Below are 115,176 nucleotides of genomic sequence, written 5' to 3'. Positions count from 1 at the left end.
ACACGTGGTGGTGTTCACTCTAGACACGTGGTGGTGCTCACTCTGACGCGTTGGGGTGTTCACTCTAGACACGGGGGTGGCTTCACTCTAGACACGTGGTGGTGTTCACTCTAGACACGTTGGTGCTCACTCTGACGCGTGGCGTGTTCACTCTAGACACGTGGTGGGTCACTCTGGACCGTGGTGGTGTTCACTCTAGACACGTGTGGTGTTCACTCTAGACACGTGGTGTGTCCTCTATACGTTGTGGTGTTCACTCTAGACCGTGGTGGTGTTCACTCTAGACACGTGGTGGTGTTCCTCTAGACACGTGGTGGTGTTCACTCTAGACACGTGCGGTGTTCACTCTAGACACTTGGTGGTGTTCACTCTGGACGCGTGGTGTGTTCACTCTAGACACGTGGTGGTGTTCACTCTGACGCGTGTGGTGTTCACTCTAGACACGTGGTGGTGTTCACTCTAGACATGTGGTGTGTTCACTCTAGATGCGTGGTGGTGTTCACTCTAGACACGTTGGTGTTCACTCTAGACACGTGGTGGTGTTCACTCTAGACCCGTGGTGGTGTTCACTCTAGACACGTGGCGTTGTTCACTCTGGACCGTGGTGGGTTCACTCTAGACACGTGGTGGTTTCACCTAGACACGTGGTGGTGTTCACTCTAGACACGTGTGGTGTTCACTCTGGACGCGTGTGGTGTTCACTCTAGATGCGTGGTGTGTTCACTCTGGACGCGTGGTGGTGTTCACTCTGGACGCGTGGTGGTGTTCACTCTGGACGCGTGGTGGTGTTCACTCTAGACGCGTGGTGGTGTTCACTCTAGATGCGTGGTGGTGTTCACTCTAGACGCGTGGCGCTGCTCACTCTGGACCTCGTGGTGGTGTTCACTCTAGATGCGTGGTGGTGTTCACTCTAGACGCGTGGTGGTGTTCACTCTGGACGCGTGGTGTTCACTCTAGCGTGGTGGTGTTCACTCTAGACGCGTGGTGGTGTTCACTCTAGACACTGTGGTGCTCACTCTAGACACGTGGTGGTGTTCACTCTAGACGCGTGGCGGTGCTCACTCTGGACGCGTGGGTGGTGTTCACTCTAGACGCGTGGTGGTGTTCACTCTAGACGCGTGGTGGTGTTCACGCTTGACGCGTGGTGGTGTTCACTCTGGACGCGTGGTGGTGTTCCATCTAGACGCTGGTGGTGTTCACTCTAGACACGTGGTGGTGTTCACTCTAGACACGTGGTGGGGTTCACTCTAGACGCGTGGTGGTGTTCACTCTAGACCGCGTGGCGTGCTCACTCTGGACGCGTGGTGGTGCTCACTCTAGACACGTGTGGTGTTCACTCTAGACACGTGGTGGTGTTCACTCTAGACACGTGGTGTGTTCACTCTGGACGCGTGGTGTGTTCACTCTAGACGCGTGGCGGTGCTCACTCTAGACACGTGTGGTGTTCACTCTAGACACGTGGTGGTGTTCACTCTAGACGCGTTGCGGTGCTCACTCTGGACACGTGGTGGTGCTCACTCTAGACACGTGGTGGTGCTCACTCTAGACGCGTGGCGGTGCTCACTCTAGACACGTGGTGGTGTTCACTCTAGACACGTGGTGGTGTTCACTCTAGACGCGTGGTGGTGTTCACTCTAGACACGTGGCGGTGTTCACTCTAGACACGTGGTGGTGCTCACTCTAGACGCGTGGTGGTGTTCACTCTAGACACGTGGCGGTGTTCACTCTAGACACGTGGAGGTGTTCACTCTAGACACGTGGCGGTGTTCACTCTAGACGCGTGGTGGTGTTCACTCTAGACACGTGGTGGTGCTCACTCTAGACGCGTGGTGGTGTTCACTCTAGACACGTGGTGGTGTTCACTCTGGACGCGTGGCGGTGTTCACTCTAGACACGTGGTGGTGTTCACTCTAGACACATGGTGGTGCTCACTCTAGACGCGTGGTGGTGTTCACTCTAGACACGTGGCGTGTTCACTCTAGACACGTGGTGGTGCTCACTACTAGACGCGTGGTGGTTTCACTCTAGACACGTGGAGGTGTTCACTCTAGACACGTGGCGGTGTTCACTCTAGACGCGTGGTGGTGTTCACTCTAGACACGTGGCGGTGTTCACTCTAGACACGTGGAGGTGTTCACTCTAGACACGTGGCGGTGTTCACTCTAGACACGTGGCGTGTTCACTCTGGACGTGTGGTGGTGTTCACTCTGGACGCGTGGTGGTGTTCACTCTAGACCGTGGTGGTGCTCACTCTACGCGTGGTGGTGTTCACTTCTGGACGCGTGGTGGTGTTCACTCTAGACACGTGGTGGTGCTCACTCTAGACACGTGGTGGTGCTCACTCTGGACGCGTGGCGGTGTTCACTCTAGACACGTGGCGGTGCTCACTCTAGACGCGTGGTGTGTTCACTCTAGACACGTGGTGGTGCTCACTCTGGACGCGTGGCGGTGTTCACTCTAGACACGTGGTGGTGTTCACTCTGGACGCGTGGTGGTGTTCACTCTAGACACGTGGTGGTGTTCACTCTAGACACGTGGTGGTGTTCACTCTAGACGCGTGGTGGTGTTCACTCTAGACACTGGTGGTGTTTCACTCTAGACACGTGGTGGTGTTCACTCTAGACACGTGGCGGTGTTCACTCTAGACACGTGGCGGTGTTCACTCTAGACACGTGGTGGTGTTCACTCTGGACGCGTGGTGGTGTTCACTCTAGACACGTGGTGGTGTTCACTCTGGACGCGTGGTGGTGTTCACTCTAGACACGTGGTGGTGTTCACTCTAGACATGTGGTGGTGTTCACTCTAGACGCGTGGTGGTGTTCACTCTAGACACGTGGTGGTGTTCACTCTAGACACGTGGTGGTGTTCACTCTAGACACGTGGTGGTGTTCACTCTAGACACGTGGCGGTGTTCACTCTGGACGCGTGGTGGTGTTCACTCTAGACACGTGGTGGTGTTCACTCTAGACACGTGGTGGTGGTTCACTCTAGACACGTGGTGGTGTTCACTCTGGACGCGTGGTGGTGTTCACTCTAGATGCGTGGTGGTGTTCACTCTGGACGCGTGGTGGTGTTCACTCTGGACGCGTGGTGGTGTTCACTCTGGACGCGTGGTGGTGTTCACTCTAGACGCGTGGTGGTGTTCACTCTAGATGCGTGGTGGTGTTCACTCTAGACGCGTGGCGCTGCTCACTCTGGACGCGTGGTGGTGTTCACTCTAGATGCGTGGTGGTGTTCACTCTAGACGCGTGGTGGTGTTCACTCTGGACGCGTGGTGGTGTTCACTCTAGACGCGTGGTGGTGTTCACTCTAGACGCGTGGTGGTGTTCACTCTAGACACGTGGTGGTGCTCACTCTAGACACGTGGTGGTGTTCACTCTAGACGCGTGGCGGTGCTCACTCTGGACGCGTGGTGGTGTTCACTCTAGACGCGTGGTGGTGTTCACTCTAGACGCGTGGTGGTGTTCACGCTAGACGCGTGGTGGTGTTCACTCTGGACACGTGGTGGTGTTCACTCTAGACGCGTGGTGGTGTTCACTCTAGACACGTGGTGGTGTTCACTCTAGACACGCGGTGGTGTTCACTCTAGACACGTGGTGGTGTTCACTCTAGACGCGTGGTGGTGTTCACTCTAGACGCGTGGCGGTGCTCACTCTGGACGCGTGGTGGTGCTCACTCTAGACACGTGGTGGTGTTCACTCTAGACACGTGGTGGTGTTCACTCTAGACACGTGGTGGTGTTCACTCTGGACGCGTGGTGGTGTTCACTCTAGACGCGTGGCGGTGCTCACTCTAGACACGTGGTGGTGTTCACTCTAGACACGTGGTGGTGTTCACTCTAGACGCGTTGCGGTGCTCACTCTGGACACGTGGTGGTGCTCACTCTAGACACGTGGTGGTGCTCACTCTAGACGCGTGGCGGTGCTCACTCTAGACACGTGGTGGTGTTCACTCTAGACACGTGGTGGTGTTCACTCTAGACGCGTGGTGGTGTTCACTCTAGACGCGTGGCGGTGCTCACTCTAGACACGTGGTGGTGTTCACTCTAGACACGTGGTGGTGTTCACTCTAGACGCGTGGTGGTGTTCACTCTGGACGCGTGGCGGTGTTCACTCTAGACACGTGGTGGTGCTCACTCTAGACGCGTGGTGGTGTTCACTCTGGACGCGTGGTGGTGTTCACTCTAGACACGTGGTGGTGTTCACTCTGGACGCGTGGTGGTGTTCACTCTAGATGCGTGGTGGTGTTCACTCTGGACGCGTGGTGGTGTTCACTCTGGACGCGTGGTGGTGTTCACTCTGGACGCGTGGTGGTGTTCACTCTAGACGCGTGGTGGTGTTCACTCTAGATGCGTGGTGGTGTTCACTCTAGACGCGTGGCGCTGCTCACTCTGGACGCGTGGTGGTGTTCACTCTAGATGCGTGGTGGTGTTCACTCTAGACGCGTGGTGGTGTTCACTCTGGACGCGTGGTGGTGTTCACTCTAGACGCGTGGTGGTGTTCACTCTAGACGCGTGGTGGTGTTCACTCTAGACACGTGGTGGTGCTCACTCTAGACACGTGGTGGTGTTCACTCTAGACGCGTGGCGGTGCTCACTCTGGACGCGTGGTGGTGTTCACTCTAGACGCGTGGTGGTGTTCACTCTAGACGCGTGGTGGTGTTCACGCTAGACGCGTGGTGGTGTTCACTCTGGACACGTGGTGGTGTTCACTCTAGACGCGTGGTGGTGTTCACTCTAGACACGTGGTGGTGTTCACTCTAGACACGCGGTGGTGTTCACTCTAGACACGTGGTGGTGTTCACTCTAGACGCGTGGTGGTGTTCACTCTAGACGCGTGGCGGTGCTCACTCTGGACGCGTGGTGGTGCTCACTCTAGACACGTGGTGGTGTTCACTCTAGACACGTGGTGGTGTTCACTCTAGACACGTGGTGGTGTTCACTCTGGACGCGTGGTGGTGTTCACTCTAGACGCGTGGCGGTGCTCACTCTAGACACGTGGTGGTGTTCACTCTAGACACGTGGTGGTGTTCACTCTAGACGCGTTGCGGTGCTCACTCTGGACACGTGGTGGTGCTCACTCTAGACACGTGGTGGTGCTCACTCTAGACGCGTGGCGGTGCTCACTCTAGACACGTGGTGGTGTTCACTCTAGACACGTGGTGGTGTTCACTCTAGACGCGTGGTGGTGTTCACTCTAGACGCGTGGCGGTGCTCACTCTAGACACGTGGTGGTGTTCACTCTAGACACGTGGTGGTGTTCACTCTAGACGCGTGGTGGTGTTCACTCTGGACGCGTGGCGGTGTTCACTCTAGACACGTGGTGGTGCTCACTCTAGACGCGTGGTGGTGTTCACTCTGGACGCGTGGTGGTGTTCACTCTAGACACGTGGTGGTGTTCACTCTAGACGTGTGGTGGTGTTCACTCTGGACGCGTGGTGGTCTTCACTCTAGACACGTGGTGGTGCTCACCAGAGGTGGGACAAAGTCATTGTTATGCAAGTCCAAGTCGAGTCTGAAGTCATCAAATTCATGACTCGAGTCTGACTCGAGTCCAAGTCACATGACTCGAGTCCACACCTCAGAGGTGGGACAAAGTCATTGTTATGCAAGTCCAAGTCGAGTCTGAAGTCATCAAATTCATGACTCGAGTCTGACTCGAGTCCAAGTCACATGACTCGAGTCCACACCTCTGGTGCTCACTCTAGACGCGTGGTGGTGTTCACTCTAGACACGTGGCGGTGTTCACTCTAGACGCGTGGTGGTGTTCACTCTAGACGCGTGGTGGTGTTCACTCTAGACACGTGGTGGTGCTCACTCTAGACGCGTGGTGGTGCTCACTCTAGACGCGTGGTGGTGTTCACTCTAGACACGTGGCGGTGTTCACTCTAGACGCGTGGTGGTGTTCACTCTAGACGCGTGGTGGTGTTCACTCTGGACGCGTGGTGGTGTTCACTCTAGACACGTGGTGGTGCTCACTCTAGACGCGTGGTGGTGTTCACTCTAGACACGTGGTGGTGTTCACTCTAGACACGTGGTGGTGTTCACTCTAGATGCGTGGCGGTGCTCACTCTGGACGCGTGGTGGTGCTCACTCTAGACGCGTGGTGGTGTTCACTCTAGACACGTGGTGGTGCTCACTCTAGACGCGTGGTGGTGTTCACTCTAGACACGTGGTGGTGCTCACTCTAGACGCGTGGCGGTGCTCACTCTAGACGCGTGGTGGTGTTCACTTTAGACACGTGGCGGTGCTCACTCTAGACGCGTGGTGGTGTTCACTCTAGACACGTGGTGGTGTTCACTCTGGACGCGTGGCGGTGTTCACTCTAGACACGTGGTGGTGTTCACTCTAGACACATGGTGGTGCTCACTCTAGACGCGTGGTGGTGTTCACTCTAGACACGTGGCGGTGTTCACTCTAGACACTTGGTGGTGCTCACTCTAGACGCGTGGTGGTGTTCACTCTAGACACGTGGAGGTGTTCACTCTAGACACGTGGCGGTGTTCACTCTAGACGCGTGGTGGTGTTCACTCTAGACACTTGGCGGTGTTCACTCTAGACACGTGGAGGTGTTCACTCTAGACACGTGGCGGTGTTCACTCTAGACACGTGGCGGTGTTCACTCTGGACGTGTGGTGGTGTTCACTCTGGACGCATGGTGGTGTTCACTCTAGACACATGGTGGTGCTCACTCTAGACGCGTGGTGGTGTTCACTCTGGACGCGTGGTGGTGTTCACTCTAGACACGTGGTGGTGCTCACTCTAGACACGTGGTGGTGCTCACTCTGGACGCGTGGCGGTGTTCACTCTAGACACGTGGCGGTGCTCACTCTGGACGCGTGGCGGTGTTCACTCTAGACACGTGGTGGTGCTCACTCTAGACGCGTGGTGGTGTTCACTCTAGACACGTGGCGGTGTTCACTCTGGACGCGTGGTGGTGTTCACTCTAGACACGTGGTGGTGTTCACTCTAGACGCGTGGTGGTGTTCACTCTAGACACGTGGTGGTGCTCACTCTAGACACGTGGTGGTGCTCACTCTGGACGCGTGGCGGTGTTCACTCTAGACACGTGGCGGTGCTCACTCTAGACGCGTGGTGGTGTTCACTCTAGACACGTGGTGGTGCTCACTCTGGACGCGTGGCGGTGTTCACTCTAGACACGTGGTGGTGTTCACTCTGGACGCGTGGTGGTGTTCACTCTAGACACGTGGTGGTGTTCACTCTAGACACGTGGTGGTGTTCACTCTAGACGCGTGGTGGTGTTCACTCTAGACACGTGGTGGTGTTCACTCTAGACACGTGGCGGTGTTCACTCTAGACACGTGGCGGTGTTCACTCTAGACACGTGGCGGTGTTCACTCTAGACACGTGGTGGTGTTCACTCTGGACGCGTGGTGGTGTTCACTCTAGACACGTGGTGGTGTTCACTCTGGACGCGTGGTGGTGTTCACTCTAGACACGTGGTGGTGTTCACTCTAGACATGTGGTGGTGTTCACTCTAGACGCGTGGTGGTGTTCACTCTAGACACGTGGTGGTGTTCACTCTAGACACGTGGTGGTGTTCACTCTAGACACGTGGTGGTGTTCACTCTAGACACGTGGCGGTGTTCACTCTGGACGCGTGGTGGTGTTCACTCTAGACACGTGGTGGTGTTCACTCTAGACACGTGGTGGTGTTCACTCTAGACACGTGGTGGTGTTCACTCTGGACGCGTGGTGGTGTTCACTCTAGATGCGTGGTGGTGTTCACTCTGGACGCGTGGTGGTGTTCACTCTGGACGCGTGGTGGTGTTCACTCTGGACGCGTGGTGGTGTTCACTCTAGACGCGTGGTGGTGTTCACTCTAGATGCGTGGTGGTGTTCACTCTAGACGCGTGGCGCTGCTCACTCTGGACGCGTGGTGGTGTTCACTCTAGATGCGTGGTGGTGTTCACTCTAGACGCGTGGTGGTGTTCACTCTGGACGCGTGGTGGTGTTCACTCTAGACGCGTGGTGGTGTTCACTCTAGACGCGTGGTGGTGTTCACTCTAGACACGTGGTGGTGCTCACTCTAGACACGTGGTGGTGTTCACTCTAGACGCGTGGCGGTGCTCACTCTGGATGCGTGGTGGTGTTCACTCTAGACGCGTGGTGGTGTTCACTCTAGACGCGTGGTGGTGTTCACTCTAGACGCGTGGTGGTGTTCACTCTGGACGCGTGGTGGTGTTCACTCTAGACGCGTGGTGGTGTTCACTCTAGACACGTGGTGGTGTTCACTCTAGACACGTGGTGGTGTTCACTCTAGACACGTGGTGGTGTTCACTCTAGACGCGTGGCGGTGTTCACTCTAGACGCGTGGCGGTGCTCACTCTGGACGCGTGGTGGTGCTCACTCTAGACACGTGGTGGTGTTCACTCTAGACACGTGGTGGTGTTCACTCTAGACACGTGGTGGTGTTCACTCTGGACGCGTGGTGGTGTTCACTCTAGACGCGTGGCGGTGCTCACTCTAGACACGTGGTGGTGTTCACTCTAGACACGTGGTGGTGTTCACTCTAGACGCGTTGCGGTGCTCACTCTGGACACGTGGTGGTGCTCACTCTAGACACGTGGTGGTGCTCACTCTAGACGCGTGGCGGTGCTCACTCTAGACACGTGGTGGTGTTCACTCTAGACACGTGGTGGTGTTCACTCTAGACGCGTGGTGGTGTTCACTCTAGACGCGTGGCGGTGCTCACTCTAGACACGTGGTGGTGTTCACTCTAGACACGTGGTGGTGTTCACTCTAGACGCGTTGCGGTGCTCACTCTGGACACGTGGTGGTGCTCACTCTAGACACGTGGTGGTGCTCACTCTAGACGCGTGGCGGTGCTCACTCTAGACACGTGGTGGTGTTCACTCTAGACACGTGGTGGTGTTCACTCTAGACGCGTGGTGGTGTTCACTCTAGACGCGTGGCGGTGCTCACTCTAGACACGTGGTGGTGTTCACTCTAGACACGTGGTGGTGTTCACTCTAGATGCGTGGTGGTGTTCACTCTGGACGCGTGGCGGTGTTCACTCTAGACACGTGGTGGTGCTCACTCTAGACGCGTGGTGGTGTTCACTCTGGACGCGTGGTGGTGTTCACTCTAGACACGTGGTGGTGTTCACTCTAGACGTGTGGTGGTGTTCACTCTGGACGCGTGGTGGTGTTCACTCTAGACACGTGGTGGTGCTCACCAGAGGTGGGACAAAGTCATTGTTATGCAAGTCCAAGTCGAGTCTGAAGTCATCAAATTCATGACTCGAGTCTGACTCGAGTCCAAGTCACATGACTCGAGTCCACACCTCAGAGGTGGGACAAAGTCATTGTTATGCAAGTCCAAGTCGAGTCTGAAGTCATCAAATTCATGACTCGAGTCTGACTCGAGTCCAAGTCACATGACTCGAGTCCACACCTCTGGTGCTCACTCTAGACGCGTGGTGGTGTTCACTCTAGACACGTGGCGGTGTTCACTCTAGACGCGTGGTGGTGTTCACTCTAGACGCGTGGTGGTGTTCACTCTAGACACGTGGTGGTGCTCACTCTAGACGCGTGGTGGTGCTCACTCTAGACGCGTGGTGGTGTTCACTCTAGACACGTGGCGGTGTTCACTCTAGACGCGTGGTGGTGTTCACTCTAGACGCGTGGTGGTGTTCACTCTGGACGCGTGGTGGTGTTCACTCTAGATGCGTGGTGGTGCTCACTCTAGACGCGTGGTGGTGTTCACTCTAGACACGTGGTGGTGTTCACTCTAGACACGTGGTGGTGTTCACTCTAGATGCGTGGCGGTGCTCACTCTGGACGCGTGGTGGTGCTCACTCTAGATGCGTGGTGGTGTTCACTCTAGACACGTGGTGGTGCTCACTCTAGACGCGTGGTGGTGTTCACTCTAGACACGTGGTGGTGCTCACTCTAGACGCGTGGCGGTGCTCACTCTAGACGCGTGGTGGTGTTCACTCTAGACACGTGGCGGTGCTCACTCTAGACGCGTGGTGGTGTTCACTCTAGACACGTGGTGGTGTTCACTCTGGACGCGTGGCGGTGTTCACTCTAGACACGTGGTGGTGTTCACTCTAGACACATGGTGGTGCTCACTCTAGATGCGTGGTGGTGTTCACTCTAGACACGTGGCGGTGTTCACTCTAGACACTTGGTGGTGCTCACTCTAGACGCGTGGTGGTGTTCACTCTAGACACGTGGAGGTGTTCACTCTAGACACGTGGCGGTGTTCACTCTAGACGCGTGGTGGTGTTCACTCTAGACACGTGGCGGTGTTCACTCTAGACACGTGGAGGTGTTCACTCTAGACACGTGGCGGTGTTCACTCTAGACACGTGGCGGTGTTCACTCTGGACGTGTGGTGGTGTTCACTCTGGACGCATGGTGGTGTTCACTCTAGAGACATGGTGGTGCTCACTCTAGACGCGTGGTGGTGTTCACTCTGGACGCGTGGTGGTGTTCACTCTAGACACGTGGTGGTGCTCACTCTAGACACGTGGTGGTGCTCACTCTGGACGCGTGGCGGTGTTCACTCTAGACACGTGGCGGTGCTCACTCTAGACGCGTGGTGGTGTTCACTCTAGACACGTGGTGGTGCTCACTCTGGACGCGTGGTGGTGTTCACTCTAGACACGTGGCGGTGCTCACTCTGGACGCGTGGCGGTGTTCACTCTAGACACGTGGTGGTGCTCACTCTAGATGCGTGGTGGTGTTCACTCTAGACACGTGGCGGTGTTCACTCTGGACGCGTGGTGGTGTTCACTCTAGACACGTGGTGGTGCTCACTCTGGACGCGTGGTGGTGTTCACTCTAGACACGTGGCGGTGTTCACTCTAGACGCGTGGTGGTGTTCACTCTGGACGCGTGGTGGTGTTCACTCTAGACACGTGGTGGTGCTCACTCTGGACGCGTGGCGGTGTTCACTCTAGACGCGTGGTGGTATTCACTCTAGACACGTGGCGGTGCTCACTCTAGACACGTGGCGGTGTTCACTCTAGACGCGTGGTGGTGTTCACTCTAGACACGTGGTGGTGCTCACTCTAGACACGTGGCGATGTTCACTCTAGACGCGTGGTGGTGTTCACTCTAGACACGTGGCGGTGTTTACTCTAGACACGTGGTGGTGTTCACTCTGGACGCGTGGTGGTGTTCACTCTAGACACGTGGTGGTGCTCACTCTGGACGCGTGGTGGTGTTCACTCTAGACACGTGGCGGTGTTCACTCTAGACACGTGGTGGTGTTCACTCTGGACGCGTGGTGGTGTTCACTCTAGACACGTGGTGGTGTTCACTCTAGACACGTGGTGGTGTTCACTCTAGACGCGTGGTGGTGTTCACTCTAGACACGTGGTGGTGTTCACTCTAGACACGTGGTGGTGTTCACTCTAGACACGTGGTGGTGTTCACTCTAGACACGTGGCGGTGTTCACTCTGGACGCGTGGTGGTGTTCACTCTAGACACGTGGTGTTCACTCTAGACACGTGGTGGTGTTCACTCTAGACACGTGGTGGTGTTCACTCTGGACGCGTGGTGGTGTTCACTCTAGATGCGTGGTGGTGTTCACTCTGGACGCGTGGTGGTGTTCACTCTGGACGCGTGGTGGTGTTCACTCTAGACGCGTGGTGGTGTTCACTCTAGACGCGTGGTGGTGTTCACTCTAGATGCGTGGTGGTGTTCACTCTAGATGCGTGGTGGTGTTCACTCTAGACGCGTGGCGCTGCTCACTCTGGACGCGTGGTGGTGTTCACTCTAGATGCGTGGTGGTGTTCACTCTAGACGCGTGGTGGTGTTCACTCTGGACGCGTGGTGGTGTTCACTCTAGACGCGTGGTGGTGTTCACTCTAGACGCGTGGTGGTGTTCACTCTAGACACGTGGTGGTGCTCACTCTAGACACGTGGTGGTGTTCACTCTAGACGCGTGGCGGTGCTCACTCTGGACGCGTGGTGGTGTTCACTCTAGACGCGTGGCGGTGTTCACTCTAGACGCGTGGTGGTGTTCACTCTAGACGCGTGGCGGTGCTCACTCTGGACGCGTGGTGGTGTTCACTCTAGACGCTTGGTGGTGTTCACTCTAGACACGTGGTGGTGTTCACTCTAGACGCGTGGCGGTGCTCACTCTGGACTCGTGGTGGTGTTCACTCTAGACGCGTGGTGGTGTTCACTCTGGACGCGTGGTGGTGTTCACTCTAGACGCGTGGTGGTGTTCACTCTAGACACGTGGTGGTGTTCACTCTAGACACGTGGTGGTGTTCACTCTAGACACGTGGTGGTGTTCACTCTAGACGCGTGGCGGTGTTCACTCTAGACGCGTGGCGGTGCTCACTCTGGACGCGTGGTGGTGCTCACTCTAGACACGTGGTGGTGTTCACTCTAGACACGTGGTGGTGTTCACTCTAGACACGTGGTGGTGTTCACTCTGGACGCGTGGTGGTGTTCACTCTAGACGCGTGGCGGTGCTCACTCTAGACACGTGGTGGTGTTCACTCTAGACACGTGGTGGTGTTCACTCTAGACGCGTTGCGGTGCTCACTCTGGACACGTGGTGGTGCTCACTCTAGACACGTGGTGGTGCTCACTCTAGACGCGTGGCGGTGCTCACTCTAGACACGTGGTGGTGTTCACTCTAGACACGTGGTGGTGTTCACTCTAGACGCGTGGTGGTGTTCACTCTAGACGCGTGGCGGTGCTCACTCTAGACACGTGGTGGTGTTCACTCTAGACACGTGGTGGTGTTCACTCTAGACGCGTGGTGGTGTTCACTCTGGACGCGTGGCGGTGTTCACTCTAGACACGTGGTGGTGCTCACTCTTGACACGTGGCGGTGCTCACTCTGGACGCGTGGTGGTGTTCACTCTAGACACGTGGTGGTGCTCACTCTAGACACGTGGTGGTGCTCACTCTAGACACGTGGTGGTGTTCACTCTAGACACGTGGTGGTGTTCACTCCAGACACGTGGTGGTGTTCACTCTAGACACGTGGCGGTGTTCACTCTAGACACGTGGTGGTGCTCACTCTAGACACGTGGTGGTGTTCACTCTGGACACGTGGTGGTGCTCACTCTAGACGCGTGGTGGTGCTCACTCTAGACACGTGGTGGTGCTCACTCTAGACGCGTGGCGGTGCTCACTCTGGACGCGTGGCGGTGTTCACTCTAGACGCGTGGTGGTGTTCACTCTAGACGTGTGGTGGTGTTCACTCTAGACGTGTGGTGGTGTTCACTCTAGACGCGTGGTGGTGTTCACTCTAGACGCGTGGTGGTGTTCACTCTGGACGCGTGGTGGTGTTCACTCTAGACACGTGGTGGTGCTCACCAGAGGTGGGACAAAGTCATTGTTATGCAAGTCCAAGTCGAGTCTGAAGTCATCAAATTCATGACTCGAGTCTGACTCGAGTCCAAGTCACATGACTCGAGTCCACACCTCAGAGGTGGGACAAAGTCATTGTTATGCAAGTCCAAGTCGAGTCTGAAGTCATCAAATTCATGACTCGAGTCTGACTCGAGTCCAAGTCACATGACTCGAGTCCACACCTCTGGTGCTCACTCTAGACGCGTGGTGGTGTTCACTCTAGACACGTGGCGGTGTTCACTCTAGACGCGTGGTGGTGTTCACTCTAGACGCGTGGTGGTGTTCACTCTAGACACGTGGTGGTGCTCACTCTGGACGCGTGGTGGTGTTCACTCTAGACACGTGGCGGTGCTCACTCTGGACGCGTGGCGGTGTTCACTCTAGACACGTGGTGGTGCTCACTCTAGACGCGTGGTGGTGTTCACTCTAGACACGTGGCGGTGTTCACTCTGGACGCGTGGTGGTGTTCACTCTAGACACGTGGTGGTGCTCACTCTGGACGCGTGGTGGTGTTCACTCTAGACACGTGGCGGTGTTCACTCTAGACGCGTGGTGGTGTTCACTCTGGACGCGTGGTGGTGTTCACTCTAGACACGTGGTGGTGCTCACTCTGGACGCGTGGCGGTGTTCACTCTAGACGCGTGGTGGTGTTCACTCTAGACACGTGGTGGTGCTCACTCTAGACACGTGGCGGTGTTCACTCTAGACGCGTGGTGGTGTTCACTCTAGACACGTGGTGGTGCTCACTCTAGACACGTGGCGATGTTCACTCTAGACGCGTGGTGGTGTTCACTCTAGACACGTGGCGGTGTTTACTCTAGACACGTGGTGGTGTTCACTCTGGACGCGTGGTGGTGTTCACTCTAGACACGTGGTGGTGCTCACTCTGGACGCGTGGTGGTGTTCACTCTAGACACGTGGCGGTGTTCACTCTAGACACGTGGTGGTGTTCACTCTGGACGCGTGGTGGTGTTCACTCTAGACACGTGGTGGTGTTCACTCTAGACACGTGGTGGTGTTCACTCTAGACGCGTGGTGGTGTTCACTCTAGACACGTGGTGGTGTTCACTCTAGACACGTGGTGGTGTCCACTCTAGACACGTGGTGGTGTTCACTCTAGACACGTGGCGGTGTTCACTCTGGACGCGTGGTGGTGTTCACTCTAGACACGTGGTGTTCACTCTAGACACGTGGTGGTGTTCACTCTAGACACGTGGTGGTGTTCACTCTGGACGCGTGGTGGTGTTCACTCTAGATGCGTGGTGGTGTTCACTCTGGACGCGTGGTGGTGTTCACTCTGGACGCGTGGTGGTGTTCACTCTAGACGCGTGGTGGTGTTCACTCTAGACGCGTGGTGGTGTTCACTCTAGATGCGTGGTGGTGTTCACTCTAGATGCGTGGTGGTGTTCACTCTAGACGCGTGGCGCTGCTCACTCTGGACGCGTGGTGGTGTTCACTCTAGATGCGTGGTGGTGTTCACTCTAGACGCGTGGTGGTGTTCACTCTGGACGCGTGGTGGTGTTCACTCTAGACGCGTGGTGGTGTTCACTCTAGACGCGTGGTGGTGTTCACTCTAGACACGTGGTGGTGCTCACTCTAGACACGTGGTGGTGTTCACTCTAGACGCGTGGCGGTGCTCACTCTGGACGCGTGGTGGTGTTCACTCTAGACGCGTGGCGGTGTTCACTCTAGACGCGTGGTGGTGTTCACTCTAGACGCGTGGCGGTGCTCACTCTGGACGCGTGGTGGTGTTCACTCTAGACGCTTGGTGGTGTTCACTCTAGACACGTGGTGGTGTTCACTCTAGACGCGTGGCGGTGCTCACTCTGGACTCGTGGTGGTGTTCACTCTAGACGCGTGGTGGTGTTCACTCTGGACGCGTGGTGGTGTTCACTCTAGACGCGTGGTGGTGTTCACTCTAGACACGTGGTGGTGTTCACTCTAGACACGTGGTGGTGCTCACTCTAGACACGTGGCGATGTTCACTCTAGACGCGTGGTGGTGTTCACTCTAGACACGTGGCGGTGTTTACTCTAGACACGTGGTGGTGTTCACTCTGGACGCGTGGTGGTGTTCACTCTAGACACGTGGTGGTGCTCACTCTGGACGCGTGGTGGTGTTCACTCTAGACACGTGGCGGTGTTCACTCTAGACACGTGGTGGTGTTCACTCTGGACGCGTGGTGGTGTTCACTCTAGACACGTGGTGGTGTTCACTCTAGACACGTGGTGGTGTTCACTCTAGACGCGTGGTGGTGTTCACTCTAGACACGTGGTGGTGTTCACTCTAGACACGTGGTGGTGTCCACTCTAGACACGTGGTGGTGTTCACTCTAGACACGTGGCGGTGTTCACTCTGGACGCGTGGTGGTGTTCACTCTAGACACGTGGTGTTCACTCTAGACACGTGGTGGTGTTCACTCTAGACACGTGGTGGTGTTCACTCTGGACGCGTGGTGGTGTTCACTCTAGATGCGTGGTGGTGTTCACTCTGGACGCGTGGTGGTGTTCACTCTGGACGCGTGGTGGTGTTCACTCTAGACGCGTGGTGGTGTTCACTCTAGACGCGTGGTGGTGTTCACTCTAGATGCGTGGTGGTGTTCACTCTAGATGCGTGGTGGTGTTCACTCTAGACGCGTGGCGCTGCTCACTCTGGACGCGTGGTGGTGTTCACTCTAGATGCGTGGTGGTGTTCACTCTAGACGCGTGGTGGTGTTCACTCTGGACGCGTGGTGGTGTTCACTCTAGACGCGTGGTGGTGTTCACTCTAGACGCGTGGTGGTGTTCACTCTAGACACGTGGTGGTGCTCACTCTAGACACGTGGTGGTGTTCACTCTAGACGCGTGGCGGTGCTCACTCTGGACGCGTGGTGGTGTTCACTCTAGACGCGTGGCGGTGTTCACTCTAGACGCGTGGTGGTGTTCACTCTAGACGCGTGGCGGTGCTCACTCTGGACGCGTGGTGGTGTTCACTCTAGACGCTTGGTGGTGTTCACTCTAGACACGTGGTGGTGTTCACTCTAGACGCGTGGCGGTGCTCACTCTGGACTCGTGGTGGTGTTCACTCTAGACGCGTGGTGGTGTTCACTCTGGACGCGTGGTGGTGTTCACTCTAGACGCGTGGTGGTGTTCACTCTAGACACGTGGTGGTGTTCACTCTAGACACGTGGTGGTGTTCACTCTAGACACGTGGTGGTGTTCACTCTAGACGCGTGGCGGTGTTCACTCTAGACGCGTGGCGGTGCTCACTCTGGACGCGTGGTGGTGCTCACTCTAGACACGTGGTGGTGTTCACTCTAGACACGTGGTGGTGTTCACTCTAGACACGTGGTGGTGTTCACTCTGGACGCGTGGTGGTGTTCACTCTAGACGCGTGGCGGTGCTCACTCTAGACACGTGGTGGTGTTCACTCTAGACACGTGGTGGTGTTCACTCTAGACGCGTTGCGGTGCTCACTCTGGACACGTGGTGGTGCTCACTCTAGACACGTGGTGGTGCTCACTCTAGACGTGTGGCGGTGCTCACTCTAGACACGTGGTGGTGTTCACTCTAGACACGTGGTGGTGTTCACTCTAGACGCGTGGTGGTGTTCACTCTAGACGCGTGGCGGTGCTCACTCTAGACACGTGGTGGTGTTCACTCTAGACACGTGGTGGTGTTCACTCTAGACGCGTGGTGGTGTTCACTCTGGACGCGTGGCGGTGTTCACTCTAGACACGTGGTGGTGCTCACTCTTGACACGTGGCGGTGCTCACTCTGGACGCGTGGTGGTGTTCACTCTAGACACGTGGTGGTGCTCACTCTAGACACGTGGTGGTGCTCACTCTAGACACGTGGTGGTGTTCACTCTAGACACGTGGTGGTGTTCACTCCAGACACGTGGTGGTGTTCACTCTAGACACGTGGCGGTGTTCACTCTAGACACGTGGTGGTGCTCACTCTAGACACGTGGTGGTGTTCACTCTGGACACGTGGTGGTGCTCACTCTAGACGCGTGGTGGTGCTCACTCTAGACACGTGGTGGTGCTCACTCTAGACGCGTGGCGGTGCTCACTCTGGACGCGTGGCGGTGTTCACTCTAGACGCGTGGTGGTGTTCACTCTAGACGTGTGGTGGTGTTCACTCTAGACGTGTGGTGGTGTTCACTCTAGACGCGTGGTGGTGTTCACTCTAGACGCGTGGTGGTGTTCACTCTGGACGCGTGGTGGTGTTCACTCTAGACACGTGGTGGTGCTCACCAGAGGTGGGACAAAGTCATTGTTATGCAAGTCCAAGTCGAGTCTGAAGTCATCAAATTCATGACTCGAGTCTGACTCGAGTCCAAGTCACATGACTCGAGTCCACACCTCAGAGGTGGGACAAAGTCATTGTTATGCAAGTCCAAGTCGAGTCTGAAGTCATCAAATTCATGACTCGAGTCTGACTCGAGTCCAAGTCACATGACTCGAGTCCACACCTCTGGTGCTCACTCTAGACGCGTGGTGGTGTTCACTCTAGACACGTGGCGGTGTTCACTCTAGACGCGTGGTGGTGTTCACTCTAGACGCGTGGTGGTGTTCACTCTAGACACGTGGTGGTGCTCACTCTAGACGCGTGGTGGTGCTCACTCTAGACGCGTGGTGGTGTTCACTCTAGACACGTGGCGGTGTTCACTCTAGACGCGTGGTGGTGTTCACTCTAGACGCGTGGTGGTGTTCACTCTGGACGCGTGGTGGTGTTCACTCTAGACGCGTGGTGGTGCTCACTCTAGACGCGTGGTGGTGTTCACTCTAGACACGTGGTGGTGTTCACTCTAGACACGTGGTGGTGTTCACTCTAGATGCGTGGCGGTGCTCACTCTGGACGCGTGGTGGTGCTCACTCTAGACGCGTGGTGGTGTTCACTCTAGACACGTGGTGGTGCTCACTCTAGACGCGTGGTGGTGTTCACTCTAGACACGTGGTGGTGCTCACTCTAGACGCGTGGCGGTGCTCACTCTGGACACGTGGTGGTGCTCACTCTAGACACGTGGTGGTGCTCACTCTAGACGTGTGGCGGTGCTCACTCTAGACACGTGGTGGTGTTCACTCTAGACACGTGGTGGTGTTCACTCTAGACGCGTGGTGGTGTTCACTCTAGACGCGTGGCGGTGCTCACTCTAGACACGTGGTGGTGTTCACTCTAGACACGTGGTGGTGTTCACTCTAGACGCGTGGTGGTGTTCACTCTGGACGCGTGGCGGTGTTCACTCTAGACACGTGGTGGTGCTCACTCTTGACACGTGGCGGTGCTCACTCTGGACGCGTGGTGGTGTTCACTCTAGACACGTGGTGGTGCTCACTCTAGACACGTGGTGGTGCTCACTCTAGACACGTGGTGGTGTTCACTCTAGACACGTGGTGGTGTTCACTCCAGACACGTGGTGGTGTTCACTCTAGACACGTGGCGGTGTTCACTCTAGACACGTGGTGGTGCTCACTCTAGACACGTGGTGGTGTTCACTCTGGACACGTGGTGGTGCTCACTCTAGACGCGTGGTGGTGCTCACTCTAGACACGTGGTGGTGCTCACTCTAGACGCGTGGCGGTGCTCACTCTGGACGCGTGGCGGTGTTCACTCTAGACGCGTGGTGGTGTTCACTCTAGACGTGTGGTGGTGTTCACTCTAGACGTGTGGTGGTGTTCACTCTAGACGCGTGGTGGTGTTCACTCTAGACGCGTGGTGGTGTTCACTCTGGACGCGTGGTGGTGTTCACTCTAGACACGTGGTGGTGCTCACCAGAGGTGGGACAAAGTCATTGTTATGCAAGTCCAAGTCGAGTCTGAAGTCATCAAATTCATGACTCGAGTCTGACTCGAGTCCAAGTCACATGACTCGAGTCCACACCTCAGAGGTGGGACAAAGTCATTGTTATGCAAGTCCAAGTCGAGTCTGAAGTCATCAAATTCATGACTCGAGTCTGACTCGAGTCCAAGTCACATGACTCGAGTCCACACCTCTGGTGCTCACTCTAGACGCGTGGTGGTGTTCACTCTAGACACGTGGCGGTGTTCACTCTAGACGCGTGGTGGTGTTCACTCTAGACGCGTGGTGGTGTTCACTCTAGACACGTGGTGGTGCTCACTCTAGACGCGTGGTGGTGCTCACTCTAGACGCGTGGTGGTGTTCACTCTAGACACGTGGCGGTGTTCACTCTAGACGCGTGGTGGTGTTCACTCTAGACGCGTGGTGGTGTTCACTCTGGACGCGTGGTGGTGTTCACTCTAGACGCGTGGTGGTGCTCACTCTAGACGCGTGGTGGTGTTCACTCTAGACACGTGGTGGTGTTCACTCTAGACAAGTGGTGGTGTTCACTCTAGATGCGTGGCGGTGCTCACTCTGGACGCGTGGTGGTGCTCACTCTAGACGCGTGGTGGTGTTCACTCTAGACACGTGGTGGTGCTCACTCTAGACGCGTGGTGGTGTTCACTCTAGACACGTGGTGGTGCTCACTCTAGACGCGTGGCGGTGCTCACTCTAGACGCGTGGTGGTGTTCACTCTAGACACGTGGCGGTGCTCACTCTAGACGCGTGGTGGTGTTCACTCTAGACACGTGGTGGTGTTCACTCTGGACGCGTGGCGGTGTTCACTCTAGACACGTGGTGGTGTTCACTCTAGACACATGGTGGTGCTCACTCTAGACGCGTGGTGGTGTTCACTCTAGACACGTGGCGGTGTTCACTCTAGACACTTGGTGGTGCTCACTCTAGACGCGTGGTGGTGTTCACTCTAGACACGTGGCGGTGTTCACTCTAGACGCGTGGTGGTGTTCACTCTAGACACGTGGCGGTGTTCACTCTAGACACGTGGAGGTGTTCACTCTAGACACGTGGCGGTGTTCACTCTAGACACGTGGCGGTGTTCACTCTGGACGTGTGGTGGTGTTCACTCTGGACGCATGGTGGTGTTCACTCTAGAGACATGGTGGTGCTCACTCTAGACGCGTGGTGGTGTTCACTCTGGACGCGTGGTGGTGTTCACTCTAGACACGTGGTGGTGCTCACTCTAGACACGTGGTGGTGCTCACTCTGGACGCGTGGCGGTGTTCACTCTAGACACGTGGCGGTGCTCACTCTAGACGCGTGGTGGTGTTCACTCTAGACACGTGGTGGTGCTCACTCTGGACGCGTGGCGGTGTTCACTCTAGACACGTGGCGGTGCTCACTCTGGACGCGTGGCGGTGTTCACTCTAGACACGTGGTGGTGCTCACTCTAGACGCGTGGTGGTGTTCACTTTAGACACGTGGCGGTGTTCACTCTGGACGCGTGGTGGTGTTCACTCTAGACACGTGGTGGTGCTCACTCTGGACGCGTGGTGGTGTTCACTCTAGACACGTGGCGGTGTTCACTCTAGACGCGTGGTGGTGTTCACTCTGGACGCGTGGTGGTGTTCACTCTAGACACGTGGTGGTGCTCACTCTGGACGCGTGGCGGTGTTCACTCTAGACGCGTGGTGGTGTTCACTCTAGACACGTGGTGGTGCTCACTCTAGACACGTGGCGGTGTTCACTCTAGACGCGTGGTGGTGTTCACTCTAGACACGTGGTGGTGCTCACTCTAGACACGTGGCGGTGTTCAATCTAGACGCGTGGTGGTGTTCACTCTAGACACGTGGCGGTGTTTACTCTAGACACGTGGTGGTGTTCACTCTGGACGCGTGGTGGTGTTCACTCTAGACACGTGGTGGTGCTCACTCTGGACGCGTGGTGGTGTTCACTCTAGACACGTGGCGGTGTTCACTCTAGACACGTGGTGGTGTTCACTCTGGACGCGTGGTGGTGTTCACTCTAGACACGTGGTGGTGTTCACTCTAGACACGTGGTGGTGTTCACTCTAGACACGTGGTGGTGTTCACTCTAGACACGTGGCGGTGTTCACTCTGGACGCGTGGTGGTGTTCACTCTAGACACGTGGTGTTCACTCTAGACACGTGGTGGTGTTCACTCTAGACACGTGGTGGTGTTCACTCTGGACGCGTGGTGGTGTTCACTCTGGACGCGTGGTGGTGTTCACTCTGGACGCGTGGTGGTGTTCACTCTAGACGCGTGGTGGTGTTCACTCTAGACGCGTGGTGGTGTTCACTCTAGATGCGTGGTGGTGTTCACTCTAGACGCGTGGCGCTGCTCACTCTGGACGCGTGGTGGTGTTCACTCTAGATGCGTGGTGGTGTTCACTCTAGACGCGTGGTGGTGTTCACTCTGGACGCGTGGTGGTGTTCACTCTAGACGCGTGGTGGTGTTCACTCTAGACGCGTGGTGGTGTTCACTCTAGACACGTGGTGGTGCTCACTCTAGACACGTGGTGGTGTTCACTCTAGACGCGTGGCGGTGCTCACTCTGGACGCGTGGTGGTGTTCACTCTAGACGCGTGGCGGTGTTCACTCTAGACGCGTGGTGGTGTTCACTCTAGACGCGTGGCGGTGCTCACTCTGGACGCGTGGTGGTGTTCACTCTAGACGCTTGGTGGTGTTCACTCTAGACACGTGGTGGTGTTCACTCTAGACGCGTGGCGGTGCTCACTCTGGACGCGTGGTGGTGTTCACTCTAGACGCGTGGTGGTGTTCACTCTGGACGCGTGGTGGTGTTCACTCTAGACGCGTGGTGGTGTTCACTCTAGACACGTGGTGGTGTTCACTCTAGACACGTGGTGGTGTTCACTCTAGACACGTGGTGGTGTTCACTCTAGACGCGTGGCGGTGTTCACTCTAGACGCGTGGCGGTGCTCACTCTGGACGCGTGGTGGTGCTCACTCTAGACACGTGGTGGTGTTCACTCTAGACACGTGGTGGTGTTCACTCTAGACACGTGGCGGTGTTCACTCTGGACGCGTGGTGGTGTTCACTCTAGACACGTGGTGGTGCTCACTCTGGACGCGTGGTGGTGTTCACTCTAGACACGTGGCGGTGTTCACTCTAGACGCGTGGTGGTGTTCACTCTGGACGCGTGGTGGTGTTCACTCTAGACACGTGGTGGTGCTCACTCTGGACGCGTGGCGGTGTTCACTCTAGACGCGTGGTGGTGTTCACTCTAGACACGTGGTGGTGCTCACTCTAGACACGTGGCGGTGTTCACTCTAGACGCGTGGTGGTGTTCACTCTAGACACGTGGTGGTGCTCACTCTAGACACGTGGCGGTGTTCAATCTAGACGCGTGGCGGTGTTCACTCTAGACACGTGGCGGTGTTTACTCTAGACACGTGGTGGTGTTCACTCTGGACGCGTGGTGGTGTTCACTCTAGACACGTGGTGGTGCTCACTCTGGACGCGTGGTGGTGTTCACTCTAGACACGTGGCGGTGTTCACTCTAGACACGTGGTGGTGTTCACTCTGGACGCGTGGTGGTGTTCACTCTAGACACGTGGTGGTGTTCACTCTAGACACGTGGTGGTGTTCACTCTAGACACGTGGTGGTGTTCACTCTAGACACGTGGCGGTGTTCACTCTGGACGCGTGGTGGTGTTCACTCTAGACACGTGGTGTTCACTCTAGACACGTGGTGGTGTTCACTCTAGACACGTGGTGGTGTTCACTCTGGACGCGTGGTGGTGTTCACTCTGGACGCGTGGTGGTGTTCACTCTGGACGCGTGGTGGTGTTCACTCTAGACGCGTGGTGGTGTTCACTCTAGACGCGTGGTGGTGTTCACTCTAGATGCGTGGTGGTGTTCACTCTAGATGCGTGGTGGTGTTCACTCTAGACGCGTGGCGCTGCTCACTCTGGACGCGTGGTGGTGTTCACTCTAGATGCGTGGTGGTGTTCACTCTAGACGCGTGGTGGTGTTCACTCTGGACGCGTGGTGGTGTTCACTCTAGACGCGTGGTGGTGTTCACTCTAGACGCGTGGTGGTGTTCACTCTAGACGCGTGGTGGTGCTCACTCTAGACACGTGGTGGTGTTCACTCTAGACGCGTGGCGGTGCTCACTCTGGACGCGTGGTGGTGTTCACTCTAGACGCGTGGCGGTGTTCACTCTAGACGCGTGGTGGTGTTCACTCTAGACGCGTGGCGGTGCTCACTCTGGACGCGTGGTGGTGTTCACTCTAGACGCTTGGTGGTGTTCACTCTAGACACGTGGTGGTGTTCACTCTAGACGCGTGGCGGTGCTCACTCTGGACGTGTGGTGGTGTTCACTCTAGACGCGTGGTGGTGTTCACTCTGGACGCGTGGTGGTGTTCACTCTAGACGCGTGGTGGTGTTCACTCTAGACACGTGGTGGTGTTCACTCTAGACACGTGGTGGTGTTCACTCTAGACACGTGGTGGTGTTCACTCTAGACGCGTTGCGGTGCTCACTCTGGACACGTGGTGGTGCTCACTCTAGACACGTGGTGGTGCTCACTCTAGACGCGTGGCGGTGCTCACTCTAGACACGTGGTGGTGTTCACTCTAGACACGTGGTGGTGTTCACTCTAGACGCGTGGTGGTGTTCACTCTAGACGCGTGGCGGTGCTCACTCTAGACACGTGGTGGTGTTCACTCTAGACACGTGGTGGTGTTCACTCTAGACGCGTGGTGGTGTTCACTCTGGACGCGTGGCGGTGTTCACTCTAGACACGTGGTGGTGCTCACTCTAGACACGTGGCGGTGCTCACTCTGGACGCGTGGTGGTGTTCACTCTAGACACGTGGTGGTGCTCACTCTAGACACGTGGTGGTGCTCACTCTAGACACGTGGTGGTGTTCACTCTAGACACGTGGTGGTGTTCACTCCAGACACGTGGTGGTGTTCACTCTAGACACGTGGCGGTGTTCACTCTAGACACGTGGTGGTGCTCACTCTAGACACGTGGTGGTGTTCACTCTGGACACGTGGTGGTGCTCACTCTAGACGCGTGGTGGTGCTCACTCTAGACATGTGGTGGTGCTCACTCTAGACGCGTGGCGGTGCTCACTCTGGACGCGTGGCGGTGTTCACTCTAGACGCGTGGTGGTGTTCACTCTAGACGTGTGGTGGTGTTCACTCTAGACGTGTGGTGGTGTTCACTCTAGACGCGTGGTGGTGTTCACTCTAGACGCGTGGTGGTGTTCACTCTAGAGGCGTGGTGGTGTTCACTCTAGACGTGTGGTGGTGTTCACTCTAGACGTGTGGTGGTGTTCACTCTAGACGTGTGGTGGTGTTCACTCTAGACGTGTGGTGGTGTTCACTCTAGACGCGTGGTGGTGTTCACTCTATACGTGTGGTGGTGCTCACTCTAGACGTGTGGTGTTCACTCTAGACGCGTGGCGGTGTTCACTCGGGACGCGTGGTGGTGCTCACTCTAGACGCGTGGCGGTGCTCACTCTAGACACGTGGTGGTGTTCACTCTAGACACGTGGTGGTGTTCACTCTAGACGCGTGGCGGTGTTCACTCTAGACGCGTGGTGGTGTTCACTCTAGACGCGTGGCGGTGTTCACTCTAGACGCGTGGCGGTGTTCACTCTAGACGCGTGGCGGTGTTCACTCTAGACGCGTGGCGGTGTTCACTCTAGACGCGTGGTGGTGCTCACTCTAGACGCGTGGTGGTGTTCACTCGGGACGCGTGGCGGTGTTCACTCTAGACACGTTTGTGGTGTTCACTCTAGACGCGTGGCGGTGTTCACTCTAGACGCGTGGTGGTGTTCACTCTAGACGCGTGGCGGTGCTCACTCTGGACGCGTGGTGGTGTTCACTCTAGACGCTTGGTGGTGTTCACTCTAGACACGTGGTGGTGTTCACTCTAGACGCGTGGCGGTGCTCACTCTGGACGTGTGGTGGTGTTCACTCTAGACGCGTGGTGGTGTTCACTCTGGACGCGTGGTGGTGTTCACTCTAGACGCGTGGTGGTGTTCACTCTAGACACGTGGTGGTGTTCACTCTAGACACGTGGTGGTGTTCACTCTAGACACGTGGTGGTGTTCACTCTAGACGCGTTGCGGTGCTCACTCTGGACACGTGGTGGTGCTCACTCTAGACACGTGGTGGTGCTCACTCTAGACGCGTGGCGGTGCTCACTCTAGACACGTGGTGGTGTTCACTCTAGACACGTGGTGGTGTTCACTCTAGACGCGTGGTGGTGTTCACTCTAGACGCGTGGCGGTGCTCACTCTAGACACGTGGTGGTGTTCACTCTAGACACGTGGTGGTGTTCACTCTAGACGCGTGGTGGTGTTCACTCTGGACGCGTGGCGGTGTTCACTCTAGACACGTGGTGGTGCTCACTCTAGACACGTGGCGGTGCTCACTCTGGACGCGTGGTGGTGTTCACTCTAGACACGTGGTGGTGCTCACTCTAGACACGTGGTGGTGCTCACTCTAGACACGTGGTGGTGTTCACTCTAGACACGTGGTGGTGTTCACTCCAGACACGTGGTGGTGTTCACTCTAGACACGTGGCGGTGTTCACTCTAGACACGTGGTGGTGCTCACTCTAGACACGTGGTGGTGTTCACTCTGGACACGTGGTGGTGCTCACTCTAGACGCGTGGTGGTGCTCACTCTAGACATGTGGTGGTGCTCACTCTAGACGCGTGGCGGTGCTCACTCTGGACGCGTGGCGGTGTTCACTCTAGACGCGTGGTGGTGTTCACTCTAGACGTGTGGTGGTGTTCACTCTAGACGTGTGGTGGTGTTCACTCTAGACGCGTGGTGGTGTTCACTCTAGACGCGTGGTGGTGTTCACTCTAGAGGCGTGGTGGTGTTCACTCTAGACGTGTGGTGGTGTTCACTCTAGACGTGTGGTGGTGTTCACTCTAGACGTGTGGTGGTGTTCACTCTAGACGTGTGGTGGTGTTCACTCTAGACGCGTGGTGGTGTTCACTCTATACGTGTGGTGGTGCTCACTCTAGACGTGTGGTGTTCACTCTAGACGCGTGGCGGTGTTCACTCGGGACGCGTGGTGGTGCTCACTCTAGACGCGTGGCGGTGCTCACTCTAGACACGTGGTGGTGTTCACTCTAGACACGTGGTGGTGTTCACTCTAGACGCGTGGCGGTGTTCACTCTAGACGCGTGGTGGTGTTCACTCTAGACGCGTGGCGGTGTTCACTCTAGACGCGTGGCGGTGTTCACTCTAGACGCGTGGCGGTGTTCACTCTAGACGCGTGGCGGTGTTCACTCTAGACGCGTGGTGGTGCTCACTCTAGACGCGTGGTGGTGTTCACTCGGGACGCGTGGCGGTGTTCACTCTAGACACGTTTGTGGTGTTCACTCTGGACGCGTGCCGGTATTCACTCTAGACGCGTGGCGGTGTTCACTCTAGACGCGTGGCGGTGTTCACTCGGGACGCGTGGCGGTGTTCACTCTAGACACGTTTGCGGTGTTCACTCTCGATGCGTGTCGGTGTTCACTCTGGACACGTGGTGGTGCTCACTCTAGACGCGTGGTGGTGCTCACTCTAGACATGTGGTGGTGCTCACTCTAGACGCGTGGCGGTGCTCACTCTGGACGCGTGGCGGTGTTCACTCTAGACGCGTGGTGGTGTTCACTCTAGACGTGTGGTGGTGTTCACTCTAGACGTGTGGTGGTGTTCACTCTAGACGCGTGGTGGTGTTCACTCTAGACGCGTGGTGGTGTTCACTCTAGAGGCGTGGTGGTGTTCACTCTAGACGTGTGGTGGTGTTCACTCTAGACGTGTGGTGGTGTTCACTCTAGACGTGTGGTGGTGTTCACTCTAGACGTGTGGTGGTGTTCACTCTAGACGCGTGGTGGTGTTCACTCTATACGTGTGGTGGTGCTCACTCTAGACGTGTGGTGTTCACTCTAGACGCGTGGCGGTGTTCACTCGGGACGCGTGGTGGTGCTCACTCTAGACGCGTGGCGGTGCTCACTCTAGACACGTGGTGGTGTTCACTCTAGACACGTGGTGGTGTTCACTCTAGACGCGTGGCGGTGTTCACTCTAGACGCGTGGTGGTGTTCACTCTAGACGCGTGGCGGTGTTCACTCTAGACGCGTGGCGGTGTTCACTCTAGACGCGTGGCGGTGTTCACTCTAGACGCGTGGCGGTGTTCACTCTAGACGCGTGGTGGTGCTCACTCTAGACGCGTGTGGTCCTAGGGTGGTGTTCACTCGGGACGCGTGGCGGTGTTCACTCTAGACACGTTTGTGGTGTTCACTCTAGACGCGTGGCGGTGTTCACTCTAGACGCGTGGTGGTGTTCACTCTAGACGCGTGGCGGTGCTCACTCTGGACGCGTGGTGGTGTTCACTCTAGACGCTTGGTGGTGTTCACTCTAGACACGTGGTGGTGTTCACTCTAGACGCGTGGCGGTGCTCACTCTGGACGTGTGGTGGTGTTCACTCTAGACGCGTGGTGGTGTTCACTCTGGACGCGTGGTGGTGTTCACTCTAGACGCGTGGTGGTGTTCACTCTAGACACGTGGTGGTGTTCACTCTAGACACGTGGTGGTGTTCACTCTAGACACGTGGTGGTGTTCACTCTAGACGCGTTGCGGTGCTCACTCTGGACACGTGGTGGTGCTCACTCTAGACACGTGGTGGTGCTCACTCTAGACGCGTGGCGGTGCTCACTCTAGACACGTGGTGGTGTTCACTCTAGACACGTGGTGGTGTTCACTCTAGACGCGTGGTGGTGTTCACTCTAGACGCGTGGCGGTGCTCACTCTAGACACGTGGTGGTGTTCACTCTAGACACGTGGTGGTGTTCACTCTAGACGCGTGGTGGTGTTCACTCTGGACGCGTGGCGGTGTTCACTCTAGACACGTGGTGGTGCTCACTCTAGACACGTGGCGGTGCTCACTCTGGACGCGTGGTGGTGTTCACTCTAGACACGTGGTGGTGCTCACTCTAGACACGTGGTGGTGTTCACTCTAGACACGTGGTGGTGTTCACTCCAGACACGTGGTGGTGTTCACTCTAGACACGTGGCGGTGTTCACTCTAGACACGTGGTGGTGCTCACTCTAGACACGTGGTGGTGTTCACTCTGGACACGTGGTTGTGCTCACTCTAGACGCGTGGTGGTGCTCACTCTAGACATGTGGTGGTGCTCACTCTAGACGCGTGGCGGTGCTCACTCTGGACGCGTGGCGGTGTTCACTCTAGACGCGTGGTGGTGTTCACTCTAGACGTGTGGTGGTGTTCACTCTAGACGTGTGGTGGTGTTCACTCTAGACGCGTGGTGGTGTTCACTCTAGACGCGTGGTGGTGTTCACTCTAGAGGCGTGGTGGTGTTCACTCTAGACGTGTGGTGGTGTTCACTCTAGACGTGTGGTGGTGTTCACTCTAGACGTGTGGTGGTGTTCACTCTAGACGTGTGGTGGTGTTCACTCTAGACGCGTGGTGGTGTTCACTCTATACGTGTGGTGGTGCTCACTCTAGACGTGTGGTGTTCACTCTAGACGCGTGGCGGTGTTCACTCGGGACGCGTGGTGGTGCTCACTCTAGACGCGTGGCGGTGCTCACTCTAGACACGTGGTGGTGTTCACTCTAGACACGTGGTGGTGTTCACTCTAGACGCGTGGCGGTGTTCACTCTAGACGCGTGGTGGTGTTCACTCTAGACGCGTGGCGGTGTTCACTCTAGACGCGTGGCGGTGTTCACTCTAGACGCGTGGCGGTGTTCACTCTAGACGCGTGGCGGTGTTCACTCTAGACGCGTGGTGGTGCTCACTCTAGACGCGTGGTGGTGTTCACTCGGGACGCGTGGCGGTGTTCACTCTAGACACGTTTGTGGTGTTCACTCTGGACGCGTGCCGGTATTCACTCTAGACGCGTGGCGGTGTTCACTCTAGACGCGTGGCGGTGTTCACTCGGGACGCGTGGCGGTGTTCACTCTAGACACGTTTGCGGTGTTCACTCTCGATGCGTGTCGGTGTTCACTCTGGACGCGTGGCGGTGTTCACTCGGGACGCGTGGCGGTGTTCACTCTAGACACGTTTGCGGTGTTCACTCTCGATGCGTGTCGGTGTTCACTCTGGACGCGTGGCGGTGTTCACTCGGGACGCGTGGTGGTGCTCACTCTAGACGCGTGGCGGTGTTCACTCTGGACGCGTGGTGGTGCTCACTCTAGACGCGTGGTGGTGCTCACTCTAGACGCGTGGTGGTGTTCACTTTAGAGGTGTGGTGGTGTTCACTCTAGATGCGTGGCGGTGTTCACTCTAGACGCGTGGCGGTGTTCACTCTAGACACGTGGCGGTGTTCACTTTGGACACGTGGCGGTGTTCACTCTAGACACGTGGCGGTGTTCACTCTCTGCATGTGGAGTGGGGACAACCGGAAGATCCGGAGGGAAATCCACGCGACCACGGGGAGAGAGAGACATACGCAGCCTCGGCTGTGTTGATTGATCCTCAATGAATTACTTGGTGGAGTGAGGAAGCATTAATACTGAGCAGGTGAAGGTGGCCAGGCGTGGGTCTGGACACACCACCAACTGTGAACCATGTCACTGAAAAACCCTGAAAATTTTATTCTTGTAAGAAAGAAAAAAGCTGAAAGAAATCAATTTAACTAAATGGGATGTTTTTCACTGAAGGAAATTCATCCTTAACCCACTTCTACGTAATGTCGATTTCGGCAACTCGGGAAAGAATGATGCGGCGAGCTGAAAATAGTCGCGTTCACTTAGAAATTCCAGACAGCATAAGCTGTGCAAATTTCATGACGCCAGAGCTCAGCGTTGGAGAGTTTTTGCTGGTTCACACAAACAAACAGATGTAATTTCTGCTTTATATTTAAGACTAGCGGAAGTACCCGGCGTTGCCCGGATGAAAAATATATGTATTAAAAACCTTACATATACAGTATATACACAGATACTAAGGTAGTGTCCAAGCCCGGTGGGTCGTTTGTACATTTCTCCACCAACAAATATATAAGAGGCTTGCACAAGTCCAAAAATTTGTAGATAGTGTGGGGTAAATAGTTGATGTAAAGGTTTCTGAAAATTGTGGACCCCCCCACTCAAAAAATATCTTTACACACCTTACATACAACAGAGTAAGTAGTATCTATTGACTTTGTAGTAGTATCTACTGACTGTACCGTAGTATTTACTGAGCCAGTAGTAGCTACTGTGTAGTAGTATTTAGTGACTGTAGTAACTACTGACCATAGTAGTATTTACTGGGCCTACAGTAGTATCTACCGACTATCTCTTCTTCTTCTTGTTCGTCCATCAAAGTTGATGATGACCATGGCACGTTTGTCATTTTGTTGGGTTTTGATGAGTGCGCAGATGGCTGAAGAGGCCAATCCGAGCCCGGAATTATCTGTGGCACACTGGACAGGTCAGGGAGGATGTAGAGCTCTGAGGTGCAGCCACACGTCCTTCCTTGGTAGATTTGCGCTGCTGCCTCTTCAAGATAGCACAGGAGCATCTCCTACTCTCACAGAGGACTGCACCATCCTGTACTTTTCTTCTCCAGGCAGGTCGGTCCTGTGCTAGGGATTCCCAGTTTTCAGGTCGAATCCAAAGCTCTTCAAGGAAGCTTTAAGGGTGTCCTTGTAGCGCTTTTTGGGGCCACCTTGTGCTCGCCATTCCTCAGCTCGCCAAAGAAGACTTGTTTTGGAAGTCTCGCGTAGGGCATTCTGGTCACGTGGCCAGTCCATCTAAGCTGTTCCTTCGCAAGCAAGGTGTAGATGCTGGGGATATTTGCCTTGCTGAGGACTTATGTGTCAGGGATTCTGTCTTGCCACTTGATCCTCAGCAGTTTCCTCAGACAGCTCAAGTGGAAATGATTCAATTTCTTGGCATGGCGCTGGTAAACTGTCCAGGCTTCGCACCCATACAGAAGAGTTGGTAAGACAACAGCCCGGTAGACCTTCAGTTTTGTCTCCTGCTTGATGCCAGTCCTTTCCCATACCGAGTCATGTAGACGTCCAAAGGCTGCACTGGCCTTGACAATCCTGATGTTAACTTCATCATCTATGTGCACAGCGCGAGACAGTGTACTACCGACTATATAGTAGTAACGACTAACTGTATAGTATCTTCTGACTCTATAGTAGTATCCACTGACTATAGTAGTAAGTACTAACTCTATAGCAGTATCTACTCACTCTATAATAGTATCTACTGACTCTAGTAGCTACTCACCGTGTTAGTATTTACTGTGTAGTAGTATATACTGACTGTAGCAGTATTGACTGACTGTAGTGGTATATACTGACTGTTTTAGTATCTACTAACTCTATATAGCAGTATTTACCAACTCGATAGCAGTATCTACTATCACTACAGCAGTGTGTACCGACTGAGGTGGTACCTGCTATCACTACAGCAGTGCATACTGACCGGTGGGACCTGCTATGATTACAGCAGTGCATACTGACATGTGGTGGTACATGCTATGATTGCAGCAGTGCATACTGCTGTGGTGGTACATGCTATGATTATAGCAGAGCATATTCTGGTGGTACCTGTATGCTGAGAGGAGTACATATTGTGGTGGTGGTGGTGGTACCTGCTATGATGACAGCAGTACATACTGTGGTGGTACCTGCTATGATGACAGCAGTACATACTGTGGTGCTTTGATGACAGCAGTACATACTGTGGTGGTGGTGGTACCTGCTCTGATGAGAGCAGTACATACTGTGGTGGTGGTACCTGCTATGATTACAGCAGTGCATATTGACTGTACTCACCACTCACCCTCACCACTCATCCTCACCACTCATCCTCACCACTTACTACTCACCACTCACCCTCACCATTCACCCTCACAACTCACCAATCTCCCTCACCCTCACCACTCACCCTCACCATTGTGTCTCACCACCATCACCCTCACCACTCCCCACTCAACCTCACCCTCACTACTCACCACTGACCAATCACCACTCACCCTCACCACTCTCCACTAACCCTCACCATTCAACCTCACCCTCACCACTAACCACTCTCTCAGCACTCACCCTCACCACTCACCCTCACCACTCACCCTCACTACTGACCCTCACCACTCACCCCTCACCTGCTATGATTACAGCAGTGCATATTGACTGTACTCACCACTCACCCTCACCACTCATCCTCACCACTTACTACTCACCACTCACCATTCACCCTCACAACTCACCACTCACCAATCTCCCTCACCACTCACCCTCACCATTCAGTCTCACCACCATCACCCTCACCACTCCCGACTCAACCTCACTACTCACCACTGACCAATCACCACTCACCCTCACCACTCTCCACTAACCCTCACCATTCAACCTCACCCTCACCACTAACCACTCTCTCAGCACTCACCCTCACCACTCACCCTCACCACTCACCCTCATCCTCACCACTGACCCTCACCACTCACCACTCACGCTCACCACTCACCCTCACCACTCACTAATCACCACTCACAACCACCACTCACCCTCACCACTCACCCTCACCACTCACTCTCACCACTCACCCTAACCACTCACCCTCACAACAACCGCTCACCGCTCACCACTCACCCTCACCACTCACCCTCACCACTCACCCTCACCACTCACCCTCACCAGTCACGCTCACCACTCACCCTCACCACCACCACTCACCCTATTTTTGTTTTAAAAACTTGCTTACGTGTCGCCAGGTATGCTTAACATTTCGAACAGACACACACATTCACTAATTTAGCTTTTGACATTTAACATACAAAACGTCAGCTTGTACTACTGTCATCATAGCCGGTACCACCACCACAGTGATGGTGAGTGGTGAGGGTGAGTGGTGAGCATGAGTGGTGAGCGTAGTGGTGAGGGAGAGGGGTGAGGGTGAGTGGTGAGGGAGAGTGGTGAGTGGTGAGGGTGAGTGGTGAGCGTGAGTGGTGAGGTGTGAGCATGAGTGGTGAGGGAGAGGGGTGAGTGGTGAGGGTGGAGGGCGAATGGTGAGGGTGAGTGGTGAGGGTGAGTGGTGAATGGTGAGGGTTAGTGGTGAATGGTGAGGGTTAGTGGTGAGCGTGAGTGGTGAGGGTGAGTGGTGAGTAGTGAGGATGATTAGTGAGGGGTGAGCATGAATGGTGAGGGAGAGGGGTGAGTGGTGAGGGAGAGGGACTAGTGGTGAGGGTGAGTGGTTAGTGGTGAGTGTGAGTGGTGAGCGTGAGTGGTGCGGGTGAGTGGTAAGTGTGAGTCGTGAGGGTGAGTGGTGGTGAGGTTGAGTAGTGAGAGTGAGTAGTGAGTGGTGAGGGTGAGTGGTGAGGGGTGAGTGGTGAGGGTGAGCGTGAGGGTCAGTAGTGAGGGGTGAGTGGTGAGGGTGAGTGTAAGTGGTGAGCGTGAGTGGTTAGTGGTGAGGGTGGAGGAAGAGTATTGAGGAAGAGTGGTGGTGGTGAGGGTGAGTGTTGAGGGTGAATGGTGGTGGTGAGGGTGAGGATGATTGGTGAGGGAGAGGGGTGAGTGGTGAGAGAGAATGGTGAGGGAGAGTGGTGAGGGAGAGTGGTGGTGGTGAATAGTGGTGGTGAGGGTGAGTAGTGAGTGGTGAGGGCGAGTGGTGAGAGAGAGTGGTGAGGGAGAGTGGTGGTGGAGAGGGTGAGGATGGTGGGTGAGGATGGTTGGTGAGGGTGAGTGGTGAGCGTGAGTGGTGAGGGAGAGGGGTGAGGGAGAGGGGTGGGTGGTGAGGGAGAGTGGTGAGTGTGAGTAGTGGTGGTGAGTGGTGAGAGAGAATGGTGAGGGAGAGTGGTGAGGGTGAGTGATGGTGGTGAGGGTGAGTGGTGAGCGTGAGTGGTGAGGGAGAGGGGTGAGTGGTGAGGTTGAGTGGTGAAAGAATGGTGAGGGAGAGTGGTGATGGAGAGTGGTGGTGGCGAGGGTGATGATGGTTGGTGAGGGTGAGCGTGAGTGGTGAGGGAGAGGGGTGAGGGTGAGTGGTGGTGGTGAGGGTGAGTAGTGAGTGGTGAGGGCGAGTGGTGAGAGAGAGTGGTGAGGGAGAGTGGTGGTGGAGAGGGTGAGGATGGTTGGTGAGGGTGAGTGGTGAGCGTGAGTGGTGAGGGAGAGGGGTGAGGGTGAGTGGTGAGAGGGAATGGTGAGGGAGAGTGGTGAGGGAGAGTGGTGGTGGTGAGGATGGTTGGTGAACGTGAGTGGTGAGAGAGAGGGGTGAGTGGTGAGGGAGAGTGGCGAGTGAGTAGTGGTGGTGAGGGTGAGTGGTGAGAGAGAATGGTGAGGGAGAGTGGTGAGGGGGAGTGGTGGTGGTGAGGGTGAGTGGTGAGGGAGAGGGGTGAGTGGTGAGGTTGAGTGGTGAAAGAATGGTGAGGGAGAGTGGTGGTGGCGAGGGTGAGAATGGTTGGTGAGGGTGAGTGGTGAGTGTGAGTGGTGAGGGAGAGGGGTGAGTGGTGAGGGAGAGTGGTGAGGGTGAGTAGTGGTGGTGAGGGTGAGTAGTGAGTGGTGAGGGTAAGTGGTAAGAGAGAATGGTGAGGGAGAGTGGTGAGGATGAGGATGGTTGGTGAGGGTGAGGGAGAGGGGTGAGGGCGAGTAGTGTTGGTGAGGGTGAGTAGTGAGTGGTGAGGGTGATTAGTGAGTAGTGAGTGGTGAGGGTGAGTGGTGAGCGTGAGTGGTTAATGGAATAGTGGTGAGTAAGAGTGGTGAGTGGTGAGTAGTGAGGGTGAGTGGTGAGGGTGAGTGGTGAGGGAGAGGGGTGAGTGGTGACCGTGAGCGGTGAGGGTGAGTGGGGAGGATGATTGGTGAGGGTGATTGGTGATTGGGTAAATACCCCAAAACCACTAACAACTGAAAAAATTACCCCAAAACCACTAAAAACCAAAAAATACAAAAAAAACACGAAAAAAAATAAATTAAACGAAAAAAACAATAAATAAAAATAAAAAACTGAAAAAATACCGCAAAACCATTAAAAATTGGGTAAATACCCCAAAACCACTAACAACTGAAAAAATTACCCCAAAACCACTAAAAACCGAAAAATACCAAAAAAAAACACGAAAAAACTAAATAAAACGAAAAAAACTATAAATAAAAATAAAAAACAAAATACCGCAAAACCATAAAAAATTGGGAAAATACCCCAAAACCACTAACAACTGAAAAAATTACCCCAAAACCACTAAAAACCGAAAAATACCAAAAAATAAAATGCAAAAAATAAAGTAAACGAAAAAGCACTATAAATAATAAAAAAACTGAATAAATACTGCAAAACCCTTAAAAATTGGGTAAATACCCCAAAACACTAACAATTGAAACAATTACCCCAAAACCACTAAAAACCGAAAAATACAAAAAAAAACACGAAAAAAAGAAATGAAAACGAAAAAAACACTATAAATAAAAATAAACAACTGAAAAAATACGGCAAAACTGTAAAAAAAATTGGGTAAGTACCCCAAAACCACTAACAACTGAAAAAAATACCCCAAAACCACTAAAAACCGAAAAATACCAAAAAAACACGAAAAAACGAATTAAAACGAAAAAAAAATACACTAAATAAAATGACAAACTGAAACAAGTAAACCCGTAAAAACAAAGTTTTTCACTATAAATCCTTTATATGTGTGGCGGCTAGAGTCTTCTCGTCCTCTGGTTTGAGATGGCTACCACCTATGGGTCAGATGATTGTCTGCCAGTATTAAGCAATTGGTAATTAAATATTTAATTTGTTTTCCCTAAACAGTGTAAAATTTTTGAAAAAAAATTTCACAAAATTGTCACGCACAACGAGTCTGTGTGGAAAATGTCAGCTCGATTGGATCACGGGAAGTGGGTTAAAAAACGAGCGAAAGATTTGCACGGTCCTAAGCAAGCAAGCAAGCGAACTTAATATAAAGGATTTAAAAATATTCGCCTGTGGAGGACGCGGGGATCGATCCCGCGACCTTTGGCATGGGAAGTGAGGGCGCTACCAACTGCGCTACTCCGCCACAGCCTGTGGAGGGGTTACGCTCTGGGCTCCTACACTCTGACGTTCAGCCAAAGCCATGAATGAGTTGTATTTGAATAAATGTAAAATAAATTTTTTTTGCCTAAAAAGTGTAAAAATTTAAAAATAAATTTTAATGAACATTAATTGTCTCGCACAACGAGTCTGTGTGGAAAATGTCAGCTCGATTGGATCACGAGAAGTGGGTTAAAAAACTAGCGAAAGATTTGCACGGTCCTAAGCAAGCAAGCACGCAAGCAAGCAAGTGAACTTAATATAAAGGATTTAAAAATACCGCAAAACCATAAAAAATTGGGTAAATACCCCAAAACCACTAACAACTGAAAAATTACCCCAAAACCACTAAAAACCGAAAAATACCAATAAGAACAAAAAAAGATGAAAAAACTAAATCAAACGAAAAAACACTATAAATGAAAATTAAAAACTGAAAAAATACCACAAAACCATAAAAAAAATTGGGTAAATACCCCAAAACCACTAACAACTAAAAAAGAATAACCCCAAAACCACAAAAAACCGAAAAATACCAAAACAACAAAAAAAACACGAAAAAACTAAATAAAACGAAAACATAAATAAAAATAAATAAACTGAAAAAATACCGCAAAACCATTAAAAATTGTGTAAATACCCCTAAACCACTAATTGAAAACATTACCCCAAAACCACTAAAAACCGAAAAATACCAAAAAAACAAAAAAAAAACACGAAAAAACGAAATGAAACGAAACAAGTAAACCCGTAAAAACAAAGTTTTTCACTATAAATCCTTTATATGCGTGGCGGCTAGAGTCTTCTCGTCCTCTGGCTTGAGATGGCTGCCACCTATGGGTCAGATGATTGTCTGCCAGTATTAAGCAATTGGTAATTAAATATTTAATTTGTTTTCCCTAAACAGTGTAAAATTTAGAATTTTTTTTTCACGAACATTAATTATCTCGCACAACGAGTCTGTGTGCAAAATGTCAGCTCGATTGGATCACGGGAAGTGGGTTAAAAAACGACCGAAAGATTTGCACAGTCGTAAGCAAGCAAGCAAGCATGCAAGCAAGCAAGCACGCAAGCAAGCAAGCAAACTTAATATAAAGGATTTAAAAAACACTATAAATAAAAAAAAACTGAAAAAATACGGCAAAACCATTATCAATTGGGTAAATACCCAAAACCACTAACAACTGAAAAAATTAACCCAAAACCACTAAAAACCAAAAAATCCCAAAAAACTAAAAAAACAAGAAAAAAACGAAATGAAACGAAAAAACACTATAAATAAAAAAACTGAAAAATACGGCAAAACCATTATCAATTGGGTAAATACCCAAAACCACTAACAACTGAAAAAAATTACCCCAAAAACCACTAAAAACCGAAAAATACCAAAACACAAAAAAAAACACGAAAAACGAAATAAACGAAAAAACACTATAAATTAAAAAAAAACTGAAAAAATACCGCAACCATCAAAAATTGTGCAAATACCCCAAAACCACTAACAACTGAAAGAATTACCCCAAAACCACTAAAAACCGAAAACTACAAAAAAAACACGAAAAAACTAAATAAAACGAAAAAAAACACTATAAATAAAAAAAACTGAAAAAATAGCGCAAAACCATAAAAAATTGGGAAAATACCCCAAAACCACTAACAACTGAAAAAATTACCCCAAAACCACTAAAAACCGAAAAATACCAAAAAAACACGAAAAAACTAAATTAAACGAAAAACACCATAAATTAAAACTGAAAAAAACCGCAAAACCATTAAAAATTGGGTAAATCCCCAAAACCACTAACAACTGAAAAAATTACCCCAAAACCACTAAAAACCGAAAAAATAACAAAAAAAAACAAGAAAAAACGAAATTAAACTAAAAAAAAACACTATAAAAAAACTGAAAAATACCGCAAAACCATTAAAAATTCTAAAAATACCCCAAAACCACTAACAACTAAAAAAACAAAAAAACGAAATAAAACGAAAAAAAACTATAAAAAATAAAAAACTGATAAAATACCGCAAAACCATTCAAAATTGGGGAAATAGCCAAAACCACTAACAACTGAAAAATACCCCAAACCGAAAAATACCAAAAAACCTAAAAAAAAACGAAATAAACGAAACGAAAAAAACACTATAAATAAAAATAAAAACTGAAAAAATACCGCAAAACCATTCAAAATTGGGTAAATACCCAAAAACCACTAACAACTGAAAAAATTACCCCAAAACCACTAAAAACCGAAAAATACCAAAAAAAACCACGAAATAAACGAAAAAAACACTATAAATAATAAAAACTGAAAAAATACCGCAAAACCATAAAAAATTGAAAAAATACCCCAAAACCACTAACTGAAAAAATTACCCCAAAACCACTAAAAACCGAAAATACCAAAAAACTAAATTAAACGAAAAAAACACTAGAAATTAAAAAAAAAAACTGAAAAAATACCGCAAAACCATTCAAAATTGGGCAAATACCCAAAACCACTAACAACTGAAGAATTACCCCAAAACCACTAAAAACTTAAAAATACCAAATAAAATTAAAAACACGAAAAAAATGAGTAAAACGAAAAAACATTATAAATAAAAATAAATCAACTGAAAAAATACGGCAAAACCATTATCAATTGGGTAAATACCCCAAAACCACTAACAACTGAAAACATTACCCCAAAACCACTAAAAACCGAAAAATACCAAAAAACTAAAAAAAACACAATTAAACGAAAAAACACTAGAAATTTAAAAAAAAAACTGAAAAATACCGCAAAACCATTCAAAATTGAAAAAATACCCCAAAACCACTAAAAAGCCGCCAATGGGCTTCTTAATAGTCGGCCTTCCAGGCCATTTCAGTCCAGAGCACTTGGGGTTGCCACTGCCACATCCTCTTCTTCTGCTGGAGTCTCAGTGGGGTTCCTTTTACAACCAACATAAGACATCTTGTAGTCGATCCTGCCACTGCCATAACTGTAACGACTCCAACACTTAGAAAAGGTGTGAAAAGATTTTATATTCTGCAGCGTGCGTTCATGACAGCTTCCACCATCAAAAGCACCCTGAACCTTCCCCGATCCTCTTCTCTCTTTCTCTCCCGTTTCTCTCCATCCAATCGCTTCTCTCATCCCGTTCCTCGTCACACCTCTTCTCATCTCCCATTTGCTGCGCACACCTTCCGACACTCTCACCTTCCACGTCGGGAGGTACGTCTGATGTCATTTGTCGCTCTCCACCAATGGCAAGTGAACGTATTCGTTGGTGCACTCTTTCAGCCAATAGAGAGCCAATATAGAGCCATCTTGCTCGTCGGCTCTGCGGTCCACATCATGCTCACCCATGTGTCTGATTACCTCTCCGTCTGTACATGTAAGTACACTATATATATTGTATACACGTATGGTGCGGAGGGAATGACAACACAAAAAAACTGTTCTAGAGAAATTAGTTTGTCAATCTAGATGATGATGTAAAAGTATAGAGCTCAAGTAGCTTCCTAATTCCGGGTGGAAGAGCGTTCCAGAAGGCTGCAGAAGCACATCTAAAAGCACACAATGAGGTGACCGTCTTTGTTCGATAGCCAGACAAGAAGCCGCCGTTGCTGCGTAGATGAGCGGAGTTCCCATGATAATGGTTTATAGCTCCTTGACGAGATCAGAGCAAGGTATTGTGGTTCATTGAGGCGAAAACTTTGTGTGTGGTGATGAGTGCCCTTAAGAGTACTGTACTGTTTGTATGGAAATCCACTGTTATGCTGATGGGAAGATGAAACACAAAGACAAAAATTAGTTTAACATGGATGCTTTCGCGACCAATATCCAAAATCCAGATTTTTTTTGGGTTAGATCGCCTAAATATAGCATTAACAGACTGTTGGGGCAAGCGCTGTTAGCGAGCACCTATGAAGGCCAGAACAGCCAGACGGGAGGCTGGGTGGCCAGCACCACGCCCAGCCGCCTTGGTCTCCCCGAGTGGTGATGTTTACACACCACACCAGGTACTTATTTTAGGCTGAGTCGACCAAGGGGAAGAGGCCCAGGACCGGTTTTGATAATCGTAAGTGATAGTGTTGATGACCGTGAGCGGGAATCGAACTCGAGTGTCTGCTGGTTTCTTAGCGCAGTGCTAACCATCACACTACCACTCCCCGAGCGCAGACATGCACACGTTTCAGAAAACACGTCTCATGGTCAAAATAAGTCCGAAAAACAAACAAGGAACGCACTGGGGAGCAGGAGGGAGTCGTGTTTGGTGTGATAATAAAGCATATTACAGTACTTCGTGGAGACAGGCCACGTGTCAAAGCCAGTTTGAGTCACGGGTGGCTGAAAGCCGGATTCTGAACCAGGATCTCAGCCGTGATGGCTCAGAGGACAATGATGTGGCTGTCAAGAGGCCCTATAAACCACCCAGCTACCTCACTGGAGGAGGAGGAATTGAAAGTATTGCAAATCTAATTCCCATAAGGTATTATCGGTTAGAGGCCCGATTAAAGAGAAGTCCCCGAAATACGAACTCTCGACTTACGAACATCCGCACTTATGCCACGATTTAAGCGCCCCATCCGTCGCACGTTCTTTCGCTATCAACCGTTAGCTCAACTTATCGATACCCAATCCCGGCACCACGTTACCACACGGTAACCTCGCCGTGATGTTTCTGGTGATTAATGAACTCAAGCACTGAGACACGCATGCAGCGAACATTCATGCGCCAGATGGCAGCCCAAGCGTTTAGCGTCCCTGACCGGCTATAATCTATTTCATGTGCGCTCAATAAATAAATAATCTACAGATACTGTTTACAAATGACGACTATTTTTTTTCATAAAAAATGATAAACAACTATTAAATACATTAAGTATAATGGACCAGGTGATATATTATGGAAAATAATAGGCTTTTTTTACCCTAAAACAAATAGACACACGCATTTTACAAGGCATCAAGTACTGCATTCAGCACACGAGTGCTTGTGGCAAAACATGCAAACAAACCTGCTCTGATGAAGGTATCTATTTGGCTGTTTTTAACATCTGAACACAATTCCTGTTTTATTGCCGGAAAATGGTAAACCCTATTTTTATTTTTCATAACTTTTGATTACTGGCCAAAAAGGGGCCCATAGATAAGGTTAAATATATCAAGAACACCAACTTTTCACACGGATGGTTGTACAGTGTAACCCTAACCCTAAATGGTCCCATCTTTAGCAGAAGTACTACTACTAGTAGTAAGTTCTGTACCACATTACGATTCACTATCCCATTTCTAGTAGTAGTAACTACTACTAGTAGTTCTTCTAGTAGTAGTAGGTGTTACTACTTACTGATAGTGGTAATACCTACGACTGCTAGTACAACTCCTAGGTCTACGACTTCGATAACCAATCTTGGCTCACTCTCCCACTCTACCCACATACCTGCCCCCCCCCTCCACTGATCTCCCTCCACTGATTTCCCTCCACTGATTTCCCTCCACTGACCTCCCCCCACTCACTCTCCCACTCACCCCCATTATATCCCAGTACTGGCCGGGTCCCTCTGAGAACCAATCGACGGCCGCTGTGAAGCAGCGAGAGACCTCCCTGTGCCCACATTACCACCGCAGCAACGATCGTCACGCAGCAGTCGAGCATCCGTAGAGCAGCAGTAGAACAGCAGTAGAGCAGGCTGCTGCTGCTGCATTGTCGCCCACAGCACAGCCCCCAATTCACTCACTACATTCACAGTGAACACACAGACAAGTCTTCACAAATGTACGTACTTTGAGAAGAAGACCAACAAATTATCAGAGATTTTGTTTATTTTCTATTCTGTAGCCACTGCCCAGAAGTGGGCCCCAAAACAAAACAATCAGCGTCTCAAAAGTTTAGTTGTGTGGAAATACAGATTGGTTGTTGTTAGATAGTCAGAGACAGGGAGGGAGATAGCCAGAGAGAGAGGCAAAGGGACAGGGAGACAGACAGGCGGAGAGATAGACTGAGCGAGGGACAAGGAGACAGATAAAGAGAGATACAGGGAGAGAAAGATAGAGTCAGAGGGAGGGAGAGGAGAGATGATGGCTGCGCTGATGAACGCGGCTGTGGCGGTCTCCGCTCTCGCGCTCTGTATGGCCATTCAGGCTGCGCGTACCCAGGATGTCTGCAGCAGCAGCAGCAGCCTGAACATCAGCGAGAACGCGTCAAGTGCGAGCACGAAACTCGCCTACTCCATCGCCACGTCCGCCTCCAACTTCACCCGAAACTCGAGAATCAACGGTAAGGGCACACGGACAAAAGGTCCCCACGCGTAGCCTCTAAAAGGATGTCGGGGCAAAGTACCGCTCGCGAGTAGCAGCAGTAGCACCTATAATGGAACTGAAAACTCAACTACGTTTTTTTATTGTACCAGGTAAGGCCCCACTGAGCGTGGTAGCTCCTTTTCAGAAGCGATCCTGGCTATCACAGATGATAGCTCAACGAAGGGGCTTATCATCATCACAATTTATAGCAGAAGCAAAATAACTCTAAAGGCGTGATGTTAATTCTAAATGTGGAGGGACAAACCGGAGGACCCGAGGAAATATCCAAGCGACCACGGGGAGAGAGACACCACAAACTTACAGGCATCAGAGTGAGAGAGACAGAGAGAGATGCAAACTCCAAATCTAACAGGCGTCAGTGTCAGATTGAACCCACGACCTCCTGTTTGACCAATAGGGAGGCCATCCTAGATCGCGTCAGGGCATGGATCAGCCTCCCATTGTATCTGTACCAGATGGAAATTCCCCCAATACAGCCATCAAAGGCTTTACAAACTACGTGGTTGAAATAGATGTTAAATAATGAGGGAGCCATATTACTTCCCTGTCGCACCCCAAGGTGTACAGGGAATGGCTCCGACTCCCGGCCACGTAGTTTTACCCGCGTCTGCCCACCATAATGAAGGTCTTTTATGATTGTGAGCAGAGAGTCAGGGACTCCGATAGCACGAAGAACAACCCAGAGACCAGGCCTACTGATGATATAATAGCAGAGGTGGGACAAAGTCATTGTTATGCAAGTCCAAGTCGAGTCTGAAGTCATCAAATTCATGACTCGAGTCTGACTCGAGTCCAAGTCACATGACTCGAGTCCAAGTCACATGACTCGAGTCCACACCTCAGAGGTGGGACAAAGTCATTGTTATGCAAGTCCAAGTCGAGTCTGAAGTCATCAAATTCATGACTCGAGTCTGACTCGAGTCCAAGTCACATGACTCGAGTCCACACCTCAGAGGTGGGACAAAGTCATTGTTATGCAAGTCCAAGTCGAGTCTGAAGTCATCAAATTCATGACTCGAGTCTGACTCGAGTCCAAGTCACATGACTCGAGTCCACATCTCAGAGGTGGGACAAAGTCATTGTTATGCAAGTCCAAGTCGAGTCTGAAGTCATCAAATTCATGACTCGAGTCTGACTCGAGTCCAAGTCACATGACTCGAGTCCACATCTCAGTATAATAGGCCTTGTCCAGGTCAATGAAGCAGAGATGTAGGTCTTGTTAGAATTCCCTACACCTCTGCTGTAGCAGAGGGACATAAATATGGCGTCTGTGCAGGACAGCCCTTTCCTGAAACAAAATTGGGTTGCCATCTCCACGCCCGGCCAAGTTTGTCTCCCCAGTGACGATGTTTACACACCACACGAGGTTTTCGTTTGAGGCTGATTCGACATAGGGAAGGCCCATAACTGGTTTAGCATCCTCACTGATGTGGGCCGTGAGCGGGAATCGAACTCGGGTTGCCACTTTCGTAGTGCAGCACACTGACTACCGCTCCCCACATACACACTTTCACACACGCGCAAATGCGCATGCACGCACAAAGGCATACACAAACACTCTCAGCACGAGGCTGACCCGTTACATCTCTCGAAGGATCGCTCCACTGAACAAAACAGTTCTGCAGTTTAGTTTGCAAGTGCGAGTAGCATTTTAAGTCAATTAAAAAAAATCATGGAAGCTGGTTCGTAAATGCGGGTGTTCATAAGTCGAGTGTTCGTACATCTGTAGTGCCTGAAAGTACGCGTCACGTGCTGAGGTCGGTGTGCGCGCACGGGGCATACAGTGGGAGCAAATAAGGACATGGGGCGCTGATTGGCTGGTTGTTGTTGTCGAGATGTGGGGCGGCGCTGTCTGAGGATGGTAGCAGGTGGCAGGGAGTAATTAAGGACGCAGGGCGCTGATTGGCCGAGAGGGTGTTGTTGTCGCGGAGTGGCGCCGCATTGTTGGGAAAAACATGCCAGGTGCCAGCGGGGGCTGGGAGCAAGTGGCGTCGCGGGGGATGCCCCACATTAATTGGGGATTAATTGGCTCGGGGATAAAGAGAGGGGTTTTTGGAGGAGACGGGAGTTTGCGCCTGGGAGGAGACAGAAGATGGAGGAATCGAAGCAGCAGAGCTAATATCAGTGTAGAGTAGCAGTGGAGAAGTGTAGGGTAGCAGTGGAGAAGTGTAGGGTAGCAGTGGAGAAGTGTAGGGTAGCAGTGGAGAAGTGTAGGGTAGCAGTGAGACGACGAAGCCAGTAGAAAGCGGCTGGAGTGTGGGAAGAGAAGCGGATATAGTTACGACAGAGTGGGACGGCGGAGCTGAAAAAGAGCAGCTGAACTGTGGCGGAGAGAGTGGAGTGCAGAGGTCGCAACCGGGTACCCGATACCCGTACCCTAGCCGATACCCGGCTACCCGTACCCGGCCAGGTACGGGTACCCGTTTGCGACCCTGGTGCGGCCGGGTACGGGTAAGAAATCAAAACCCGTTTGCGACCTCTGGTGGAGAGGAGAGTCGACGGAGGAGTGATGGGGAGCGAGTGAGGCCAGTGTAATGCGGCGAGCGAGCGGAGATTGCGGAGGAGAAACGTGGATCGGTGTTAGCTGGAGGAACGTTGAGCGATGTTAGATGGAGGAGTGTTGATAGGTATACGCGGAATAAAGTGAAAGAGGAAAGACAAGAAGCTGTCGTGTCGAGTCGAGCGCTACACATCGATGACCGCCTTATATTATCAAAGCATATTTGAGTTGGAGGGATGTCTGTGGGGTCTTTGTGTGGGTCTCTGTGTGAGTTTATGGGTCTCTGTGTGAGTCTACGGGTCTCTGTGCTAGTCTACGGGTCTCTGTGTGCCCTGCAGTCACCATCGAGGGGACATTCGAGAACTTCCTGCTGCTGACGATGGACGTGATCTCCAAGCTCCCTGTGGGCACCTTCGAGAAGCTTCCGGCAAACACCACGTTCCTCGCCAACGTAACGGGACTCGAACCTATACCCCAGCCACATCGTGGGCTCACGGCCCGGCCATTCATCCCGACTCAGAGTCCTCCCTCATCGCTCCCTCCCTCCACCCTCCACTCCCTCCACCCTCCCTCTCTCCACCCCCTCCCCTACCTCCACCCCCACTCCACCTCCCCCTATTTATCTAACCCCCCCCCATTCTCCATATCCCTCGCCCTCTCTTCTGCCCCTCCCTCCACCAGCATTGGTTCAAGCAGAGCCTGACTCTGCTGCTGATGATACACTGAATGTCAGAACCAGACCTTACCTATGAACATCTGGACAGTTCACCAGCATTGATTCAAGCAGTGCCTGATTCTGCTGCTGATGAGACACTAAATGTCGAAACCGGTCGTCAGCTCAGCAGCATAACTCCCCCCCCACCCCTCATTGCAGTGCAGCACCAACGCCACAGTGACGAGGGGCGACGCCGCCGGTAACCTCACGAACGTGACCTTCACCTGGGTTGCTCCACCCGCATCGTCCGCGTCCTCCGTGGTCTTTGTGTGAGTAACCCACCCAGAGTAATCGCTAGGTAGAGACTAACCCCCTGGTCTTTGTGTGAGTACCTCACCCAGAACCATCCCTAGGTAGAGACTAACCCCGTGGTCTCTGCGTGAGTACCTCACCCAGAGTAATCGCTAGGTAGAGACTAACCCCCTGGTCTTTGTGTGAGTACCTCACCCAGAACCATCCCTAGGTAGAGACTAACCCCGTGGTCTCTGCGTGAGTACCTCTCCCAGAGTAATCGCTAGGTAGAGACTAACCCCGTGGTCTCTGCGTGAGTACCTCACCCAGAGTAATCGCTAGGTAGAGACTAACTCCGTGGTCTCTGTGTGAGTACCTCACCCAGAGTAATCGCTAGGTAGAGACTAACTCCGTGGTCTCTGTGTGAGTACCTCACCCAGAGTAATCGCTAGGTAGAGACTAACTCCGTGGTCTCTGCGTGAGTACCTCACCCAGAGTAATCGCTAGGTAGAGACTAACCCCGTGGTCTCTGCGTGAGTACCTCACCCAGAGTAATCGCTAGGTAGAGACTAACTCCGTGGTCTCTGTGTGAGTACCTCACCCAGAGTAATCGCTAGGTAGAGACTAACCCCGTGGTCTCTGCGTGAGTACCTCACCCAGAGTAATCGCTAGGTAGAGACTAACTCCGTGGTCTCTGTGTGAGTACCTCACCCAGAGCTTTGGGGGGACCCACCCCCCACATACTTCGATGTCACAGTGCCAGATGTATTGCTTCGAGTTGCGTGTGAAGGCGTCGGGGAGGCACGGTAGGGTTTGCCCCGGCCCCACACCCCGCCCCCACCCCTATGGACGGCACTGGCTACTCTGTGTGCGTGTCCTTTGTAAGGCTACGCACACCTTACATACCCTTCTAAGATATTAAAACACCAAAATTTACGCTTATTGCCAGGCATCGTGTCCATGTTAGAACATGCGAACCAACCACGCTTCGATGCTCCGTCCCTGAATTTGATTGGCCTGCACCAGAGACGCAGCAGCAGCCTCCTCCTCTGTGGCTGTGTCTCTCTGCTGCTGCTATAGGCCAGTGGTTCTCACCCGGGGGTTACCCGGACTCCTGGGGAGGGGTAATGTGACAATGTCCCAGAGGGGTTAATGTACGTGAGGTGATTCATAAACGCGTGTGAAGTTAATCGCTTGCACTTACTAGCTACTTAGGGATACCTCACAAATGGATAGTTGCTTAAAATATTGACGCTCATTATTCATGCTGCATTTGTTTCTCAAAAAACATGTTCTGAAAAATAAATGTATGGATAGAGGTCGAGATACCAAAGGCTACCAAATGGCGAACCGTACAAGGACAATGCCAACACCAAAGTATCAATGGCTCGCGTTAAGCGACATTATCTCTTGGACCCTTTGTGCCAGTAGCAAGATGCCTTGTAATCGGTGTCTATTTGGTAGTTTGAACATCCTTAAGCTTCCTGCATTTATATCCAGAAAGCGCTGAAGTCTTTCTTCTGTTTTTTATCGTTGTACGTCTTTATACAATACCGGCAAAAGAGTCCCATAGATGATACCACTGGGAGTGCTATGCTCGAAATGTCACGCTCATCACCAAATCTGCCCACATGCCCACCGCATGGTCTCACGCCTGCTCAGCTGCCCTCCCTTCTCGCCTTGGACCCTTCCGTCCCAAAAAGCCTCTCCTTAACCTCGCACCTACCACCAGCCAGAGACCAAATGGAACATCTTCAGCCAAAACCTAAAGCCTCTTTTTCTTAACCCAACCCGTCGCTAATATCCTAACTGCGAGCCCATGTTTGGAAACAGGAAATTTAATGCGAGATCACAGTGTTAGTCTAGGTTAGCCTCGTTAAGGTAATGATGATGATGATCTTTAATCTGATTTATCTACCCTTATGACAGTGCGACCATTGTCCAGTCGAAAGGAGTTTGGGTTGTGAATGTGACATCGGTTCCAGTCAAGAATGCAGGTGCGTGAACACACACATACACGTCACACGCACGTTACACTCACGTTACACGTCACACACACGCGTCACACACACGCATCACATGTCACACACATGTTACACACACACATCACACACACGTGACAGACACACACACACGTTCCGCGTTATGACGATGCGTCTTATCTTGGAACGACAGAATACAACCAAACGCCCAGCACCGCCGTTACCACCAGTCAAATGAGTACCGCCAGCACTGCCGCCACCACGGGCACCACGGGCACCACGATTACCGCCAGCACCGCTAGCACCGCAAGCACCGCCAGCACCGCCAGTACCGCCAGTACCATCAGCACCGCCAGTACCGCCAGCACCGCTAGCACCGCAAGCACCGCCAGCACCGCAAGCACCACCAGCACTGCCAGTACCGCTAGCACCGACAGCACCGCCAGCACCGCCAGTACTGCCAGTACCGCCAGCACCGCCAGCACCGACAGCACGGCCAGTACCACGACTACCGCCAGTACCACGAGTACCGCCAGCACCGCCAGCACCGACAGCACCGCCAGTATCACCAACACCACCAACGCCGCCAGCGCCGCCAGCAGCAGTGCCGGCACCGCGACGGGCACGGCGATGGCGAGCCGCTCGCTGGCTCCCGTGCCGTGGTGCTCCCTCCTGCTCACGCTGCTCTTCGCTCGGGCGCTGGCGGTCGTCGCTACCTCTGGGTGATCAACGAGACAACCGAAAACATCTCTCTTCTCTCTGGAGCCTCCCTCCTCCTCATCCTCCATCCGCCTCCCTCCTGCTCATCCTCTTCCCTCATCCTCATCATCTTCCTCCTCTCTCTTCCTCATCCTCCTCCCCCTCCTCCACCCTCCTCCACCCTCCTCATCCTCCCTCTTCTTTTGTTTTCTAGTATTGGACGCCGTGGTGGTTAAGGAGATGTTAACTACCTCGCCTGGTATGCAGGAGGTTCGTGGGTTCCGATCCCGAACCCTGGCGACGCCTGCTCTATATTTCTAGTTTGCAGTGTCTCTCTCCCTGTAGGTCCTCCAATTTTTTTTCCATTCAACATTTATAATCAACGTCACGCGTTTAAAGTATTTGGCTGATATACATTTCCACGTGGTGATGATGATGATGATAAGCCACTTCGTTGAGCTATCATTTTTGATAGCCAGGTCGCTTCTTTAAAAAACGTGTAGTGTACTAATTCACAGACACTAGTAGGCGGTACTCTCTCTCTCTTTTATTCCGGCCTTCACAGCCTTAGGGGATAACTACACACCGGGTCGGGACAGCCAACACGCTGCCAGACCCACAGCTTGAAGAGGGCGAAGATCACGACGACAACGTCACGACGAGGTCCACTCCAGATCGCAGCAGCCCCGACTGTGAGTCGGAGGTCGCCTGTTATCCTGAACGGCGTGTCCAGGCTCCGCCCTCGGCCCCGTCCCCCTCTGGATCCCCCAGAGGGCTCCGTGCCTTGCCCACAGGCCCAGCTGGTAGAACGGGCCGCTACCCCTCATTCCATCGTCTACCAAACTCCCAGCGGCACGCGCCACAGTGACTCATTCAATGTCACTACAATGGTATAGTTTAGTTTCAAGAACGTTGTATATTTGTTACTGCGTTTTAAACTATGAGAAGCACCTTGAGCTAAGGCGCTCTCTACAGACACAGTACACGAGACAAGATTTCATGTTCCCTGATTAGAATTACGAAACGATTTTTTCTTTTTCAATCGCCAGATCTGTAATTTGATTGAATACAAATTATAATATGAGTACATATACATTTTATATGATTACAATAACATAATACGATTACAAAACAATGCAATATTATTACAATGCATTGAATGTGAATACAGTAGCCCCCCCTCTGTTGATCTGAAAAGCTCACAGTGATGATGAAGTCACCTTCACTCTATTTAAGACCGGAAGCAGGAAGACTTTCTTCAGAATTCTGGCAATTCGCCTGATGAAGCTGGTTGTTGTTCTAATCACCAGGGGAAAAACGTCGTACTCGAATTATAAACGTTGTGGGTTTACTGTCCAGACACACAACCGGTTTAGTGCTGAAGCAGTAACTAATTGTGCACGTGACACACCCCTACTCATTGGCTGTGTCGGGTGGTGGTAGTGGTGGTGGCGGGTTTAACAACGCTATATTAACGCGATCTAAACCAAAATAAATACTTTATTAAGAATAATATTGGTCGCGAAAGCCCTACAACTACTACTCTGCGTTAAACAAGTTGGTGAATGCAGAAATACGGAGTGTGGTGGTGGTGGTGGGTTAGGGGTGGTATAGTGGTTCGCACTACACTGCACTGTGAACCCGGTTCCCGAGTTCGATTCCCGCTCACGGCCTCCAACACCAATGACGATTATCTGGGCCTCCCTTAGGTCCACTCAGCCTCAAACGAGTACCCTGATGCGGTGTGTAGTAAACATCACCCACTGGGGGAGACAAAGGCCGCCGAGCGTGGTGCTGACCACCCACCCTCTCGTGTGCCGGCCTTCATCGGTGCTGCTACTCGCTAAGAGAACTTGTCCCAACAGTCTGAAAGCTACACGGGGGAGCTTTGTTTTGTTGGTGGACCGCAAGGACTGTCTGGAAACCCTGAATTAAATAATTATTCAAATCCTCCTGTTGAAATACCTTCGTGGTATGAGTTGTATCTTCCTTTTGAGCTGTTTAAAGCCAACCATATGCTACGTACTTTTGATGCCGGGTGAGTGCTGAGACAGGTGAGGGCTAGACTTCAGGTGAGGGTTGAGACCGGTGAGGGTTGACAGGTGAGGTAAACAAATCACTTCAAACATGAATACAAATAAAACGAAACTGTGTTTTTTTTTATCTTACCAGGTATGGCCCACTGAGCCATTGTATTTAAGAAGTGACCTGGCTTTCGCAAATAACAGTTCAACGAAGTGGCTTATCACCGTCACGTGACCAAGGATCAGGTATCAGACTGGTGCTGTTTGCTGAGTTGTGAATGCGGAGCAATTCCACCTGTTGCACTTCATGGTGAGTGCCAGGTGAAAAGCAGGTGAGTGCGGCGTTGTCGGAACATCGTCGTCGTTAAAATTCCACTCAAGAGGATCCCGCAAAATATGTATTGTTTCTACAGTAGGGGGCGATGTTGCTTGCTAACGTCTGATCTCGACACCGAGTGATTTGTCCATGCATTTTTGACCACTGGAATGCTTTGGCCAATACCGATGATATGCAAAGGAATTTGTCTACATGCTTGGAAAGTCTGCTGACATGGGACAACGACTGCACGAAAGAAGTGAGAGGAGCGATGATCGCAAAGGCAAATGGAGTAGTGGCAGGATTCAATAACATTTGGAGACCAGTATAAAGCACCATATTTAAGAGCGAAACAGGAGGATGATGTAGCCACAACTCTGGCTGTCGCCTGACGAGGCTGGTTGCTGTTGTAATTACCGGCGAAACGTCACGGTGCTGGAATTGTAAATGTTGTAGTGGGGTTACTCTCCTACACAGCGGTGGGCTGAAGTAGTAACGAATTGGCATCTTGTATTTACGTGACATTACTCATTGGCCCTGTTGGGTGGTGGTGGTGGTGGTGGGGTTAACGACACATTTATATTTACGCGATCAAACTCAAACAATCCTCTATTATGGATCGTGAAAGCCTACTACGTGTTAAACTCATCTGGAGAAGCGAGCAAATCGGCGACAATACCAAATTGAACATCTTAAGAACATGCGTGTTCAATACAGTTTCGCGTATACCTGCGAGACTTGGACATTGAAAAAATCAACAAAGATAAGATATTGGCCCTCAAAATGAAAATGTATTGTTACTGAAGGATGCTGCTGCTGCACCCAGAAACTCACCAACGTTAAAATAAGAAAATTGTTGCACACAGAAAGCAACATGATGATGGTGATGCTGCTGCAGGCAGTGATGAGAAATGAACTGGCAAATTGTGGACATGTGTAGTTGGATTAACAACAACAGGAACATTTGAAGTGTTGACGACATCACAAGAGATTGGTGCCAGAGAGATGTGGCCACTACTTGAGCATATGTTATGTTTTTCTGTAATATATTGTCAATAATTAAAAGGTGTTGAATATGATAATTTCGTAATGGTTATGTAAGATATTGCCAATAATGACACGTTAAATGGCTTATTTAATAGTTTGCTTAACATAAACAAATATTCATGATCAAACATAGCACCAAATATCGTGCTATGCAATACGAATTACATTGAGTGACTTTGCGTTTAGCTATGAGAGGAAAAAAACAACGGCGTGAGAAGGGGCAACGCTCGATCCAGTACAGATGGAACAGATGGAGATTAGTCCAAACACTGCTGTACAACCTCCTACCTGGCAGAGCCAGGGGTACGGCTCCTCAACCCACACCCGCGGGCAGGGAGGGAGTTTCACCACCGATCTCTGTGTGATCCGCCAACCCTCGCTGCTCCATCCACAAAGTAGCCACCACCACTGCCCGGCTAACACAATCTTTAGGTTGGTGGTGGTGCCCTCACAAAGTGCACATAGCCTGCCACATGCGCCGTGGTGACGTCATCCACCACTTAGTGGTGAATGGCGATTGTCGTTGTTGGTTCTAATGTAGCGGTGAGCACTGCACTACGAACTCAGCGGCCCGAGTTCGATTCCCGCTCATGGCCACCAACACCAGTGACGATTATCTAAACCGGTCCTGGGCCTCTCCTAGGTCGACTCAACCGCAAACGAGTACGAGGTACGGTTTGTAAATATCGTCACTGGGGGAGACAAAGGCGGGCGGGTTAGCGTGGTGCTGGCCACCCAACCCCTCGCGTGCCACCGTGCCGGCCTTCATCGGTGCTGCTGCTGCTCGCTGCTCGTGCCACGGTGGCTGGGAGATGTTAACTACCTCGCCTGGTATACAGGAGGTCGTGAGTCCGATCTCGACCCTGACGCCTGCTGCTGCTGTAGATTTGTAGTTTGCGTGTCTCTCTCCCCGTGGTCGCGTGGATTTTTTTCCGGGTCCTCAGGTTTTTTCCCTTCGCATTTCGAAGCATGCGTTTAGAGCAGTGGTTCTTACCCTGGGGTGTACGCGGTACCCCCTGGGGGTGCGAGATGCCCTTTCTGGGGGTGCGAGACATGGTCAGACTTTTTTAGAAGGCAAATCGTCTAAAACACAAATTTTACATGGGCAGTAAGTAACAACTACTTTGTTTCAGCAACCCTACGTAACATTATAAAAAACATTTACGATTGAGAACCAAAGGGGTGCAGGCTGCAGTAAAATGTTAAGAGCCACTGGTTTAGAGTATTTGGAGGATATACATTTCCACGTGATGATGGTGATGATGAGCCACTTCGTTGAGCTATCATTTGTGATGGCCAGGACTGCATCGCTCAGTGGGCCTTCCCTGGTGAAATAAAAAAATAGTAAAGAAAAAATTATTAAACAGCACTTGTCCCAACAGTCTGCTAAGGCTATACGCGGAGGAAACTTTGTGTGAGTTTGAGACGGGGGTTTGCACATGACAGAGGCTGAACAAACACCCTGTGTGGAAAATCATTCCGTGCCGTATTGGCCCCCTACCCCATGCCCCCTCCCTCCCCCCATGCCCCCTCCCCTCCGTGTGTGCTTGTGCGAGGGGGGTGTCGGGTTACCTGCTGCGTCACGTACAAAAATACTCGCAACACAATTCACCTGGACATGCTTGGGGCAGTAGTCGTAACAGCTTACAATAACAATCTTAATAATTACACTGTGTAACCATTTTTTTTGTTCCTGGGTAGTAAGTATTATTTCTTTATTGTTTAAGCCTCAAAATACATAAAATGGATATTATTCCTTACGAACTTTGCTTTTGTGACAAGGACAGTGATATTTTGAAATGTACCTATTTTCGAGAACATTCCAGATAGATTCAGTGGTGAGTAAACTTGGAGTAACTTCTAGAACAGTTTAGAACTTTCCAGTAATATAAATAGTAATATAAATACAGGGGCCTTAAGCCCACCAGTTCAGTTTAGTTCCAGATGCCTAAGTGGATACATCTCTGCATTTTTCTGAGATGGTATCAAGAGGTTGCAAGCATCCGGCAGACGCATTTTGCTATGTCTGTGGCCCAATTTATCAAGATAAGCGAAAAAGTACTCTTGTGGAAGCATCTGCTAAGATGTGCGAGGCCTACAAGGCCTATTTCGGCATGCCTGTCGAAGATCAAGACAAACCCTAGGCACCTAATTTCACCTGCGAGAAATGCAAAAAAACTTGAGCAGGTAAGATGGACAATTGTTGCTCGGAATTTTACGTGACAAAGATTGTAAAAAAATGTTTAAATATTTTTTTTTATATTTTACAATTTTCAATGTTATTGAAAAAATATATCATATATGAAAAATGTTGCGAGAATCTCTTACACATTAGTCATTGGTGAAATAAATGTATTTTTAAGGATGGTACAGAGGGGAAAAGAGAGCCATACCGAAAGACCCAAAGAATATGAGAGCCATGAAGTTCGCTATCCAAAGAATTTGGCGGGAACCCACTGACCACTCAAGCAACTGCTACTTCTGCATGGTGGACCCTTCCAAACATTGGACTGGCAAGAATGCACCTGCTATCATGTATCCGGACCTTCCTTCATCCATCGCCCCGGTGCCACACTGCCATGAGCTCCCCGTACCCACTCCTCCGGAGAGAGAGCAGCCGTCTTTAGAAGAGAGCAGCAAGTCAGAGAGCAAGGAAGATGTCGTAGATCCAGATGACAATTTCAGAGGTGGAGCTGAGGAGAGAAACCCATACTACCTCAACCAAAAAAACCTCAACGACTTGAACAGATATCTTGGTCTCACCAAGTCCAATGCCGAGCTTTTGACATCTAGGCTCAAGCAGTGGAACTTGTTGGATAAAAGTGTGCAAGTCGCAGATCAGAGGAAGCGTCACCAACCTTTTTGCAGCTTCTACACCAGTCAAGATGGACTCTGCTTCTGCCACAATGTGACCAGTCTGTTCGAGGCAATCGGAATCGCCTGTAACCAGAATGAGTGGCGCCTCCTCATTGACAGCTCATCCAGGAGCCTCAAAGCCGTGCTGCTCCACAATGGTAACAAGTACCCGTCTCTTCCCCTGGCTCACTCGGTGCACCTCAAGGAGGATTACAACATCATCAAGACCTTGCTGGACGCCTTGAAGCACGATGAGTACGGCTGAGAGGTCATCAGAGACTTCAAAATTGTGGTATTCCTGATGGGTCTCCAAGACGGTTTTACCAAGTTTCCCTGCTTGCCTTTGGGACAGCAGGCACACCAAGGCGCACTACCACAGGCAGGACTATCCACAGCAGACCGAGATCTCTGTGGGGAGGAACAACGTCAAGTGGGAGCCACTGGTGGACCCCCGGAAATTGCTGATGCCACCACTGCACATTAAATTGGGCCTGATAAAACAATTTGTCAGAGCAGTAAATAAGGAGTCGGCAGCCTTCAAGTACCTTCAACACTTCTTCTCTAAGCTGAGGCAAAGGTCAAAGCCGGTGTCTTCGTCAGACCACAGATAAAGAAGATCCTGGAGTGCAATGAATTCCCCAAGAAGCTCACTAGTAAGGAGAAATCGGCTTGGAACAGCTTTGTCGCAGTGGTTCGTGGCTTCCTGGGCAATCACAGGGTCGAAAACTATGTGGAGCTGGTTGAGACTGGTGATGAACTACTGCACAATGGGCTGTAGGATTTCCCTCAAAGTCTATATCATTGATGCTCATCTTGATAAATTCAAGGAGAACATGAGAGCGTACTCGGAAGAGCAAGGCGCTACCAAAGACAGTATAACGAGAACATGATGGGACACTACATTTGCGGGCTGATTCGTGAAAGTGATTTACAGTATAATCGTAAATCTCGAAAAACTACTCACTTCTAAATTTTTTGTAGTAATTTTTGTATTACTTTAGTATAAATGCACAAATTCACCCGTTTTCTCATTGAAAATAGGTCAATTTCTAAATTTCACTGTCCTGGTCACAAAAGCAAAGTTTGTGGGGAATAAGAGCCATTTTCTATACTTTTTAGGCATAAGCAATTACGAAATAACACTACCCAGAAACAAAAATTGTTACGTAGTGTTATTATAAATCATAATTATTGTTATTATTGTTTTGGCAGACTGCCTGATGGCAAAACTTTGTTCTTTTACAAATTTAGCCTGAATGTTTGAGTTGTCGCAAATTATCCACTTTTTAATTTTAGAACAAGAGTAATTTTACATTTAATTTCTTCATCTTAAGATGTCCCTTCATTCGTGCCTCTTGCTTCTCAATTTGGACATCAGAGACCCATCTTACAACGTTGCTCCAATGTTGTGGCAAACTTTGGCCGAACATTGGCTTAACTTTAATATAATGTTGGCCCAACGTTGGTGTAGCGTTGGCCCAACGTTGGACAAATGTTGGCACAACGTTGGGATAGGTCCCAACAACGTTGGGATAGGTCCCAACAACGTTGGGATAGGTCCCAACGTTGTGCCAACATTTGTTCAACGTTGGGCCCTAACCTTTCCATGTTTACCTCGAGTATGCAGCGAGCGAAGTTGACGTGAGCACGATGTTCATCTCAACCCCCGAGTTTTCCCTTCACCACGCGAGGCGGGTTGTTTGCTGTGCGCGTCTCGCCGGTAAACTCCGTCGCAAAACAATGGAACGGGTCGCTCGGGGGCGAGAGAGAAGATTGTAAGATCAAACCATGGTTAGTAAGGAGGGGGCCGCAATGTCTGTTTGCCGTTTACTTTAGAGGGTCAGATGTCCCCCCGCTGTTGCCTGTGTGCCGTGTGTTTGTCGAACGTACGTCGCACCGAACGTAGCCCACCGTGCCCATCGGAAGTGCGGCTATGTTGGCTTAACACACGATGGGTGGTTTCTATATACTATATATACACATATACATATCGCGTGGTGCTTTCAGATGCGTTGCTTCTGTGGCCGTCTGGAACGCTCTTCCTTCGGAGATCAGTGGTTCTTAAACTGGGGTGCACGCACCACCCCCTGGGGGGCGAGATGCCCTTTCTGAGACGCAAAGGGGTACAAGGCTGCTGTAAGGGTTAAGAACCACTGGTCTAGATTGACAAACTCATTGCGTTTTGTGTTTAGTTTGTTGTCCTTCCCCCCGCCCCCCCCGCATCTCCAATCAGCACGGTTGGCTACGTACGGTGCGAAATAAGTTCAACATACATACATACATATAAACTCAACTCAACTATTTTATTTACCAGGTAAGGCTATATAGATGTTTTTTTTCAGAAGCGACCTGGCCACAAATGATAGCTCAACGAAGTGGCTTATCGTCATGTGAAAAAATGTAGCGCAGTCAGATTCTCTAAACGAGTGGTGTTGATTCTAAATTGTAGGGAAAAAATATAAAACCCGGAGAAAAATCCACGCAACCACGGGGAGAGAACTCACATTCAAACTCCAGATATACAGCAGGCGTCAGGGTACGGAACGAACCCACAACCCCCTGCATACCAGGCCAGGGAAATAACATCTTGCCTCCGTGGCGCCCATGTTTTTATACATATTAACGCGCATAAGCGTTGGTTTAAATCGTTACATCTGCTTGCTCACAGCACTTACCTCAGCAGTCTGTTAAGGTTACACGAGGGATCTTTGTATTTGTTGTGGCGAGATGTTAACTACCTCGTCTGGTTTTCAGAAGGGCGATCTCGACCCTGATGCCTGCTGTGCTGTATATTTGAAGTTTGCATGTCCCTCTCTCCAGGACTTTCACCCTCCACATTTAGACTCAACATCACGAGTTTAGAGTTATTTGGCTACAACTATAAATGTCCACATGATGATGATAAGCCACTTCGTTGAGCTATCATTTGTGATAGCCCGATCGATTCTGAAAAAGAGCTATATAGCTCAGTGGTGATATTATTTGAATTATTTTGGTGCTATGAATGCCCAAATGATGGTCCACTTTGGTGAGGTGCTATCATTTGTGGCCAGGTTGCTCCGGGAAAATAAGTGAATACCTCCGTGGGCTTTTCCCGGTAGGATGGAGATGTTTTACTGGTAGGAACGAAGTGGACCAGACCACCAATAGATTAATGTGTCCGTCCGTCCGTCCGTCCGTGGGAGGGGTGGTGTTGAGGGTGGTGTTGGAAATGAAAGACTACGAGTCTTTAAATCTCACAGCGTTTCTTGTCAAAACTTTTAATTAACGTTACACTAGAATACAGTATTTTTTTCTTTAACTCCTCTATACCTGGTCGATATCTCTGTACCGGTACTAAGTATTATTCCTACCAGCCCACCCCGCAGGGTCCTGTTCGTTTTATTTGTATTTGTTTGGGTGATTTGTTTACCTTTCTTGTACTTTGAACTATTATCGTGTTTGTGTACTGTGTTATGTTATAACGTCCTTACCCGCCCCTATTGGACATCTATGAAAAATAGCTTTATAGCTCATCGGATTCCTCCTGCAGTATAAATACAGATTTAGATTTTGTTGGGCAGCACTACGAACCGTTCACGCGGACAGAGGGAGACGACGGCCGTGTGAATGAGGCCCCCCGGTATCAATCTCTTGCCGTCCACGACTTCTCCCTTCCAGGGCAACGGCGAATGGAGGCGACCGCCCGGGCCCCACGCTTTGGTGGGGGGGGGTCCCGGGCCCTGCACCCCCACCTATGGACGGCCCTGCCTCCAGAGCCCCGTCCACAGGACAACCGACCCCACACCTCCCTCTCTGTAACCGGCCACTCAACACGCTCTTGTAACAATGCCACAATTGTGCCCTGTGTGTATCTCTAAAATTTCGCCATTCATCTAAATATGTGCGTGTACACAATGACAAATATTCCCCCGTATAGCCTTAACAGATGGTTAGGGCAGATGTTGTTAGCGAGTAGCAGCACCTATGAGGACCGGCACGCGAGAAGTTGGGTAGTCTCCCCAGTGGCGTCGTTTACAAACTGCAGCAGGTACTCATTTAAAGTTAAGTCGACCTAGGGGAGGCCCAGAAGCAGTTCAAATAACCGTCATTGGTGTTGGCCGTGAGTGAGAAGCGAACTCGGGTCGCCAGGATCGTAGTGCATCGTGCTAACCACTATGCCACCGCTCTCCACTGTATGTATACACAATAACACGGCGCTTATGCCAGGCCATGTGCACGTTAAGGCCACGTGAAGTGTAAAATGCCCGCTGACAGGAGGTCACGGGACAGATCCAGGTGCCATGGTTAATTGACTGAGATGATTGGCTAATGCATCACCTGTGACCCCTATTGTGCCAAACTTGCTGTGTTTTAGCCGCCCGACGCTCCGCTGGTTGTTATGAGCGTTGCTCCTCTACCCTCCGTTGTTGCTGGAGGGCAACTGCCTCCATCTACCCAGTAGCGTCCTTCACGAGCCTCCTCCACAGAGTCCGTTCTTGACACCGCTGGTACCAGTCATCAGCAAATCCACTCAGCTCCACATTCTCTTGTACCACATCACTCCATCTCTTCACCAATCCGTACCACGCCTGTTTATTCCCCTCTATCTTGCCGAACAAAAGCTATTTAGGCATGCGGTATCTGGGCATGTGGGCTACATGATCCAGCCAATGCAGCCTTGCCTGCCGGAGGAACTTACCGATGGGACTTTGTCCAGATCTTTCAAGGATTTGTGAACTCCTCACCCAATCCAGCCTATTTAAACCCAGGATGGATCATAGGCAGGTCAGCTTAAATGTTTCTAACTGGCGAAGATGTTCCATTACGGGGTCCACGTTTCACAAGGATAGAGATGGGAGGGCATGACCGTGGCCGCGGAGACCCGAAGCTTTGTGTGGAGTGACAGACCCGGTAGCTATTACACAGCGTTATGCAGCCAATGAAAATATAATGCAACTCGATTGATTGGGAGTGAGACCGCTGCTGTCAAAGTGGAGCCAGTCATGAGCACACTGCCCAGGTATAGAAAACTCTACACTTTCTCCACATTTACCCCATCGCCAATGGGGAATTGAGGGGGTAGAGTGTCTGATTGTACAAAATTTCCAGGGATGTGCTTGGTTTTAGTTGGGCTGATGGTAAGGCCCCACATCTTAGTGGCACACTCCAAGTTCAGCAGCAGTGCCTCCAACTCCTCCACTGAGTGAGCAGCAATAACCAGATGATCAGCATACATAACATGGTTGACCAATAGGGAGCCATCCCTTGATAAGCCTTCCATTATATCTGTAGTGGATTAACGCGCGCCAAGGGGGGAAATTGTAAACACGTGTGGGTTATGAACAGTGGAGTCGCATCAGGGCAAGCAGGTGTTGCTGGGGGATAACCGCCAGAGAGAGACGGCTCGTTAGGTGATTATGGGATGCAGGGCAGTGATGGGCCGGTTGTTGTTGTCAGGGACAAGGTGGCGCCAGCAAGTCTGGGGATGGGAGCAAGTGGCGGCGGGGCCGCGGGCGCGGGGCGTCGGTGGGGACGCCGGTTAATTAATTGGTAATTCATGAGGACGGGGAGTTGTGCTGGGAGCTGGACGGAGACAGTCGGAGAGAAGAAGAAGAAGAATAGGTTAACAGTGGAGATGGCGAAGAAAAAGATATAAGAGATAGAATATGTTAGCAGGGGAGCAGGAGAAGAAGAAGAGATGAGAGATAGAATATGTTAGCAGGGGAGCAGGAGAAGAAGAGATGAGAGATGGGATAGGCTAGCAGTGGAACGGGAACAGAGAAGACACGAGAGGGAGAGACAGTCGGAGTGAGACGGAGAAGCCGAGAGAGAGCGAGACAGTCGAAGCCGAGACAGGCGAAGTGGAGAGGAGAGTCGGGGGGAGAGAGACAGAGAGAGAGAGACAGTCGGAGTGAGACGGAGAAGCCGAGAGAGAGCGACCAAGGCATCCCTCCAATCCTACAGAACCAGTTCAGTGGCCCAGACTGTTATGATGTCATATAGGGCAGTCTGCACACAAACGCCACCCTCCCTCAGCATTTCACTTGGGAGATCATCTCTGCCCGGCGCTTTCCCTGGTCTCAGACTCTGGATCGCCTTCTGTACTTCCTCAACAGATGGCACCTCAGCCAGCTACTCACAGGAGGTGACTTCTTCCAATATTTGAGGCACCGCAGCTTCAGCAAAGTCACCCCACTTTTCCCCATGATGTTTTTGAGGCTGAGGGATTTCCCCTCCCCCAAGACCTCACAGAAATCTGAAAACCTGTTCCTGGGGGTCAAAGATCGGATTACCTTTATTTCCCCTAATGATGGTGATAGGTGTGACACTACAAGTTACTTTTTTGATGGAGTCAACGAGTGATTTGTGATCAAAAGCTAATGAAGCAGATTTCAACTCCTCAGCAGCCCGCGACCACCACCCATCCTTGCAGTGCTGCACGGCTCTGTGAACCTCCGAGCAATCGCTGTGGTAAGCCTCCTCATTCTCTGATGTAGTATGTTGTAGAAGGTGGCAGTGGGCTTGTCGCTTTTTCCCAGCCAGTTGGAACACCTGCTCTATCAACCAGGGTCTTGGGGGAGATTCGGACCGTAAACCCAAAGCAGCCATTGCAGCTGCATGAGCTGCTGTCCTAAACCTCACTCATTTCCCCTAGGCATCAGGAGAGGGGAACGATGCCAACCCCAGCTGCAAGCAATGATGCAATTCTCGCTTGCAACTTTCATCAGCTATCTGAGACCAGGCCACTGGGTTTGAATGGGGTCCTAGATGTACACCCACCACCGGAGTAAAATAATGGCAGGTGCATCTTGCAAATTACAAGCCAATGGTCAGTGAGAAGATCAGCTACACGGTAGGGCCTGGTGTTAAAGACATGGGCCTACATCTGCTCTTCCATCATTATATATAGTCCAGTTCTTGCTTGGGCCTGACGTGCATCCATGATGTTGTGTGGATGTGCCGATGCCGGAACGGCCTGTTGGTAATTGCAAGCCCATGGGCTGCACAAGTCTAGCAGCCTCCTACCATTCTTATTGAGCTGATCTGGCCCATGCCTTGCAATCACTCCAGTCTAGTTCCAGCATCATGGCCCACTTGGGCATTAAAGTCGCCCAACATAATGATTCTATCCCGAGGGGCCACTTTATCTAACACCTGTGACAAGAGGTATTCGACAGCATCTGACTTATCAGCCTTGCCTGCCTTCCCTCCACTGATGTTCATCTTCGGTGGGGGCATAACTAACCACTACCCCCACTGCTCACCTCTGGTTGAGCCAACAGTGGCCTAGGGTGAACAGCTTCCCACACCTCAATGCCACGCTCCCATGCCCCCTTCGTTATTTTGTTCAGAAGAGCCACTCCCTTTTGTTTGGCAGTCTCCTGCCCCGAGTAGAGGACTGTTCACCCCTCATGGTGACTGGAGCCAGACCTTGTCCGCTAGACTTGAATACCGCAGAGATCCATTCGGTCGCGGTCGGTCCAGCTCCCGACAGAGGAGTGGCAGCCTCTCCTCCACAGTGAGCATTCGAACATTCCACGTGGCCACTCTCAGTGGCTTTATGCTCTTTCTGGAGGAACCCCGAGGGTGCAGGTTCAGTCTCCTGGCTCCACCAAATAGGCTTTGGCCAGAAGACGTCATAGATGCCTGTCCCCTTGGAGCCTCCGGCACAAGCTTAGTTATTTTTTTTCCACGTAGTTTAGCAGTACTTTCGTTGAAGGGGGGGGGGGGGGGGTTATCAGCCCCTCACACCCGTCCAGAGCCCCATTTGGCCGCTGTGGTGGCTACAAACGTCATGAGGGGAAGGCCAATTGAAATTGGTCCTCCACCCATGTCACTGCTCACCACAGAATTACAAGACAAAGACCCCTCCCCCCACATCCCGTGTAGCCTTCGGATACTGTTGGAGCAACTGCTTTAAGAATGCACCTAATGAAGGCCAGAACTGCTCACGATGGGGTGGGGTGCCAGCACCGCGCCTGCCCGGAGCCCCCTTTGTCTCCCCTTTGACGATGTTTACTACACACCATATCAGGTACTAATTTGAGGCTGAGTCGACCCAGGGGGGGGGGGGGGCCAGGACCGGTTCAGATAATCGTCACTGGCGTCAGCCGTCAGCAGGAATCGAAAACCCGGTGGGGAGTGGGGGGGTCTCTACCAGCTTGCTAGGGCTAAGCGCGGTAACCGCTGTGCCACCACTCCCCAAACAGGCCAGGTGCACATTAAGGCCACGTGAAGTGTCGAAAGGGCCCCTGGCAAGGAGGAGATCACAGGACTGAACCCGAGCAGGTGCAATGGGTTTACTGACATGTTTACACGTGCACGCACCTCTCGTATCTCCTTCCCACCCGATAGCTATCTGAAATAAACAAGAAACTCAACCCTCCCCCACACCTCCACTTTGAGTTCATTGTCTCATCCGTCCTATAAATAGTCCACAACCCTCATCCTCCACTTCCACCCCGCGGATCGCCTACAGATTCTTTCTCAAAGGCACTCCTCATCCTCCTTGTTGCCCTCCTTGGATATTGGAGTTGCATCAAGATCGGTGGGCACATCCACAGGGAAGGGACATCACGATAACTCTGTAATTTATAGGTTGTTGTTGTGCTAAATCATAAGCTAGAAATCTTACATCCCTGTTGATTTTTTTCCAATTAAAATTTGATTTATATCCAGATGATTTAGATTTGTTTTCTCTCAAGAGATATTCATTGGCTTAAGAACCCTTCGCGTATATATAGTAAAATAAAAACAAACATTAACCTCTATTTTACACTAAATCTTTAATTCAGCTACTTGGGCATAGGTGTTGAAAAAAAGAGCTTAATAGTTTTTCGGATTCCTCCACTCAAGAAAAATATTCTGATCTCAGGTGTGTGCGTCCAACTTGGGATCGCGTACCTCAGAGATATAACTTTCTCTCGCTCCCTCTCTATTTTAACACGTAGTGGAGCTTTCGCGACCCAAATTATCCATAATAAATGGCTTTTTGGGGGTTATATCGCGTAAATATAAATGTCGTTAAATCCGCCACATCCACCCGACACAGCCAATGAGCAAGTGTTTGTCAAGTCGACAAAACGTGCACAATTAGTTCCTAGTTCAGCACTAACCGGTTGTGTGTTGGAGAGTAAACTCGCAACGTTTACAATTCGAGTACCGTGACGTTTTCGCTGTTGATTACAACAACAACAACAACCAGCAGCTTCATCAGGCGATAGCCAGAATTGTGAGGAAATTATTCTTCTCTTTCTCTCTCTCTCTTCTTTGCCTTCTCTATCCCTGTCTCTTTGTGTCTCTGTCTGTGTATCTGTCCGTATCTCTCTTTGTGTCTCTGTCTGTGTATGTGTCTGTGTCTCTCCCTGTGCATATGTCTGTGAATCTGTCTGTGTCTCTCCCTGTGTATCTGTCTGTGTTTCTCTTTGTATATCTGTTTGTCAGTCTACGTCTCTCCCTGTGTCTCTCCCTGTGTATCTGTCTGTGACTCTCCTTGTGTATTTGTCTGTGTCTCTCTCTGTGTATCTGTCTGTATTAATCTGTGTCTCTGTCTCTCTCTGTGTCTCTGTCCGCCCCCCCCCCCGCCCCTTGTCTCTGGTCCCCCTTGGCTTGCTGGTCAGCTTTGCCTTCGCAGGCCGCGATGAGGGCTCTCCTCGCTCTCTGCGTCTCCGCGCACCTGATCCGGCTCGACAGAGTTGAGGGCTACGCGGAGGGAGCTCCCAAAGATCAATGCGTGAAGATGACGCCGAATCACGGCGTCATCAACCTCAAGAATTCTTTGTTCTCTGTGAGCACCGCCGACAACACCTTCAGCGCCAGGACCGCCGTGCAGGGTGAGTCGATGGACGAGTCGCGCAACCCTCGACTGCGCTTCGATGCGCACTCTTCGACTCTTATCTCTACACCACGTCGACGACTCGGTCCGCACCGAGACATGGGCTGACAAACTCACCACTGCGCTTGCGTTCACCACACTCATTTGCTCACTCAACTCACTTATCCCACTAATTCACTCACTCATCCACTCACTTATCCACTCATTCACCCACCTACTCACACCATTCATTCACCTATTAATTTTTTCACTCATTCAAGCCAATTTCAATGTGAAATTCTGTCACTATCCTTCAACGTGAAATTCTGTCACTATCCTTCAACGTGAAATTTTGTCACTATCATCCAATGCGAAATTCTGTTACAACTAAACTAAACAATGTTTTATATTATCAGGTAGGGCCCACTGAGCTCTGTAGCTATTTTTCAGAAGCGACCTGGCCACAAATGATCGCTCAACGAAGTGGCTTGTCCCGTGCAAATGTATAGTAGCCAATTACTATAAACGCGTGTTTCTAAATATGAGCGAGCAGATGTAACAATTTGAACAAACGTGTTTGCGCATTAGCGAGATGTCATCTCCCTCGCCTGGTATGCAGGGGGTAGTGGTGCTCCAACTCTGGTCCATAACGTGTCTACCTCAATGATCTGTCTCACACTCCTCCTCCTGCGCCTCGCACCTCCGATTAGCACGGGTGGCTACATACGGTGCAAAAGAAGGTCAACATTCATGCATAAATACAAAGGCTCCAATGGACTTCAGACTTCAATGTTAAATGTGCATGCTCCCTGGACTGATCGGACGTTACCTGTACTGCGAGGGTGATTGTTACCGTTGGCGAGATTTCGATTTAAAGCTTTCGTGACTGCAGGGATTCATCTTCTTGGTTCTTTCGGTAAAGTCACGTAGAAGGGAAGTAATAAAATAATAAAAATAAAACACAATAAAATAAAATAATTCTCACGACGTTTCGGCTACAACGCAAGCAGCCGTCTTCACCTGAAGACGGCTGCTGAAGACGGCTGCTTGCGTTGTAGCCGAAACGTCGTGAGAATTATTTTATTTTATTATGTTTTATTTTTATTATTTTATTACTTCCCTTCTACGTGACGACTTTACCGAAAGAACCAAGAAGACGTTGGCGAGATGTTAACTACTTCTCCTTGTATACAGGAGGGCGTGGATTCGATCACGACCCTGACGATGCCTGTTTTACATTTGCCGTCTTTGTCTCTGTCCTCATGGTCGCGTGGACTTTTCTCCGGGTCTTCTGGGTTTTCCCCTCCACAATTAGAGTATTTGGCTACTGCTATACATTTCCACGCGATGGTAATAGGCCAATTCGCTCTCATTTGTGATGGCCACGTCGCTTGCCTGAAAAAGAGAGCGAAATAGCCGCTCCGTGGGACCGTCTTACCCGGCACGGTGACATGAATGGTGGCACAGTAACAAGAATGGTGGCACGGTAACGTGAATGGTAGCACGATAACGTGAATGGTGGCACGATAACGTGAATGGTAGCACGGTAACAAGAATGGTGGCGCGGTAACAAGAATGGTGGCACGGTAACAAGAATGGTGGCACGGTAACGTGAATGGTGGCACGGTAACAAGAATGGTAGCACGGTAACAAGAATGGTGGCACGGTAACGTGAATGGTGGCACGGTAACAAGAATGGTGGCACGGTAACAAGAATGGTAGCACGGTAACAAGAATGGTGGCACGGTAACGTGAATGGTGGCACGGTAACAAGAATGGTGGCACGGTAACAAGAATAGGTGGCACGGTAACAAGAATGGTGGCACGGTAACGTGAATGGTGGTGCGGTAACAAGAATGGTGGCACGGTAACGTGAATGGTGGCACGGTAACGTGAATGGTGGCACGGTAACAAGAATGGTGGCACGGTAACGTGAATGGTGGCACGGTAACGTGAATGGTGGCACGGTAACAAGAATGGTGGCACGGTAACATGAATGGTGGCACGGTAACGTGAATGGTGGCACGGTAACATGAATGGTGGCACGGTAACACGAATGGTGCCACGGTAACAAGAATGGTGGCACAGTTCGCCGTCCGAGTAAATATCGCCTGTGCCGCAGTCACCATCAAGGGTGAGTTCACGGGCTTCCTGCTCCAGGCGCGAGAAGCCGGCACGGCGAACATCGTGGGGACCTGGGACACCCCGCCCAATGGCACCAAGTACCTACAGGTACAAGTACCAACACATCTCCGTGTTCTTGTATCTCCGTGTCCCCATGTCCCCGAGTCTCCGTGTCTCCGTGTCCCCGTGTAGCTGTATTCCCAGTGTCTCTGTGTCCCGTGTCCCCGTGTCCCGTGTTTCCGTGTCCCTGTGTCTCCGTGTCTCCGTGTTCCCAGTGTCTCTGTGTCCCTGTGTCTCCGTATCCCCCTTTCTCCGTGTCTCCGTGTCCCCGTGTCTCCGTGTCCCTGTGTCCTTGTGTCCCCGTATTTCCATGTCCCCCGTGTCTCCATATATCCGTGTCCTCGTGTCTCCGTGTCCCCATGACCCAGTGTCTCCATGTCTCCATATTTCCATGTCCTCGTGTCTCTGTGTCCCCGTGTCTCCATGTCCCCGTGTCTCCATGTCCCCGTATTTCCATGTCCCCCGTGTCTCTGTATTTCCGTGTCCTCGTATCTCCGTGACCCAGTGTCCCCGTGTCTCCGTATTTCCGTTTTTCCGTATCTCTGTGTCTGTGTATTTCCATATCTTCGTGTCTCCGTATCTCCGTGTTCCTGTGTATGTGGATCTCCATGTAACCGTGTCTCTTTGTCCCCATGTCCCCATATCACCATGTCCCCGTGTCGTCTTGCAGTGCACGAATTCAAGAAACGACGCCATGACTCACACCTCCAATGATTCCAAGACAGACCTGGTCTTTAATTGGATTCCACCGGACTCAAATGCTTCCACCTCCATAGAGTTCATGTGAGCATTTTATGTCTTTATATATGTGTTATATTTTGTTCTATTTACATTAACAGTACCAATGGTTGTGTGACGGGGTGGTAACTCAAGAAACCCCAGGATTCACTCACTCACCCACTCACTCACTCACCCACCCACTCACTAAATTATTCACTCAATAACTCATTCACCCATTCAATAACTTATTTACCCACTCACTCAATCAAACACTCGCGCACTCACCCAACCACTCAATAACTAATTCACCCACTCAATCAATTAATCACTCAACCACACACTCACTCAATTGCTCAATCAATCACTCACTCACCCATCCACTCACTCACCCATCCACTCACTCAATCACTCACTCATTAACTCATTCACCCACCCACTCACTCAATCACTCACACACTCAATCACTCGAGTTCTCAGCTGGTGACACCACAACATCAACTTGACTCACTCGTCCACTGTCATTCACCCACTTAATGAATGCGTATTAACATAGAAACATAGAATCGGTCACTTAGCAGCTTGTTGCTGGTAGGGAAGGGGATCTGCAGTTGCAGCAGCCATGACTGACAGCAGGTGACGTGATAGACCAGAGAGAGGAATGTAGGGGAAAGGTTACAGAAGGGGCACGTGAGGGAAGTCCGGGAACCCGTTCGTAGGTTCTAGAGAGGGGGTGTGGCCGGGGCAGAGCGAGGCCATACTGGAAGGATTAAAAGGGGGGGGGGGGCCCGAGCGGGAGCTCGGGGCTGTCATTTGGTGTGGGATCCCCTCGTCGTGCTGCTGGAGTCTTCGTCGCCGTTTTCGTCTTCACCTGCTCGGCATCGTCAGGCAGTCTGCCAGCTGTCCTGACTGGGAGCTGTAGTTACTAAGTGTGAACTGTTAAAGCTGTTAATAAACAGAGTGCCTCCTACTCTTAGTGTCTGGGATTCAGTGACTAAAATGTATATATGTTGAATTCGCACCATACGTAGCCAACCACTCATTCACTCAATCACGCACTTAATCACTTACCCACTCAATCACTCATTCACGCACTCAATCACCCACTGAATCACTCACTCACTGACCCGCTCATTGACTCGCTCATTGACTCGCTCAATCCTGTAAATGAGACTTTGATCCCTCCTACTCCCTTCAATCTTCACCCGGGCCTTTCGCTCCCCGCAGAGCGACCGTCGTGAAGCTGCTCAACGAATGGCAGGGCAACGTGACGTCACATCAACTCAAACCCTCGGGTCTGTCCACACGCACAAAAACACCGCGTGCCTCACATCTAAAAAAATACAAGTGCCTGGATTCGATTCGAGGCTACATGAGGGGACTTTTGTCTTTGGTGCTGGCCACTCACCCCCTCGTATGCCACAATGCTGCCCTTCATAGGCGCTGCTGCAGCTCGCTACTAACAGCACTTGCCCTAATAGTCTGTTAGAGACTACACGGTAGAGGCCGACCGAGACTGAATTTCTGGTTTCGGCTGAAAACAAAACCAGACCGAAAGTTAAAAATTAACATTCGGTCGAAACCAAAAGTAAACTTTGTGGCTTCGGTCGAAACAGAAACTATGCCGAAAGAGGCCATTTGCCAACTTTCGTCGCCGAAACCGAATTTTGGTCGGCCTCTAATTAGCAGACCATGGTTGCAGCTGTAACCTCGCTCCCAAGCTGCTGCTGCTGCTGACATGTGTGTGTGTTTGCAGCCTATCACGTCTGTCTACGTCCCGGGTCGAGAAGTCGTACTTCACGGCCGACCCATGTACTGGGCAAAGAAGTCGCACTTCAGGGCTGCTCCAGTATCTACATTTTAAAATTAAAATATATATATAAAATTTACATGACACAAACCAAATAAATTTGCCTGCTCCTGTCCATAAATGGTGGCCGCACGCGCGAACCGCATCTCCAAGGCATCCCGTGCTTGCGTCCCAGCAGCCCTCAATGAGGACCACCACCGACATTACAGGTCAACCGTTTGCACCCCCCGCCTTTCCAACGTGGCGTCTCCATCCTAAAACCGCGCACGTCGGCCATATCGGGGGGGACTTCAACCCAGTCTCTCTCCAAGACTCGCATCGCAGCATATAGCTGTACCGACCAATCTGAGACCCAATCTCTCTCCAAGACTCGCATCGCAGCATATAGCTGTACCGACCGATCTGAGACCCAATCTCTCTCCAAGACTCGCATCGCAGCATATAGCTGTACCAACCGATCTGAGACCCAACCTCTCTCCAAGACTCGCATCGCAGCATATAGCTGTACCGACCGAGCTGAGACCCAATCTCTCTCCAAGACTCGCATCGCAGCATATAGCTGTACCGACCGATCTGAGACGACCCATTGTTCACTCCCTGCACAACATGCACCCTAACAACTGAGGGATACAGTCCCAACGTAATGGGACAACTACACCTGAACACCACGAATCTCCAGCCCACTGTTTCAACGCGCCTCGGAGTGTTTCAATCTCCGGGCTGTCAGGTCAAGCCGTCAGCCATCGCATGACGGGACCACACTCTCCGAGCCATGTGAGCATACAGCCCACTAGGCTAGACCTGCCACGGAGTGTCTCTATCTCCGGGCTGTCAGGTCAAGCCGTCAGCCATAGCATGGGGTGTCGCTCTGCCTGGGCGCGACGCTGGCGGCCGTCGGAGCCACGTGCCTAGATTAGTTTGCACGGTCACGGGATTTCGTCCCAGCCACATGCCTGGCCACGTGTCCACGTGTCGGCACGTGACCTCGGATGAGAATGTCCCTCTGTGAAGGGTCTGCAAGTCACGTCGTGAGTCGCTCCGTGAGTCGCGCTGAGTTGCACACAACTTTCTTCGTGTGCCCTCTCACGCCCACCCCGCGTCGCTAGAAAGGATGCAAGGTCGACATGTTGTCACGATCCCCAGCAGGGCAAATGCAGCGAGTCCTCGCTAACACGCCGGGTGGCAGTGCTGGCAGTCGACCCGTTCCTGAAAAAGTGCTGCGTTAAGTGGAAAACGCGTTGCAAAAAAAGGATTTCCCCATAACTGATTTATCGACAGTAAAGTTTGGCGAGATACGACATACTGTGATTGCTACTATGCACACACGAAGTAGTGAGATGGTGGGACAGATAACTGAGGGTACGCCGCCGCGTTACCGTATCATTCCACGTACTGTATCACCGTACCGCTCAGCCGTGTAGCTCAGGAAAGTAGTTCGTCACTGACTGGTCGTAAACTGCATTATAACAGCGCACATTCCGCGTTTCAACGGTGACCTATGCACAGGGACAGCTGCCACTGGGGGTGCCCCTAGGCTAGACCCACACAGCAGCAACTGTTGCCACCCCACCTGCTGGGAAGTCACTACGGGCTGTGCCTGATGGCTCCAGCTGCACTATGAGAAGCACTTGTGCCCCCTGCCACGTGCGCTCGGCTATTTCGAATGACCCGCGAGCTGTTTCAGACGACGTCACTGGACGCCTTTGTGATGTCATCCCTCGCCTTGACAATGTCTCCACGTCACTGGATGGGTCTCTGCACATGTTAGTCCATCGTCCGGTGTATAGCATGCATGTGTGTTTTTGAATATTTAACTTTTATTTATATATGTTGACATATATTTCGGGTGGACAATGTTGGGTGGCAACACTTGTGGCCTCGCAGCAAGAAGATTTTGGTTTCGATTCCCAATTGGGGCTCCGATTTTGTGTGTGTGTGCAGTTGGTGTGCTCCCTCCCTCTCTCCCCTTGTCCTGCATTGGTTTACTCCGGCTTCTTCAGTTTCCTCCTCCTGCTATAGCTCAACCACATTCCCACAGTGGAACTGCTGTCGCCCTATAAACCCCCACATGACCCCCCCCACACCAATCAGTGCTGAGAAATCCCCTGCAGCAAAATCCCTCGACTGGGATCTCACAGCGGCAGCACCAGCAGCGGTAACATACCCCCCCTCCCCACTACTGCCACCAACTCCTGGCAGGAGCCTCCAGCTCAACGCGTCCTTGAGACTCGGAGAGACTCTTAATGGGTAAACGACCGAAGTAGTTATGAGTATATAACATTATATCGTAATAGGCCATATATTTTAAAGATTGAATGTTGCAGTAATATTGAATATTTAACTCGAGTCTAAACAACCCATAACACGTTCGCTCTCTTGGACGTTTTACTTTCACCCGCTAACTCCACCCCCACTGTAAGTGTCCAATCCTTCACAAACCACTTGGCTGTTGAACTCCTGTGTGCCTTTTAATGATTATTGTCGTTGTATTTTTTGTTTCTTTGCCTAGCGCCGACTGACCGGCCGATAGGCAGAGTGATAGACGTAGCACTAGCGTTATATTCTAAAAATAAATGTTCGATTGACGAATGACGACCGAAAGTCAATATCAGTTTCGGCCGAAACCGAAAATAAACCAAAAGTTAACTTTTTGGCTTCGGCCGAAATAGAAACTATTCCGAAGAGGCCATTTGCCAACTTTCGGCGCCGAAACCGAATTTCGGTTGGCCTCTACTACGCAGGAGATCTTTGTCTGTGTAACGGGTTCCGGAGACACTTGTAGATGTAACTTCTTTATTACAATACAACACTCCAACAGTACTCCAACTCTCCAACAGTCCTGATACTCTGTTACAGCCTAGGTACACAGCCTAGCTACACAGCCTAGATACTCTACTCTGGCTACACTCCGGAACTCGCCCTCACAAGGTCGTAAAGTCGGGAGTTCCAGAGTCCCAGCACTGGCTCTCACAGCATCCCAGGGTCTTCAGATGGCTGGTCGTGGGTCTTGGGTCTTGAGTTACAACTGGGCCCCGATCGTCCAGGGAGCTCTCCTTTTATGCCTGGTCCAACGAGGGGTGGGGCCGTGTGCGCCACCAGACATCCCACAGAGCACACACAGCCCCCCCCCCTCCGTTGGCGGCGCCCAGAGGCTTAAGCGTCTGGACCCCCTGGGAACCCAACGCCTGGCGCCCAGAGGCTTAAGCGTCTGGACCCCCTGGGAACCCAGCGCCTGGCGCCCAGAGGCTTAAGCGTCTGGACTCGCCTGGGATCCCAGAGCCCCCAGCAGCCCCTCCCTTCTTATGTCACTACATTACCCCCCTCTACGTAGCCTCCAGCCGTCCCGGCTGTCAATAATTAGAAAGTTTAAATTAACGAAAGGGAGAGAGAGAAAAAAAAATACGCGAGCCTCAACAGGAAAAGAAAAGAGAACAAGAAAGCAACCATAAATACCATAACCAATCTGTACAACTCTACACTATATACAAGAATCAATCAACAAAAAGGTGAAGCAATGACATGTGAACAAACGACCCGCGGCACACCTAGCCCTCCTCGGGATCTGCATAGAAAACGGGGAATTAACAACAAATATACAGATTCCGACGCGTTGGATGCACAACCAACACCGGTAATCGAACCGAAATCACACAATCACCGCATGGATGGCAGGGATCCACACCACCCTGCTAGCCTCCCATCCGTCAGGTGGAGAGAAGGCGAAGACCAACATGTCGAGCATCCCTCTACACACACTAATCCGGACGTCTGTCTACGTCCCGGGTCGAGAAGTCGTACTTCACGGCCGACCCATGTACTGGGCAAAGAAGTCGCACTTCAGGGCTGCTCCAGTATCTACATTTTAAATTAAAATATATATATAAAATTTACATGACACAAACCAAATAAATTTGCCTGCTCCTGTCCATAAATGGTGGCCGCACGCGCGAACCGCATCTCCAAGGCATCCCGTGCTTGCGTCCCAGCAGCCCTCAATGAGGACCACCACCGACATTACAGGTCAACCGTTTGCACCCCCCGCCTTTCCAACGTGGCGTCTCCATCCTAAAACCGCGCACGTCGGCCATATCGGGGGGGACTTCAACCCAGTCTCTCTCCAAGACTCGCATCGCAGCATATAGCTGTACCGACCGATCTGAGACCCAATCTCTCTCCAAGACTCGCATCGCAGCATATAGCTGTACCGACCGATCTGAGACCCAATCTCTCTCCAAGACTCGCATCGCAGCATATAGCTGTACCAACCGATCTGAGACCCAACCTCTCTCCAAGACTCGCATCGCAGCATATAGCTGTACCGACCGAGCTGAGACCCAATCTCTCTCCAAGACTCGCATCGCAGCATATAGCTGTACCGACCGATCTGAGACGACCCATTGTTCACTCCCTGCACAACATGCACCCTAACAACTGAGGGATACAGTCCCAACGTAATGGGACAACTACACCTGAACACCACGAATCTCCAGCCCACTGTTTCAACGCGCCTCGGAGTGTTTCAATCTCCGGGCTGTCAGGTCAAGCCGTCAGCCATCGCATGACGGGACCACACTCTCCGAGCCATGTGAGCATACAGCCCACTAGGCTAGACCTGCCACGGAGTGTCTCTATCTCCGGGCTGTCAGGTCAAGCCGTCAGCCATAGCATGACGGGACCACAACTCTCGTGTTAGACATGCAACACCCGCTGGGCCATCCTGGTCAGGATCTGCACCCCAAGATATTTGAGAGCCAGCATGACAATTCCAAATCCTTGGCAGCATGTCACCATCTCAAGATAAATGCCCCATACAGTATATACATCGTTAACAATGACAGCACAAGCTATACATTAACAATCACGAACAAAGCTCAATATTACCCATACATTGTTAACAATCACAAGCAAAGTTTCGCACACACATTGACAACACTCACGAGCGAAGCTCCACACAGTTTACCCAACAACAGTCACGACTCCCCGACGACAACGAAGAAAATATCAACAAAAAAATCATTAATCCGGAGCGCGTAAAATGTACGAAGTGTCAGGGGCCTGGTCTCCCGACCTCCAACCTTTGGCCAGAGCAGCAAAGGCGGCGACCAGCGTGTCGGTCCATGTGCCGGCCCCGGCGCTGGTTACAGTAAGAATGGCGCCCTCACTGTCCGGTCGCAGCGCTGATAACGCGGTATGCTAGGTTGAAGCCAGCTGTCGTCCGGCAGTGAAGGTCGCAGCGCTGATGATGCGGCGTTGCTAGGTTGCAAACAGCTGTCACCCGGCGGTGAGGGACGCAGCGCTGATGACGCGGCGTCTCCAGGTTGGCCCACGCTGGGCCCGGAAGTGACGTCGCTCCCAGCGGTCACTGCTCCTCCGGTGGAAGTGATGTCATTCCCGGAAGTATCCCTCACATCCGTGGGGGGGACGCCGGTGGCGGGAATGGCGGCGGCGTCCACCATGTTTGTGGCGGCGGCGGCGGGCTCGGGCGAGCGCCGCGCCTCCTCTCTCCCTCCCGCCATCGCCCGCGAGCACCGCATCTCGCCCAGGAGGGAGGCGGTGGCGCAGAGCAGCTCTGCGAGGCGAAGCAGCGCCTCCTCCATACCTGCTCCCGACGCTGGAGAGGGGACGGTCGGCGGAGCAGACAGCTGCTTAGCTGGCGGTGCGGCGTTGTTGTCGGCCGGCGGTGCAGCGTCGCTGTCGGCCGGCGTTGGTCGCCCCATCGCTGCCTGCTCCTCTTCATCGCCGTCAGGACTGAAGGTACGTGGCTTACTTCTTGTCTCCATAGCCACTTCTGACGCCAAATGTAACGGGTTCCGGAGACACTTGTAGATGTAACTTCTTTATTACAATACAACACTCCAACAGTACTCCAACTCTCCAACAGTCCTGATACTCTGTTACAGCCTAGTTACACAGCCTAGCTACACAGCCTAGATACTCTACTCTGGCTACGCTCCAGAACTCGCCCTCACAAGGTCGTAGAGTCGGGAGTTCCAGAGTCCCAGCGCTGGCTCTCACAGCATCCCAGGGTCTTCAGATGGCTGGTCGTGGGTCTTGGGTCTTGAGTTACAACTGGGCCCCGATCGTCCAGGGAGCTCTCCTTTTATGCCTGGTCCAACGAAGGGTGGGGCCGTGTGCGCCACCAGACATCCCACAGAGCACACACAGCCCCCCCCCCCCCCGTTGGCGGCGCCCAGAGGCTTAAGCATCTGGACCCCCTGGGAACCCAACGCCTGGCGCCCAGATGCTTAAGCGTCTGGACCCCCTGGGAACCCAGCGCCTGGCGCCCAGAGGCTTAAGCGTCTGGACTCGCCTGGGATCCCAGAACCCCCAGCAGCCCCTCCCTTCTTATGTCACTACATCTGTGTCTACCTTCATAGGCGCTGCTGCTGCTACTCGCTACTCAGAGCACTTGCCCCAACAGTCTGTTAAAGGCTACACAGGAGATCTTTGTCTGTGTCTACCTTCATAGGCGCTGCTGCTGCTACTCGCTACTCACAGCACTTGCCCCAACAGTCTGTTAAAGGCTACACGGGGGATCTTTGTCTGTGTCTACCTTCATAGGCGCTGCTGCTGCTACTCGCTACTCAGAGCACTTGCCCCAACAGTCTGTTGAGGCTACATGGGGGGCAGGGGATCTTTCATTCATTAATTCAATTTACTTTTTGAGTAAAATAACTCGTGCCCACTAAAGAGGGCATCGCAATACTTTTCAGTATAACTTAAAGGAAGGAAGTCCTCCGACCTATAAAATCATGACGTAAAAATATAAAAATGAGAGGACATACTCAAGGAAAAGCTAAAAGCCTTGCAGAGTTTCCTGAACTGCTTGGTGCTCAGAGCCAATCTGAGGCCCGCGTGTGTGCATTTTTTTTTGCCCAGGTTATGGAAACCCAGCAAAGACCACGACCAAGACAGTGGCAGCAACAGGAGGAGGCGGGGGAGCTCCAACCACGACCAAGGCAGCAGCAGCAGGAGGCAGGGGAGCTCCAACCACGACCAAGGCAGCAGCAGCAGGAGGCGGGGGAGCTCCAACCACGACCAAAGCAGCAGCAGGAGGAGCGGGAGGAGCTAAAACCACGACCAAGGCAGCAGCAGGAGGAGCGGGAGGAGCTAAAACCACGACCAAGGCAGCAGCAGGAGGAGGCGGGGGAGCTCCAACCATGACCAAAGCAGCAGCAGGAGGAGCGGGAGGAGCTCCAACCACGACCAAAGCAGCAACAGGAGGAGCGGGAGGAGCTCCAACCACGACCAAGGCAGCAGCAGGAGGAGCGGGAGGAGCTAAAACCACGACCAAGGCAGCAGCAGGAGGAGCGGGAGGAGCTCCAACCACGACCAAGGCAGCAGCAGGAGGAGCGGGAGGAGCTAAAACCACGGTTGGCAGTGACGGCGTGTGGTCAGGCGGGCATGCGGGGAACACGACCGCGGTGGGCAAGGGTGGCAGCTCCGCTGGGCGTTTGCTCCGCGCTGGGGTGTCGCTCTGCCTGGGCGCGACGCTGGCGGCCGTCGGAGCCACGTGCCTAGATTAGTTTGCACGGTCACGGGATTTCGTCCCAGCCACATGCCTGGCCACGTGTCCACGTGTCGGCACGTGACCTCGGATGAGAATGTCCCTCTGTGAAGGGTCTGCAAGTCACGTCGTGAGTCGCTCCGTGAGTCGCGCTGAGTTGCACACAACTTTCTTCGTGTGCCCTCTCACGCCCACCCCGCGTCGCTAGAAAGGATGCAAGGTCGACATGTTGTCACGATCCCCAGCAGGGCAAATGCAGCGAGTCCTCGCTAACACGCCGGGTGGCAGTGCTGGCAGTCGACCCGTTCCTGAAAAAGTGCTGCGTTAAGTGGAAAACGCGTTGCAAAAAAAGGATTTCCCCATAACTGATTTATCGACAGTAAAGTTTGGCGAGATACGACATACTGTGATTGCTACTATGCACACACGAAGTAGTGAGATGGTGGGACAGATAACTGAGGGTACGCCGCCGCGTTACCGTATCATTCCACGTACTGTATCACCGTACCGCTCAGCCGTGTAGCTCAGGAAAGTAGTTCGTCACTGACTGGTCGTAAACTGCATTATAACAGCGCACATTCCGCGTTTCAACGGTGACCTATGCACAGGGACAGCTGCCACTGGGGGTGCCCCTAGGCTAGACCCACACAGCAGCAGCTGTTGCCACCCCACCTGCTGGGAAGTCACTACGGGCTGTGCCTGATGGCTCCAGCTGCACTATGAGAAGCACTTGTGCCCCCTGCCACGTGCGCTCGGCTATTTCGAATGACCCGCGAGCTGTTTCAGACGACGTCACTGGACGCCTTTGTGATGTCATCCCTCGCCTTGACAATGTCTCCACGTCACTGGATGGGTCTCTGCACATGTTAGTCCATCGTCCGGTGTATAGCATGCATGTGTGTTTTTGAATATTTAACTTTTATTTATATATGTTGACATATATTTCGGGTGGACAATGTTGGGTGGCAACACTTGTGGCCTCGCAGCAAGAAGATTTTGGTTTCGATTCCCAATTGGGGCTCCGATTTTGTGTGTGTGTGCAGTTGGTGTGCTCCCTCCCTCTCTCCCCTTGTCCTGCATTGGTTTACTCCGGCTTCTTCAGTTTCCTCCTCCTGCTATAGCTCAACCACATTCCCACAGTGGAACTGCTGTCGCCCTATAAACCCCCACATGACCCCCCCCACACCAATCAGTGCTGAGAAATCCCCTGCAGCAAAATCCCTCGACTGGGATCTCACAGCGGCAGCACCAGCAGCGGTAACATACCCCCCCTCCCCACTACTGCCACCAACTCCTGGCAGGAGCCTCCAGCTCAACGCGTCCTTGAGACTCGGAGAGACTCTTAATGGGTAAACGACCGAAGTAGTTATGAGTATATAACATTATATCGTAATAGGCCATATATTTTAAAGATTGAATGTTGCAGTAATATTGAATATTTAACTCGAGTCTAAACAACCCATAACACGTTCGCTCTCTTGGACGTTTTACTTTCACCCGCTAACTCCACCCCCACTGTAAGTGTCCAATCCTTCACAAACCACTTGGCTGTTGAACTCCTGTGTGCCTTTTAATGATTATTGTCGTTGTATTTTTTGTTTCTTTGCTTTTTCATGATGCTGTGAGTTAGATACACAGAGACCACAATAAAGACCAATAAAATACACGCACAGGTGCAGAGAGATTACATCGTTCTGGAGTGGATTCTGTGTGACCAGGTCAAAACTCAGGAGACCAGGGTAGGAGTCTCATTCGCAAGCGTGGCCCTGGGTCATTACCAAAATGGCATATAGACCCATCGAGATACATAGATTTGCATAGGGACTCATAGGGATATAGAGAGATACATATGCAGTAGATTATCGATTATCCACGCTAATAACAGGGATGGCAGCCATGGATAAATCTAAATCACAGATAATCCAAACATATCCATTTTTCGCGGATCTCTATAGCAAAAACCACTAATAAATAGGTACAAATTAAGTAAAGAAAGTTGATTTTGTTAATGCTCAGTGATAACTTTCCTGCTCCCGCCTCGCAGAAGACTCGGCCCACTAATTGGATGGTAGCAAAGCCACAGCCAATCAACATCAATCAAACTCCGCCCACAAAGATATGAAACTACTGTACTGTAGAGGTGGTCATGTGGATTTCGGATTAACCGGAGCAACATAATTTTTCTCTTACCAGGTCAGGCCCACTGAGCTGCGATGTAGTTCTTTTTCAGAAGCGACCTGACCATCACAAGTGATAGCCCGACGAAGTGGCTGATATCATCATTACGTGGACATTTGTAGCAGCAGAAAAATTCCCTAAACGCGTGATTCCAAATGTGGAGCGAAAAACCGGAGGACCTGGAGAAAAATCAGCGCCACCACGGGGAGAGAGAAACACCGAAAACTTCAAATATACAGCAGGCGTCAGGGTCGGGTTCGAACCCACTACCTCCTGTACACCGGTAGAGGTGGTTAACATCTCCTAGCCACCGCGGCGCCCAGTGTTAGACCAAAGGACATGTGATGCCGCCGCCACGAAGCCGTTCGGCAGGCACCAAATCCCCGACCTCGCCACCACCAAGCAACGGAGCCGACCCCACGTCCCCCTCACCTCACCTCACATGAACACCCCCGCACTCATTTCCCCCCCCCCCCCCCCCATAGAGCTCCGAGGGGAGGTCGCCTGGCCGACCGGTTTTTATCCGAGAGACCCTTATCGGGATTAATTCTCACGGTTTCCGGCGATCAGGGGATTGGATGACCTCCCCCGTGCTACGTGGCACCGCGGCGCTGCGGCCGGCCTTAATATGGTGTGGTCGCGGCGTGGGGCATTCGGCCACCGCCGTTGAAGCGCATCTCCCCCCACACACACTCCCACGGGTCGACGGGGCGAGCAGGGGAGGCACGGGACAGCATGAATAGGGGGGTCACAGGGGCTGTTGCGCATAGTCATGGAGGGTTGGGATAATTGCGCTTGAGCGCGCAGGCCCCATTGTTAGGGAGGGTAAGGGATTAAGTAGGATTTACGCCTTGCACGCAGCACACTGATTAGCATATCAACAGCGCCCAGAACCGCCGTGCGCGTGCCAGAGGATCGCGAGCCCATTGTTTAGCGCAGCATCCCCTTTGAGGTAGGGAGGATAAATAGAGGGGCGCAGAGGGAAAATAGCTCTCTTCTCTCCAGCGCCAGGCGACAGGACGCTCTCCAGTCCAGCGACCCGATCGTCCGTGAGACGCATCGAGGTGCGCTGCGAGCACGGGATCAACGAACCGCCGTGGGCATCCAGCAGGAAGTAAGTAGGTGAATTAGAATCATAGCAGATAAATCGGGAATAGGTATAAAGGTATCAGCGTAGGCCAGCCTCGTCGACTCACTGATTTAACATTAAATTACCAGGTATCAGATAATAAATCATTAATAGCGAAGCGTGGTCTCGCGTGATATTGTCGTGCAGTGTGAGCGTGTGGGTGCGCGTGTGTACACTGTGGTTCACCACGTGAGTGAGCTCTGCGTAGAGCGGCGCACGAGTGGGTGTCGCGTGTGTGCAGGTGTGTGCGCTCGTAGTGTGGGTGAAGGGGTCGGTGCGTCCGCAGGTCCCCGATCCGTCTGTCGCCGCCGGGACTCGCGCAGTGTGAGGGCAGCGCCGTTCGCCCCCGACCCCCGTTTTAATAGCGCGTGATCCGTGGAGAGACAACGCAGCGTCTGCAGGTGAACGAGGGCGTGCGGCGAGCTATGCCTCTCACACGAGCTCGCGGAGGGACGGACCAGGGAGGGGAGCCGTCGGGCGATGAGCCCAGCGACGGCAGCAGCTGCTCGCAGAGCAGCGAGGGGTCGGCGCACGGCGGAGCCCCTGCCATAGGCACGGAGCAGGGAGGGACTCCGGGGACCAGCGGCCCCAACAGACAACGCCAAAAGGTGAACAGTACAAGGACAATGCAAATATCATTCGTAATATTCCGAGCGGCGGTTGCTACGCTGCCCGTGATTGCTGTGTGTTGGGGCAGCAGTGGTACCCTTGGCACTGCCAGGTAGAGGCGGTACAGCAGCAAAGTGTGTAGACTAATCTCCATCTGTTCCATCTCACTCCCTTCTACACGTGGGTGGAGGTCTAGGAGGAGCCTTACCCCTGGCTCTGCCCCCTCCCCCATACCCCCCCCTCCGCTCCAACTCCGCTCCCCCGACAGTTATGCGCAACCCAATTCACAACCAATGCGGTCATCTGACCAACCCCGCACTGCCACAATTGTCCTTTAGATCGGAGGGAAGGGGGTCATTCACGGTAAGCAACGTTCACTCCGAGTCACTGCGTGACAGCGCTATGATGGAGGGGGGGGGGTGCTCCAACAATGGAGGGATGAGGCCACCACACCTCGCGCTGCGGAAGAATTCAGACATTTTTGCGCAACATTTTGTGGCATTGCACAATGTCTTCGAATCGTCGTGGGTGCCCTCGAGCCAAATCCACCCCGATGACCAATGTCATCCCTGTGTTTGTCTGACCCCCCCCCCCCCCCGCGTTGTGTGCCCCCCCCGCCCTACCCCCCATCTCTCTACTATAAGAAGCCCTGACGTCTACGCTGCTCCACCCGCCGCTTGAATTGCCAACTGATTTTTAGCATTTTTTGTGTTGTAAACCTTCGCCGACTTCTATTTTAAAACTTGCGCAAGAGTTTTTTTTCAATTTGTGTTTAAAGATTTTTTAGCTTTACCATCCGAAATACATTAATATTGACCACTAACATTTGTCGTCAACTTAAACGCCGTGGCTTCGTCGTTCTCTGGGAATGATGGAGGCGCTGCTGGCTGTGTGGATGGTAGGGTTGGTGGGTCTGCACGGAACTCAGGGCTTCCCTGGTGGAGCTCCATCATCTTCCTGCACCGATATGGTTCCACATCACAACCCCAACACACTGACCGGCACACCCTACTCCATCGTCACCAACAGCAGCACCTTCACCCCTGGCACCAAGGTTAAAGGTGAGTGAATCATCAACCCCCTCCGCTCGTCCATTCGTTCACCCGTATCGAAGACTCGGTCGACCAGACTATGTACAAAGACAAAGATCCCCCATATAGCCCATACCAGACTGTTGGAGCAAGTGCTGTTAGCACAGTGGGGGTAGGTGGCCAGCACCACGCCCGGCCGCCTTTGTTTCCCTAGTGGCAATGCTTACACATCGCACTAAGTACTCATTTGAGGTTGAGTCGATCTAGGGAAAGTTCAGATAATCGTCACTGGTGTTGGTCGTGAGCGGGAATCAAACTCGGCGAGCCGGGTTTGTAGCGCAGCGCGCTAACCGCTACACTACCGCTCCCCATAAATAAGTGTACACACACACGCACATAGATACACTCACATACACGCACATACACACATACAAGGCCACAGTTCTTGTAGAACTGGTTAAACAAAGAGCGAGTGGGGTGATAATGATTTCGGAGCGAGGAACACAATCCTATTTTTCCCATGAGGTCTATTATTTGTCGAACGCGGGTTTTACACAACACGGAGGTTTCCCAGGAGCGTAACCCTCCTCCCGCGTCCAGCGACGCCTTGCCTATACTCTGCGCCTCTCCCCACCCCACCCCGATGTCCCGTTTATGGCGATACAAATCGTGACGGACGGACATTTGCAAGTGATGACGACGATAGAAATGGCCGGAGTAGAACGCGGAACGCGTGCGCCGTGACATCATCGAAGCAGATTGCTGAGCGGTCGACGAGGTGCTCGGAACGATACGGCGACTTGTCCGCCGTCCCACTGCGTGCGCGTAGTCATAAGAGTCACGTCGTATCTCGCCGAACTTTATCTTTATGTCATTTATGGGGGGGTAGGGGGGGTTATTGTTCCGCTCAACGCGTTTTTCGCCTAACGTGCCATTTTTCTGGAAAAGAATGGTCGGGAGAATCCTCCACGCAGGCTGAGGGAAATTCGTCTGTGCCTCGTCCTCAGCGGCAAAGGCGACTTGTCCTGCAGAGAGAGTGATAGCCGGGCGTTTGAAATAACAAAAACAAACTATTTCAAACGTTACCCAGTTTTTTATCCACATTTACGGCGGTCACGTGGATCTTTTTTTACCTCGGGGTCCTCCTTTTTTTCCCCCTCCGCATCATTTAGAAAAATCCATTGAGATAATTTAGATTTTTCTTGGTGCTATAAATGTCCAACTGGTCGGGTCACATTGTTCAGCTGTGATCAGTTGTGATGACCAGGTCGCTTCTGAAAAAATAAGTTAATACCTCAGCGGGACCTTCTTGTACTTTGCGCTACAATCGTGTTTTTCTATTGTTTGTTGTTGTAACTTTATTTCCCCGTGCTCCTACTGAACATCTGTGAAAAAGAGTTTTATGGCTCATCGGATTCCTTCTCCTCCTCCACCCCCCTCCCTTTTGTGTGCCCGGCCCCCCGAAGTCACCATCCAGGGCACCTTCAAGGGCTACCTCCTGCAAGCGCGAGAACCCAACACTACGACCATCGTTGGCACATGGGACACCCCACCTGCAGGCAACACAATTTTAAAGGTGACTTCCCAAACCCGGGCTCACACAGGTGACTGAGCACCTGGCTCATACAGGTGGCACCTGGTTAACACGAGTGATAAAGAGGGGGATTTTGGAAAGTAAGAACCCGTGAATAGAAGGTTGAGTGAATTATTTCAGGTTGGACAGCGGCCCATTAGTCTAAGCACGGCTGGGGCACGTGGTCACCCTGTGTGTGGGTTCACCATTGTCGAGCCAGCCTGGGCTGTACATCTGTCAACAGAGGTGCTCCCCTGTGGGCTCGTCGGGTATATTCCAGCCTCGATAACAAGGTCCATTGTCATCTTTTTTTACGTCTCTCGCAGTGCCGTGCCCCTGCAAACGACGCGGTGACGCACTCCACCGGCGCCACCAAGGCTAACCTGAGCTTCGATTGGATCCCACCGACTACAAATCCTCCCAGCTCCGTTGTGTTTGTGTAAGTTCAACCTCACGCTTACACGCACGACCCACTGGATTATCTATTATCTATATATATAAAAGGGAAATGTGTGAATATGTGTGTCTGTTCAAAATGTTTAGCGTACTTCCCGACATGCAACAAACTCGGAATTTGCTATGTGGGTACTTTCCAGACTGTACACCATGGAATTTTTTTAAAATGACTTTTATATTTTTTTGAGGGGGGAGGGGGGGAATAATGCATATATTTTGCACGGCAAGTGAGCTGTGACGTCACATCTGTGATGTCACCCGCATGCGGAAGCGTCACGCAGTGTGCCTGCTCATGTCACATACCCCCCCAACACTCCGCGAGTAAAGTGCCATACAAATGTGTTGCAGGTCTAAGGCGTTCTTCGCGCAGCATTGCTGCTTTATTAATTCAGTCCTTTACTGCCGTACGCACCCTGAAAGTTGTGTGTGTCTGCAGCAAGCGCGTGTATGTGTACCTGTGGACGTGCGCTTGTGTGTGGGCGGAGCGGTAGTGTAGTGGTTAGCGCGCTGAACTACGAACCTGGCGACCCGAGTTCGATCCCGCTCACGGCCATCACTGGTGACGATCATTTGAACCGGTCCTGGGCCTCCCCTAGGTCGACTCAGCCTCAAACGAGTTACTGGTGTGGTGTGTGAACATCGCCACTGGGGAGATAAAGGCGGCCGGGTGTGGTGAATCCAAGTCCCGGAAGAAGCCGGGTAGTAAAGCTAGTTATTAATAATACATAATTGGGCACCACGGTGGCTACGACATGTTAACTCCCTCGTCTGGTGTACAGGGTTGTGGGTTCGATCCCGACCCTGACGCCTGCTGTATATTTCGAGCTTGCGTGTCTCTCTCCCCCTCTCTCTCTGTGGTCGCATGGATTTTTCTCCGGGTCCTTCGGTTTTTCCCTCCACATTTGGCTACTGCTATACATTTCTACGTGATGATGATAAGCCGCTACTTTGTTGAACTATCATTTGTGATGGCCCAGGACGCTTCTGAAAAAGAGCTACATAGCTCAGTAGGGCTTTACACCTGGTAAATAAAATCTAATAGTTTAATGGTGTATTATTGGTGTCAGGAATGCCTAGAGAAGAACCCCTATGAATGGATACCGTGAGTCCCCTCTTAACGATGTTCACACTTCAACGCGTTTTCGCTATAACACGGTTCTTCTGTTTGTGGAACGCTGATCGCATGGCGTGGAATGTGCACCGTTATAACGCGGAACGTGCCCGTTATAATGCGCTCTGTTATAACGTGGAACGCGGCCCCTCATTCAAACGCACCCGGCTCTCCGTGGCAATTACAGAAACAGGTAAGCAGCAGAGTGCACGATTGTGCGTGCATGTGATTTATCACGGGTAAGCTCACACACCTTCGGGTTGTTACACGCCTGCCCTGGTGTGTTCACCCCACAGAGCGACCGTGGTCAAGACGGAACCCAAATGGCAAATGAACGTGCAGTCGGCGAAGGTCACTGCCTCAGGTGAGTCCAACGAGCGGGGTGGTGGTGGACACCCGTGACCTCGCAGACGGACAGAAACGCCTGGCTGGGTTCCATTCCCGACTCGGGCACCTTTCTGTGTTTTGAGTTCGTATCTCCTCCAGGTTCTTCCCACGTCTGAAAAATAAAAGCACGTGACTGGTATTGGTCAAGCATCCGTTTGCAGAAAGAAAACCTGCAAAATGTACTCCCTCCCCAACTGAAACACAAAGATCCCCCGTGCAGCCTTAACAGATTGCTGGGGCAAGTGCTGTTGCCCCCTGTTGTGCCACCTTGTCCTGGCGAGCCAGGGATACGGAGGCACCTCCTCGACGCCCACGTTGAGGGAGTTTACAATGTTTGTGTGTGACCCCGCACTTCCAATTAGCACGGTTGCTATGTACGGTGCGAAAGAAGTTCAACATATATACACACCTGATCCAAGAACTGTCATTGCCTCGACAACGCTGGATCACAGGCGTGCATAGCTATGGTAGCAGGCCTTGTAAGTGGTGTATAAGGCTTAACATGCAACAATTTTCTGTCTGTTAAGTGTTTGAGAGAGAGGGGTGCGATGAAATTATATTTCCGCAAACCTACTATTCCGTTGTGTGTGTTGCAGGTTATGTAGCCACAACCAAGGCACCAGCTAAAACCACAACCAAGGCACCAGCCAAAACCACAACCAAGGCACCAGCTAAAACCACAACCAAGGCACCAACTAAGACCACAACCAAGGCACCAGCTAATACTACAACCAAGGCACCAACTAAGACCACAACCAAGGTACCAGCTAAAACCACAACTAAGGCACCAACCAAAACCACAAACAAGGCACCAGTTGAAACCACGACAAGGGAACGAGAAGAAAATGAACCTGAAGAATCAACCAAAACCACAACCAGGGCACCAGCTAAAACCACAACCAAGGCACCAGCTAACACCACAACCAAGGCACCAGCTGAAACCACGACAAGGGAACGAGAAGAAAATGAACCTGCAGAAACACCGAAAACCACAACCAAGGCACCAGCTAAAACCACAAACAAGCCACCAGCTGAAACCACGGCAAGAGAACCAGGAGAAAATGAACCTGAAGAAGCAACCAAAACCACAACCAAGCCACCATCGAAGACCACAGCCAAGCCACCATCTAAGACCACAGCCAAGCCACCAGCTAAGCCCACAATCAAGCCACCAGCTAACACCACAACCAAGCCACCATCGAAGACCACAGCCAAGCCACTATCTAAGACCACAGCCAAGCCACCAGCTAAGCCCACAATCAAGCCACCAGCTAACACCACAGCCAAGTCACCAGCTAAGACCACAGCCAAGTCACCAGCTAAGACCACAACCAAGTCACCAGCTAAGACCACGGCCAAGCCAGGCAACTCTGCCGGGCGCGCAGCCCTCGCCATGTCTGGGTTCTTCCTGGGCGCGCTGCTCGTAGTCGTCACAGCCACGTGATGCCGTTGATTCTACCGGCGAAGTCACGGAGTTCCTTTACTGCGTGCAACGACCGGTATGAGTAAAGATCTCTTGGAGGGGTGGGAGGGGGGTCAGTGGGGGCGGAGGGGCAGTAGGCGGAGAGAGTGGGCAGTGGTCGGGTGTCCTAAAGTGTCCCCGATAACATTATTAACAATCCAGCAAAGCAGCTTGTCTCTAGAGGAGCAAATTGGTTGCGAGCTGCGACTTGGCAATTCGTTTGGAATAGGCAGGTGGGGCGCCATACACTCGAATCGAACCGTCCAGCGTGACCACAAGTCACCCGGGCTCTCTGTTCACCCTATGCTGTCTCGCTCACTCGTGGCCTGGGCCTCGCGATGGGCACTGGGACTGAAAAATGGTCCCAGGCATTTTTGTAAGCACACGGGCCCCAAAATAGCTATGCCATGCTCATTGGCAACCATTTTGGGCTGGGTCCTAATACTAATGGCGGGGAGGGGGTCGGTAAGGAAGAATCTTTCGGGGCTTTCGAATATGAGGGACTTGCCCACTGAGAGCGTAAACAAGCCTACATGAGCATATACGAGAGGTATATTTTAAGTAATAAAAAAAATGTTTTTTACTCTGACCACATTTGCAATTTCCCCACACAGACTCGGCCCCATCCGACCCTCGGAATGGACCAGCCCCACTGGGGATATGACCCCGATGGCTAGTCCGGACCAGGCCCTGGGATGCTGCCCCTATGGCCAGTGCGGACCTGGCCCTGCCTCTCATGTTCCTCTCTGCTCTAGCTCAACGACAAAGCTCCGCCGGCACAGAAACTTCTCTGTTTGTTTTCCAACTGCATCTCCTTCTCTCCTCCCCTGTCCTCTATGCTTCTCTTCCCCCTTCTTACCCCCCGCTCCCCTCCGCACCTTCCTTCTGGAACCTTCTCTTGTCCCCGATTCGCGCGGTCGCCTCATCCCCTTGGCAACTCTTGCCAAGAGGTATACAGGAGGTCGTGGGTACGATCCCAACCCTGACGCCTATAGATTTGGAGTGTATATATCTCTTTCACCTATGGTCGTGTGGCTTTTTCTCCGGGTCCTCTGGTTTTTCCCCTCCACATTTAGAATAAACATTACGTTTTTAGAGTATTTGTCTACGGCTATAAATAATTGAGATAACATTTGTGATAGCCAGGTAGCTTCCAAAAGTTGAGCTATATAGCTCAGTGGGCTTTACCTGGTAAAATAATAATACATTCGATTCTCGATTATACACATGCGGTTTATCCAATTTGTGGATTAACCACACACCTGAGATTTAGACATCACTTAAAAACTCATGGATTATCCCTTAAGCCAATATTATTAATCTAAAAACAGTTATACATGGTTATTCATGGAAATGTGTATTACAAGTCACATGCTTAAACCAAACATATGTAGTATCAGTGAGTTGGAGACGAGGTTTGCAGAGGCACCTTCTTTATTGAACACTCACAATCTCGCCTACACACACTCTACAGTCGCTAGCATATACACAACACTTGCCGTCTAACACCAACGGCGCTGACGGAGACAACCAAAAATGATCTAGCAGTGGAAAATCGAGCGAAGACGGCAGCAACGATGGCGACGAGACGACAGCTATCACGAGACGATCCAATCCCAGAACTGGGAGCCTCGAGCTCCTGCTCTCAGCACCATGTATGCTACCAGCGCGGCCTGGCTCCACCCTGGCCAAGCCTCCCTTCTCAACCCACTCGCAGGTTCCAGGGGCTTTCAGATAGGGCCCTCCATGACCCTTGCACCAGTTCCTCCGCTCTGCCGACACACCCGCTCACGTGCTCACCGGCGTGTGTACTGTTGCCGCTGCTGGCCACCAGCTGGCGATATTACACTACACATATGTAGTGACTTAACTCTGAGATGAAAAGACTTGGAGTCACTTCTTTTTTAGCGAGCACCATCGGGATTAACACACGTAATATTTTGCCCGTCTATTATCGGTGACACTACTCAGCCAGGACAGTTGGTAGACTGTCTGAATAGCGGGGCCCCGAGATGGTAGAGATGGAGACGACAACGAAGATAATGGTGAAGACGATGAGAAGAATGGCGACGATGGACTTCAATAGCACGACGGGGATCCACTCCAACAGCCCTGAGGTCCCCCACAGGAGCCCCTCTTATACTATCAGTGTGGCCTCACTCTGTCCCGGCCACGCCCCCTTTCTGGATCCTACTAGCGGGCTCCTGGTGGGCCCCTTCTGTGACCTTTCCCCTAGATCTCCCTCTCGTGTATATCCTGGCCTGCTGACGTCAGGACTGCCATACACCGCATATCCTCTTTTCTGCCAGCAGCCAGCGCCATGCCACTACACATCTATGTATATGTAGCTCCGGTTAATGCAAAATCCATTTGATCGCCTCTTACAGTGCAGTAGTTGCCATATCTTTACAACTGTGGGCGGAGTTTGATACATTTTGATTGGCTGTGGCTCTTCTGTCCACTTAATAGGTCGAGTATTCTGCTGGGCAGGAAAGTCATATTATCACTGAGCACGTACATTGATCAGTCGATTGTTTACTATTTTTTAAATTCATTAACAAACAAAATTTTCTTAACTTGAACATAATTTATACCTATATGAGTGGTTTCAGGCATACAGATCTGTGGAAAATTGATTTTTTTTAATCCTCGATTTTTAATTCACCGTGGCTGTCCTCCCCGTCATTAGCGCGGATAATCGAGAGTCGTATGTAGTTTAGTTTTACGCGATCAAACCCAAAAACCCCTATTATCGAGTTTAGTTTTTATTTTAATTTACCCCCCTTGAGTAATGGCCACCCCGTTATATTTCCTTGTGTATCAACAACCAACCTTTTCAGCAACTCCCATCGCCACTTGTCCTTGAGACGTTTATCCCGATGTGACTTGGCCGCCTTCTGTCCATCGATGCCTGTACAGGGTGTAACCCCAATACAGGGTCTCATCTACTTACGAATGAGTGAGTTTCCAGAGGTTTGTTTGTAAGCCGATTTCTTCGTAAGTCCAACTTTACTCATATCGATTCCAAACATGTTGTACAGCATGTACACGAAACACGAGGAACGGCTTTAAAAGTTGTGTAATCTCCTGTAGATGTCGATGCCACTGATTCTTCGTGTTCTGCAGTAGTAGATGCCACTACCGCATCTAATGCGCAGCGGTGGAAATTATGACTCTCGATCCGAACAGGCAACTGGACATAAAGACAGGTGTGATGGTATGTTTGAAAGTTCATTCGTCAAATGTCCATAAGTAGAGGAGTACTTGCATATGTTAACTTAAATTTACAACTAAATAGTTATTTTACACGTCTGTCCATCATAAATTAACACCCAACTTTCGGGTTACGTCTCGGTTTTTTCATCATGACGTATACTTCAACATAAACGTACATACATATGTACATACATACTACGTTGAGCTTCTTTTTGCACCATCTGTAGCCATGTGTAGCCAACTCGTGCTCATATATATGATACAGTTTATCATTGATTATCCAGCGATCAATAATTATCCAGCGGTCCTGGGCCGATCCGGCGAAACCGTCAAAACCGCTACAAATTCTGTACCCAGTCCGGCGATCGGCACCGTGTGCGTGACAAAAAGAAGTAGCTACGCTTTATATCTGTGTTAAATATTATATACAGTACATTAAACACTACATACAACTTTAACAATGAATATCGAGATTAGAGTGGTAAATACGGTACTGTAAATAGTCACTTATTTATTAATCTTGATTTGAAGATTTCGTGACTGCAGGAATCTATACTCTTTGGTTCTTTCGGTAAAGTCACGTAGGTATCAAATAAAATAATTAACGACGTTTCAGGCGCAACACAAGCGTCCATCATCAGGTGGGAAAGCATTTTATTTAATTTTATACCTACGTGACTTTACCGAAAGCACCAAAGAGTATGATAATTAGTGATTATTCCGCGTTTTAAAAAAAAATCCGGTGGCCCCGAACCGAAGCCGCCGAATGATCGGTGGTCTCGACTGCGATAACAATGACCAACGTTAAACAGACGCAGCGAAGTGTTGAGTCGTTTACGTCATAGGCCCGACAAGTCACGTCAGTTGAATGGCACGCGAGGAGCACCGTCGGGTGGCGAACACAGAGAGCTTGAACCGTGTGCGTGGGTGGCTATAACATGTCACGTGCAGTTTCCTTGAGGGGCTGTGCAGTTGTCTTGGTGTGGTCAGCCTGGGACTGTTGTTGTTGTCTTGATGTGGTCTGGGATTGTTGCTGTTTTGGTGTGGTCTGGGATTGTTGTTGTTTTGGTGTGGTCTGGTGGGGATTATTGTTGCCACGCGACCACGGGGAGAGAGAGAGACACACAAACTCAAATATACAGCAGGCATCGTCAGGGTCGGAATCGAACCCACGACCTCCTGCACACCAGGCGAGGTAGTCAACATCTCGTCACACACATATACAGCAGGCATCGTCAGGATCGGAATAGAACCCACAACCTCCTGCACATATTCACTTTAAGATGTTTTTTGTTCATGTTTTTTTGTTTTTTGTTTGTTGCGGTTGCACCCGATTCAAGAGCCGAATGGCTCACAGGGCTATACCTAATAAATGAACTTGAACCAGGCGATGTCGTCAACATCTCCTCGCCACCGCGGCAGTGAGAAATTAGATGGCCCCGCCCCCTCCTGGTCACGTGTCCAGGGAGTGCCACGGGGTCGGCCATTTTAAGATCGCGGCCTACAGGTGCAGCGAGCTCGCAGATAGTTTACAGCATGGAGACAATCACAGTGTCTCTGGAGACGCGACACGTGCAAGTGCAGTGCAATCAGCGCTCATGTCTGACTTGAGGCCTACTCGGGTACGTAAGCCTGACCAGAGCGTTTGTACTGTGCGTTGTGCTCTACGTTATTGTGCTGTGGGTTGTGCTGTGGGTTGTTGTGTTGTGCGTTGTTGTTGTTGTGCTGTGCGTTGTGCTGTATGTTGTTGTGCTATGGGTTGTCTTGTGCGTTGTGCTGTATATTGTGCTGTGCATTGATGTGTGTCTAAGGGGAGCGGTGGTGGAGCGGTTAACGCTGCGCTACGAAACCGGCGACCCGAGTTCGCTTCCCCCTCACTGCCAGCACCAGTGACGGTGAATTGAACCGGTCCTGGGCCTCCCCTAGGTCGACTCGGTCCCAAATGAGTACAATTATCTAGTGACTTTGTATGCTTTTATGTCAAGGTTTTACCCTGTGATGGATCTGTCCACACTCAATACCTGACATCCGTGTAAAGGAACTTTGTATATGTCATTGGATTCCTCCACTCTTAACATAAATCTGATTCAGTAAACGTATCGTGTTCAGAAGATCAGCCCGAGTTTCGACTATTCATCCGTCAGGGTTCACCGTATGGATAGTTTAACATGTCGGAGGCTTTCGCGACCAATATCCAGATGTTTTTTGGGGGGTCAGATTGCATAAGTATGAATGTTGCGTCGTTAAATCAGCCACCACCACCCGACACAGCCAATGATTGTTAAGTAAACAAAACGTGACAATTGGTTACTAATTCAGCACTAAGCAGTATGTTGGAGAGTAAACACACAACATTTACAATTCGAGTCCCATGACAGTTCGTCAGTTGTGGAGAAATTCTGCTGTTTCGGTCTCAAATAGAAGGGCTATAAATGGATGGGTCCATTCAGCTCGTGTGGCTTAAGGTCACGACACAAAACATCGTGCCAGATGCCTGGTGACTGCATACAAAGAGAACCATGCAGTTGCAGGAGCTGCTGATGTTTGTTGGTGCGTGCGAAGGAACGCACGAAGGTCGGTCTGCTACGACCCATGGGATGTTCTCCACTTCCACCGATTGAGTTGAAGCTCCGCATTGCAGCAGCCAACCGCTTTGTGTGTTTAGTTTGTTGTCCTTCCCCCACACCTCCGATTAGCATGGTTCAACATGCATACATACAATTCACAGAATCGGAGATATTAAAGTTTATTTGACCATATTCTTGGTTGATAATTGGTTCTTTACCCTTCTATCTGGCAACAAAACTGACACCTTTTTGCAAGGAGTCATGTTTGCATAGACCGCAATACCTGCAGTCATAATACAAACAAAAGAACATAACTCTGATAATGTGCACTGTCCTTGAAGTTGATTGGTCCACACCCGAGACAGCTTTCCTTCGAGCCTAGTCTCATATGGGTTGGACCAGATGACGCCAAAAGGCGCACAACTCAAGGACAATGCACCATCAGAGTATGAGAGCTCGGGGCAAGCATCTACACTATGGGGACCTCATTTGCCAGTAAAAATATGATAATTGGTTCTTTACCCTTCTATCTGGCAACAAAACTGACACCTTTTTGCAAGGAGTCATGTTTGCATAGACCGCAATACCTGCAGTCATAATACAAACAAAAGAACATAACTCTGATAATGTGCACTGTCCTTGAAGTTGATTGGTCCACACCCGAGACAAGCTTTCCTTCGAGCCTAGTCTCATATGGGTTGGACCAGATGACGCCAAAAGGCGCACAACTCAAGGACAATGCACCATCAGAGTATGAGAGCTCGGGGCAAGCATCTACACTATGGGGACCTCATTTGCCAGTAAAAATATGATAATTGGTTCTTTACCCTTCTATCTGGCAACAAAACTGACACCTTTTTGCAAGGAGTCATGTTTGCATAGACCGCAATACCTGCAGTCATAATACAAACAAAAGAACATAACTCTGATAATGTGCACTGTCCTTGAAGTTGATTGGTCCACACCCGAGACAGCTTTCCTTCGAGCCTAGTCTCATATGGGTTGGACCAGATGACGCCAAAAGGCGCACAACTCAAGGACAATGCACCATCAGAGTATGAGAGCTCGGGGCAAGCATCTACACTATGGGGACCTCATTTGCCAGTAAAAATATGATAATTGGTTCTTTACCCTTCTATCTGGCAACAAAACTGACACCTTTTAGCAAGGAGTCATGTTTGCATAGACCGCAATACCTGCAGTCATATACAAACAAAAGAACATAACTCTGATAATGTGCACTGTCCTTGAAGTTGATTGGTCCACACCCGAGACAGCTTTCCTTCGAGCCTAGTCTCATATGGGTTGGACCAGATGACGCCAAAAGGCGCACAACTCAAGGACAATGCACCATCAGAGTATGAGAGCTCGGGGCAAGCATCTACACTATGGGGACCTCATTTGCCAGTAAAAATATGATATTGGTTCTTTACCCTTCTATCTGGCAACAAAACTGACACCTTTTTGCAAGGAGTCATGTTTGCATAGACCGCAATACCTGCAGTCATAATACAAACAAAAGAACATAACTCTGATAATGTGCACTGTCCTTGAAGTTGATTGGTCCACACCCGAGACAGCTTTCCTTCGAGCCTAGTCTCATATGGGTTGGACCAGATGACGCCAAAAGGCGCACAACTCAAGGACAATGCACCATCAGAGTATGAGAGCTCGGGGCAAGCATCTACACTATGGGGACCTCATTTGCCAGTAAAAATATGATAATTGGTTCTTTACCCTTCTATCTGGCAACAAAACTGACACCTTTTTGCAAGGAGTCATGTCCTTGAGTTGTGCGCCTTTTGGCGTCATCTGGTCCAACCCATATGAGACTAGGCTCGAAGGAAAGCTGTCTCGGGTGTGGACCAATCAATTTCAAGGACAGTGCACATTATCAGAGTTATGTTCTTTTGTTTGTATTATGACTGCAGGTATTGCGGTCTATGCAAACATGACTCCTTGCAAAAAGGTGTCAGTTTTGTTGCCAGATAGAAGGGTAAAGAACCAATTATCATATTTTTACTGGCAAATGAGGTCCCCATAGTGTAGATGCTTGCCCCGAGCTCTCATACTCTGATGGTGCATTGTCCTTGAGTTGTGCGCCTTTTGGCGTCATCTGGTCCAACCCATATGAGACTAGGCTCGAAGGAAAGCTGTCTCGGGTGTGGACCAATCAACTTCAAGGACAGTGCACATTATCAGAGTTATGTTCTTTTGTTTGTATTATGACTGCAGGTATTGCGGTCTATGCAAACATGACTCCTTGCAAAAAGGTGTCAGTTTTGTTGCCAGATAGAAGGGTAAAGAACCAATTATCATATTTTTACTGGCAAATGAGGTCCCCATAGTGTAGATGCTTGCCCCGAGCTCTCATACTCTGATGGTGCATTGTCCTTGAGTTGTGCGCCTTTTGGCGTCATCTGGTCCAACCCATATGAGACTAGGCTCGAAGGAAAGCTGTCTCGGGTGTGGACCAATCAACTTCAAGGACAGTGCACATTATCAGAGTTATGTTCTTTTGTTTGTATTATGACTGCAGGTATTGCGGTCTATGCAAACATGACTCCTTGCAAAAAGGTGTCAGTTTTGTTGCCAGATAGAAGGGTAAAGAACCAATTATCATATTTTTACTGGCAAATGAGGTCCCCATAGCATATTCTTGGTTCTTTCGGTAAAGTCACGGAGATAGAAAATATAAGTAATAAAATAAAACTAGAAATACATTGAAAATAATTAAAGCAAAAAACCCACGACGTTTCGATCGTAACAAATGCAGTCTTCATCATCCGCCTGACGAAGACCGCTTTTGCTTTTATTATTTTAAATGTATTTTTTATTAAATATTGTTATTTTATTTTCTATCTAGGTAACTTTACTGAAAGAACCAATAATATGAATTCCTGCAGTCACGAAAGTTTTAAGTCAAAATGTATTTGACCAGGTAAATTTTGAGCCTGCATTGGGCCAGGTGAATCACGGGAACACTGCAAAACTCCTTTTTATCCATCGGTGGGCGTCAAGGATAAGGAGGTGGTACAGTACATAAAAAATGTGGACTCGCCTCTTTTCCATTTGCGTAATATTTTCTCTGGATGCTCAGGTTTCAGCCAATCCATGCAACATTCATCGATTGTCTGAAAATACCTTAATATCTAGAGGACCATAGAGCATGGGAGGGAATTTGGCACCCGCTTGCTGTCTGGCCGCTGGTCTGTGGTTCACCCTCACGTATTTTTGTCATCCCCTCTAGGAGAGCGATGTGGATACCGTGGGGCATGCAGCGTTACCAGTTGAGGTTATGACTCGGCCAATCTGGTTACAGTGGCCGCACAAGTTCAAAATGGAGAAGGTAACGCGAGCAAGCAAGGTTACATATCGGGTTACTGTTGTATATATAGGCCTTTTTCCAAAAAATTATATTAAGAATAATTCTGCCAATATATATTTTTAATTGATCGGGGTAAGCAGGGGACATGAAAGGGTGAGAGAACCAGCTGCCCTCACACACCGGCCAGGCAGCTGGAGATAAACCATAAAAGGTAATTAAAAAAAACACCTTGGTACAAAGGAAAGAGAGGGGGAATTATCTAATGAGATTCTGGGGAGATCTCATCACAACTTCAAAAGGCCCCCTCAACACAATGCAGAGTACTAAGCGCCACGATTAATTTTTAAATAAATTTCGATTTAAAGCTTTCGTGACTGCAGGGATTCATCTTCTTGGTTCTTTCGGTAAAGTCACGTAGAAGGGAAGTAATAAAATAATAAAAATAAAACATAAAATAAAATAATTGTCACGACGTTTCGGCTACAACGCAAGCAGCCGTCTTCAGGTGAAGAATGAGACACTGCCAAGCTAGGAACTTATATATAAGCTGGGTTGGAGGTGGAAGAAGAGCGCCTTAACAAAAAGAGTGTGCATATCAAGAGGAATTTAGCATATTCATGGGAAATGCGTAGGAGGTGGGCGGGGGGGTTTCAAAGTCATATTATGCCCATGCATTATGCAGGATCAGCAGCACCAAGGGAGGGTGCAGGGAGTAGCATTAACAAAGGAAAGGAATGTTAATAGTATGTAGCTGCAGTTACTAAACAACAACGTAGAAAACTAAAGTATAAACTACATAAAAAACTAAAGTATAAACTGCATAGCATCATCAGTATACTTACTATACGCTATAATAAGCTGAGTTACTAACAGCAAGTAATACATTACAATTCTACGTCGTAAAAATTATATAATATGCTCCCATGTAAACTTTATTCTCTTACATCACACGAGCATACACCGTACTATATACTGCCATAGACAAACCCAACATTAAATTATATACTGTATTGCTATAAACCACCCTATACCTTATACATTTTAATATAACACTATTATTCTACCCACCCTAATGTGTATCACACTGCTATATGTTTACTATACAATTACGATACTATATATTACTTTGTACATTGTATTAAGCATATAAATGTTATACTATTTGTTATTATACACTGTAACATTGACTGTCGTGTCAATGGGCGAGTCGTGGGGGAAAACTTGCAGTGGAGCAAAGGATCCATTCCCTGCGGAGAATACAATGCCAGTGAGTGGAACGCGGTCTGAAAGTCACGGTAAATGTGAACACAATCAGTTAAGATCCGAAATGGTTTATTACGTCCTTCCAATGATTGCTAAGCCAGAATCCATCTTCTCGGTTGAAATTGTCTCTGTGGTTGTATATGTGGATCGCCTCATGAACGAATCTCTCATGATAGCCAGATGGCTTGCAGAGAACCTCTGTCTTGGAGAAGTCAATGTCATGTGAGCCCATTGAGTTGTAACAGTGATCTGCCACGGCTGAGGTGTTTGTCCTACCGTGTTTCAGGTCTGCTTTATGTTCACGGATGCGGTCCGAGACATGTCGTTTGGTTTCCCCAATGTAACTGCTACCACAGAGGCAACTTAGTTTGTAGACGCCAGGGTACTGTATGTCTGGAACTACATATTTTACAGACGGGACCAGATCACAGATTTTATGTACTGTGTTGAATCAGACCTGGATCTTGTGTTTAATCAGGATTTTTTTGGAGAAAAAAGATCTCCAAAATCCTGAGTTCGGCATGGACTGACAGAGTATCGCTGAAAGTTTTATTCTACATTCATCCTGATGTATTGAGTCGCTTGCAAAGTCAAGAATTGCGATAAGTTGTATTGTACTAAGCTTTCACAGTTGTTTAAGAGGTGTGCGAATACAAATTACAAGTTTTGAGAGTGAGTGCCAGCTCCCACGGGCTGCTACAGCTCGAGTTGAACTGACGAGCAACGTCAAGCAATCAACCTCGAGAAAGGGCGGAAAGAGCCAAGCATCGACCAAGCGAGCATCGCACAGAACCAGCAGCAGAGGACAAGCTGCAAGCGCAATCGTGCATCGCCAGAGAGAACGGAGAGCAGTGGAAAGAGCCTGAGCCAACGCAGCCCTGGAGTAAGGGCAGGTGTCCGTGTGAAGCCACCAGCTGCACAATAAAGGAGAGAGAGTGACGAGCAACGACAAGCAATCAACCTGGAGAAAGGGCAGAAATTGCCAAGCATCGACCAAGCGAGCATCGCACAAGACCAGCAGCAGAAGACAAGCTGCAATCGCGCATCGCCAGAGAGCGCGCAGCAGCGCCAGCCGTGTTATCGAGCAAGGGTGTCAGCTGCCAGTGGACAAGCGGCGAGCACTACGAGCACCTTCAAAGATAAGCATCGTGCCAACTCGGCTCATCCAGCAGGGGAAAGAGCCTGACCAGCCGCCCGTGAGCAAGAGTGTCAGCGCCAGCACTAGCTGGAAACGAAGACAAGAGTGAGGAACGGCGGCCCAGAGGATTAATCGATGTAAACTCAATGTTTGAAACCTTCGCTACGAATCTACACGCCCACAGGGAGAATATTGTGTTAAACCTTTCTTTTGATCACAGAATCTTGCCCACGGATTAATTGAAGCCTTAGCCAAAAGAAATGCATCTGTGGAAGCAGGCATATTGCCGCACACCATTGTTTCAAGACATTTCGTTAATATAATCTTGCTGATGAATCTATTGACTTATACTTTTGCCTTCGGGATATAATAAAAAAAACTATTATTTGCCGTTCGTATGAATATCGTCACATGCACGTTTAAGGACTTTTTCCTATCGCCGTATATGCTCGCGTTACTCTGAGGAATTAATAAATTGTTAGGTTACCCAGGTTAACAACGGAGGATTAAATGTACGGATCAATGAGGAGAACATCCCCAGTGGTACTGTGTTGACAATTCCAAGCATAAGAGTTTGCATATTAGAGTGTTATGTTTTTGTTTAGAAATTAAAATAGCTTAACTCCTGAGTTCATGCATAATAATCTTAATTATAAGAACTGTATCCTGCGGTGAGATTTGAATTTGGAGACCTGTCATAAACACATTAAGACGTAATCAGTAAATGTTAAAGTGAGAATAATTGTATTATCCCGATTGATAATACAACATATACAACATTACCATCAACACTAGAAGTAAGGTACAAAAAGGTGATTAAGGACGTACGCTGCAACTAACATCGTCGTAAGAAACACCAAAATATCGTAATAATAAAAACCAAGTTCAACAGCCAATTGGTTTGCGAAGGATGTGGATTCAGAGTGGGTGGAGTTTTCAGGTGAACGTTATGTTACTTGAGACTCGAGTTAAAATATTCAACATTACAGCAACATTTATTCTTAGAAATTATAGCTGATTACTTACTGTCATTTCTATGACTGCTATACACCCCAGGAGTCTTGACTTTTTTAATGGAAAGGTTTTTTTTCCGCTATCGGGAGCGATGTCGCTGCTGCTGCTTCTGTGATCCCTAAATCACGAGTGTATATTGCGTGCATTCGCATTGGTCAGGTGGGGTTGTTCCTTTTATACGATTCATTGTATAGCTGTGTAAGAAGTGTAGTGCCGAATGCTGTGCTGGGATACTGATTGACATCGGGACATCCTTACTGCTTTGTGTGCTTTGTCTTTTTTACTGCATTGCGTGGCGCTTTTAGATGCACTTATGGGGCCGTCTGGAACGCTCCCCCCTCCGATATTAAGACGCCTTTTGGCGTCCTCTGGTCAAACACCGTTTGAGACGAGGTTCCAAACGAAAGCTGTCTGGTGTGGACCAATCAGTTTCAAGGACAATGCATATATCAGAGTATGTTTTTTGTTTGCATTCTGACCACAAGTATTGTGGTTAATGCAGACATAATTTTTTGTAAAAGGTTTCACTTTGGTGTTTTAACATCTTAACACCTAGTAATAGGTTTTTTACCCTTTCAACTGGTACAAAACTGACACCTTTATACAAGGTATCATGTTTCCAATAACCACAACACAAGCAGTCAAAATGCAAACAAAAATAAACAACTCTGATAATGATGATGATATGCACTGTCCTTGAATTTGATTGGTCCACACCCGAGAGAGTTTTTCTTAGAGCCTAGTCTCCATGGGTGTTGGACCAGATGACGCCAAAAGGTGTACAACTCAAAAACAGCGCACTATCAGAGTATTGAGAGCTCGGGGTAAGTGTGATGCCGCCGCCACGAAGCCGTTCGGCAGGCGCCCAAATCCCCGACCTCGCCACCACCAAGCAACGGAGCCAACCCCGCGTCCCCCTCACCTCACCTCACACGAACACACCCGCACGCATTTTCCCCCACCCATAGAGCTGGACGGGGAGGTCACCTGGCCGACCGGTTTTTATCCGAGAACCCTTTATCGGGGTTAACTCTCACGGTTTCCGGCGATCAGGGAATTGGACGACCTCCCTCGTGCTACGTTGCGCCGCGGCGCTGCGACCAGCCTTAATATGGTGTGGTCGCGGCATGGGGCATTCGGCCACCGCGGTTGAGGCGCATTTTCCCCCCACACACACCCCCACGGGTCGACGAGACAGGCGGAGGAGGGAGGGGACAGCATGAATAGCGGGACCGCATGGGCTCTGGCGGATAGTCATGGAGGGTTGGGATCATTACGCTTGAGCGCGCAGGCCCCATTGTTAGGAAGGGTAAGGGATTAATTAGGATTTACGCCTTGCACGCCGCACACTGATTAGCATATCAACAGCGCCCGGAACCGCCGTGCGCGTGCCAGAGGATCGCGAGCCCATTGTTCAGAGCCGGATCCCTTTGAGGTAGGGAGGATAAATAGGGAGCGCAAAGGGGAAATCGCTCTCTTCTCTCCAGGCCAGCGGACCAGCAGCAGCTCCAGCCAGCGACCCGGACGTCCGTGCGACGCATCGAGGTGCGCTGTTAGCGCAGAGAGCAGCGAACCTCCGCAGGCACCAAACAGTGAGTGGGGAGGTGAAGTAGGGTAGCGTAAGCCGATAAATAGGGAATAGGTACAGGTTTGGGTGGAATAGGCCAGCCTCGTCGACTCACTGATTCAACATCAATTCACAGGTAGCAAATAATAAATCATTAATAGCGAAGCGTGGTCTCGCGTGATCTTGTCGTGCAGTGTGAGTGTGTGGGTGCGCGTGTGTACGCAGTGATTCTGTAGTGCTGCGGCTCGTCTCGGGGGAGCGCTGCGCAGAGCGGTGCGAGAGTGGGTGTCGTGTGTGCTCACTCTGTGTGTGATACAGGTGCGCGATCGTAACTTGAGTAGTCCGTGTGGAGTTGGAGTGCACGAAGCGGTGTGTGTGTGTGTGCGTACGTTCGCTCCGTGTGGGTCGCAGGTACGCGATTAGGAAAGGGAGGTATCGTGGTAGCGTAAAGGGGACATAATACTACGCGGTATCTAACCATGCCTACTACGCGGACCCGCGGTGGAGGGGAATCCTCGGGCGACGGCTCCCACACCATGGGTGAGGAACCTAGCAGCGGTTCGCTTAGCAGCGGGGGGGCGATCGATGATGTTAGCCCGGCCGTTAGCATTATTGAGGAAGGGATCTCGGGGGCTAGCGACCCCCACATATTGGTGTCAGAAGTGGGACGATCCCCCGCACCCCCAAGGGAAAGAGGCCCCCCAACCCAGGTTAAAATCAAATGCACATTTACGGGCAAAGGAATTCCATCATGGAAATCGTTTGCCCGCAGCATCAGGGGGGCTAAAAAGGTTAATGGGTGGTCGGATGAGGAGGCGTTGCAGCAGTTAGAGATACATTTAGATGGGCGAGCAGCTGACTTTGTGGAAGCTTTGCCCGCAAGCGCACAAACTCAGTGGGAAAAATTAATGTGCGAACTCGAACGGCGCTTCGGCGCCTATGACAAGGAGGAGGCGCAGGCGGCCTTAGAGGCACGCCGCCGTCAGCCCGGCGAGGATCTGCGAGATTACGCCGAGGACGTACGCATGTTGACCCAGCTCGCGTACCCGGAGCACGAGGCGAAAGTAATTGAGAGCCTCGCCGCCGGGAAGGTCCAGCGATATTTGGCACGCACCCCGTGGTGGCAGCCAAATATAGACGGTGCACGCCTCTCCTTTAACGCACTTGTCGAGCGCGCGCGTAAATACGAGAAGCTCTCTGGTGAGCGCGCGCAGCCTCGAGGGAGGGGACGAGAGTGCGCCGTAGCGAGCCTACTCTCGGACGAGGAGGAGGAGCTCGCCATCGCAGGAAGGGAACGGGCAAGGGAGCCCCAGAGACCCAGCGAGACCACCCCGGGGTGGGTAGCCGGGTTACAGGCCGGGGTGGGAGATATGATAACCCAAGCACGCGAGGAAACGAATAAAAATATGACCAAACTGCAATCCTCCGTTGAGACCATCCGATCCGAGATGGGGGACCTATGCGCCACGGTAGGGGGGTTATCTGGAAGGGTAGCCCGACTAGAGGCGGAGGGTGGACAGCGGCGTAATGGGGGGGGAGGGAGTGGGCAGGGGGCCCACTATGGAGCTGCCCCCCCTCCCCGGGCATGTTATATGTGCGATCGCCGAGGGCATTTAGTGAGAGACTGTCCTGAAATCACCCGAGCTAGGCAGATGCGGGGGTTAAACTCCAACGCCCCCTAGAAAGCGGACCAACTAGGGGTGCAATCGACGCGGTCCCGATACGAATAGACGATAATGAGAATAATGGCGAGCGAGTGATCTCCACACAGATTCCAGCAACAACGCCCACGGAAACGGTGACTCCTGGCGACTGGCTACGGGAGCTGGTGGCGGGGATCACGGGGGCCACGTCGCTGGTGGAAGGGGAGGTTAACGGAGTGCGTACCCGAATCCTGCTGGACACGGGGGCGGTGGCCTCGCTCGTGAGCGCAGCGCACTGCAGCGCGATCGGGGTCGACGTGCGTCACCTGCAGGCCCCGGACCGCGCGCTGCACACTGCGAGCGGAGCCGGAATGGGGCTGCTGGGGAAAGCCACCCTAGAGGTCCGCATAGGCAGCCAGGTGTGCACCCAGGAGTTCTACGTGTCGAGTGCGTTGTGTCACGAGTGTATCGCAGGCACCGACCTCCTAGAACGGTTGGGACTCAACGTGCAACCCCGCCAGCGATGCGCCACCATGGAGAGCAACGGCGAGCGGATACCGTTCCTGGGACGAGAACCAACGCGCCTCCGCTTTGCACCTGTGGCCGCTATCCTGGCGACGGCAGTCACCATCGGCCCGCTCACCGAGATGCTGGTGCCAGTGGAAACATCCCCCACCGACCCCGCGCTCCGACCATCAGGGGAGGTAATGCTAACTCCTCACCCGGAGTTGGCAAAACGGTATGGGGTTGTGGGATCCGCCACGTTGGTAAACGCAGATGGGGACCGATTGTTTATGCGGATGTTTAACCCCCACCATACCCCAGCGATACTGCGACAGCGCACCCCGATAGCCACAGTACACCCCCTGCACGCACACCACTCTAACGACTCGGTGTTCGCACTCTGGGCTGAGGACCCCGGTCGTCCTGAGGGTGAGTAGGACCTGGCCTGGCGAGTCGGCCCGACTCCCCGAGCCGAGGTCGTTCCCCTGCTCGACGCGTTACATGTACCATGGGCGGACTTACCTAAGGGAGAGGCCGATCGGCTGCGCGAGTTACTGCGGGAGTATGCCGACGTGTTCAGCGAACACGACTCGGACGTGGGTCTGACCGACCTTGTTAAGCACCAAATTGACACCGGTGCAACCCGACCCATCAAACTCCCTGCGTACCGAGTGGGCGCACCCGAACGCACCCAGATCAAAGAGGCGGTTGCGGACATGCTTCGCGATAACATAATTCAGCCCTCGGCGAGCCCCTGGTCAGCCCCGGTGGTACTAGTAACGAAAAAGGATGGGTCAACCCGGTTCTGCGTCGATTATCGTAAACTAAACGCAGTCACGCTCGGCGACGCCTTCCCCATACCCCGCATCGACGACACTTTTGACAGCCTCGCCGGAGCGCGATATTTTTCCACCCTCGATCTCGCGTCCGGGTACTGGCAGGTGGAGATGGCGGAGGAGGATCGGCCGAAAACCGCATTCACCACCCCGATTCGAGTTTCGAGTACTCCCGTTCGGACTCACCAATGCACCCGCGACGTTCCAGCGGCTGATGGAGTTGGTGATGCGGGGTTTGCAATGGGAACAGTGCCTGATTTACTTGGACGATGTGATCGTGTTCAGTAGATCTTTGTCTGAGCATTGGTCCAGGCTACGAGAGGTGTTCCAGCGACTGCGAGCGGCTCATCTCAAGCTCAAGCCACGTAAGTGTTACATCGCACAACGCGAGGTGGGGTACCTCGGGCATCGCGTCAGCGAGGCAGGCGTGCGCACCGATCCGGAGAAGGTACGCGCCGTAGTGGAGTGGCCACGGCCAAGGAATCTGACGGAGATCAGATCATTTTTGGGGCTCGCCACCTATTATCGTCGATTTGTAAAGGGATTCAGCGAGATTGCACGCCCCCTCACCCAACTCACCTCCCCTAAGCACCCCTATCAGTGGACGGGGGCCTGCCAGACGGCCTTCACCACTCTCAAAGACCACCTCACCCACGCTCCCACCCTCGCTTTCCCCGATTTTACCACTGATTTTATTTTGGACACCGACGCCTGCAGCAGCGGGCTGGGCGCGGTGTTGTCACAGGTACAGGATGGGACAGAATGAGTCATCGCGTACGCCAGCCGGACCTTGAGTGGGGCCGAGCTGAACTATTGCGTGACCCGCCAAGAGTTGTACGCCGTGATTTTCGCATGTAAGCAGTTCCGGCCGTATTTGTACGGCAGGAGATGTCGCGTACGCACTGACCATTATGCTCTTCAGTTCCTTCTTACATTCAAGGAGCCGCGGGGGCAGATGGCCCGTTGGTTGGCGCAGTTGCAGGAGTACAACCTGCAAATCGAGTATCGGGCTGGCCGGACGCATGCAAACGCGGACGCCTTGTCGAGGCGGCCCACGGTGTACGCCGAGACAAGGGCGGAGGAGGCCTGCCCGTGTTTCAAGGGGGGACGCTGCCGGCAGGCAACGGACCCCCGAGAGGCCGCGGCCACTGACCCCCCCCCCCAGCGAGAGAGAGTGCAGTGTGCGCCACAGAGACCCTCACAGGTGGCACCGAGGATCCCGTCGACCGCCCGGCAAGCGCGGGACCCGCGGCCCGGGACCCGATCGGACGGATCCAGGAGGACGTCGGCTGCGCCTTCCCGGGCCTAAACGACGAGCAGCTGAGACAGACCCAGCAGCGAGATCCGGATCTGGCGGCAGTGGAGGCGGCATTGCGGGAGGAAAAGAGCGCCCTACCAGGACCCTGGAGCGGTTTGTATGTCCGGTTGTGTGTGCAGAACGGAGTGGTACGGGAGTTAACCGAGGTCGGCCAGCCGGGGTGCATCTGTGTTCCTGCCCAGGTGCGACCCCAGCTGCTACGGCTGGTGCATGACCACCCACTCGGGGGCCACGATGGGGAACGACGCACTCGAGAGACCCTGCGTCGCCAGTATCTCTGGCCCAAATTGGCACAAGACGTGGCGGCCTGGGTACAGGGCTGCCGCGCCTGTCAGCAGTGCGGGCCGAAACCGGCACGATACCAGGTACCCCTAAGGCCGTTCCGCGTCAGCCGCACGAATCAGCTGGTCGGGATCGATCTACAGGGGCCATTCCCACGATCCCATCGAGGCAACTGGTATATTCTAGTCGCAGTAGAGTATTTCACCCGCTACCCCGTGGCAGTGGCCATCCCTGATAAAACGGCCTTGGTGGTGGCCCGGGCATTCGTGGAACATTACGTACTCAAGCACGGGATCCCAGAACGAGTCCTCACCGACCAGGGTAGCGAGTTCGAGGCCGAGCTGTTCCAGGCACTGTGCCGAGAATTCGGAATCCAGAAGGACCGAACCACAGCGTACCACCCCCAAGCGAACGGTATGGTAGAGCGCATGAATCAGACCCTAGCGGGGAAACTCAAACGTATGGCGGCCGCAAATCAACGGGATTGGGACGAACACCTCCCCTACGCCCTTTTCGCCTACGCCACCACCGTACACACGTCGACGGGACAAACCCCGTTTTTAATGATGTTCGGCCGTGAGTCTCGTTTCCCCGCAGATCTGCTATTCGGCGTCCCTTCCCCCCAGCTGGAGGAGGGAAGCCGCCCCGTGGAACACCTGTTGGAGACCCTGCGAGAAGCCCGAGGCCGAGCATACCCGCAAGGGGAAGCCGCGCATTGGCGGCAGGAACAGGGCACCCGACCCCGCATGGAACCCCCCTTATTCCTGACAGGCGCTAAGGTGTGGCTACACACCCCTCGCGTCGGGGCCGGGCAGGTGGGGAAACTGACGACCTACTGGCGGGGACCCTGGACCGTGGTGCGGCAGATATCCCCCTGGACGGTACTAATTTATGGCGGGGAGAGGGGTCGAGAGACGGTGGTCAATGTCCGCCGCTTAAAACCATGGAAAGCGGCCCCGGTGAGAGAGGACCCCGTCATCCGAAGGCCCCGAAATCCCGGAGTACCCGCACCCCTCGTGTTGGGGGGCCTCGCACACTACATGGGCCCCGCCGGGCCCCCGAGACGCCCCGATCCAGTCCGGAGACGGCGCGGACGACGGCCACTAAACCCTTCCGCTGCTGAGTTTGTGCCCCAGCCCACAGGTGTCGGAGGACGGGGAGAGCCGCTGGAGTGGAGGAGGAGACCGCCGCAGGAGCTACAGAGGACGAAACCACCCGCCCCGAGGCCAGCCACCAGGTCCGGACGGATCCCCCGGACCCCGCAACGTTTCCTCGTGGGCGCGGCCCAAGCGAGGTGCTCCAGTCAACCCGGGACGGGGACTGGCACCTCAGGGGGCTATGTGATGCCGCCGCCACGAAGCCGTTCGGCAGGCGCCCAAATCCCCGACCTCGCCACCACCAAGCAACGGAGCCAACCCCGCGTCCCCCTCACCTCACCTCACACGAACACACCCGCACGCATTTTCCCCCACCCATAGAGCTGGACGGGGAGGTCACCTGGCCGACCGGTTTTTATCCGAGAACCCTTTATCGGGGTTAACTCTCACGGTTTCCGGCGATCAGGGAATTGGACGACCTCCCCCGTGCTACGTTGCGCCGCGGCGCTGCGACCAGCCTTAATATGGTATGGTCGCGGCATGGGGCATTCGGCCACCGCGGTTGAGGCGCATTTTCCCCCCACACACACCCCCACGGGTCAACGAGACAGGCGGAGGAGGGAGGGGACAGCATGAATAGCGGGACCGCATGGGCTCTGGCGGATAGTCATGGAGGGTTGGGATCATTACGCTTGAGCGCGCAGGCCCCATTGTTAGGAAGGGTAAGGGATTAATTAGGATTTACGCCTTGCACGCCGCACACTGATTAGCATATCAACAGTGCCCGGAACCGCCGTGCGCGTGCCAGAGGATCGCGAGCCCATTGTTCAGAGCCGGATCCCTTTGAGGTAGGGAGGATAAATAGGGAGCGCAAAGGGGAAATCGCTCTCTTCTCTCCAGGCCAGCGGACCAGCAGCAGCTCCAGCCAGCGACCCGGACGTCCATGCGACGCATCGAGGTGCGCTGTTAGCGCAGAAAGCAGCGAACCTCCGCGGGCACCAAACAGTGAGTGGGGAGGTGAAGTAGGGTAGCGTAAGCCGATAAATAGGGAATAGGTACAGGTTTGGGTGGAATAGGCCAGCCTCGTCGACTCACTGATTCAATCATCAATTCACAGGTAGCAAATAATCATTAATAGCGAAGCGTGGTCTCGCGTGATCTTGTCGTGCAGTGTGAGTGTGTGGGTGCGCGTTTGTACGCAGTGATTCTGTAGTGCTGCGGCTCGCCTCGGGGGAGCGCTGCGCAGAGCGGTGCGAGAGTGGGTGTCGTGTGTGCTCACTCCGTGTGTGATACAGGTGCGCGATCGTAACTTGAGTAGTCCGTGTGGAGTTGGAGTGCACGAAGCGGTGTGTGTGTGTGTGCGTACGTTCGCTCCGTGTGGGTCGCAGGTACGCGATTAGGAAAGGGAGGTATCGTGGTAGCGTAAAGGGGACAATACTACGCGGTATCTAACCATGCCTACTACGCGGACCCGCGGTGGAGGGGAATCCTCGGGCGACGGCTCCCACACCATGGGTGAGGAACCTAGCAGCGGTTCGCTTAGCAGCGGGGGGGCGATCGATGATGTTAGCCCGGCCGTTAGCATTATTGAGGGAGGGATCTCGGGGGCTAGCGACCCCCACATAAGCATTTACACTATGAGACCTCCTTTACCAGTGGCAAAATATAGTAATCTTAACACCTGTTTTGTTGCCAGAATAAAGGGGGAAAACCTATTATCATATTTTGGTACTGGCAAAGGAGGGCCCATAATTTAGAAGCCACTTAGGAGCTATGCCACTTTTAAAACATCATCTAGGTTGACGGTATGGAAGTGTAAACGAGGCGTCGCGTGGAATTAATCTACGATACTCTTATAGAGAGGACGTCCAACGGAGGACAACGCAACCACATAGTTGCCAAATTATTAATACTAATCAGTGGGCCGTTTGTATAAGATTGTCTTGTGATGGTGAACTCACATAAACACTGGAGCTGGGAGGGTTTGTAGTCGGGGGATCGAATACAAGATCAGGTTCGTCTTGTAGGTGCTGGTGGAGTGTGTCATCGCGGCCTTTGGCACGGAATTGTACTACGAGACACAAACAAAACGACAATGGACATTGTTATTGAAGCTAGAATTAACCTGATGAGCCTATGTAGCCTTTTGTTGGCCGTTGTACAGCCCAGGCTGGGTCGACAATGGTGGAAACGTACACAGGATGACCACGTGCCCCAGCCATGTTTATCCCCCATCCCTCGCCTTGTCTTGAGTTAAAGGGGCTTTGCATGCTTAGAATGGGACACTGTCCAGCCTGAAATATCCCCTAACCAGCTCATTAACGATTCAATTCGTTAAGAATTGGCATTATTTTTTTTGACAACCCTTTCTAATTGGCTGTTTCGGGTGGCGGCAGGCTTAAGGACACATTTGCGCGATCTAACCTAAAAACCTCTCATGGGTAAAGGAATGTGTATACTTGGGTATACTTGGGAAGTCTACTGACATGGACAATGACTGCACGAAAGACATAAGAGTGAGGATCACCAAGCCAAAACGAGTAATGGCAGGATAAAATAACTTGAGAAACTAGCAAATCAGCTACAAACTAAACGTCTTAACATGCATGTTCAGTCCAGTTTGGTATGCCTGCAAGACTTCGGCATTGAACAAGACTGATATAGATAAGATTCCGGCGTTAGAAATGTATTGCTATAGAAGGATACTGAATCTAAACTGGACCAAAAGAGTGACCAACATAGAAGTAAGAAAAGGGTTGTACATGAAAGAAGACAACCTGATGACGATGCAGGCAGTGATGAGAAGGAAACTGGCGCTATGTGGACTCGCACATGGCGGATGAACAACAGGAAAATTAAAAGTGAGTTCGGAAAAATGGAAGCAACCCGAAAGAGAGGAAAACCTAACAGAGAATGGCTAGACGACGTCATAAGAGATTGGTTTTAGAAAGATGTGTCCACTATTTAAGCATGTTGCACAAGACAGGAAAGTGGAAACAAATGACTAAATGTGCAGTGGACACCTACGGGCTATCTGCCCATGAATCATGATTATCAGGATTATGTCAACCAAGGGCTGAGTCACCTGTGAGAGCCAGGTGCCTCCTGTGTGAGCCGGGTGCTGAGTGACCTCTGTGAGCCAGGTGCCGAGTCACCTGTGTGAGCTATGTGCTGAGTCACCTGTGCTAAACTGTTGTCTGCAACATCATGGGACCTCCTTTGTGGGGTGTCCCATGTGCCCACAATGGTCGTGGTGTCAGGTTCTCGCGCTTGCAGGAATTAGCCCTTGAAGGTGCCCTGGATGGTGACTGCGGACAGACATAAGAAGGCGACATTTGCGACTTCGTGGAATGCTCACTGCCCCCACCCTAGCTCGACTGTCGAAATACTTGCGGGTTTCATGACACGAGCAGTGGCCGGGATGACTCCACAGTAAACGTGGACAAACGGGTTCGTTCGATTTCATGCCCAGCGCTCTCTTGAATTGGAGATGTACAGGGCTCTTTAGGACAAGTCGACTTCGCCACTGGAGGCTACATGCAGACATTCTTCTCAGCGCGGGGCTCTATCAGAACTCCGCCATTTCTTTGTTCATAATCAATTGCAAAAGTCCGTCCGTCACATCTTTACCTCTCCCAAATGGTTCGTCAGGGGGGTAACACACAGAGCACTACGGTATTTAAATTCAAGAGTACCAGCACTAGATTTCGGTACAGTACATATCAACCACCCCCCAGCTCCATCGGAAATGTGCTAAATATAGACAGTCCTCGATTTATGAACACCCACACTTGCAAACTAGCTTCCATGAAATATATTTTATTTTACATTGACCTAACACGTGAACTCACACTTGCAAACTGAAACGTGGGAACAATTTTGTTCACCGGAGCGATCTTCCGCGAGATGTAATGAATCAGCCTTGGGCTACTGGGCAGTTGGAGGCAGTCACCCTCCAACAACAACGGAGGGCGGAGGAGCGACGCTCACAACAACGAGTGGAGCACCGGTTGGCTAAAGCACAGTAGGGGGCACAGGTGGTGCATCAGCCAGTCATCTCAGTCAGTCGACCCGTGGCACCTGCTGGGTCTGCCCCGTGACCTGCCAGCGGGCGTTCGACACTTCACGGGGCCTCAAGGTGCACATGGCCTGGCACAAGCGTCGTGGTGACGTGACCGCCACTTAGTGGCGATTGTTGTGGGTGGGTGCCCAGTGTGTGTATCTGTGTGTGTGTGTTTACGTGCCCCGTGTGTGAGTACAATTTTGGGGACTCATTTTGCCCCTTCCAACAAGCAAGCCAGCATCAGGACTCAAGGTGAGTGAAAAACTGTTTTTTAATGTTACTTTATTTTGTGTGTTATTTACTGTACAGTCTTTTAATTTTACGTTGTTCAATGGAAATGTAGAATATTCTAGTTTATGAATTTAACTGCGTCCCTTTTTAAATTGTAGCACATTACAGTGTAGCACATTACATAGCACTGACCGTATGGGCATTTAAATACGATAGATTATTATGTTCCGACTTATGAACCATTCGACTTATGAACGGGCCTCGGGAACGAGGAATCTGCACCTGCGACTAGCACGGTTGGCTACGTACAGTGTGAAAGAAGCTCAACATGTATACAATCGACGAGCGTAGAGAGTTGTGTCGAGGTGTTGGTGGTTGGGTGTGGTCATTCATTTTTAATCTTGGTGCCCGAGGCAAAAGTGCTTCTTTTGGTGACAATGGAGTAGGGTGTGCTGGTCAGTGTGTTGTTGCGGTGCTGTGGGACCATATCAGTGCAAGCAGTTGATGGCGCTCCACCAGGGTAGCCCTGAGTTCCGTGCAGACCACACAGCCAGCAGCGCCTCCATCATTCCCAGAGAGAGATGAGGCCATGGGTCGGCATTAATTTATTTCAGATGGTAAAACTAAAAACAAATTAACAAAAATAATCAAGTTTTGGGGATGAATTTGAAAATATAAGCTGGCAAAGGTTAACACAAAAACCCAAAATTTATAAAAATGAGCTTGGTGCTTTTAAACGTGGTTTAAATTTTCGAATTGTTGGTGTTCTGCGCGCAAGCAGCGAGTGTAGCAGCAGAGGAGCTTTGAGCCGGAACTGCGTGGGCAAAAGGGCTTCTTATAATCGAGAGATGGGGGGAGAGGGGCCACAGCGAGGAGTGGACAAAGACAGGGGGACCACATTGGTCACCAGTGCAACGACGATTCGGACAAAAAATGACGCAATGGAAATTTTGAAATATTTTGAATTCTGCTGAAGCGCATGGCGTGACGAGAGGCCACTTCCTCAAGCAATCATTTGTCATGTCCAGGTAGCTTCTTAAAAAGAACTATGTATATGGCTCTGGGCTTTTACCTGGTAAAAATACTAATTTCAGTTGCTTTCCTACTACTACTAAACGCATGTTTCTAAACGTGGAGAGCAAAAAAAATGGAAGACATGGGAGAAAAATCCACACAAGCATGGGGAGGGGGGGACAGACATGCAAACTACAAACATACAACAGGAATCATCATTGGGATGAAACTCACGACTTCCTGTATACCAGGCGAGGTTGTCAACATCTCGCAACACATATACAACAGGCATCGTCAGGGTCGGAATCGAACCCACGAACCTCCTGCATATCAGGCGAGGTAGTTAACCTCTCGTCGCACGCAAATATACAGCAGGCATTGTCGCGGTCCTTTGACCGACACCGCGCTGCTGCGCGGGGTTCGTCCTCTCGCTCGGGGAGGGGTCATTCGGGGCTGCGACGTTTGCTTCGAGTCCCCGCGGACAGCGCAACGACGAGACCACTACACCTTGCGCTTCAGCAGAATTAAGAAATATTGCGCAATGTTCCACGTTGCACAATTCTTCCGAGCCGACGTGGCCCCTCGTGACCAATGTGGTCCCCCTTGTGTTTGTCTGCTCCCCGCGGTGTCCCCCCCTCCTCCTCCCCCGCTCATCTCTCGAGTATAAGGGTCGGAACTGATGGTGCAAGCTGAACTTGTACACTTTATTTATTGAAGGGGTGCCACGGTGACGAGATGCTATCCTTGCCTGGTATGTAGGAGGTTGGGGGTTCGATACCGACTCTGACGCCTGTATATTTGTGGGGTTTGCATGTCCTCCCCATGGTCGCGTGAATTGTTCTTCCGCGTCATCCGGTTTTTCCATCCACATTTAGAAAATGTGTTTCGAGCCTACGTATCTGCCCAGCTTGGCTTTGAAAAATCAATACCTCGCCGGGCTTTGTCTGGTAGGATGGGTATGGTTTAGTTGTATGTGTTAGAGTGATTTATTTACCTTTCCTGTACTTTGCAGTCCTATCATGTTTTTGTATTGTAATGTTCTGACCCGCCCCTACTGTACATCTGTGAAAAAGAGCTTCATAGCTCATTGAATTCCTCCTGCAGTATAAATAGAGATTATGATAAGAAGCCCTGCCACCCACGTAGGTCCGGCTCACAGCAGCTCTGCTCCGCCACTGGCCACTTGAAGCGCAGAACATTTACAAACAACAACGATTCTATTTTTTTTGCAGCAAACTCATTTTTTGCATTTTTTTTGTGTTAACCAAATTTGTCCAATAGTTTTTTTTCTGCTTTCGAGTTTTACCCTCCTAAATAAATTCTACTGACCACTGACATTTGACAAAGACTTAAACCCCTTGTCCCCGTCTCCCTGTGAACGGTGTGTGGTTGGTGGGTCTGCGCGGAGTTCAAGGCCACCGTTGAATGGGGATGAAGTAAATTTGTGAACGCGTGAAGGACAGAGCGGGGCGGCGATTGGTTGGTTGCGAGGGCTGCATTTGGGGAAACCCTGCCCCACGGAGTGGTGGTTCTCAACTGGGAGGTACGTGGACCCCTAGGGGGTTACACGTCGCAATGTCCCAGGGGGTACGCAAGGTGATTTATAAATGTCTGGAATTCTATCGTACGTGAAGAGTCATTGGTGAATAATCATGTATGAATCTCATCTTGATTTTAAGCTTTCGTGACTGCAGGAATCCATACTCTTTGGTTCTTTCGGTAAAGTCACGTAGGTATAAAATAAATCACGACGTTTCAGGCACAACACAAGCGGCCGTCATCAGGTGGGAAAGCATGGCCTGCTGCTGATGCAGACTGTTTTAAAGGTTTGAAATGGGTGTAGCCCAAGGGTCATAAAGGAGTGGCTGGGTCTAGTGATGTTATTGTGAGAAATTGGCATGTAACGGCACGGAAGTAGCTATGATAATGTGAGAGATTAGCATGATGTTAATGTGAGGAATTAGCATGTAACTGGGCACGGAAGTGGCTATGGTAGAGCGAGAGAATAGCATGAAATAACAGCTGACATAGGCAGGTAGGATGGAAACATCACAGTTAAGCCTTTACCTGGTTAATAACGTACTTACAATGATTGCTCAGTTTGTACCCATCATCTCGGTTGAAGTTGTATCTGTATTTATATATCTGGATGGTTTCATGAACAAATCTCTGAAGGTAGCCGGTAGGTTTTCAGAGTACCTCCGTCTTGGAAAAAATCAATTTCGTGTGTGCCCACAGCGTTAAAAGAATGATCGGCAACGGCCGATGTATTGGTCGTACCGTGTTTCAGATCTGCCTTGTGTTCACGAACGCGGTTCGAGATGTCGTTTCGTTTCCCCAATGTAACTGCTTCCACAACCACAACTCCATTTGTAGACACCAGGGTACAGCATGGCAGGAATCACATCCTTTAGAGATGGGATTATGAATGTGCCAATATAAAATTAACTACGATAAAATATTAATATATACGGTATCCTAGAACGTTATAAAATACCTTTCTAAACTCAGTGATGGTAAACAATATGGTTGCCAAGAGTAACCAGCAAGCGTGAACAAATTAAGTCTTGCTTGCAGTTACTTGCTACTTAAAGATACCAACCGAAATGGACAATTGATTAAAATATTCACGCTCATTCATACATTTATATCTTAGAACCATCTTGGGTCGGGCAAGGTGCTCGGCTGAGACAAAATTCAACGAGTGGGGTAACAGCAGCCAACACAAGGTTGAGAACAACTGCCATAAACAATGAAGACGATGACAATGATTCATTTTAGAATATTATTCCCTCAGCACCCACATTGCACGGTGGAATGCTCTCACAGGGTTCGTGTCAAAGGGGGTTCGGCGGCGATCAACAGCAATGGGGTTAAAGTTACTCCCGGGGACAGGCCTCGAGAGTTTTGGGTTGGGGTGGCGGGAGACAAAATGGAGCCTGGCTAGAGTGAGGATCGGATGAGGGGGAGACGACGGGGTGAGTGTACAGGTGTTGTTGGATAGAAGGCGGCCAAGTGACGTTGGGACAAACGTCTCGAGGATGAGTGGTGGCGGTAGTTGCCATGGAGATCGGCTGATGAGGTGGGGATGTTACCCGAGGAGGGAACCGGAGGGGGGGGGGGGATTTGGCAGAAGTTGCCAAGGCTATGGAGTGACCGGGCGTATCTGGGACAGGAGAAGACTCGAGACGGAAGGGGCGTGCGGCGGGGGGGGAGAGAAGGAGATGTATTTGGGGGACGCAGATGCTTCAGCGCTGGTGGAGATTTTTCGTTGAGCTGGAGTGGAGAGGGACGGGAGAGGCAGGGTCAC

The 115,176-nt window shown here is 51.3% G+C and overlaps 3 protein-coding genes across 6 annotated transcripts; all 3 read left to right on the top strand.

The window, feature by feature from the left end:
• The first annotated feature begins 39,402 nt into the window (after positions 1 to 39,402).
• LOC133362901 (uncharacterized) lies at positions 39,403 to 52,430 on the top strand. Of its 2 annotated transcripts, XM_061581861.1 has the most exons (6): positions 39,403 to 39,532; positions 42,286 to 42,421; positions 45,304 to 45,416; positions 45,840 to 45,949; positions 47,841 to 47,908; positions 48,087 to 52,430. In XM_061581861.1, exons 1-6 carry the CDS (start codon positions 39,503 to 39,505, stop codon positions 48,617 to 48,619), a joined length of 990 nt encoding a protein of 329 aa, XP_061437845.1. In that variant the 5' UTR covers positions 39,403 to 39,502; the 3' UTR covers positions 48,620 to 52,430. The 2 variants fall into 2 exon arrangements, with proteins under 2 accessions (XP_061437845.1, XP_061437844.1); XM_061581860.1 differs by lacking the exon at positions 39,403 to 39,532 and having other exon boundaries at positions 41,686 to 42,421; positions 48,087 to 51,931.
• A 10,494-nt stretch (positions 52,431 to 62,924) lies between these two features.
• LOC133362898 (WAG22 antigen-like) lies at positions 62,925 to 79,026 on the top strand. Its single transcript, XM_061581856.1, has 6 exons — positions 62,925 to 63,365; positions 64,438 to 64,650; positions 66,754 to 66,863; positions 67,486 to 67,598; positions 68,760 to 68,827; positions 76,222 to 79,026. Exons 2-6 carry the CDS (start codon positions 64,458 to 64,460, stop codon positions 76,866 to 76,868), a joined length of 1,131 nt encoding a protein of 376 aa, XP_061437840.1. The 5' UTR covers positions 62,925 to 63,365; positions 64,438 to 64,457; the 3' UTR covers positions 76,869 to 79,026.
• A 769-nt stretch (positions 79,027 to 79,795) lies between these two features.
• Positions 79,796 to 99,990, top strand: LOC133362895 (proteoglycan 4-like). Of its 3 annotated transcripts, none has more exons than XM_061581851.1 (7): positions 79,796 to 80,764; positions 81,668 to 81,826; positions 83,263 to 83,372; positions 83,696 to 83,808; positions 85,233 to 85,300; positions 85,920 to 86,822; positions 87,400 to 93,044. In XM_061581851.1, exons 2-6 carry the CDS (start codon positions 81,733 to 81,735, stop codon positions 86,765 to 86,767), a joined length of 1,233 nt encoding a protein of 410 aa, XP_061437835.1. In that variant the 5' UTR covers positions 79,796 to 80,764; positions 81,668 to 81,732; the 3' UTR covers positions 86,768 to 86,822; positions 87,400 to 93,044. The 3 variants fall into 3 exon arrangements, with proteins under 3 accessions (XP_061437835.1, XP_061437834.1, XP_061437836.1); XM_061581850.1 differs by lacking the exon at positions 79,796 to 80,764 and adding an exon at positions 95,819 to 99,990 and having other exon boundaries at positions 81,447 to 81,826; positions 87,400 to 90,002; XM_061581852.1 differs by lacking the exon at positions 79,796 to 80,764 and having other exon boundaries at positions 81,447 to 81,826; positions 85,920 to 85,937; positions 86,676 to 86,822.
• Positions 99,991 to 115,176: the final 15,186 nt, after the last annotated feature.

The sequence above is a fragment of the Lethenteron reissneri genome, unplaced genomic scaffold (assembly GCF_015708825.2).
Source record: "Lethenteron reissneri isolate LAM-NWPU_2019-01 unplaced genomic scaffold, ASM1570882v1 scaffold_1638, whole genome shotgun sequence".
Lineage (NCBI taxonomy): Eukaryota > Metazoa > Chordata > Hyperoartia > Petromyzontiformes > Petromyzontidae > Lethenteron > Lethenteron reissneri.
Note: the sequence above shows the minus strand (reverse complement) of the source record. Positions and strands in the feature narration are given on the sequence as shown.

Excerpts from the sequence above, each read along its gene's own strand:
- LOC133362901 (XM_061581860.1), top strand. The coding sequence starts at position 42,220 with ATGATGGCTGCGCTGATGAACGCGGCTGTGGCGGTCTCCGCTCTCGCG. Across the intron at positions 45,417-45,839 it reads ACACCACGTTCCTCGCCAAC|TGCAGCACCAACGCCACAGT; the intron begins GTAACGGGACTC and ends CCCTCATTGCAG. Across the intron at positions 45,950-47,840 it reads GCGTCCTCCGTGGTCTTTGT|TGCGACCATTGTCCAGTCGA; the intron begins GTGAGTAACCCA and ends CCCTTATGACAG.
- LOC133362898 (XM_061581856.1), top strand. The coding sequence starts at position 64,458 with ATGAGGGCTCTCCTCGCTCTCTGCGTCTCCGCGCACCTGATCCGGCTC. Across the intron at positions 64,651-66,753 it reads CGCCAGGACCGCCGTGCAGG|TCACCATCAAGGGTGAGTTC; the intron begins GTGAGTCGATGG and ends CCTGTGCCGCAG. Across the intron at positions 68,828-76,221 it reads ACATCAACTCAAACCCTCGG|GTTATGGAAACCCAGCAAAG; the intron begins GTCTGTCCACAC and ends TTTTTTGCCCAG.
- LOC133362895 (XM_061581850.1), top strand. The coding sequence starts at position 81,634 with ATGATGGAGGCGCTGCTGGCTGTGTGGATGGTAGGGTTGGTGGGTCTG. Across the intron at positions 81,827-83,262 it reads CCCTGGCACCAAGGTTAAAG|TCACCATCCAGGGCACCTTC; the intron begins GTGAGTGAATCA and ends GGCCCCCCGAAG. Across the intron at positions 83,809-85,232 it reads CCCAGCTCCGTTGTGTTTGT|AGCGACCGTGGTCAAGACGG; the intron begins GTAAGTTCAACC and ends TTCACCCCACAG.